This window comes from Pholcus phalangioides, unplaced genomic scaffold, assembly GCF_987345545.1.
Source record: "Pholcus phalangioides strain wild (caught in Gottingen) unplaced genomic scaffold, Ppha-v1.0 ptg000022l_1, whole genome shotgun sequence".
Lineage (NCBI taxonomy): Eukaryota > Metazoa > Arthropoda > Arachnida > Araneae > Pholcidae > Pholcus > Pholcus phalangioides.
Window position 1 is genome coordinate 37,498,658 of NW_028301615.1, and position 122,024 is coordinate 37,620,681.

The 122,024-nt window shown below is 36.3% G+C and overlaps 1 protein-coding gene across 1 annotated transcript; it reads right to left on the reverse strand.

Moving 5' to 3' along the window:
* Window positions 1-29,157: 29,157 nt before the first annotated feature.
* Window positions 29,158-106,766, reverse strand: mei-P26 (E3 ubiquitin-protein ligase meiotic P26). Its single transcript, XM_089250157.1, has 11 exons — window positions 106,471-106,766; window positions 82,534-82,750; window positions 80,013-80,219; window positions 67,817-67,930; window positions 60,623-60,841; window positions 59,226-59,435; window positions 41,251-41,752; window positions 40,835-41,098; window positions 38,091-38,163; window positions 32,676-32,871; window positions 29,158-30,153 (listed from the first exon to the last, which is right to left on the reverse strand). Exons 1-11 carry the CDS (start codon window positions 106,518-106,520, stop codon window positions 29,539-29,541), a joined length of 2,667 nt encoding a protein of 888 aa, XP_089106283.1. The 5' UTR covers window positions 106,521-106,766; the 3' UTR covers window positions 29,158-29,538.
* Between the last annotated feature and the right edge of the window lie 15,258 nt (window positions 106,767-122,024).

The following is a 122,024-nucleotide window of genomic DNA, read 5'->3' on the forward strand; positions in this document are numbered from 1 at the left end:
AATCATGCAGGAAGTCATTGTTGCGAAAAATGAAAATCATTTTATTCTGAACAATCATACCGAAAGCCATGTTGAAAAGAAGACAACTATTTTGGTCTGAATAGAAGACATACTATACAGAAAGCCATTGTTGATAGATGACACAGCTGATCTGATACTCTTCGGTATAACTATACCGAAAGCCATTGTTAAAAAAGGTGACAGCCATTATATTCTAAATAGTCATTCCGAAAGTCATTGTTGGAAAAGATGATAGTCATTTTATTTTAAACAATCATGTCACATGTTCGATGGAAAAAACATTTTTTCTGAATAATCATACTGAAACCGAAAGGCATTGTTGACGAATAGAAGTCATTGGAAAGCGTTTCAAATGCCATCGTTGAAGAGAAACCGTTATATATTTGTCGAGTGGTCGCTGTGTCTGTCGAGTAGTCATAGTGACGGACTCGCATTGTGCAAGGACCTGGGTTCGCCCCGCCCCCTCTCCCCGTTTGAGCAGTGGTTGTCGGCTGAAGTTGGTTTTCTGTGGTTCCCAAGGCACGAATGCGAGCCGATCTCCCCGTTAAAAAGTCTCACCGCAGAGAGCAGCAGCCCTACAATGGTACAAATATTCAAACACTTCACTCGAAATTTGAAATACAGAGTATCGATTACCCGAATACTGATCAACCGAAACATCGGTTAACCGAAAGCGCTCCAGTCGGCAAACTCACTGCCTTGAGACGGCCATGAGGTGGTTAGAACAACAAGAAGAATGTGATGCTGTCCAATTGCTGTCTTTAAAATGTTTACGATATCTAGCGGCAAAAGAAAATTTTGTACTTCTTTTCCTTAACTGTAAGCACGGGCTCCCACATTGGCGGGGCTCTTGCCCTGCGACCCGGGACTATTTTCATCATTTTTTTGCTTTTTCACGCTATAAATTAACTATAGAAGGGGCCCGAAGAAAGTCTGATCCCAGCCTAGGGGCCCTGCTCCAGGATGTGGGGGCCATGACTGTAGGCCTACTTTAATGACCATTTTGAACTTGTCAAACTAGGATAGTCAGTTCTCTGTGTTATTTGTAAGACGTGTGACACAAAATGCATACAGTTTTGTGTTTAATATCACCGTTTCTTTGTGCCATATTGCTTCTATGACGCTGATACAATTTTTTTCCACGTGAATGATCGATTATCCGAACACCCCCAGTCCTTAATTCTTTCGGATAATCGATGCTCTTCTGTAGATGGAAGCATTGAAAAATCAGACACAACTCTAAGATGCACACTCAGACTGTTCGGTACACACACTCACGTTTCCGGCACAACTTATGCGGTTGATCACCGATAGCCATGAGTATTGGGGTTTGGTGTCAATTATAATTGACAACTATAATTGTCATTTATAATTCACATAACGCAATTGATAATTATCAATCGTGGCAGGTTGATATATACAGAGCTTTCTTATCACAACGAATCGGTTCACCTAAGAACGGCCGGGGTCTTGTGTTATGAATATCATATTACGTGGTTGTGTAATCGTCCTGTATTATGATTATGTGTTAATAAATGTAGTAATTAGCAATTTCAATAGATTAATTCAACACCTCGGATATAGCAATTAGCATCCATTGTGTCAAACTTGTGGGGACCTCAGTGCATTGTTCTTCCCATGGTCATCCGATGCTATTAAAAGATGGGCCCTGCCGATAAAGACTCACATTGGAACCCATCTTGGCTGGTGTTCGATCGAAATCCAAGAAAAAACTGATTGATGTCGCCTAAATTTTGTGACAATTGGAGCAGATAAAAATAACACTTTAATAAACACTAAAAATACAGCAAAAATTATTCTAGATATTGTTGAAAATAGAGCGAGATATACAGCCCACGCCGCTTTTTATGATCACATCGGGACTCATGACCGAATGATAAAATCTTAAGAAAGTCCGTTTGCACATACGGTGGCCACACATCCCATGTGGTCGTAGACGAATGGTAAACGGGTATCGGTAAAACGGGACAACTCTGTTTTTCTTTCCTCGCATAATTGGTTGCAAAATGTTCAGAATCGTTTTCCATATATATATATTTTTTTAACGGGACTTTTTTTTCCATTGAGCTAAAATCCCGCACTTTTGTTATTCGGTCATTGTGAGGCGTTAGAATGGAACTGTCTAATGTACAGGGGCGTCCATAATTAAAAGACTCTATTTTAAAGTAGCCTACATTCGAAACCAGCCATCAGAAAATTGTGAAATTTTGTGGAGGACTTCATGAAGTGATGGGAATTTGTTTCAGGGAGGAAACAAATAGTTTCACATGTTGCCACCAGAGGGCGTTTCACTTTGAATACCTGTAGTAAATATTTAAATTTATGTTATGTCACGCAGCAGCTGTTATAAAACCTAGAAACATTCGCTGAGATCTTGTTTCTCAAAGTGTTTGCTGCTCACAATGATTTACGAGATCACACTTTCTTGGTTAAATTGTTTTACAAAAACAGAAATTCCGCAGTAACTGCTCTAAGGAAATATCGGAAGAGGATTTGAAAATGTCTATTGAATGTTAAAAACCTTCGGAGTATGAGATAACGGGATTTGAAACCACAGGATCGTTGGTTGTTCGTCCTGGATCATGCGAAATATCCTCCGATATTACCCGTACACACTTTCACTTGTGCAGCCAGCTCGCGTTGAGGTCGATTCACACTCCCTCTTTTGGTCATTCGTGTCTTGCGCGCACTCTATGTCACTATTTTGATCATTTACAAGTTTGCACATGCTCTTGATCACTCTTTTGATCATTGACATGCTTTCACACTATTTTGGTCGCTCACATGCTTGCACACGCTCTAGGTCACTCTTTTGATTGCTCTCTGACATGGTTCTTTGCTGAGTCACTCTTTTGATCATTTACACGTTTACACATGCTCGAGGTTGTTCTTCTGATCATCCACAAGCTTGTACATGCTCTAGACCAGTGTTTCTCAACCGCCGGGCCGCTGCTCGGTACCAGGCCCTGATATTATTCCTACCGGGCTGCGAGTGATTAGCCGTTTCATTTTTCCTCATTTATTTTCCGTTGGTCGTGTGTTTGGCCGGGCCTCCAACTCACAAAAATGAATGAAACCGGGCCGCGGGCTTGAAAAGGTTGAGAACCACTGCTCTAGATCACTCTTTTGGTCATTGACATGCTTTTACACTCTCTAGGTCACTCACATGGTTGCACACGCTATAGGTTAGTCACTGACCTTGTCACTCGCTCTGTGGGTCATTATTTTGGCCATTGACATGCTTTTATCCTCTCTCTTTTGATCATTCACAAGCCTGCAGGCACTCTGGGTAACCTTTTTGCTCACTCCCGTGCTTGCAAACTCTCCAAGTCACTTTTTGTTCGCTCACTGAACTAGCCCCTAGCTCTTTAGGCGGAGGCGGATTTATTGAGGGGTATACAAAAAAAAATTGCCGCCCTTCTCCCATTCTGCCAATTTTCTTTCCCATTCATTCCTCAAATTTCCCGCCCCTCTGTGCTTGCTGCCCTGGGCTATAGCCAACTAAGCTCCCCTGTGTACAATATTTTTCACAGATCCCTTCAGAAAGACTCTTGGAAAAAGAAATTTAAATCCAGTCAACTGAAAGAAACTGATCAAGAACTGAAGGAAAGAAACTTTTTTTTTTCGTCATATGCCTTCAGTATAGGAAGGCCATTGCAGAAGCAGCTTCACACGTGAATGAATCACGACGAATAGTACGGCCCGATTACAACATCAAGTACGGATTTGTTTGTCAACAAGAGCGGGGGGGGGGGTGCAGAGAACACCTTAAAGCCTCCTAAATAGTTTTTCAGCCTGATAACTATAACTTATCAACTTATTAACAATTACTTATAACTTAAGTTCGGTTAAACATTAGCAGTATAGAATGTATCATGAGAGCGCCCACTTTTTAGTAAAAATTTAACACGAGAGCAGGGCCGTCTTAAGGCATGGGCCCACCCGGGCACGGCCCGGGGGCCCATGATGATCTTAAGACGGCCCTGCACGAGATTGCCCATTTCCATACTACTAACCTTAGCTTCAGAATGCACAAAAGAAAATTTCAACGGGGAAAAAAAAGGTTACATTGTCCGAAGTCCCGATAACTATAAACGAATTTTCCCCATATTATGATATTGGTCCGTTCCGTTCTTTGAAAAATGATAACAACACCCGAATGATAACATTATCCGTTATTATAATAAGAGCAGCGTCGACTGTATATCAATTTTTACGATGCAATAAATCTTGCGATAAAACATTTTTGATTTTGGCGATAAGTCGCCAAGTCCAACAGCCCCAAAGGTGTTAAAATCCCCCCCCCCTCCCCTTCGTTCACGAAGATGCTCGTGATGAAAAACAAAAAAAAGAGAAAAAAATGGAAAAAAAAAATTCATTTTTCTTTTCTTTCATAAATTACCTGTTCGGGAATTTCCTACAGACGTCGAAAACGGATGCCCGGTTGATCACGTGATTTCGTCCGGCACGAAAATAATAACAACAGTAATGGAACGAAGGCCGCGGAGAGCCATCTAGCGTGGACGTCTCGAAACTAATGCGATGTAATGGATTCAATGCCCCCCCCCCCCCTCCTTCGTCGCTTTCGCTTGATGTCTATTACACGAATGATGGATAATCTCTAAACGTGTCTATGGATCCTGTTCAGGCTGATTGTAGTTGTTGTTCCATACGCGTATTCATTATTCTAAAATAATAATGATAATAATAATAATAATAATTGCGTTGAGAATTTTTTCCCTAGCGTCTGGGTCAAACCCCCCCCCCCTCTTTTCGGAGACATATGATAAATAAATAGACAAATAATTTCATTTTTAACTGTATTTACTTACGTGAGTTCCGTGACGCATATAATGGTCCCTTTGTCAAAAATTAAACGCCCCCCCCCCCAATTATACATGTTGGAAAATTGAATAGGCTCGAAAATTAAGTAGGCTCCTTGCCGGGATCTTTGTTTTTGTTTTAACAATGTTGAATCAAGTCCTTGTTGGCGATTATTTAAAAAACAGCCGATTGTTGGCTTTGATATCACCGGAAATATCCGTCGTTTTTGGACATTCGGATGGCATTTTTAGATCTTAGGATTACGGTCAACCACGAAACTCTAATAGATTGATTTATACCATTGTGTACCCGTTAACAACGACTCCCATATCCTAGAACAGGGAGTTCTTAACCTTTTGTTTTCCCACGCACCGCCCCCCCCCCTCCTCGTGCTGATGAAATGAACGCCACGGGAACGATGGGTCATCATTTTGCGCCCTTCACGGAATAATATTTTGCGTTTATTGTCTTGCCATCCAAGCTCGTGGACCATCCTGAGATCTCTCTGACGACCCACCAGGGGTCCGGGTTATGTACCTCCTGTCCTAGAATGACCCCTGATTCCCCCCCCCCCCGTCCTGCCCACGGACCAGGACTTGATGTGGTGTCAGTATCATCTTCACGCATGAACCGACCCGGTTCGGACTTATCTATAGAGGGTGTTACCCGGTTCAACCCGGGCCTGTTTCTCGCACGTCAAACGGGGAAACGGGAGGCACGTGCCCAGGGCCCACAAATTTCCAGAGGCCCCGAGAGAGAAATTAGGTCTTTTTTATATTTTAGGCACATCCCCCTCCCTCCCCCGAGTTCGCCTCTGTCTCAAAGAAGACTATATACAGCTCCTCCCCCCCCCCCAAAAAAAAATTCATATTCGCCCAGGGCCCGAACTCAATCACCCCACCATCAGCTATTCGAATGTAAGAACATTCTGCAGGATAAACAGGACCGTCTTTAAAGCTTCGTGGGGCTCTATGGCAGAATGATGTGTCTTGGGACCTCTACCATTCGGGCCGTCTTTAAAGCATCATGGCAAAATGATGTCCTAAGACCTCTACCCTTAGGGCCGTTTTAAAAGCATCATGGGTTCCCCTGGAAAATTGGATGTTCTTATGCCTCTACGTGATTTCAAGTACCACATCTATTGACTTATTATCCAAAATCAGTATCTCACACATATTATTATCTAAAATCAGTATCATATGCAGTCAAACCTCGTTAATGAGTCAGTCTTGGGAGAGCAAAAATATGACTTAGTAAGTGGAGTGACGCGTTAAACGGAGTAAGCCATAGCTGTGCCAATTCCTGCCTGAGGACAATTGGGACTTCCAAAAAGTGATCCGATAAGCGGAGTGACGTGCTAACCGGGTGACGCACTAACGAGGTTCGACTGTATATTATTATCTAAAATCAGTTGCAGATCTCATTATCAGATGAGAACCTTAACACTCTAAACACCTGAGAAACCCGGCCATACCTGACTTTTCGTGGACTTTGTGCTAGAACGGCCCTGACTAACGGGCTGGAAGCATCTGCGTAACAATTCACATTATTCAGTACCAGAGCTGATTATCATGAAGCCCTTCTATGTTTTTTTGGGGAAGGTCTCCGAGAATCCCCCCCCCCCTCCAGGGACCGATCTTTAATGCAAACCCCCCCCCCCCCTGACAAAAATAATCATGATTCCTAGTTACGGCCCTGATAGAACTCACCTTCATACTGACTGTTACTCGCAAGCACCCCATAGCCGTTTTAACAGCATCATGGCGACCCCCGGTCCAAGTAATTTTTCCGAGACCCTACCTGGCAAATTTACGTGTCCACTGTCGAAAATTTCAACCCAGATCTCATTTTTGTGAGCCACCCCCCCCCCCCCTTCTCTTGAGGACTCTTGTGTAATGTGCTGTTAAGATAAGGCTAGTGGTTCACTGGAAGTCATTACGAGTTCTTAACAAGTCACGTACATGCGCGACTTATCGCTCCCAGTCGCTTCCAGTGGACGATCCAATCTTAAGCTGGGTCTACACCGGCCATCAGGGCCGAAACTAGAGAGGGTGGGGATAACTGCGGAAACATTTAGGGGTGACTGTTTAAAGCAAGAACAAATTTCGTTGTAAAATTATCGAATTTTAAAGGTGTAGGGGCAAAACAAATAATATTTGCCCCTCCCCTGGGCCGCAAAAATCATAGTTAAAGCCATGCCGGCCAGGCTACGCGTTTCTGAGCAGCGCAAAACCGATTATGGGGAGGGGGTGGCTACGCAAAATCGACCATTTAAGTAACTCGCACTGTGTTAGTCTCGCCTCAAAGCTAGTTTTGTTCCGCGGGTTGAAGCTGCGGATAGCACTGAGGTTATGGATCCGGCTTTGGATATTTTGTTCCCGATATTTCATACTCGCGAGGACCGAAATTGACGACACACCGATTAGAGCTACCCTTGAACAATTCACATGATACGATTGCAGTTTAAACCATACGTTGGACATATGGGTGCTCTTTTTCTGATGGTGATGCTGATGGGCGTAAACGGTGCTCGCCACTCGTAAGAGATTAATGACTCTTATTATTGTGATATTGTTCGAGGTTGAGATGATGTAATTATTGTGATATTGTTCGAGGTTGAGATGATGTAATTATTGTGATATTTTTCGCAGAAACAAAAGAAATTTGGTGTTGGTTTCTTTTCATCTCTTTTCTGCAATATCAAGCATCGCTTTTTAGATCTGTCTGCAAACCGTAACAACTTCAACAGCAGCCAATGATGCAACTTTATGGTTTTTGTGGGATACTGATTACACTGACAGATGTTCTGACCGAAGTAAACAGATGAAATAGATGATGAAATTAGTGAACTTTCGTTGACATTTCAGAGGGTAATCCAATTCGATCAAGGTCATTCGGAGGTTTTTAGTCAGGGCTGGACAAATCCCAGGTCACCTTGGCGACTAAAAATTGGCGCCTAAAATTTTCTTTACGTAGTTACTAAATTGCAGGAAGAGAACAGCACAAAATTTTTTGGAATTTATTGCAGCATATCTGCCAACATGAAAGAGGGTCACTATGCCCTGCAAAAAGTCAAAAGAAGCATCATAATGGACCCTTTTCCTCGGATAGAAATTTTTGGCACCGAAAACTTTTTTAAGATTTGTTTTACGATTTGTCCACAGTCCTGTTTACAGTCAAACTCGGTTATAACGACCTCGGTTGTAAATGACACCTCGGCTTTACTGACAATAAATGGAGGTCCCTAAAGTACCTACGCTCTTCCGCTTGGATTCCATTTCCATCGCATACCAACAGATATGAATAAATGTGCTTTTCTTCCAAGAAAGCTTCCGCGCTTTGCGAACTGCGCGCATTTTTGCGGTGAAACAGCCTTTTCTCTGCAGGTTACTTGTTTCAGCCTAATCCGGTCCAGCAGACATTCTGGTGCATATTCAGCTAATTTTCCCAGGCGAACGCCACCCACAAATACCATTTCGATAAGTCGGCACAGATTCTTCTAATTCTCTCGACTTTTGAAATGGCTGTGCTCGTGCCCCCCCCCCCACACACACACACACACACACACACACACATCTTGCAGCAGAGCCCTTGGACTGGGATCTTTGGCGAGCTCTTAAGCCAGATTTTCATGAGAGCCCTTCAATAGTGAATTTATAATGTTACTTGAATTTCAGGTTTTTTTAACCAATCCGTATCAAGATGTAGGTTGTATCACTTATTGTATCGGTCCTGTGTGCACCCTGCCTAAAGGCCGCTACACACTACTGTGACTTGACGAGGGACCATGCCACGTCAGAGTAGTGTAAAGCGGCCTTAGAGGCCCATTCACACGCGTCAAGTAGTTTAGTAGTTATCTACATTTTAAGTCGCCAAGTACTTTAAAATGTATGCAGATGTAAAGGACCGTTCACACGCCTTATACAGCCCGCGGGACTCAAGTGCAGAAGGGCTTCGTGAAAATGGGATCTGGTAAAAAATTTCGAAGAGTAAGCACATGAATTGGTAGGAAGAATTTCTATCCAGGCATGCACATCAGAAAAACTACTTTTCGCAGGGGCTCATGGTGCTCTTAAGATGACCTTGTTTGGTTGTTACTAATAAGTTGTCAAATTAAGAGACAAGTAGATAAATCGGGTTCTATTTTTTTCGGCTAAGTGCTACCTGTGCGCATGCGCCAGTGTGTGTGGCACGTAATATGAGTATTCACTACTTTGATCACTTTCGTTAGAACAGTTTTTTGGGCACTTGATGACTCAAAATTTAGTTAGCTACTAAACTACTTGATGCGTGTAAACGGGACTTTACGCAAAATTTGGATGCGCAAACAAACTAATTTTTCGTCCATTTTGAAAAAAAGAGAAGACACACACACACACACAAAAAAGATTGTTTTCGATTTTTTCCCCAAAGGATCTCTATATAAAACGTTCATGACTCACAAGCTCATCGGGTCAACTTACCCTGATGACATGTCTTCATAACTTCCAGTCTTCTTTGAGGTGAGGGTAGGTCGGGAACTTCCCGATCACACCTCGTTCGTTGGTGGTACTACGTGAGGTACTTACATCAGGTACTATGTGACTGACTCATCATTTTGATCAAAAGTCAGTGATTCTTGAATGCGGAAATTTCACTCACAATTAATATGATCCACCACAACATTTACGCCACGCATACGGTATGACTCATTTCATTCATTGCAATCCCATCCGGATTTTACCTACATAGTAATAAAATTTACCCATTCGTATCAATTAATATGTCAAAAATCTGAATCATTAGCAGAGTCCATCGCTTTCAGCGAAGTTCCTGTTCGATTAATCGATGAATAATAAATCGATCTATGAATTTGGCGCCGCTTGAATGGAGACATCGCACTGTCCAAGCGACGAAACGTTCTTTTCGACCTTCAGCGACCCTTCTAGTCACGAACGACCCAAACCGCGAGGTCACCGTGAAAGTGTTATTATCCTTTATCGTGGAATCCCCTTTGAGGCTTAAGCATTCGTCATTGCCCCGGATGAATCAGCTAACGTATCCCAAAGTAATTGGCATTCTTCAGTAGCGAAAAAAAACCGTATATTTCTTGCGTATGCATATATCGTGGATTATACAGTCTCTTCGATTATAGTGGGAATATTTTTTTTTCTTTCCCGCGCCATTAACTAGTTTATTCGTCTCCATTTTTTCATTTTGTTCTTTACCACCGGCCGGCGTCTATTTTTAAATTGCTCGTGACGTAGCTGATGGACGTCCGTCATGTTCCGTGCGTGTAAATGGATGCGGATGCCGGTTGACGTATGCGAAGTTGATACATTCCACGAATTATCGTGTATTGCGGTGGAACCTCGTTTATACGACGTGGTGGAGGCCGGGTCAAAACGCCGTATATGCATGTGAGTCGAATAACTGAGACTAAAAAAAAAAAGACTCCCAAGAAGTACAAAATTGCATTGCCAATTCTGTTATAAGAAATAGCATTTCCATCATACTTGAAGGGGGAAAAAAACTGAAATCGCATTTCAAATCATTTAAGGAATAAAATTTAAGGAGAAAAATATTGCTAAAAAATCTTCCTGACTTGAGAAAGTGTTTCCAATCTTGCAATATCATTTTATTTTATTTGTTTGCAGTAGATGATGATTTGCAACTAGCAGCTTTGTGTTTGCTTTTGTTTCTTTGCTTTTTATATTCGTTTTCAAAGTTGACACAGGGATATTCTACTGTTTCGCAAGATCGACTTCCATCGTTAATTTTAAAATTCTTGTCGAATTCTTCCAAAATTTCCATTTTATCTTCTAGAACATAGTTTCCCAAACTTTTTTGTCCCATCGCTCCCTTCTGCAGAGATGTTTTTCCCATCGCCCCCCTCCCCCACAACGCAATCTAACCCATATAGGATACCATGTTATACCCGTAGTTTCTACGGCCCCTGGGACATTCCATCGCCCCCAAGGGGCGTTAACGCCCACGTTTGGGAATCATTGCGAAAGCGAATCAAAGGGTCTTCACGTTTTCACGACATCACGAACGGCGGATTTGACTCACAGCCAGCAAGTAAAGAACCACAACGAAAGAAAATTCCACTGGAAATGATCGAAAGAATTGATTCAGTGCAGTGCAGTACAGTACAGTGTGTGCGCGCCCCTCTCTCTCTCTCTTGGCACCTGTACCCTCCAAATGCTTACCATGGACTTCCCAGCATCTGAGGGTACCCCTGAAAATATTGGGAGAAAAATTCTGAAAGAACGCGTACGTGGCAGTCTTTTTTTTTTTTCAAACAATCAAAACCCGTTTCTCCGAGGCTCGCTGCGTATTCTCAGAAACAAGCAATAAACTAATCACTTGAATGCCCACTCTAAATGGCTATTACTCAGTTCAATGGCTATTTTCGTATACGTGAACAATCACACGCATATTTATGGCTTTTGTGGTGGCAATATGCAAGAGAAACTGTTTCAACTACGCGTTTCACTGTCTACAAAAAATTGCGCGCATTTGATGGATATAAAGGACATTTTTTTTCTAACCCTTACAGCGGCAATCCCGAGATATCTCGTCTAACTTGAACCGCTTTATTAAGGAAATCCCGAAATATCTCGAGTTCTTAAAATCCCATTTCGGCATTGACGAGCCCAGATACCACTGTAAGTTTTCTGTTCCTGATAACATGTTTTCCTTTCCCCCTTCCGTCGTCCTGTCGAACAACTGCCAATGGACGAAGTCAGCTTTTATTCAAAGTTTGATAATAGAAGGGGGGGAGGGGCGGGGGTAACCCCCAAGCGAAATTCGAATATGATAATACAGCTTTCAATAAATCTGTCTGAAATCATTTGTATCAACGTTTTTGATTAAATAACAAATTCAGGAAAACTTCCGATCAAAAAACGGAAAAGGCCGGGGTGTATTTTTTTCTAAAAAGTCGGAACAGAGAAAAAAACGGAAAAACCGGGACTATACCGGCAAATATGGGACAAAATGCGGAACGTATAGCCATCCTATATGCAAAGCAAGCAATTTAAAAAATCACCCCTCCCAACAGCGAGCATTCTTCTTGAAAATAGGTGGCAATTTCTAGAAGGTTTAGTGACTTCCACAATGGCCGTAACAACGCATATCAGGAAAATTTTAAATCCGCCCAAAAGGGTTAAATGATCTGGAATTCGACTCGAGGTGAAAAGGCGTCGAATAAATTAACTATTTCAACATTAAAATGTATAGGAGAGCCGACTGAGACCAAAGCTAGACGTTGTATAAATGTGAAAGTCGTATAACCGAGTGACGTATAAACGTTATAATAGAGAGGGAATGGACTTGTGACGTTTGTTCCAGCTCTTGCGTGCGTTGACATAGTTCCGGGATGTGTGAACAGACATATGAATGGCTGAAATATGCCCGGAGGTGGATGTCCGATGCTCCCGCCCTCTCTCGACGTAGTTGATGTCGAGCGTCGCGAAATATGTTTCGGTTTTTGCTGACAATGGTGAATTTCCCGTGATTACAGTCGCGGGAAAAGCCCTGGTTTTTTACTTTTGTAGTAAATTATTACGAAGTGAACATCTGCATCGCATTGTTTTGAACTTGAGAAATGTCTCATAAAATAAGCGGGAGAGATTTTTTCGTGGTTTTTCATGCGTTTGATGACGTGCTGGAAATTTTTAGCCTTTATTAGCTAATTTTTCATTTTGTTGTTGTTTGCGTCGGATATGGGTTTCTTGCAGGTTCGTTCGGATCATCGTTTTATATGAACTCCGGGGCGGAACTAGGGCTGTGCTACCCGTGCAGCCCCAAAAGGCACCAAATCGTGGGAGGGTGAGTGAGAAAAAATAATTGCATAAAAATTTGGAAAAAAAATGTTTTGTCTGAAAAGTTCAAGCTATGAATTTATCGGATGGAATAATTTGCACAGACGGGGGAAAACTAGTTTTTTTTTTTATGCGTACGCATGACGTATGGGGCCGTTCAAGTATTACGTAAGCAAATTTTTAGCCATTTTTGACCCCCCCCCCCCCTGTCAGCGATTTCGTCATCAGCTCTGCCCCTCTGAATCCTAACGCATATTGGTGGGATCAGAGACGTATGGGGGGGGGGGCATCGGGGGCTCGTGTGTGTCCCCCCCCCGACGATCAAAATTTATTTTTTTAACGCTAAAAAATATTTTTTAAATTGATTAAAAGAAAAAATACTTTTATATTATGTTATAATCAGTTTTTTTCTCTCTCTGTTAATTCTAATGTTATTTGAAGACTATGAATCTTTTTGAAGACTATGAATGAATTTATTAATCTTTAATAAATTCATTGCGACCCACCCTCTAAGCCATATAATGACAAATCGCATAAAGGCCCTTGGCCCGCTCACCAAATACAGCCCTGGGGGTTATCTGAGGCGGCCTGCCCTCCTCAAACTTAATTTTGTAAAAATGAACTAAGCGGCACATTTACAGATCGCTTAAGTGTCCCGTGGTACAATTCCAGAACACTTAAGCGATTCGTGACACATTTAGAGATCCCTTGAGTGACTTGTGACGTAGTTTTAGAGCACTTAAGTGGCCCCCAGTGCGGTTCTACATCACCCAAGTTACCCGCGGCACATTCTCAGGTTCTTTAAGTGATCCACGACACATAATTACGGATCACTTGAGTGATGCGACGCACAGTTCCAGAGCACTTAAGCGGCCCGGACACATTTCCAGATTACTTAGATCCGCGAAACTTTTAGAGATCACTAAAGTGGCTCTGTAGGGGACTTATCAATTGGGGGAATGTTATTTCAAGTGCCCACAAACTATCGAAAGGGTTTTCTCGTTTTTGGCTCACCGAGTAAGATGCCATTAAGAATATTTCATATTTTCATAAAGGGTGGTTGACGTAAGTATTATGAAACCCCCCCCCTTGTCATCAAAAGTCAGCAACCCCCTCGCCCCCCCCCCCATCGATGATGACGTAAATACTTGTATGGCCCCTATACGAATCTGAGAGTATTCCGTGGTCATTCTATGTGTGCGCAGCTTATACCAAATAGTCAAAATATGTCTCGCCCATGATGCTCTTGTGACGACCATGTTCGGAGCACTGGATAAGCACACTTTGAGAAACACTTGCTTTACACGTTGACTGACATGTCACTCCCCCGTTTTGACGCGAAAACTTTTCTAAAATCGACGCCGGGTGTGGAGAGGCAATTGCGTTTAAATCAGCGACAGTTTCTGTCGAAGCAGTTTTAAACTTCAATTACTCCATCGGTAATAGACATGGCACTACCAGCTTGGTCTCATTTTAAAGAGGAAAGATGAAAATTTGTGCTAGTACCAGTTTCATATTTGTGGCAGCCTGACGTCAGGAACGATGCGCGCGCAAAATGAACCAATGATTTTCCGAGTTTTCGGATTCAACACGTGTCTTAAACGGGATCATAACTCCGAAACTACTTATCCAATCCAAGAGTTTTTTTTCCGGATTTTACCACAATATACATATAAATACAAATACAACGCCACAACAGGCAAAATGCCCAATGAGGTGGCTGAGAAAAAGATGCCCATAAAAATATGGATGTCATATATTTCAAAAATACAGCAACCCAATTAAAAATGCAATTAACACAAATTATAAACAATACATACACATGATAAAATATTATACAATGCCCATAAAGAATACTTATGGTTGTCTTATTCTAAGAATGGACAGAGCTTCTCGATTTACGCCAACATGTTTATCGTACTTCTTTTTAAACGTGTCAATTGTGTTACAATTTACTACCTCCAGGGGTAAACTATTCCATTTATTAACAACCCTATTAGAGAAAAATTCCCTACGACACCATAGCCTCGCATTGTCCCTCACCTATCGATACTGGTGTCCCCTTGTAAAAGCAGTCGATTGGCGGTGTACTAAAAGTTCATGGTCCATCCTATCCATCTCATTGAAAATTTTCGATCATATCTCCTCGACACCTGCGTTCATCCAATGTAAACGTATTCAAAATATGAAGTCTCTCTTCATAACTCAAGCCCTGTGTGCCAATAAGGACACGCGTAGCTCTTCTCTGCACCCCTTCAACCAAGTCTATGTGCCTCTGTAGGTAAGGTCTCCAAAACCTTACAGCATACTCCAGTCCAGGACGAAAAAGCGGAAGAATGACTTTAGGAGAACGCGAAGAGACCTTTTTGAAAATGAGACCAAGCATTCTGTTAGATTTTTTGACCACCGCTGAACAATGTTCAGAAAACCTAAGTCGCTCGTCAATGAGAATTCCCAAATCGGTGACCCTAGTTGCATCCGGGATAGTGACACCATTCAACTAGTAAGAGAACCGTGGGTTGTTCGAACCAAAATGAGCGACCATGCACTTATCAACGCTAAACGTCATGCTCCATTCATTTGCCCATGCTGCAATCCTGTTTAAGTTGGTCTGCATCAACTCCCTATCGCTTTGATTCGCGACTACCACCATTATCTTCACGTCATCTGCGAATTTGCTAGCAATCCCATCGATACCCTGATCGAGTTTATCGATAAAAAGTGAAAAAAGTATGTGGCCAAGGACACTTCCTTGAGTAACTCCACTTTTGACGCCTGTCCAACCAGAGAATTCCCCTTAATCGTGCACTGAATATCACGATATGTGAGTGCAGAATACAACCTAAATGAGAAAAATCGGGCACAAATGAGTAGAGCATAAAATGATGAAAAGAATTGCTCTAAAAACGCTGGACCCGAACCGAAAACACAGTACTGCCGCGAATGTAAGCAACGCATGCGCACTCGCGCAACTCTGGCGGCATCTGACGGGGCTGGATCAACACCTTCTGTAGCAGAAAGTCTCTTCGCGAAGCTCCTCCATTTCACCTATACTCATTGGATATACGGCAAAAAAAGGTAAAGATTTCGCATACGTCGGACTGCTTGCTATATGCAATGGCTACAGGTGAAATGAACGACTTCATTGACGTCAAAGCTTCGCACGGAGGCTTTCTGCTATAGAAAGTGTTGGCTGGATCAAGTATGGCTGTGGATTTCATTGCTGATGAAATAAACACTGCAATGGAGGTCGACCCAAACCCATTAGACCCCTCTTGGCATTCCCAATGCTGAGGCGGGGGACCCGAAATTGAACTTGCACCTGGGCAGACAACTACTTTAAAAAAAAGTTGGAGAACGTTCGTTCAATCAAATTTTACAAGAAACCGAGCCCCACGAAAACCAATGAAATACAGCCAATTCAAAAATTAGGAGAAGCCGAGCCCCAATATAAAACCCTTTTCTTTCGCAACTCTCATTCTACTCTGCACAGTCATGCTTTCTCAGGCCTTCATTCTTGTTTGCGGGCACAGACGAACACTTTAGTGGGCCTGTGAAAAAAAAATCTTCATTTGTTCCTATTCTTAGAAGTGATGGGCTCGCACTTCAATGTGAACTTTGTCAGCGCGTGTCTAACAAGTGTCGCAACACCGACAATTTCAAATCTCTTATTACTATAATCACTATTTCACGCTCTCTTGCACTCCTTTTCAAACACATTCTATCCCATTATTAGTTTGAAAGTTCATATCCTCATCCACATTCCCATTCTCTGTCTCCCCTCCTTAGTAGCCGAGAAACCAACTTCAGGCCGATCGTCATTTTAATATGGATTCCGAACCTTCACTTATGCGAAACTAGCTGTTTTCAGCAGCTTCGCTCGCGGGCATTTGGTAAGCTGAAAATTACTCTGCGAGGATTCGCCCATACATCATTTAAACGTATCATGCTCCCCTTGAGGGTTGAATTTTTAGAAATCCCGTCTTAGTGGAGTGTCTACACTATAAAATATAATACTGACCAAATTTCATATTTATAGCTTCAGTGGCTTCGGCTCGGCCATGATTGCCCCCAAATAACCTTTGAACCACCTTATGGTTCAGTGGTTTTGGCACCGCGAGATTTCTCTTTGAACCTCTTTGGATATCGAATTTCGAAAAAGCTATTGTTAGTAAGTTTTTACGTAATGAAATGAAACTACAGACTTTTATAATTATAGCTTCAGCAGTTTCATCTTGGTGTGATTTCTCTATATAATCTTTGTAGACTCCCCCCCCCCCCCATGACCCCCTTAGTAGGCAAATTTTGATTTAAAAAATCCTTCTTAGTGAGTCTTAACATCATTACTGGCGAAACTTCATATTTATAGTTTCAGCGGTTTCAGCTCGGCTATGATGAATCAGCCAGTCTCAGGACATGCTATTTTGTACGTATATATATTTCGTTCCCATGATCCCACATCACAGCATTTTATACCAGGAAAAATTTAATTTCAATTTATTATACAAGATAGACGTTTTCACGAAAATAACCGCGACACAATGCCTGACACTGTCTATTCTTTTCACTGCCTATTCTCCTATAGTCTGTTAGGCCGGTATTACACTATAAAAGTTTTCTAAAAGTCCTTTTATAAAACTTGAAATACGATGTTCAACCAATAAGATTATCGGTTGCATTTGCTCGAAAATGGAAAAAATAGAAAAAATGGAAAGACAGAGCAACAACTTCTTAATTGGGTTCTTTGGCACACGGGGACGGTATAAAAAGTTTTTTTTATTTTATAGCTATACAACCCCCTTACAACATGAATGACATATCTGAGTTGGACACGTGATTTGGATACTTTTTCTAGTTGGGTATGACTAATGGCCCACCAGTAAAGTGCCATACGCCGTGTTACCCATGCAGCCGCCCACACGTAAAAAAATAGCTTGAGACGAAATACAGTCAACTCTCATTTTAACAAATACCATTATAACGGGAAAAATTTCGTTTTAACGAAAATCCCTCGGATAGGTTTACATAGGAACAATATAAAAATCTGGAATTCCTTTGTAACGAAATTTCGTTATTATGAAGTGATTTCTCGGGCCTCTTGGAGTTCCAGTCTAATGGGGTTTGACCAAATCGTATTAATAAAGGGTCTTTAATACGCTTTGGGTTTGACTGTATTTCCCCAAAAAAAATCTGACATTTTTGCAGTAAAGTAATTCAACTTCGGCAATTTGATCTGAAAACAGTCCTTTTTATAATGATTATGTCCTTTTCACTTTTATAAATTTAGGAAGGAAACAAAAGGAAGAAAGAGTGGGGAGAAAAAGAAAAATGGCCAAGACGGGCTCGGTTGTGCGTAAATGCCTCGAAATTCCACTTGTGCGCAAGGGGATGCGTGCCTGACTCAGTTTTATGACAAAATTTCACATTTATGAGACGAATGACTACCGGCACGAGATTAATCTCTCTCTCTCTCTATATATATATAGATAGATTTCAATATTAAAATATTTCATTTATACGAAGCACAATTTCAATTATTTGACATTTTCATTTTGATTCGAACTCCAAATCTTTGGCATTTGGACATTTCCAACTATCAAATCCAAGCAGTTTTTGCAGATTGTGAAAACGCGTCGCTGAATTGGTTTTTCATGCGTATTATCAACACTAAAACCATAAATTTTAGGTTGACAGACACAAAGAGACGCATTGAGCGGGTTATGGACATTTCAAAGTGAAGACTTAAGTGAGAATTTATTGCACTCTTTTTATAAATCAGCAGATGCAGTGAATCTCTAATAAACAGATTTCAATCGCTTTAAATGTAGTCATACGCCTTTTTAGAATTTTTTTCTAATGTCCACAACATTGTTCTTGCAGGATAGGAAAATTGCGTTGAAATTATTTAGGATGCTGCAGGCCACTAGTAGGGCAGTTAAAAGGAAGCATTACAGTACCGATTAAAAAACTCTAAAGATGTGGTGTCAATATCTTTCGTCCCAATACAGGGGCGGCTCGAGCTTAACTGCCGCCCCTACTGGCGACCCTGCCAGGAGGCTGATAGGGCTTCGGTGAAGGGCACCTGGAGATAAACCTGATTTTTTTTTCAGAAGAAAGCAGCACATCATTGTTTACCGTGCAGAATGTGCGTGACCATATGTCCCGCTTTTGAAGTAGAAAACTTTTTGCCATTCTTAATAAATGCCAGATAACTTAATCCTTGAAAGAGCATTTATTTTTGTGAGTCATCATCACTTATCCTGTAAAGATATTAAACGGGGTAATTTTTATTAAGAAAATTTGTGTTTTAGGTGAAAATTAGGTGAAAAATTAAGGTGTTTCTGGTATTCCAGGGGCAAGTGAAAAACCAAATTTTTCCTTTGTCTTCATTTGACTATTGTGGATCAAATTCTGAGTGAGGGTATGGGCCCCTAGGCTGAGATCTTTTGCAGGCCCCCCCCCCCTCCCAGTCAGATTTCTCACGGCCCCTTCTATAGTTTATGTATAGCCTGAAAAAGGCAAAAAATTATGAGAATTATCCCAGGCTCTTGTGGGGGCCATGGGTGAGGGAACCAAAATGCACACATGGCCCTTGTTATAGAGTACAGAGGTGGCGCTTGGCCATGTGACCCATTGCGGCCACATGGGGCATCGCTTAAGAGGATGCTAAATCTGGGGTGAATGGGTAAAAAAAATTCCATTGGCCAAAAAAAACCAAACTGTCGGCTCTGGAGAGGTGCAAAATCCGAAATGAAGGGCCGAAAAAAATGTTTTGTTAGGAATTGTTTGGATAAATTGTGAGGGAGGGGCATGACCTTCTAAGGGACGCCCTGGATTAAATCCTTATAACTTTTCTTTTTTTCACTCTATAAATTAACTGTAGAAGGGGGCCCCATGGAAAATCGGGCATGAGCCCCCCACGAAAGATTCCCTGATGCAGGAGGTAGCGCCTATGGAGGGAGAAATTGTTAGGAGGCGCAAAAAATAAGTCCCACACGGGTACTGATTTTGTCTCGAGCCACCCAGATAGCTGAAATTCTTGTTTCTGGTATTACGATCAGAGGCCTTGTCTATTTTCTCAACGGTTCCGTTGTCCAGGTATGGTATGACTCAAAAGCTGATGTCGTGAATTTTTACTGTGTTAAATTTTGTTGTCTTAAGTAAAGTCTACGCCCCCGCCCGGGTGCACCGCACCCCTTGCACAAGCCGCCCCATCCCAATACATTATCACAGCAATGTAGTTTTAAAAAATTAAATTTCGCGGGTATGTTTCCTCATGTATGATTTGGTCTCTTGGAGTTCGTTATAACTGAATTCGACTTTATTTCTTTTCAGCAGAGGCAATGTATTGGCACCCCCTTTCAAAATTCATAAAAAATACCCCAGAGCAATCACTCTCTATTCGATTTTTATAAATATATTCCCCATCAGACCACTCAGTGCTTGCTGAAGATAGCTTTGTGCTAAACTAGATGACTATCCGTCTGTAATTGCATGAAAACGATGGGTTTTTTTACAAGCTTTCATTTTTCACCCATCTACTTCTTGGATTACATTTACTACCAGCACTCAAAAGAATGTCAATGAATGGTCAACAAATCTTTGTGTTTTCTTTATGGCAGCACTCTTTGAATGAAAAGTCTGAACACACACAATTTTCTGTCTTTACACTTACTTCATTTTGCTTAAACCTCTTCTATAGTTTGTGTCAGGGCCTACTGTCACCCCCACGTCGTAAAACCAGAGAAATTACATGAACCACTTTTTTTTATTTCCTTCCTCATGTTAATGTTACTTGAATGGGGAAAAATTACGAAAAATATATTCTGCGCATTTTGTTTGAAATTACATTTTTTTATTCAGTCAATAAAAAAATTTAATGTCACAAATTTCTTCGTGGCCCCCATATCAGTAGCCGTGGCTCCCCTTTTGAAAGATTTTCATCCGTGGCCCCCCTGGAATATCCTAGGGGCCCCCGGTTGAGAACCACTGATCTAGATGTTGAAACTAGATCCAAGAAAAAATGAACTTAATACACCTATGGAAGATCTTTAAAAATAGAACCCAAGATATCGCCATCGTTCGGTTAAAAGTTGTGCGTACTGTACAACAGTTTGATTTCCTTTGTAACATCAATCGTCTCTGTCAAACTTCACCACATTCAAGCAAATATTGTATAAATAAATTTTTATTTCAATTTAATGAAAAATCAGTCAATCTGTTGTAATTTCCTTTTTTCTATCCCGTACCCTTGGTTAAGAAACACTGATCTAAACTATATCAAAAATACAGTAACCCAATAAAACAATAATTGGGATAAAATATTCATACTGCCCATAAAAAATATTTATGGTTGGCTCGAGAAGTATCAACAACTTCTCGATTTATCCCAATATGTTTATCCTATTTCTTCTTAAACGTGTCAATCATGTTAGAACTCACAACCCCCGGAGGTAAGCTATTCCATTTATTCCCAACCCTATTTAAAAGGAAAAATTCCTTCGAAACCATAACTTTTAACTGTCCCTTACCAATCGATACTGGTGTTCCCCTTGCCAAAGCAGTTGATTGACACCTGCTCTTCCACTGCAAACATTTTCAAAAAAATCAAGTCTCTTCATAGTTTAAGCCCTGTGTGCCTTCAAGATCACTCGTAGCTCTTCTTTGCACCACGTCAAACCAAGTCAATGTCCCTCAGTAAGTATGGTCTCCAAAAACATGACAGATTTTTTTTACTAACGTGCCTGCTGTTTGATAAAAACCATTTAAATATAGGAGTACGAATAAAAAAAATCTTCCAAATTAAAGGAAACAAAATTTAGAATGCAACAGCCTTTATTTTGAATAAACATGGAACATTGTTACAAACTTTCGTCCTTTACGTTTTTCCAAAAATAGCACAAGTAAATGCAATATACTTTTGCAATCCTCGTGGTTTCTGCATGTCCTAAAACAGCACATATTTGTATGTGTGTATATATATATTAAATATATATATATATATTTATACGTAACCAACCTTTTTTTAAATTACAGCATAAACACAGGTGTAAGGCATATTTCTATGTTCATAAGAATTATACACATATACATGTAATTAAAAAAGCTTACAACATTATATATAACTTTTTGTCTTCCATTTCGATAGAACATTTAAGACATGCAGAATAACGAGGATTGGGTTTTCTTTTTTTTTTCTTTTTTTGTACTAAAGTACAATTCAATTATATGGCAAAAATCTAGGCACAAAAATCAAGTTAAAAAATTTAACTTCTTGTGATTAATAAAGATAATAATATATATAATATAATATATATGTATATATATACTTTATCTGAAGTCACAACAACTGTTGCTCCGTCGTGTTTTTTTTTGTAAAACAGCACCCAATGACTTAGTGCTACAGAAAGGACCAAAGACCATGAAAGCGTCAAAAAGTGTAAACTCGTCACAGTAAATGGACAGTGCAGAAAGAAAAAAACAAAAAAAAAAAGCTTTACGGCAGCGTGCACGGTTCCTTGAGTTTTTGTCTCCTTCACCGCATACACTGTACAATATTATCTCAACATAAGTATGTATATATGTAACATATATTGCCCTTTTACCCCCTTTAAATTCGAATTTACTACATTAAAGGGAAGTCGCTTGAATGTATATATATATAAGAAAAAAAAGCTGAATGTAATACGAAAAATGCTTTTTTTGTCATGGTAAATAAATATTGCAAAGTAAAAATAAAAAATAATCAATGCTCGTTTGTACATCATTACAATCGAAAAAACAATATATAATAGCTATATTAGCTAGAATAAATAAGATAGTGTTGCAAGTTCTAACAACTGCTCTTTCCAAAGATATTTGATTCGCGATCCACATAAATCATGCACATATACCTGGCTTCGTACACAAAGAAAAAGCAGTTCCATGATACGAGCTGTCGCCAATGTGTGAGTATGCCTTTTTATTTAAATTATGTATTTAATCTATGTCCTTGAAACACTACCATACTCTAGCTACTATAGAGTATATATATTTATTTATTTATATATATACAATTGTGTAATAAACAAGGAAATATTGGCCTAAATTTGTTTCCCTTAGTAACTGATGTTACTGCAATAAACGCATTTAAGCCTCTGGACTAGGTTTACCAGGTATCTAATAATGAAAGACGTCTAAGTCCCGACAATCTATACAAGAGGCATAAAAATTATATATAATGTGTATATATATATATCTGATTTGATACAATGTAAACTGGCTATAATATATAGTTAAGAACGTCAACAAGAGGTAGCAAATACTGCATTCAAAGAACCTCAAAACAGTGAGTAAAAAAAGGCCGTCAATAGCTGGGGGAAGGGGGAAAAATTACAATATATTAACAAGATTTCACGAGCCTGAAATACGCACAGGCCAGTTTTTCTCAATATATAACAAAATAGGAAACATCTTAAAGTACTTCTCTTTAATTTCTTTTCTTTTTTTAAAGACCAAAAAAGATTACAAATATATTTTCTTCAAAACCATTCCCAAGAATTAATTTCATAGATATAGGAACAAGATTAAAAACTAAAGCGATATCTGATCCCCAAAAATATCAAGAGTAAAACTGGGGGAAGGGGAGGGAAGAGTAACGATAATTGTATTTTGGAATACTAGCATATAAAAAATGTGTGCAAACAAATTTCGGTCAACATACAATATAGAGGAGGAGGAATGAAATATTGTAAAGTGTATAAAACTAAATAAATCATTTCAACATTCACAACCTTACTTTGCATAGATGTATATAATTATATAATGAACACTTTAATTTTTTTTAATGTGGCAGAGCCCTTGAGAATAATCCTTAAGCTTGGAGAGGGAAAAAAAAATTTGTACCAATTTCTTGACTACAGTTACAAAATGTGAAAACTTTTACGAATGTATATGAATAGATGACAGACCAAAATGAGATCTCAATTATTTCATACCTGTAAAATAAACATTGAACTTTCTTTTTTCTTTTTCACTCTTATGACCGTTTTTGTTTGTACCCAGTGATAATAGAAAACTAAGCAAAAAAAAAGCTGAAAACAGGCTTCTTTCTCCTCCGTGCTGTTGGCTGAAATTTCTTGCAATTACTTTTCCTTTTTGAAACCAATTGAACAAAACTCCATTTGAATTAAACCAAGTCTATTAATGTACAGAAATCATTCGAGTAATGTATATTTTCTAACAAATTAAGTAACGAAAGAAATTTGTCTGAAATACCTTTTCATAGATACACATTACAAAATATGGTTGGATTTTGTGCAATGTTATCTTTAAAAAAAAGGAAAAATGTAAATTATTTCAAAATTCTTTGTTCCATTAGATTTTGCACTTTCCAAATGAAAAAGAGAGCAGAATATCATTTAAAGTGAAAAAATATAATAAAACAAATTAAAAAATAATAATTGCGTATAACACATATGTATATAAAAAAAAAATGCAAAGAAATATTTTGTGCGCCTGTTAAAAAAACCCAACAAATAATAAGTTTCACATTTTCGTGGGATAACTTTCCCCATTTATATGTATTTCGCTAAAAGAGTTATTGGGATCTGCCACAAAAGTCTTTGGAGAAACTCCATACATGTATATATAAATATTAGAATGGAGAATGTTCTCATAAAATTATTGCTCTTAAACAACAAATGTATAATGAAATACAAAATAAGGCATTCAAGGATAGAAGTTTTTCTTTCTTTTTTTTTCAAATGGGTTTTCCAACCAGTGCTCACTTTTAACAAGCTGACTTTAGCAATGCAATAACACTCTAATAACAAAATAGAAAAATGATCCTTTCTTCTCCACAATTGGAAGTTCTACCCCAGCATAGGTCTTGACTTGCCAACTATCTGGTTGTTGTCCCCACACACAGAATGCTGACAGCTCGTGTCCAAGCAATTCCAAATAGGTTGGTATACACACATGCATATTTCTACACACTTTCATGAATTACTACAGAGGTTCTAGACCCTGGAACATTTCTATGGCAGGACTAATAGTGTGATGATTCAGTAGTTGAGTTCCTGCCTACCATCGTGAGAAAAGCACCAGGTTTGAAACCAGAGAACTGTGAATTTTATTCCTTTGAACCTGAAGAAATCCTTTTTCTCAGGAAATATACATAGTGATAGTAGGACTTTCCCAAATACAACAAGAGTCAGCAGCTAATGTCAATAAAAGTTTCCAGAAGGCTTAGAATCTTGTTTGGTAGTTACTTCTGCAGTTTATTTAGACGAGTGAAGATGTCTTCTCATGCACAGTTACTAGGTCTTAAGAGACATCTGCCTTTCTGATAGATTAATCTTCACGGAAAGACCAATTATAGGGTAGAACTACTCAAAGTACAGAAAATCGGAAAAGTTTGAAAAATTTCAAAAGGGAGGGGAAAATTTCTCGCATATTACTGGTCATTCAGTGAAGAGAGATGAAAAAAAATTTGAGCACTGGATCAAACTGTACCATAAAATAGATTGGTATTCAAATGAAAATATGAGTTTATAACATCATTATGCAGAACAATAAACTGACACGAATTATCAATGTAATACGATTTAAAAAAAAAAAAAAATCCAAAATATATATACCAAGTTCAAGTCAGATTGCACATTGAAAAAAAAAAGCAGTAACCAAACATGACTTTGAATGCAAATACTGCTTTATAATTCTTGTTATGCCCGTTTCAATTTTTAACATTGGAAAAAGTGCAAGTTTGGTTAAGTGCAGAATACGGAATTTAGAGGAAACTCACATAACAAACCCAGCCCAATTCATTTTATCATTTGATGTGGTACTCGAAACGGACTTGGTCATGAACACAATTACAAGCATTGGAAAATGAGAAAAACCGAAAAAATAATAATTATAATAAAAACTTGGCACTCAAACATTCATGATTATGTTGATCAAACACCCAAATTGGAAATATGATTAAAAAAAATACATATAAAGATCTGCCACGAGAGATCGCGACCTTCAGGTCACATCAGTATAGCAGAAACAGCATAGAATTTTTCCCATAATATATAGCGTAATTACATATATTTTAATACATATAATCATGCAGACACAAATGTAAAGAAAAACTTTTAATAAATATTAGCTCTTGGATATATATTGAAAATTACATTCCTTCGAATAAAGAATCGATTGTCAAGTATGCATATGAAGCCTTAAAAATATAGAAGCACAATCGTCAGCTGTTCGCCAGAATATTTGCTACCAAAAGACATTTAGTATCATCGTGACTGGCACGTAAATCTAAATACAATGTTTTACATGGAAGCCTGAATCAATAAACTGATTAATTTATATAGTTATGTATATACGCTACTGACGTATTCGTGCTACGAATAAACTTTATAGATGTATATATATATTTTGTTCTCATCATAAAAGCTTTCAAAATACTGTTAAAACATGGCTTGTCGGGTCATTTCTCTTCAAAAGAAAACCGTAAGAAATATAATTTTAAAGAGCAGAACCAGAGGACACCATTTTTTTACAATGTTATAAAATGGCAGCAAAAAATACAGCTACTGTAACAATTAACTCGTATACATATATTGTTTTAACATAGCACACTTGCTATCAAAAGGAGGAGGATCGACAATGGGCTATTTAAAACTAAGTCATTCTAATATTGTAGTTTTTATTCACCTATATCATTAACAGGATGGTTTATTAAATTTAAAGATGTTTCGCAGATATATTTAGGGAACAAAATAATGTTTATAGAATATATACAAAATTTTGTAATTTTTGGTCAAATGCTTCTAGAAAGTCTCGCACATTAAATAAGACCCGAAAGTTCTGAGATTGACCATGAAGATAATTTCAAAGTTTCTACGACAAGTAATATTTGATAAGATTGCGACTATTTCTGCACATTAAAATTTAAATCTATATGTCATTAGCATATACGATATATACTTTTTCCCATGAAAAAAATCCAACATTTGTACTTCGGTTTCCACTGACATGACAGGGAAAATGTAGAAAAGATCAAATAATCTCAATGTGAATGTTGTTAAAAAAAGCCTCTAGAATTGACTCCATAGAAGTGAAAAGACAACTAAAGTGAAGGAAAAAAAACAATGCATCCGTAGTCCATTTTAATAAATGGGCCAATTATCCTAGTCCCAAAAATTTCAGATCTTAATTTCATGCTTGAAACATTTTATTTTGATAGTATTGAATAAATGACTAATCAAATTGTACAAAAGTAAAAATAAATAAAATAAAGATCTATTCTCAAAAAGGAATCATCTTCAAGACTAAGAAAATTTGTAAAAGAATAATTTAAAGGATTATACGCGTTAAAAAAGGATGAAAATTCAACTTAAAATTTTGGTTTAAATGGCATTTGTGTCATACATCTTTATATTATAACGTTTTCTCAAAAAAAAATCCCATTTTTTCCAGTTTTATTTACATTAAAAAAAAAGAAAGATTCCCTGACCATTACACAGTTCTAAATTCATTAACAAGAAACATTCAGGCATGTATAATTTTTGCTGCCACCCTAAAAAAACTACCCAACAAAAATATACATAGAAAGATTGAGACTGGGAGGAGAAAAGAAAAATATTAAATATATATGCTTTGTGGTTAATTAAACAGCTCTTCTGCAACCATCCACACATAGAAGATGTATATAAAATTTAAGAATGCCTCGACATTTACATATAAGTGAGACCGTATTACACCAAGCTTGAAAGTTTCGACAGCAGGAACATAACTCACCACACTTTTTTTCACTAAAGAAATATTATACGGAAAAAAAAAGTTAAATCAAAGTGGCAAACCTATTCATTATTTGGTTATTAAAATATTCCTGACTAGAATAGCAAAGCAAAAATAAAATAAAAATGTATTACGCAGTGGAATGTCAAACAAAAATTAAAAAAAAAAGCATTCAGATAGGGAAATATGGTCTTTTTTTTGTTAATGTTAACAACTATAAACATAGGTAACCGACTTAACAGTGCCAGATTGGCCACCAACTAACTATGTTAGGGAAATATTCCCCCAACAAACCATTAGGAGAAAAAAAACTAACACATTATAAATAACATTTTAAAATTAACTCTGATGAGACATCAACCTGGTCACATCTGAAATCAAAAAAGTTTGTAAAGTAGAAGTTTTTTTTGAGTAAATATCAAACACAATTGTATAAGAAAAAAAAAAGTTTCGAGAACACACACACAAAAAGAAAAAAAAATTCCCATGTAAATATCAACATGAGCACATATGTGCTGACTGGAAACAGTCCTGGACACAGAAAAAAAAAATTTGGGGGAAAAATAATAAAAAGCTTGAAGTATATGAATATACACACTTCTATATAACTGTTTACACAACAAAATTTGCCAGTCAGGTTAGAGCACAGATGTTTGTTCAAAACGTTCAAATGTTCCTGCTTCACACATGAAAATTATATTTTCAAAACTTTGCTCAGACAATTAAAAAAAAAAAGGGAAAAACATCAGTACATCACTATTTACCTTCCCACACGATTGTATAGACATCATGTGAGAAGTCCACATCCCAGATAATTCAACAAAAATAAGTGAAGAACTTCTTCACATAGTGCAGAGGTTTTCTTAAACATAACCTGAAAGGCTTACAACATTCCGACCAGACTAGGATAATGAAATTAAAAAAAAAAAAAAATTAAAAATGAATAAAAGTTCAACTGCCTACACTACACAGCTATACATACATGGATCAATAATCACACATAATATTAATTACAAAACATCAAATATATAATATGTATACATAGATATATATAGGATAATGCATCAATATAACTAAAATTAAAAAAAAAGCCATCTTTGGAAGATTGTATAACCTTCAAAATGATAAAACTAAAGTGAGGAAAGGGTAGAAAGAAACAATTGGAAGAGCAAATCAATAATACGTAATAAAAATACACAGGGGGAAATTTTTTTTTTTTTGCATTTTTAAGTACAAATGTTCATATATAATAATAGTAAATAATGGACACACGATAAGTAGATACATTCAACACAGATGCAACACTAAGATTGTCATTCTACAAAATATTTCAGTCCTTCTCCTAAATAACAATATGAAAAAGGTTAAAAGGAGAATTCAAAAAGAAAAAAAAACATTGTGAGCAATTGTGTTGTATATATTTTAGGTGTCAAATAATATATATATATATAATATGTATTATGTATTTATGTATATATATCACAGGCTACTTCACAGATGTGTAAATATATTTCTCTCAATGCACGTTCCTACAATGAAGTGTAAAATAACTCTAATGCTACAAGACTATAAAGTATATATATATATATATATATATATATATATATATACTGTATCTAATGTTTTGGTAGACTGATACAAAAGGCAGCGCAGTCCACTTATATATATAATTTTTTTTTTCCCAATTCTTTTTGTTTTTCTTTTTAATATGCAGCTGCATTGGAGAAAGCTCCACTAGATATTTAGGGCAGCCACACAAATTCTATACTACACAAAACAGCAATGAGATCGGCTATAATGAACTGAGAACTCTGCAACTACATGTATGCAACAAATATGGCTGTCAAGATTGTGAGAGTTGATCTGCTTTAAATTTTCACTCAATTCAATTTATTACAACTGTGCTAATTAATTTATTAATTACTGAAACTGGTCTAAATGCCTCTGTAAGTATAATATAATTAAACTACCTAGCAAAAGCTACAGGTAGTCTATTCAACAGTTGCCAGGAGAATAGATATTTTATATATATTATATGTATGTATAGATTTCGAGGAAGGAGGTGAGAGGAAGGGTGTAATGCCCTTCACACAATATAGAGTGTATTTAAAACTAATACATGATGGTTATTCTTGGCTAACGTGACCACATAACCCTCAGAGGTTATTTTTAAACCACAGCATCGACTGACCTTTACATAAGGACATTCAAATTCAGACAGCATAACACCTAGTCGAGAGAATACCACTATATGAAAACGGTTCCCGTGACTGTCCCCAACAAGAACGTCACCAGCATCGCTTATATCGATTCCATTAGGAAAATTGGTGATGTTTTCATTGCCAATCTTCCGCAGGTATTCCCCATTCTCTGAGAATACTATGACACAGTGACCTTTGAAGTCACACACGTAAAATTCTTTCCCACTGACTGCAATGTCAGATGGTTCACGCATATATCCACTACAGTCAAACCAATGCAAAAGCTCTCCAGCTTCTGATATTATGAAGACAGTAGGAGCTACACTGTCAACAGCTACTATATTACCTTCATTGGTGATAGCAAGACCAGCTACTATGTCTATGTAACGTATGGCAATTTTTCGAAGAAAGTGACCTGTTTTAGTAAATATTTGCATTCTAGATCTTTCGCTTCCACGGTCACAAACCACAAATTTCCCAGAACTTCGAATCACGGCTACCTATAATACAAAAAGAAAATACTCGTCGCACATGAAAAAAAATAGAAAACAGATAGTTTCTTCAGATCATTTGTTTGCATTCATGCATGACTGCACAGTCGTCCCTCCGTATTCATGGGGGTTATGTTTCAGTGGTGAACGTGAATACGAAAATCTATGAATAATCTAAATCCTAAAATTTTGTTCTTTAGCCACCTCATTTTTACAGGACCTGGTTTCTGCGGAAGTGGAAGAGCAAGGGGTTCCAGCCATTCAAGGCAATGCTTTCTGGAAAGAAAGTCTGTTAGTTGTTTCTTCTAATTCTATAGTCCGTTTCAGGTTAACTTTGCAGTGAAAGGGAAGCTACGAGGGAACCGCATCACTCGTTGCTATGGGAACGAAAGCCTCTTAACTAATGTATCCATGCGCGGTCTCGGTAAGGTATGGCTGATTCTCGCCAATCTCACTGAGAAAAATATTTTTTACGTGTAACGTAATTGCACAGTTAAATTAGTAATAATTATAGAATTAAAAGAAAACCATTGCCGATACTTTCAGAAATTAAAGTGAGGTTTTTGAAATCATTTGTTTTGTTTTTTGATTAGAAAGTGTTTTAAAATGTAGAAAAAATAATTATCTTCTATCAACGTGTCACACATTGATGTGCCGTAAGTAACACTAAAAATTTCAAAAAACCGTCATATGTATCTGCGATATTTCCCTTCCCTCAGCTGAAATTTATTTACAAAAAAAAAAAATCCAAACAATATTATGAAAGCAACGTATAATTTTAAAATACTGTATATTAACCATGACTCTCAAAAACTTGAGGATTTTTAATTCTTTCTTAAATTTAAATGGAAAAAATTAACATTAAATAAAATTGAGGAGAAGCAGATTAACTCTGTTTTCACGTGTAAATGCAGGAATAGCACCAAATAATAATGATACGGAAAAGTTTAGAATTTTTCTACTCACTTTTCTTGCCGAAATTTCCGTCGCTCGACCTTCCCCCCTTTCCCGAACGGTATATGTCGATGCCACTTGCTTTCACGACAGCTTTAGGTCTTTTGTTACGGTTGATGTGGTGCTCATGGTTATTACGGATGATTGTTATCGAGTTTTGTTTACAGAGAGTATTCAAAAACCAAAAATATAGTATTCAGGAATGGAAGAGCAGAGAACTTTAGCGTGGCTATTTCTGGTGAAAATAAAGACACAACTGTCACATAAAAGATGAAAGCTCAAACCACTGTGGACCCCCCCCCCCCTCTCTCATTTGTTTTATCTGAAGAGACACTAAAGGCAAGGGGCATCTGGAGAAACAGGTGGGTGGAAGATGGCGTCCGTTCCCGTGAGTGGAAGTCGCGACTCTGTCAACACTCTCAGTGATCGAAAACTAAAACTATCCCATAAACATGACAAAAAATAATTAAAAAAAAGGAGGACATAAAACCAAAACTTCTGCACCCATAGAGGGCCTCTCATGACAATAACGGTGCTCTCGTAGAAGAGAAACACTGAAACACTTCTTGTAATCTATGAGTGAATATCTGAACTCATTTTTGGGAAAACTGATTGAATATTCGTTTTTATGTAAGCCTATAACTGCATGCAAAACAATGAAAAATTGTATCGTTATGGAAAATTCACCCAAATAAAAAAAAAAATATATACATATATACACAGTATACAATTGTGTAACGGAAAAAACGACAGTGATATTGGCGGGGAAAATTTCTAGGATATCGCGCCAGAGTGCCGTTGCCGTTGCTATGGATTTTTGATAATGGTAACCAATATTTTTTATAATTTAAAAATTTTAAACAAGTAAACATCGGTTCAAAACGATGTTTTTTCAGTATTTTTTTCAAAATCATATAAAAAATTGAAATATTCTGTATAAAGGTTCATCTTAAACCTCCGATTTATGAGAACTATATTTTGCGGCGAAGGAATACACTCTCTACCTTTCTCTTCACTGCAAAGTTAACCTGAAACAGACTATAGTTAATTTGTTAGAATAACAAGGCTTCCTTTACCAATTTTTCTACAGGTGAAAAACGTACCACTGATGGGTCTATTTCATAGAAGCAATCGATGCTGAATTAAACTTATGAAGCCTTTGTTATGTTGCGCATAATAAACTTGTCTTTTAATTCTAAGGATTTGCAGATTTAATAATGACAGTTATAATATACAAGTTATGTAATATATATAGCTTGCATACCTTTTTTATCGCACCCACAGAAAAACCAGTTTTCACGTGAGACGCATGTGGATCCAGGACAATTTAGTAGTAGGTGTAGCTACAGCAGCGGCTGATCGAATTTTACATTTTTTTTAAACATACTTGACTGCATTGATATCGTAATAGCGGTAAACCGCAGCAATAAAGCTAATTTATTTAACATCTACAACTTATATTTAGTTCCGATATTAGAACTATACCTCAACAATGTTTTAATGAAATCTGGAAATACAGAGGGCCGACTGTGCTTGGAGTTCAGTATTTTTTATAGTAAAATGTAAAATTTGTTTACCTTTCTTGGATACCATAGTTGGCCTTCCTCTTTTCCAGGAACACCAAACTGGTACCTGAAATCACCAGTTTTGTCAAAGACCTGTATGCGATGATTGTTTGTATCTGCAACTATGATCTCTTCTTCCAGTCCGAGACAGAAACCATGAGGAGAACTGAACTGACATTTACCAGGACCTAACTGCCCAAACTTGCACCTTCACAAGAAAGAAAATGAAAGTCTAAGCAAAGGAGTGTTCCCATTTTTTTTCCACAAGAAAAACATTGCATTTCTTAGTTTTATGTAACAATTGATCGATAGTGTGATGAAATTAGAAATTCATAGTCGAGATCTGAAGACTTTCAATGGTATTAAAAACTTACGTTCAGTAATACCCAACCTATGATATCTCCTCTTGCAAATAACCAAAATTGCAAGGAAAAAAGGAAATACTTAAAACTTAAGAATATTTAATCAATGAACATAAAACTTTCTAAAAAAAGATGAAAAAAAACCCCTCATTTACATTAACAAAGGCTCAAATACGAAGGCTTTTAACAACTGGCTGTTGCGAAGATATATATACACTGCCCCTGCGGGGAATCGAACCCACGTCCTTTCACTTTCCGGGTAAACGCCCTAGCCCACTAGACTACAATCTAGTGGTCTAGGCTCTCTTTCCAAAATATATCTTCGCAACAGCCAGTTGTTAAAAACCTTCGTATGGTAGCGGAGAGTGACATCATCCTTGTAAAGGCTCAAATGCTTTGAACACGTCAAAGACAAAAGTGCCACCAACGGTACCGGTAGTTACTGTCTTGTAACAGGGTTCATAACCTTTGAAAGTAAGCACTTTTGAGGGAAAAATTCAAAAATATTCATATCATTGTTTAAAAAAGGTGATTTTTTTTCAGAAATAAAAAATTGATTTAATTGAAATTTTAAATTTATATTCAACATTTACTAATTATTAATTTCAAGTTTTAAATGCCAATTTATAAAATATATTAATTATGATTTTAAAAGAGTTCTAATTCAAAATCATTTTATGTTTGAAACAGTATTTAAAATTTGCCTTTAATAAAAAAAAATCAGAAGGCCTGTAGTCATATGACCATATGGCCCTTATATTTCCCTGGAATTTTTGTATTTCCGATATGATTTTGACAGTCCCGACATATTCACAAAAAATTTCCATTACTTTCCATATTCTCAACAAAGCCTATTTGAATTTTTATTCCTTACTGAAATTAAGTATTAAAACTCTAATATTTTCCACACACACTCCCTATAAATTATATTATGATGAACATGAACACTGTATATTTGTCATGTTAGTTTTTTTCCTTACACATTTTTTCTATAGAATTCATTTAAACCTACCGTTTCAATGCTATGGTGCTTCATTCTCTGTTCTTGATGATTTTTTTGGCAATTTCAGCAAATGCTTGGCAACTTTGGTTACCTTTAGCACCATTTTTGGTGACAATTGGGGATTACTCCACATTTTTATCACGAAAATATGGTCAACCTTCATGCACTCAACTGACATTCATTAATTCAATAGTTTAGAATATTTTGAAGCAGTATCTTCAGCGCAGTTTTGCCACCAGATTTTAGGCAACATCTTTTCAAGTACAGAAATACTACAGGTATGAGTGACCATGTCCTGGTTTGAACATTGCCCTGGAACATCATTGTTGTTCTACTCATTTTTACCCCAGCAAAACATGGTTTGGGAAGGGGAAAAAGAATTGATGGTAGAAATTCATACAAAAATTATTTTTCACGCACATGAGAGCTTGAAAATGGTTATTATTTTCAAAGGACTGCAATGATTTTTCAAGGACTTGATTTTTTTCCCCAAGGACTGTACAAACCCTGTGTAAGCAAAACAGCTTCTACTCGTGAAATAGCTCTGTCAGGCAATATGGACTAATGCATTCATATAATAAGAATCAATATTTTGAGAAGTGTGTAATAAATGAATAAGGTCCCCATAATTTCATTCACGGAAAATTTGAGCTGACATTTTTTCTTGATATAGCATCTAGGAATAGGGTTGGCAAACTGGGCCCAGCCCAGAAAAACCCAGGCAGGTTTTTCTGGGCTGGGTTCCTCTGGATGGGCTTGTTAGCATACAAAATACCACTTACATTTATTATTAGCAAAACAACTTTACCTTACTTATTTTTCTAAGTTAATTTTATTCAGCTATATAACATTAATTTACAGAAATTAAATTTCTTTGCATGGGAGAATAAATTGTTATCCTAGTGTATACAAAGCACAGGCCCACCTACAAATCCACTTGTTTATAGTCTTTAGCAAATAACAAAGCCTTAGGTTTTTTATAATCTGTATAGAAATTAATATTAGTAAAAATCCTATGTGAGCCTATCCACATAATGATCATCGGCATCACTTTGAAAGATAAACACAGGATGATTGCCTCAGAAATCAATGTTAAAAGTGCACATTTCACTGTGGAAATATAGAAATTTAGAGTTTTTATCCACATCAGTAATTTTAAAAAACTTCTTTGTCTTCAAATTCTTGAATATGCTTGGAGAGAAAATTATAAAATTATATACTGGACCTACTTATGAGTTAGATAGCCATGCAATAACATTCATCAACATTTTCTTTCTTTTACCAAGTATAAAAATTTTTAAAAATATATGTATTTATTACTTTTTTTAATATTTAACTATAGATTCATATATATTAACTATCGATAAAAAGCTCCAATGTGAACAAATCTGTTCATTTCTATATTTCATACATAAGATTTTTTCACCCCAAATTTATGAAATGAGCGTCTGAAGAAGTTGTCATGTCCGTTACCTTCAATACAGTTTGTATTTCCCCCAAGCCGTTTGCTTAGGAAGGAATATGTTACATAAAAAGCCTATGCGATATAACTGATGTAACAATACCCTGTACAATGATAATCACCTATACAACAATATTACTCTCTGGTTCACTTTCCATAGTATTAATATATATTCAGTCTATACCAGTTAAGTTTCACTGGTCCCTTTACAGGAGTTTCACTGCATTTTATACCACCTGATAAAATTTATTTGTATGAGAGAAGAGTGTTTCTAACATATTACTAAACATATATATTCTAACATATACAGTTAATCCAACTTATGTTACCACTTAGCTTAGAACATTTTCCAGCATAATACAACTTATTTCCATGGTCCCACGACTCCAACAAATTCTCATTAATATTTTCAGTTTATAGCGTTTTCCCGCTTATGTTTTTTTTCAATGATTTTTTGAAAAATGTTGCAAGTGGTATTCATTTTATAATGTACAGGCCCACCTACAAAAACTTGGTGGGTTTTTCCCTAAAAATCATTTGTTAGCCTGCAAACTCCTTCCTATATAGTCTAGCAAAACAATTTTTTTTAAAAGAAATTGGTAAATGAATTACTGGCTGAATACAAGGATTTTTTTGCAAGAGAATGTTATAATTACGTATGCAAAGTACAGAAAAGCTCAGAAACATTTTAAAGAAATCAAGATTTAACATTTTAAAAGTAGCTTAATCTCATTAAGGCCAGCATTACACTATAAAAGTTTGATAAAGGTTCGTTTATAAAGCTTTAAAAATGCAACCAATAAGCGGATCGGTTAAGTTCGCTGGAATGTAACAGATGCGCTCTTATTGGTCATATTTTTCAAGTTTTGTAAAAGAACTTTTATCAAACTTTTATAATGTAATACCGACCCAATACTAATTTGATTAGCATATTAGAATATTAGCCCTTTAACAGTCAATGTTTCCAATTAGGAACACCTTTTTTATTAATTAGAAAAATATTTTTCTTACATGAAAGCACTTGATTTTTTTTTCTGAATGCATAAGATTACAAACTTAATTTACAAAACAAAAATTTCATTCATTTCGGCATTTTTTTTATGCTATAAATTTAATTTTTTTGAAAAAAAAAATTTAACTTTTTTTTGTTTTGATTTTAATTTGTTTCTATGGACATGATCAAGTGCAGAAAACATACAAGAAATTTTTTTTTCATGAATTTTATTGTCGATATCTCTAAACTAAAGGATTAGAAGGGGAAATAACAGGAAAAAATTCAGAAAATCAATTCAAATCTTAATTCAGCAGGTAAAAGGTTAATTACTAAGTATATACATTTAATTAGATGCATACAAACTATTTTATTTATTATTTAATATGTACACTGATATGTAACATTGCAAACAGCATACTAACAAAAACCCACAAAAACTTGTGCAGGTTGGGTTTTTCTTTAAAAACTTATTACTGAGTGATAATTTAATTGCTAATCATAGAAAATTTCCACTATTTCTGTAAATATATGATTGTATATTACACCAAAACATATACACAGTTTATACAAAAATTGCCACGTTTTTAAGACAAATAAACTCAATTGGTCGAATGGTCGACGCGTTTCGGCTCTTCAATGGAGAGCCGTCATCAGGACTTCGTGGTCGGAATTCACACGAATGAATCGTGGAAGAGTGATGTTTACGTCTGGTCGTCCGAAGAGTTCGCCTTTGTATTTGCTGCGGCCGAGTGGTCTTTGGATGCGAATTGGGGAGCCATCTGTTGTAAAGTGTTGAAAGTTTTGTCACGACTGAGGTTAATAAAGCCTGTCCAAGCTGACGAAATAGGTGGTGTGTTTCTTCCATCATTAACGAGGAAATTCTGGCATGTTCTGATGAAGTAACGATAATAAAGCCTGTCCAAGCTGACGAAATAGGTGGTGTGTTTCTTCCATCATTAACGAGGAAATTCTGGCATGTTCTGATGAAGTAACGATTTCCTCGTTAATGATGGAAGAAACACCACCTATTTCGTCAGCTTGGACAGGCTTTATTAACCTCAGTCGTGACAAAACTTTCAACACTTTACAACAGATGGCTCCCCAATTCGCATCCAAAGACCACTCGGACGCAGCAAATACAAAGGCGAACTCTTCGGACGACCAGACGTAAACATCACTCTTCCACGATTCATTCGTGTGAATTCCGACCATGAAGTCCTGATGACGGCTCTCCATTGAAGAGCCGAAACGCGTCGACCATTCGACCAATTGAGTTTATTTGTCTTAAAAACGTGGCAATTTTTGTACAAATTAAAACCAGGCAAAGTTACTCATTTTTTGTGATAATATACACAGTTCTTAGACCAATTCTTGTGTGTGAATAGTTGATTTTTAAATACATAATTTAGCTTTGCCAATTTCAGAAAGTAAATTTCTTACTAAATAAATCCAAATTCTTTTTCAATAAATCCCTTTTGTATCAAGTTTACGAGATCGCTTCTAAGTGAGCCAGTACATTTAAATTAACAATAACAAAAATTTAATAAAAATGCATGTTGAAACTTTCTAAAGGTCACATATAAACTTTATTGTTTTCTATACAAACCGTATTTGCATTGTATTCAGCTTGACAGTAGCACTCCGTGGCGTTGGGTTGTAGTTTGGCATCGGAGATATAGCTAAAATAAAGATAAAGCAATTAAACTTACGAGTAAAAAAAACTTTAAAAACAGTAAAAATGTGTATAAGGCTGAAGATAATTTTAATGAAAAACAGTGGATCCTGCTAATGTTTTCCAAAAAAAAAAAAAAAAGCAGTCTGGTTTTTTTTTTTTTAAACAACATAAAAGTGGCCGAAATCTAATTTTTTTTTTTTCTTGAAAAATATCATATTGGTTCATTATTAGCCAAAATTTTCCATTCCTATGTTTTATATTCTTTGGGTACATTCTGATGGTATATCTTTAAATGGTAAGATGGTATAGGTGGTGCCGTCTTAGTGGAAGTAACTCAATAATGACGGTGTGCTGCGCTCGCTCGAGTCATCAGTTTCAAGTGGGATAAATATGTTGACCGTGATATTAATGGTCAAGTGGCCCGAGATGTGCACGTGCTGCTGAAGCTTCACGCTATTCTCCCCAATAAGCTTAATGGTAACATTGGCTCGAATGCTACCACAAAGTTTACTGGTTATCTTACGCTTAAAGTAGATAGAAAGTAGCATCTGTGGGTGCGCATCTCCGACCACATCCCGACAAGTAGATGGTATATATACAGTCAAACCTTGTTGGTGCGTCACCCGGTTAACACGTCACTCCGCTTACCGGGTCACTTTTTGGAAGTCCCAATTGTCCTCAGGCAGGAATTGGCACAGCTTTGTGTTACTCCGTTTCACGAGTCACTCTGCTTACTAAATCATATTTTTGCTCTCCCAAGAGTGACTCATTAACGAGGTTTGACTGTATATATAGGTGAGGGTTTTTTTCTTCAAAAAATCTCATAAAAGTGGTCTAAATATATTTTTTCATATAAAAAGTAGCTTAGTTATTTAGTTATACACTGTAGCAAAATTTCTCATTTTTACCGCATTTTCTACCTTTAGGCTACATTCTGATGCACACACACGCACTTCAATTTTCTTTCTATATGAAGCAGCACATCTCATACTGTATATCATCCCCAGGCTTCATATTTGATCATTTTTGTCGCACCACAGTCATTTTCTGCACACGAGGGCTAATTAGACCGGGACCTACAATTTATTGCCGATTCCGAACGACAGGCTTGTTTTTTATACTCATCAAGAGGTTGGTGCGCTAACCCCTCGATGGGGGACTCCCTGTGGTAGCAATTTTTGCTGCGGTCATGTCGCTATTTTTGTTGTACCACTGTGTCAGGAAAGTTTTCTGACAAGGACGAACTGGGTATCGAACTCGCGACACCTCTAAACATCCTTTGGTACTTTAGGCGAGTATCTTACCGACCTGGGCTACTGCGCCCCCAGTCTTAATATTCAATAGTAATTTGGTTTCTTTTTATTTTCATCACTACTCCCAGTTAATCAGAGCTCCACTGTACATTAGTAAGTGATCTATGAAAATTAATCAGCTACATACAGGGCGATTATAATTAAAATTCTGATTCCAAAACACTATACAATAAGAACCACTGGTCATAATGACGCGGAAATTTACATGGATACTCCTAAAAGCAATGGGAATTTTTTTCTTCTTTTGCCAAATCTTTGGCGAAAAAATACCTTAAAGTGTACAAGTAGATGATGCTGTACTTGGCCAGGGGTATAATCTATTTTGTGCAACTACATGATTTCGGCACTTAACAGCATCAGTGTATGGATAGCAAAGTTAAACAAATTCCAGGTGGCCATCGCAACTAGAAAATCAGTTTGTGCCTAAAATTTTATATGCATCATTACTAAAATGAAGAGTATATGAGACAATTTTTCTGGATTTCATAATGTGTCTTCCAATATGGGAATGGGTCAAAGTCCTGGAAAAGGGGCGAAAATATTTAGGCCTGGTTTTCTTGAGGGAAAAATATGCTTCGCTCCTAGCAAATTTGGCTGGTGCCTACATTTTTTATTCCTTTGCTCAACACTGGTGGATAGCAAAATTTTATGCAAATCAAGATGCACATTGCAATACCAGTAAACCAGCTGCAGAAGAACCATTTTGACAATTACAGGATGACACAACACCTGAATGTTGCTATAACGCTTGAAACTTTTGGCTTTGGGGATACCCCAAAATGTCATGTGCAGTGGTCGGATTGCAAACTCTGCTCAATTGAAAGCCACAGTATCACATTTTTCAAAATATTGTTTACAAATTTGCCCTCGTGAAACTTTGAAAAAGAGACTTATTACATTTTGCCACCTGAACACAGAAATATAAGATAATCATTTTTTCTTCTATTTTTAATCCCTTTTTCAATGTACTTTAATTTCTGGTTCATTTATTCCTGGGGACAAAAATTATTTTTTATTTCAAAAACAAAGTAAGAAGTTCTGAAAGTATCAGCAATAAATATTTTTTCCCGACAATCATACTTATTGTTAAAATGATTATTTTTTACATGCATTACGTTACACACAAAGAATAATTTTTCGCAATGTGCTCGACAGATCGGCCATAACTTACTGAGGCTGTGCATTGATAATTGGCTGAGGCCTTCATTGCCATAGAAACGAGTGATGTGCTCCCTTGTAGTTTTCCCTTCACTGCAAAGTTAATCACAAACTAACTAAAAGTGGGAACGTTAATTAAGCAAGATCCACTGTATTTGGAATGAATTCAATGCAAGCAAATGAAACCTAAAGGAAAATATTAACCTGAAGGAGGCATGATGGGAAAATTTGGCAGTCCGTGACCACCAACCAATGATCCATTCATGAGAGATCCATCTAAAGGGCTGCCAACTCTAGGACTGGTAAGAGAACTTCCATTCAGAAGACTTTCTAAGCTTCCTATAGGAGAAGGAGTGCTCATAGTTCGTAACACTTGACTTGTATTAGGGGGAGAGTGCATAGGACTTTGCGAAATTGATGGTGTGTCAGTGTTCAATCCACCCAATTGACCATTCAGAAGAACCTGACCTAAAATTGAATTTAAAAAAATACACATCAATAAAAAATACAAGTTTTGTTAGAATTGTGAATATTGTAAATTAGAAATGCATCAGATAATTAGTTTTTATCAAGTTTGATACATTTGCACTATTCAACAAAAAAGTTCTTGAAATGCTCACCATTAAGAGATACTGATCCCATTTTAGCAAGAGCTGTCAAATTGTTGAGTGCATTCAACTGTGCAGCAGCAGCAGATATGTCTCCTTCACCCCCTGGGTTCAAGAGGTCTGTGAAGCTTAGTGGAGATGTGGCAGCATTGGAGGGGTTCTGGGAAGCACTGCTTTCTGCCATGCCTGCAAGCTGGGCCAGATTATACTGGGCAACAATATTATTCGCAAGATCAACATCCAGAGAAGGAAGGGAATGATCAGGACTGACCACACCCCCAGGTATGTTGAAGCTATCGCTTTCAAAAGATGAGCTGGAATGCAATGGAGACATCTTCTGTGATGGAGGAGCATCTTCTTGCTTAGTAGAAACAGCTTCTGGTTGCGCTAATTTACCAAAATGTTCTTTGATAGCAGTCTCAAATTTTGTCTGATCTGTTTCAAAAGTGACACATCCAGTAATTTCAAGTTTAGGAGTATTGTTGATAAGTGACAATAACTGCGAGCCTACAACCTAAAAGAAATTGGAAAACAAAAGGTCTATTATGTATTTCCAACTTTTTTTTCCCGAACAATTAAGTAGTGAATTCACAAATTTAATCATTAACAATTAAATTAATAATTAACCAATCAACAAATTGTGAAACAAAAAAAGAACCAGAAGTGTTACTTTTCTAGAGAAATTTTGATTACAGTAATTTTTTGAAAGTAATCTGAACAATTAAAAAAAAAATCAATTCCTCCACATGCCTATTTTTTATTATTTTTAAAAATATTCATTTTTATTCTGGTTTCTCAGAAAATAACACACTAGCAGTCTATAATTTGCACTAATAAATCCATTCATTTTTGTACAAACATATAATATGCAAATTGTACAAGAACTTTAATTTCCTTAATTTTATAAGCACAGTACAGTGAAACCTGTATAAACGGAAGGTCAGGAGACAAATTATTTCCTATTCCACACAGGTTTCTGTTTTAGAGCAGCAGATAAAAATACAGACGTGCCAACTTTTGGAATCCAGAAATTCTCTCGAGGGGGGGTACTCCACTCCCCGGCACTCAGACTCCATCAAAAATAAATAAAAATTCTAAAAAAAAAAATTACGAAAAAGTTTAATTCCCCCTAAGGCAGGTTGTGCTTTGCCCCTGAGTAGAATATAATTGTATGCCAGTTTTTCCATGCAGAATAAAGAAATCGCATCTATATACTGTTCATAAAACATAAGTGTTTCTTTTCGTGGATGCTATCAGTGATTGATAATCTTGGATATATGAACTCTTAAAAGATTTATATAGCTTCAAGTTTTATATTTTCTTTCTGAAGACATATTTAATCAGAGGAAACAATTAAAAAAACTTCAAAATACAAAGCTGTTGACAAAAAAAATTGTGTTTACCGCATGGCTGTTAATGGAATACAATAATGATTATACAGGAATTTCAGCAACAAAGGGCTTCCCCCTGATAAATGATTGCCGATAAACGCTACGTAAACAAAGTCTCGTCTTTGCCAGTTCCTTAAATGTAGTCACCAAGACTTTTTTACGGTTGTCCTCTGGGTGTTTTCCCTAACAACCACGGCAGTCACTGATGTCACGACAACGTGAAAGCTTGTGTAAAATCTAATTTTTTGACAAAATCCAGAGAAATTGTAACAAATCCAGAGAGCAGGAGGAAGGATGAAAAATCCAGTCTCCCGCCTAAATTCAGAGAGTTGGCAGGTCTGAAAACATGTAGTGATTTATTTCTATCGTTTATGAAACTTAATTTTTGAGAACATCACACTAACTTCCCTAAACCAACGAGTGTTAAACAGAGACATGCATATTATTATTTTGAATATTTTTCAGCTGTTTCAAATAACTGCATTTGAAATTTCATATTTAAGGTGCCAATAGTTAAACTTTAATATAAAATGTTCTCCTGAATAACAATAGAATAAACACTTACTTTTGTCAAAAATTAAAATTTTTTAATGCAGTGAAACCTTGACATAACAATATTTTATGGACCAAGAAAAAATATCGTAGAGGGATTATCGTTATATCCAGAGGCAAAATTATCCTTGTGTGTTCAAATTTATGCTTTTGTCTTTTCTACAGACATTGTTAATACCATCAGAAAATGTGCTTTTATCTATTAATTCACTACAACAAATTGTAATTTCATTGCCTCAGTAAAGAAGTTTACCACATTGCACTTTCATGTCTTACACAGCAAGTAGCAATACCAATAACTTGCTTTAGCTTTCTGTGGTTTTTAGTGCAAAAAAATAGATATTATCAGATGAGTTTAGAAGGAAAACAAGTGCCGTAAATTCAAAACGATTTTGAGCAAAATATATTTTAAAAAGTTTTATAGCGGTTTCAAAAATCTCCAAAAAGCATTGTTATATAAGGATTTATCGTAGTAAAGCATATCGTTATATCGAGTATCGTTGTGGCGAGGTTTCACTGTATTTAAAATAAAAATTGAGAGATTGTCACTTTTTAAAAAAAGTACGCAACAAAATCAACAACCAAAACGTTTGTGAAAGAAAGATTCTGCATATCTGTAACACTTTTCAATTTTGCTTTTTTACGCCTCTACGAACTTCATTTTGGTGTTCAAATTCAATATGCATTTCTTGCTGCTTGGGGCCATCTCTACATTGAACGAAAATCTCTGCAGCAGCCAATACACAGTATCTCTAAATTGTGAACAATAATTCAGTCTCCCTCATGTGGGGACTCCTCTGCTGACCTATGTAGAAAGCAAAACGACATTTATCTCCAGTTGACACGCAAACCGTCACGACACTAGCAACGAGTATCTGCTTCACCTCGGGGAAAACATTTCCCCCTTTACATTAACCAACTTCTATTGTGGTAGCACAGCGTCGTAGCCAGCGCCATTTTGATATTTCCATTAGCATCATACATCACTTGCATAAAAAATTAACCATGCGGTAATTAGACATAACAGCTGTGGAATTGCTGATTCAAGTGTGCGCTATCTGTGCCTTCGCCGACAGCAAGCAGACCGATGTAACAGTGCTCAGCTGATCGAAGTGAGCAAGACGCTAGGAGATCTCAACAAGAGCATCACAGGGCCATAACTACACGATACCAGAAAATTTTAGTGAACAATTATTCTGAGTTAGTTTTTTCTTTAAATTAATCAATGTAGGAGTACTTTGGGTTCCGGAATATATCTAGGTTAATTTTCATATCATAGATTCTGCTGATACTCTAGAACTTGTAAATCAATTCAACACCCACTTTGATCATATAAGCCACAATAAGTCTTTATTTGGTAACAATGATGATTTTGAAAAATACCTTGCGCCTACCATAAATTCCTTTGCCTTTTTTGATGTAGTCGATCTTGAGGTACATAATACTTTAAATTCTTTTTCTAAAACTAATTCATATGATTACAATGGAATTAATATATACTTGATTAAAGAGTTTGCTGCAAATAATGTCGCATTTATCACAAAGTTTATAAATACCTCATTTCAACTTGCTGTATTTAGTGAGTCACTGAAACGAGCCACTATTACTCCTGTTTTTACAGCTGGCGATAAAAATTCTCTGCTGAATTATAGGCCTACGTCAATTGTACCAGTTTTTTTTAAACTTATTGAAAAAATTCTTTTAATTAGAATATATAATTTTTTGTATTCTGTGAATTTTTTTGCTAAAAACCAATTTGGTTTTATAGAAAGATGAGGTGCTGAAAATGCCCTTTTGGCCTTTCGAAATTTATTTATAATGACATTGACAATGTGAACCATTATATTCTCATTCAAAAACTCAATTTAGCTGGTATTAAGGGTCATATTTTAAATTGGTTCACTTCATATTTATATAATAGAGAACAAAGAGTCAAAATACAAGATAATTTGAGTAATTATGCCCATATAAATAGAGGAGTCCCACAAGGATCTATATTGGGTCCTTTGCTTTTCCTGATTTTCATTAATGATCTTTGTAATTTAGAATTTGACGGTTCCCCTACTTATGCCGATGATTCTGTATTAATGTATTCATGTGATGATCTTGACAGTCTTAAGAATCATGTTAACCACGATTTAATATTAATTCAGAAATGGTTCTATGCTAAATGATTTAAAATTAAATTTACAGAAGACAAAATACGTTAATTTCAATCTTATGCAATATGATTTACATCTTAAATTTCACAACCTCGCTTGTGATTTTCAACCTCATTGTCATAGCGATGCAATTCAAGAAGTAAATAGTATTAAATACTTAGGTTTAAATGTAGACAGCAATTTAAAATGGAAATCTCATGTTCATGAACTACTTAAAAAAACTTAGTTTTGTTTTATATAATTTTTATTATATAAGTAAGAAAGTTTCCACTAATTTCTTAAAAGACCTATACTATGTTTGGTTTTATTCACTTATAAATTATGGTACAATTATATGGGGTGGTGATTATAAAACTAATTTATTGCCTTTTCAATATAAAAAAGGGTTTTCAAAATTTTGAATTGGGGTCAGTCTCATTCTTGCACAATTTTTAGAAATCTTAATCTACTTCCTTTACGCCATAATGCTCTTTTTCGTATTATTCTGTTCTTAAACTGTAATAAAGCCTTATGCAGTTTAAAAGATAATGTTTCCGAGCTAAGACCTTGTATGATTTACTGTATTCCTACCTTTAGGAAAGAAATTTTTTGTGAACATTTTTATTATTTAGCTCCAAAATTATATAATTCACTACCACTAGAAATACAAAATATACCCACACATGCTGTATTTAAAAAATCATTATTCAAATTATTAATTTCAATAGACGATGTAGACTCTTATTTTGACCTTTAGGAGGAGCAATAAAATTTATTCAATTTAGCTTTGCCACTTTAATTATGTGTATTTTTTCAATTAAAAAAAATTGTGTTTGTCTATGTATATGCGAGTTTCATTTTTTTTTTCATGTATTTTTTTATCTTTTTATGTTCTGTTTTATTTTACATTTCTCGCCATGCATTAAGAACTTTTTTTTTTGTGTTGTGTGTGTTTTTTCGTTCTTGATTTTTTATCTTTACGTATTTTTTTCATTTGACAGTGAAAATTTTGTCTCTTTTATGTTGTATATATGACTTTTTTTTTGTTTCTGTTCATGTCGTATGCTTTATATATTTTATTCATTAATTATCATGTAAATTTTCAATCATCCATACAGGCATCACAGCCTCTGGATGATAAATATGTTTTTTTAAACTAATCTATTGACGCACACGCACATACACACACACTTTACTTCTTTATTTCTTGTCGTTTTTCGTCACTTGTTTTTATTTTTCCTAGTGCCATTTTTCTTTGTTAGCACATCCCTCCGTCAGGTAGATAGCTAGTATTTAGTTCTTCACTGCAATTTTTACTCCCGCCCTCCTGTGTGTAACTGAATAGCCATCCTGCAGTTCTTGCATGTGGTGATATACACTGAAGAGCCAAAAAAACTGGTCCAGGCATGCGTATGCAAATAGAGATATGGAACCAATCAGAGTATGGCGCTGCGGTAGGTAATGCCTATTTAACACAACAAGTATCTGGCATAGTTGTTAGATGGGTTACTGCTGCTACAATGGCAGGTTATCAAGATTAAAGTGAGTTTGAACGTGGAGTTATAGTCGGCGCACGAGAGATGGGACATAGCATCTCCAGGGGTCAGCACAGATCATGGCCTCAAAACTAGTGAAAATAGTGACCAAATTGTTTAAAAAAGTGAGCAAATAGTGACCAAAATGTTTAAAAAGTGGCCAAATAGTGACTAAAATATTTTTAGAAAGAGACCAAATGGACAATGAATTTTGATTATTACCAAATTGAATGCATTAAAATTGAATTTAGTTTTAACTTTGCATTTCAATAGAACTCATTGAAATTGCTTTTTTTTTTTTTTTTTTTTACATAATAGTGTGAAATAATTACATGAAACTCAAACGCATTCTGCTAACCAGAAAAGTTTTGAATAACTTATCAAATTTATCAACAACTATGTGTGAGAGAATAACTTCAAAATGGGAAAAAGTTTCACATTCAAAGAAGGGGAACAAATGAAATAACACAAAATTTGATGAGAGAATTTGTCCCATCTACATTCCAGTGGATTTTTCATTCTTGTTATGCTATGAATGACAGTATACAAAATGTACTCACACTTTTTTAACTAGTACAAATTTGATTTACATACCTAGGTTTGTATAATACGTTCCAACAAATTTTAAGAAATTTACTATAATGATTAAAAACTATAAAATTAAATTTTTAACAATATTTTAAATTATTAAATTAAAAAAATTACTTAAATTACTGAATTATAAATAAATTATTAAATTGAATAAAGTATTTAAATTATTAAATTAACTAAATTGTTTTAATTATTATATGTTGAGGGAGGGGCAATCCACCCCGCCCCCCCCCCAGCGTCAATGGCCTACTGATGTATACATATATATGATGTATATCAATTATCATCGTGCCACACCTCTAAGACCTTCAAGTCTATCTCCACCCATGGCTGGACTGGGAAAAATGGGTGAGTCTACTATTTTACAGGCGGGGGGTGGGGAGACACCAAAATAATACTGCCCTTGGGTGAGGGAGAAAATAAACCAGTTTTTGAGAGAAAAATTTGTAAAAATATATATTTTTCTTTTTTTACACACAACATACACCCCTGCAAAAAAACACACATTTACTCCTTTACCCAGAAACACAGGGGTGGGAAGTGACAGAGTCCATTTCGGAGCAGCTTTGAAGCAGCAAAATTCAGGATTCTGAGCAGTTTTGGAGCCGCAAATTCAGGATCCGGAGCAGTTTTTGAGCAGCAAAATATAGGATTCCGAACAGATATTTATAAATTGGAGCAGGGAAATTAACAAGAATATTTTCGTTAACCCTCACCCCTTTTCAAAACAAAACAACTGCACTGTCTTTTGCTATCAAACATCTTTTCATCAGCTTGTTTTTTTGTTTTTGGTGTTTCAGGCTTTTGACAGCTTGTTTGAAAGAGAGGCTGTCATAAAATTTTTCACACCAGTCTATTTAAGATGATTTTTGCTTACTGAGGGCACGATTGTCTGTCTGGAACCACAGCACTTCAAATGGGCTAAAGTTTTATAAGTTTTCAATTTTTTCATACTTGGAAAGAAATTGTTGCAAAATGGGAAAGAATTTCGGAAGAATCAACACGACGTGGCGATTAAGTACTTATTATTTGGCAAGATTGGCGATCTGACACTCGTTATTCTGCAAAGTTTCTAAATTAGCATTCGTAAATTGGCAGAAACTCACTTTTTACTCCCGGAATGAAAATTTTTTTCACGAAACATCCGGATTTGACGCAATGACGATAGACTACAGTAATTTCTGCTGCTTCCAGAGGCGACTTTTTTTTAAACGGCAACTGACTCACATTTCCGCTTTAAAGCTGAACGACCATTGCAAACCATCTTCAGTTGCACGATCACAGATATCATCGGGGTTTCGCGATGGAAAGGCTGATAGTTTAAATAAGGCGTACAGTTTAATAAAACACGCTCTTAGAAAGAATCGTTTCCCAGTAAGCAGGTACAAAAATTTTTTGGCGTCCTTTCCGAAATTCCGGGCATACTGAAGCAAAATTAGCTATTTGGCGCAGAAAAATATGAAAATACACTATTGGAGCAGGATGGCGCAAGATGTTAATTTTGACGCAGAGTTCCCACCCCTGGAAACAGTACTTTTTTGGAAACAGCCCCGTAATTTTTAACAGAAAAAAAGACTCCGCGGTCTTCCCCGTAAATTTCCCATGAACCTTGTAAGCACTAACATGGCGACTTTTTTTCGCACCAAGGAATCACCGTTTTGCGGTAGTCAATTCAAGATGGCTGACAAAGGGCACAATGAATAAACGCCAGAGGCTTCGCCACTGGACTTATCCCGTTGCTGAGATCTCTTCCAGCCCAGCTTTCGTGGCAGAGTCTGGAACAAAGTGAGTGTACCTAACAGTCAGTGTGTAGACTTTTTAACGGGGAGATCGGCTCGCATTCGCGCCTTGAAATTGGGAACCACAGAAAACCAACTTCAGCCGACCACCACTGTGGCACCGGTGGGGTTCGAACCCGGATCCTCGCGATACGAGTCCGTCACTATGACCACTCGACCACCATAGCGGCTTACCAAGGTTTAAGCTGGATAAAAAATTCCTTTCGCAAAAAAGCGAAATGGGGGGAAAAGGTTTAGCAAAATACTGCAATGCTAATGTAATGATTGATGGTTGGATGTCTCGTTGCGTACCTCCTGTACGCATTTTTGCGAAAGTGGCTGCTACTTTTTTCGCATTCTACGATTTTCTTTCGCATTTTGTGAAAAATGCGACCGTAGCTTAAACCCTGCGGCTTGCAAAGGGGCACATAAAAAATTACAAAAATATATATAATTTATATGAATCAACCTAACATGCGGCAATATGCGACAATCGATAGAAATATAGCGGGAAATACGGAAAATGAGGATAAAATGAACACAAAAATCGAATCAACTACATACAGGGGGGGGGGGGGGGGGCACATTAGCGCTGACTCTTCCCGTAATTTTCAACGAACAAAAACAAAGAATTTGTCCCCACCCGGGGCACCCGATTTACCATGGCCGTAATACAATTGTTTTTTTTGAAGGGAAAACACAATTTTACTGCTTCGTGACTGTGAAATTCGATCATTTTGCAAAGGAATTTTTATTGCCTTTTCTTAAATATACCATTCCATCAAAAACGCCGTCCAAGGCATTGCCCCCCCCCCCACGCTCAACCCGGCATGTAGCAACCCGGGTCGCAAGTACGAACGGAAATTTACTATCGCCCGGGGCCGGTATCCATTCTTTTTAACAGAAAAAGAATAAACTCGGCACCTTTCCTCGTTCAATACCCGTGGAACCAGACCCCCGCCCTCTCCGGCGGGGGCCTGCGGTTATAACAGCGACTCGAGACAAAAACGTTTTAATAACTTCCGAGGTCTAAAAATGGGATTTTTTTACACAACACCAAGAATGGAGCGCAAGATGTCGATATTAAGTCAACAATCAGTATCATGAAGATGCTCTAAATTAAGTTTCGGCCAGAAGCGGATAAAAGTCAGTTGACGGCGCGGGCATAAAAAAATTAATATCAGACCCTTTCAATTAGGAAAAAAGTGTAAAGTAGGGGCCAAAGGCGCGCTCGGTGTGCCCACCGTTAAATCCGCCTCTATTTACGGCTCGAAGGCATTAACTGAGTTTTTATCAGATTGATGACCAATTTTTATCTGATTTGGAAACTCTGTTAAACTAAATGTTGAATTGCAGGATTCTGTGATCTTTTCATAAATAGTTCTCCTCTCGATCAAATTTGGGGCAACGGTTTCTTGCTGAGATTTAAATCCAGTTAGAAAAATAGTATGAATTTTATTTGTAGATAGAGATCGCAATTTTCAATCGGATAATTTTTTTTATTGTAAGTAAATTCAAAATACCTGCGAGCTTCTTTAACCTTGGCCAGTTACAAGAGTATTCTCCAAAGTGTATTAATACGCTTAATACGTATTAATAATACGTGCTTTGGTATTCTCCCGCTGCGCGTAAGTTAGCTTCTGCACAGACTCTCTTAAATCGTCATTTCAAATAACATTAAAAAAATTAACAAAAATAACGATAGAACGAACAACAAATGTAACTTGCTCGATGCTCCAAGAAAGGAATTCAGCCCTTAGGACTAAAACTTTTCAAAACAAATAAAATAAAGGATCAATTTTAAAATAAGATGAAAATGAAAGAACGAGTGAGCACGTGGGGAAATAAGAATGAATGGTAGTGGGGGGAAAATCTTTGTTGTAAGTATACGCCTTTTATGCTAGTTTTTTTTCCGACCAGGTTTTCCATAAAATGACGATTCTTTAACCAAGGAGCTTTCTTTCCAAGCGCCTTGAAATCAAGTTATGCTGACGTCACACGGTATGCTCCCGGGAAGATAAGACGCCTTTGATCGTAGTTCAATGAAGGGAGGGAGGAAATTAGCGATATTGAACCGGTAAAGTGTTCCTCCTTGAAGAAAAGAAAAACACTGACAATAGAAAAGCGCGCGAAACCAAGTTTTTCTTTTGCTTAAAAAATGGAGAAAGTGACCTGGGCCTGAAAATACGTAATAAAAGTGACCAGTTTTTAAAAAAGTGACTTTTAGGGAAAAAAGTGACCCGTGCCGAGCCCTGCATCTCTGAGATAGCGATGAAATTTGGATTTTCACGTACGACCATTTCACGAGTGTACAGTGAATATCGGGAATCCTGTAAAAAATTAAATCTACAACATCGCTGAAAAAGATCATGCAAGAACGGGACCAACGACGACTGACGAAAATCATTAAACGTGACAGACGTGCAACCCTTCCGCGAATTGCTGCAGATTTCAATGCTGGGCCATCAACAAGTGTCAGCATGCGAACCATTCAACGAAACATCATCGATATGGGCTTTCGGAGCCGAAGGCCCACTCGTGTACCCTTGATGACTGCACGACACAAAGCTTTACACCTCGCCTGGAAACACGTTGCCCGGTCTGACGAGTCTTGGTTCCAATTGCTTCGAGCTGATGGCCGTGTACGGGTATGGAGACAACCTCATGAATCCATGGACCCTACATGTCAACTGGGGACTGTTCAAACTAGGGTTGGGTTTTTGACATGACAAGCTTCAAAAACTGGTTTAAACTGTCAAAAACTGTCGAAAACCGTCAAAAACCTAAATGAATGCCTTTTGATAATGTTTTGAACATAATAGGTATACAACATGATGAAAAACTTACTTTTTGGCATATTACAATGTTTTATTTTTAAACATTAATTTATTACAATAATTAAAACAAAATATTAATTATAATTTGCAATTTTGAATTCTTCAACATAAGAGTCTAGAACATATAAAATATAATTTTATGGTTTATTTATCTAAGCTACTCATTACCTGTGTTCAATTTGTTAAGTGGATTAGAGCTGCTTATTCAAAATATGTATGATAGGGCATCAGGGTTAGGTTTTTGACCCCAGAAACTAACTCGGTATTAAAACTATCAAAATCTTACTGTCAATGATGTCAAATAGTTTTTGTTAACTTGATAGATATTTTAAATAACAAAATACTTACTTTTATTTAGATTAAAGGGTTTTATATTCAGAATTATAATTACTGGGGAAAAATATATATTTTGATATTTTAAATTTTCTGATCTGCCCAAAATTTTATTCCATATAAAATTTCTAACGCAGCATCTGTTAATGCACTAACTAAACTCATTTATTTTCTCCTAAAAATTTCTTAGATCAGGGTGTATAAATTCACACAGCTTTAAAGAGTATTTTCAACCAAAGCAGAGCTGACAAGACTTGATACCCAAAGCATTTGTTTTGCATGTTTGAATACAGCTTCAATTGGAAAACCATTGCATTATAAATACTAGTAAATGTACCATATCATAGAGCAAAAGTAAGAATAAACCAAGTTTGACATATACAAGCTAGCATTGCCAAATTAAATAACATTTTAGTCCTACAATTTAGTATTTTGATCGCTAGATATATTTCAATGTTATGTGCAATAAGAGTATTGTTTTAAGTATCAGTGGTTATCTAGATAATTTAATAATAACAGAAATCAACATTACATACATGATGTAATAAAGTTTTTTAAACACTTATCTGTTGTAAAAAGAGTACAGCAGATAGTTTATATCAATGCATATATATAAGCAGTTGAAGAAATTTTGGAAGGTCAAGAATCTTGAATCAAAGAATGTCAAATCGTTCCACAGTTTTCCCTTCAATGTTCATGTTATGCTTTATTCAAATTTTATAAGAAAAAAAAAACATATATTGTCCAAAATAATTCTGTCGGGAGTAGAAAATTTTTATATCGAAAAGCAATATTTGAGGTTTTTGACAGTTTTTGACAAAGGTTTTTGACGGAAGGTTTTTGACGTAACAGTTTAAACTGCGGTTTAAACCGTCAAAAACTGCCACGTGTCAAAAACCTGCCAACCCTGGTTCAAACTGGTGGAGGCTCTGTGATGGTATGGGGCGTATGCAGTTGCCGTGATATGGGACCCCTGATACGTCTAGATACGACTCTGACAGGTACGTAAGCATCCTGTCTGATCACCAGCACCCATTCATGTCCATTGTGCATTCCGACGGACTTGGGCAATTTCATCAGGACAATGCAACACCCTACACGTCCAGAATTGCTACAAAGTGGCTCCAGGAACACTCTTCTGACTTCAGACACTTCTGCTGGCCACCTAAATCCCCAGACATGAACATTATTGAACATATCTGGGATGCCTTGCAACGTGCTGTTCAGAAGAGATTTCCACCCCCCTCTTACTCCTACGGATTTATGGACAGCTCTCCAATGATTCATGGTGTCAATTACCTCCAGCACTACTTCAGACATTAGTCGAGTCCATGCCACGTCGTGTTGCGTCACTTCGGCAGCAACACCCCTTTTCTCTTTACATTATATCTTGTTTATTTCGTCCCACTTTGTCAGAATGATACGAAAAGTGGCATGTGAAAGCACACCTTACTGAGCAATTTTACAATCTTAAAGCAACAAAAAATCAATGAGATTCATCAAGCATCCTTCCAAAATGAGTTAACTTCCCCCATGAGTGTGAGCCCAGCCCTCCGCAGCCTGGAGCCCTGTTGTACCCCCTACCCCATGAGGACCACAAAAAATTTTAATTTATATTCATTTTACCAACGACTAAAATCCAAGGGCCCCCCCAACCAATATGCATTTTTTTTTATGGGACCGATACATAGATTTATAGAAAACTTTTACTGCTAATGCTACAAAAACTGAGATTCATCCAGGGCCCCCCGAAATGAAACATGTCAACTTTCCCATCTGGGACCCCCAACCTGGAGCCATATCAACTCCCCCAGTGAGTGGGTCATGAAAATTTTTAACTTTCAATTTCACAACAAAAATTCCAGGGCCACCTGACTGGATTTATCTTGGGCTTTTGTTGTTGCAAATTTTAATGTTATGTAACAAAAAAACAAAAAAAAGATTCATCCAGGCTTCCCCCAGAAATGATTGGATTGTTAACAATCCTCCCACACACACAACCAGACCTGCCAACCTCAGAAGAAAAAATCCTATTCTATTCATAAAAAGCGTAACACTGTCTAAGCTAAAGTCAATCTACCGGCACACAACATCAATATTCAAAAAGTAAGACAGATCAGGAGTGGTATAGCTACAGACCTACCCACTGATGAAGACAAGCATTGGCTCGAGCAACTATTAAAGAAGCAGCTAACACAACTCAGATTTTGCAGGCGAAGAGCCCCCCATGACAACACAACCAAAACTTGTCATACATGGCATTCCAAGCAAAACAACTGACCAACAAGTCACTGACGCCATATCTACCATCACGCAAACACCCGGGCAGATCAAAATAGAATCTAGAATCTCGATCAGACCTGACACCGCACACATTGTAGAGGCAGTCCCTGGTAGGGTACTAGAACACATTCTGCTGGAGAAATCACTTTTCATACAGAAACTTACAGAGTTCAACTTCAAGTACGATGCTGCACAGGGTGCCAATCCCACCGCAGGCTAGTGCCAGTCAGAAACACTGTATTGCGCCACCTGCTCCAGTAGGCACAATAAACATGTACGGAGGATCGCGTTAGGTGCATCAATTGTTTAATGAGCAATGACGAGACCACTACACAAAATACTTGACAGGACCAGAGATGCTAATGTACTTTAATTTACCTGGGTCCCTTTTGAGTGCAAGTGGGTCCCCTCTCGAAAAAAATTATCTTGAAAAAGGTATGGCCCCCTCCCTATAATTCACTAATACTACTAAACCCAGACATGCACCTCGTCCATATTCCAACCTATAATTCACTGGTATCTCTATGGATTTTTTTTCCCCAGCATGCCTTAGGTCTTTCATCACCTGCTTATATCTCTTCCTAGAGACAGAAGCGAGTCATGTTCTGGGTAGGAAGAGGTATCTCTGAATCAAATAATTCATTTAATTGTGTTTCATTCATCACATGTTCTATACAATGGTTCATTTACTTTCATTGTCTACTAATAGGAAACGCTTGCGAAGAAGTCCATTAATGAGAATTTAACATATGGAAATATAGAACATATAACAAATCTAAACCAAATATACAGTTGATCCCGCTTGTAACATTCCCATTTAGAACATTTTTCCTCTTAAGACCATGAAAATCAGTTGTACTAACTTTAAGTAATTCTTAAGATTTCCCATTTGAAGTGTTTTCCTGCTTACATTTTTTTACGACAGTTTTTTGAAAAGCCTTATAAGCGAAATCCACTATAATTAAAAGTTAAGAGGTACACATATGTTTAGTAATAAATGAATCTATAAATTCCCTTCTGATTGACTTTTCATTTCTATAAAAAAAATCCTAGCTCTTTCAATAATATCTTCTGATTTAAATTTAGAAAGCAAATGAGATTCTCTCTCAGTACTCACTATCTTCCGATTCTCTCTATTCATACGAGCAAAGATTTCATACCAATCTTTGCGAAGCGATTTCCTGGTAGAATGATTTTATTTTCCCTCCCTGTTGGTCCACCATTCTGATCTGTCGCCATTTAACTGCCACATATTTTCGCACCTGAATATGAGAGCTATGTCAGATTTGTGTTGGTGAAACTCAAGTGTGTGTGCCCAGCATTCAGCGTGTTTTGTGTTCAGTAGGTGGTGCCACCTATTTAGGGCTGCAACTAGATACTTTCTCAAATGGGACAAGCACACATTTTGGCAGCCTGTGTAATGTAGAAGAAGCAGTTATAAAGGGTGAATTCAGCATCCCCTCTAGTCCAGAGCATGGGGGGGGGGGGGGAGAGACTAGACCCGCCTGCTTTCCCCCCCCCCCCCCCCAGTTACGAACATCTATCCCCTAAACTGGTTTTTCATCAATTTCAAATTTAATGTATACATATTCGTATTGTAGGTCTGTGTGATTTTTATCAAAGGCAAAATCGGGGGGGGGGGGGGTATGGGAACCCCCGCCCCAAGAAAATAAAAAATATTTTTTTTGTAGATAATTTAAATATTGGAGAAAATAGTCTTTTATACTCAGAGATGCCACTGACATGCTCTAATGTGTCAAATACCCGGAATTTTGGGAAAGGACGAATAAAAATTTGGTTCACCCGGAGGACGCATTGAATGGGTTGGGGGGGGGGGGGAGACTCTATCTCCCAATTTTGTCTTTGGTGAAAATCCGGGTTTGGAACCCGTGATTGCGTAGTGGTAATCGGCTAAAAATATGATTTTCTAATTTTGAGTTGGCTATTCCTTTGAAAAAAGCTCTGGGTCACCACGAAAATCACACAGACCTACAACACAAATATGTATACATTAAATTTCAAATCCATGAAAAACCAATTTGGAAGATAAATTCAGGGCCGCAACTAGGGTGCGGCATATACGTATACACATACGGGTGTCTGGCAAGATTAGACTCTCTCCCCCATCAATGTTTTCGCAGCATCAGAGTTCTTTCGGCACCTACATGAAACAAACTTTTTAAAACAAACTCTACGGGCACACCCGTGCACATTGAAAATGCATCCTGCAAATGCAAAATGTTGGGGCAGAACATGCCAACTGAGCTGAAGAAAGAAAAACAACCGTAAGTTCATTTTGAACTTTACCAAGATCATTTACGATCATCAAAAATACAGCTGATAAAATAACCAGCAATAAAAAAAAAACATAATCCCGGCATTCGTGCAGAAAAACAGAAACGCACATCACAGAGATAAACTAGTCTATATATATATCCGTGCTCCCGTGAAGGCAAAGCCGCTTGTAAGTTAAGCGTAACCACTCAATGTTAAAGAAAGGCTGCGGAATTGATAGCAGCGCCATCTGAAGTTTGATGTGTCAAACTTGCCGATTGATCACGTGGCTCCCACGCTTCTCTTCCCCCTTCCCATTATTCCGATTTCAACCTTGATTTATTTTTCAGTCTATTGCTATGGAACCTAAAAATCTTAATTCCCACTAAAGCGTACATTTTTTACTTCTTTATAGGAGACGTACTTGGGCATAAAAATATAAATCACTCAGTAACAATAACAATGTTATCGACACTTCAACAGCTAAATCTATACTTGTGAACACCAGTCTTCGTGTCATTTTTACACCTATCAAATGCACGCGGACTTATTCAATAAATATGTTTTTAGTTGGTCCTCAGAAGGCCCGTTTTTATAATTTTAAAAGGTGAACAATTTGCCAAAATAACCACGAGCAATAGCTAACCAAGAGTCTTCACGTGAGTAAGTAAACAAAATGGCGCCGTGATGGGGAAATGCATTATGGGAAATGACTTTCTTACCCGATGCTAGCAGCCAATCACAGGCCAGCATGCACCCATCTAAACAGAGAGGGCGCTGATGCCGTTTGGATACCAGTTTAACAATAGGACTGTTTACGCTTACTCTTAATGTAGCTTTGCGTGAGGGTGACAGCACGCCGCCGCCGCAGATTTACATACAGCGTCGGACCAACCAGTTCCGGCATGTGCATAGAAAAAAAAAAGCATTCCAACACAAAACTATTGAACCCACTATCAATCGATACTAAGCAGTGTGCACACAGCAGCGTTGTGCTGCAAGGCATAATAGTGGGCTCAAAACTGAGTGAAACCGCCAAATAACGTTTAACGGAGAGAGGTCCAAGTGATCAAGCAGTTTTTTTCCATCTGTTCAATGATTGACTGCCAAAGTTGGCATTTACTGTCAGAATCGAAGTGCATCGCCAGACAGGGATGTACATCAGAAGAAAATGCCGTCTAAATAGAATGTGTGCGAATGAGCCCATTTCTTTACTGATTACATTGCAGCATAGACAAAACACATCGGTGCAGGTAAAATAAAAGAAACATTTCTTATATATGAGAGCCAAAAACCAACCATCGTGTAAAGGTACAAACATAGTTCAGCCGATTTTCCAATTCTGACAATCAATGCCCCATTCACCTGAGCAGGGAAGCACAGTAGGGGGGCTGACAGGGTTCCAGCCCTGGGGACCCACGATAATTCTCAATTGATTTTCTTTTTTTTTCCCCACCATCAATTCACTACACAGGGATTGCGAAAAATTTGGCTTAGGCCCGTCGAAGATCTCAGCGTAGGGTCTACTGCAGGATGTAGTTCTCCACCTTCGAAAACCCGTGGCATAGTTGATTTCTTTTTCTTGACTGGAAGGCCCGGCCATACACACAATTGATGGGAAATAAATGGGTAAAAATGAAATAAACCACTCGTGGCCGGGTTTAACCACCAATGTCAGGTTGAGAAACATTGCACTAGACTGGGGCCTTCGTGATGTTAATTTTTTGCCTCTAACTCCAGTAAGAGGGAAAAAATTACGATGGCACTGACTAGACCAAGCCAGTGCCCTTTCAAACGAGACACGCACAGGTTTCACATATTCCTTTTCCCATTCACATCTTTTGTTATCACTTATTTGATGTATCCCAAGCCTGACCCCTAGAACCATTCAGATAGATAATAAGTATTCATCATTTTTCCAAGAAGTGAAAGAATTCGCATAACAAAACTTCTTTTTCTGCATTGGACAAGTTTCGTTTAATCTAGGTTTTTTTTAAATATGTATTTATGGCATTGAAATCATGGGATGAAGATTTTTTCCATTGAAGACAGGTTCCCACTTAATACAGATTCCATTAGAGACAGGTTTTACTGTATTTGATAATTTAAAAATCAAACAATAAAATATAAAAAATAAAGTATTTGTAATTTTCTTCTCAATGAGAAAAAAAATTAAAATATATACATATACAGTGAAACCTTAATATAACAACACTCTGTGGACCAAGAAAAATATCAATGTAATGAGGTTTCACTGCATTACTGTACTTACATGCTTTAAGGACAACACTTCCAACGTATTGCCATGAATGAGTAGCTTTTCTGCAAATTTACAGGCATCATCTATCTTATCAATGGTTTTGTCAATATTGTACGAAGTTTCCATGACTTGCAACTCCTGCCTTGAGTGTATGGAATCAAGTTCCTTCAGCATTTGCTCTTGCTGTTTTTCTAATATAGCTTTGTAGCTTTGGAATGTTTCCTGTGGAGCAAACTTTTTTATTAAGCATAATGACAATTTAAAAATCTCCTGAACTAATGCTCGAATATAAATTTATTTTTGCACAAAATACAATTGTTCTCTCGACTAAGGATATCATCATACACACACACATACTGTTAAAATATTTTTTTTTTATATGAAAACAGAAAACTAATTATGTGAACTGGAAAGCAAAAAAAGAACAATGAAAATTTTAAAAAGAAAAAAAAAGAATTAAAAAATGAAAAAGTTATAGCCACAATGTCTAGGGCTCTCATGGGGGGGGGGGGGGGGGAAGAACACCCTGACATTGGCTTAACACAGAACGTTTCTGAGAGCATATCCTGGCATTAAGAGCCTAAATAGATGTTCGATCCCCCCAACGTTCTGCTGAAGTACAATTGAATTTTGAAATCAAAATAGAGGCAAAAACATTTTTGAAAACCTTTTTACTGATATGTGAATTGTGATTAATTTTAAAGTCAGTTTTCTAACTTTTAGTTTTCTAAGTCTTTTCTTTTGTCGTGGATAGTTTCTCGCATCAATACATTAAATAAATCTCAAAAAAAAATCTTAATATGCCATGGGTTTCCTCCTTACACCTTGGACTTACTCCTCCTCATACCAATAACTATAACTGTTCACTTTGAACACAACCCGCCGCACCTAGGACTAGCATATGGTTATGTACTTGGACTTTCTGCATCTATTTTATATATTTTTACATTGGCTGCTACTTTGCTATTTCATAAACTTGACAAAAAAAATTGTTTTTTTGGCTTCTTTGATTTTTGAATTCAATGGTACTACAGCAGAACAACGGGGGATTGAGCATCTATTTAGCTATGGAGGCTAAGAAATGCTCTCAGAAAAATTCTTTTAAGCCGATGTCAGGATGTTCTTCCTGATGAGCCATAGACATTGGCTATAACTTTTTCCATTTCTGAATTCCTATTTGAATTTTCATATTAATTTGTTTGCGGTATTTCATTTAAAATGTGAAACTTACTATATATATATATATATATATATATATATATATATACACACACATATATATATTTTATTTATTTACTTATTTATAAGGGTTTTTTGGACAATTTATTTAAACAGTAAAACTATAAACTTTTAAAACTTTTATCCAACATGTGATTTAAAAGTGAAAGTTTTCATTATAGTATACATACTTCAATACTTGATTTGGCATTATCTCTCTGAAGCTGAAGTTCAGAGAGGTATGTGTTCAGTGTAGAAGCGGCATCTTCACAGAGCTTCACCTTGCTCCTGCTCTCAGCAACTAGATTCTTGAGTTCATCTTTTTGCTTAGGTTCAGCATCAGATGCTTTCTCATACCTATGCTCTGGCTGTTTATGGTCTGCTACCATGCATTCATTACATATGGGAATCTGTATGAGGGATGGAAATGAGAGAAACAAAACAATGGAAAATTACTCTTGAATGTACACAAAAATAAGTGATGGAATCTTGTACACTGGAACCTGTATGAAATGTCAATGTTATTCTATTCTAGTCTACTACTACACCACACGTGCATCTTGTCCATATTCCTTTGCGGAACTTCTAACGACTTGGTACATGTTGGAATATGCGTATTCATGTTGTGAACCTACCTTGAAGTTTGTTTCAACATAATGCTTGTTATGCGCAGTGCTGCCCCATCTGCCATCAATTTTTCTAAATAATATGAGTGAAGTGTAATGATTGAACAACTGTACCGTTGCAGGCCTGTTCTCTGTGGTGGGACTTTTTAACTGGGAGATTGGTTCCCGATGACGCAAATACAAGTCACAGAAAAATAACATCAGCCGACCATCAGATTCTATTTTAGACTGGTTTCCATTTCACAAAGGTACATATTAAAGCATTTAATCATGTTTCAATTCTATTAGGAGAAGGTCTCATCCAGTGTCAGTCTTTGACTGGTTTCACTGTATATATGTTACTGCCAGCCTGAAATCAGCCATTTCGGAAATTGACCAATTTCGTTGCAAATTGACTCGGCCAATGTAAGAATTTCAGGTATAATTTTTTTTAGCAGCCAGTTTGTAAGTGGCTGGAGATCCCTGGCTAAAGCCAGTCTGAAAAGAAAGGCATAATTAGGGTCATCACTGTTTGGCATTTTTTCCCCCAATAATATTGTCCACATTAGCTATGGTAACCCATGATATTACAATCAGTGCCATTTTTTTCTCTTCAAAATTTGAAAAACTATATGTCTATATTATTATATACAGTCAAATCTCGATAAGTTGAAGCAGAAGCAGACAAAAAAAAATTAAGAGTTATTGTTAGTTCAACTTATCGGAAATGCTCAATTTTATTCCTGAATGCTATATTCTATTGCTAAATTCCACTGCTGAATGCTAAATTCCACTGCTGAATGCTAAATTCCACTGCTGAATGCTAAATTCTGTTGCTGTATGCTAAATCTATTACTAAATTCTACTGCTAAATGTTATTTTTCGAAATTCTCTCATACCCGAAAACTGACTTGAAAAAAAGAAAATTTAGAGTAAAGGGGAAATTTTAACACTAAAATACTGAAAAAGTTCTAGGGCTGAGTAAAAACTTTGACTTAAACTTGCCATATTCACGTGAGAAGCCTGATTAACTTCCTCCATCTTGTTGAGACTGTTGCCACAAGAAAAAATATTACTGTTCGAAAAATAATGCCACGTGTCCATATGCAAATCCATTGAGTGACGGCATCAATTTCTTTTTGCGCACCAAAAGCAGCAGTACTCTGATTAGTCCGTAGACAAACCCATTCTCACTGAATAAATAGTCTGGGAAGACGCAACATCGTTGCATTCATTCCTTCGTCCTGCTTTTGCTTATGAGCAACTTCAGATGTAAAGCAATGAGCTCTTCATCATAACTTACTAACATCAGGTAATGTTATTCTAGTTCTCTAACCATGTTTCATTAATATTTTTAGGTGAAGTGCTTCATACTGCTCTGGCTGGTCCGGGTAGTCTGTCATTAGTTACGATTTCTCTCATTAAAATTCATCAATGATTTCGTGGTTGATATGAGTATTGCACGTCCTAAGGTGATGTGCGATTTACGTCTGCTTGTCGACGACTGTGTCTCCCACCATCTTCATGTAGCTATGTGCTAATAGTGATGGTCATCACCGTCATAATCTGGTGAAATCCTTGAGATGATCATCTGTCTTCATCTACTAACAACCCGATATGATTGTGTGCTTCATCTTCAATGTGCTGATCTTCAACCCACACATACAATGATCGTGAAACTCTCAACAATTAACGTGGATTGTTTCCGTGATCGTGGTCCGATCCTGTTGAGAAATTGTGGTATTTTCTCTGATTAATAGGAATGTCGTCGACATAAACTAAATGTTTTTTCTTTTGCTAAATGATGAGATCATGGTTAATTGATTTAATATTAATGCAGAATAATTTAATCATGTGAATTGTATGCGAATAGATTTGATCTGAAATTTGCCAATATTTTTCTCGAGTTGCCTGAAGACTTATTCAATAGATGTATGAATCATGGGAAGCAGCTAATTATGCTACATTATCACAAATTGACTGTATAAATGTTTCTTTCAGTAAAATTTCTTTTTCCTCCCGTCATATGGAGCTAATCCAATACAGCTACTATACATAGCCATTAGTCACATATTGGCGATGAAAAAAAAACTGGATTTGGTGCCTACAGGACCATCTTACATCAGCACATCGAACATTAGTCAAGGATCTCCAGCTAAAGCCAAAATCAGGCCCCAATTTTTAAAAAAGTGTAAAACATAAAACTAATTGAAATCATTACACTAATAATGAAAATGATTTTCCCTAGAAGATATAATCACAACCTTACGAGATATATAGCAGGTTTATATTCCCTATCGGAACCAAGACCGGGCTATGTCTGATTTCTTTAATACATCATGTATAATCTGTATAATCACAATGTCAAAGCCCTCAAAATTTCTACCTGCAATATTAGCACAATTCCTGCAAAACTTCCTTCATTTCATTCATTCATTTCTATATGTGCCTTCAATGGGGGAAAAAAAATGCTGAGCAAGTTTATATTCACCAAACCAACCTCCATTCAAGCCACAATACTACACATGTGAATGGGGCTACACTGTTTCAAAACTGGTTCAGCATCTTTTAGCTACATAAAATATTAACACGGCAAAAATATAACAGTGAAGTAATAAATTTCTAGCATAATATCTAACGTAGCTGAAAGTTAAAATGTGAAAAAAATTGAAATAAATGCTATTTAATTGTGCAAGCAAAACCCAGGACAAACAGGTATCCCAACAGCCATTTTCGGGACAGAGCAAAAAATAGTGGAAAACCGAGACATCTGGCCACCCTACACCTGCCCATATATGTGATACACACATATGGTGCCACCACACATTCACTTTAATTGGGAGAAAGGTCCCTCATGAACAAAAACTTCTCTACAAGAAAAATGTTAAGCCATGAAGTTAATTTGGGTTCAACGACCTTTTATGTTACATAAACACAGATTTTTGATGTTCCGATTCTTTTGCTTGTATTTCGTTTGTAGTTTATTCATTAATGCTTAATTAAATTTGAGGAATTAAAAGAAAAAAAGCACTCAGGTGATACGAAAATATGCATTCTTAATTAACAATTTTTTTTTTAATTTTAAGCAGTCAGTTAATCAAGATTTAAAAAAAATAAAAAATAGAATCAATTTTTTTTGTTTTTAAATCACTTTTTTATACCCTAGTTTGCAACGGCCATTCAAATTGTAAAAAAAAATTCAGAAATCGTTGAGAAAAAAAAACTAATTTGCAAAACTCTACCTAGAATATCCACTTTTATCATCTAGCTACTATGTGGTAATCACCGCGTTTGACATTGTAAAAATCACGGGTGTGTACTCAGAATCGGCTTTTGGAGGAACATGGGGGGGGGGGGGCACCCGCATACCCCCTTCAGATTTTGCCTTTGGTGAAAATACGGATTTGGAACTTGCCATTGTGCAATAATCAGAAAACCTTTAAAAATTGTATTTTTAGCTAATTTTGAGTTGGCTATTCCATTAAAAAGCTCTGGTTGCCACAATGATCACACAGACCTACAACACAAATACATATGCATTTAATTTCAAATTCACGCATTACTAATTTGGGGATAGATGGTACCACCTACTGAACACAAAACACGCCAAAAAAACACTGGGCACATACACTTAAGTTTCACTAACACAAGTCTGACATAGCTCCATATTCAGGTGTAAAGATATCTGGCAGTTACGTGGCGAGTCCCATCAGGGAGGGAAAAGAAAATCTTTCCACCAGGAAAACTGTTTGCAAGAATTCATATGAACAGGGAAGATATGTGTCAGAATTTCATTTATTTTAGATTTGATCAGATACTATTGAAAGAACTAAGGTTTTTATAATGAAATAGAAAATCAATCAGAAGGAAATTTACAGATTGATTTATTAGTAAATATATAAATTTGTGTGTGCGCCTAACTTTTAATTACAGTGGATCCTGCTTATAATTTCTTTTGCAAAAAGCCATCATAGAAAACATTGTCCTGCTGCCAATCTGTCTCAATGAAGAGATATGGGTCATTCCATTGAAATGAAAAATTCAAAGTTGAATTTTCAAAGTGAATTGATCTAGAATAATAGCCAATGACGTGAAAAAAAAAAAAAAAAAGCATAAATATTCCATAAACATTTTTCACTTTTATTTTAAGTTTTACAACAAAGTCATGGATTTTGTCCACTCTGTTACGAAAACAAATATCACTAAAAAAATTATTTCTTCTGCTGTTTCTTAAAATAATGAAATCGGTTTATTTCTTACACATATGCTGAAAAGAAAGCAGTTTAAAAAAAATTGATTTTTTCTCTCGTGTTTTGGTTTTCCGTTATTTTATTTTATTTTTTTTTTGAAATAGCACATAGAAAAGTTTATTTTTTACACATATTTAGCTACTCAAAATTAAAACTTTATTTCTGACAGACAATGAAAGTTGGTAATCTATACTTTAACATCTTAGTTTGAAGTGTTCTTAAAATATTTTTCCTGTGAACTGCAAAAATGCATCCCGTAACACAGTGGACATCATTGTAGTAGAGTGCACAGAGATGTTTAACTGAGAAATATATCACAAATATTTTGAATAATCCATACAAATGCATTTTTATTTGCTCAAAAATTGTATACAAAATGTGATAAATGACCCAGACCCACCTTTGAAAAATGTCCACTCCATGGGGAAATTCAGAAACGTGTCCGCTGCCCTCATAGTTTGAATTTTGGTCTAGTAGAAATTTTGAAATCTGGTCAAAGTGGACACCAGACTTGTACGTTACACATATAATCAGGATGATTTTCCTTCAAAAATGTTTTGTTTATATATATACACCAAATAATATTTTTATGTTTGTATATCTCGCGTTTATCCATCTCACATTAGTGGACTGGAGTGGGGTAGAGTCTGGAAACAAAAATATAGGAAAATAATGGTTCTGTCCCATAATATGCAGAATGCATTCTCAAATAACAACATTTACTCGAACTGGAATGCTCCTTATGACACATCTTCCTGGATCTGTCTTTCTCTCTCTAGCAGTGATTTTGACAAGAGATCTGTACTACTTAATTTTTGCACTTTGTAAGAACAACATGAATGTGGTAAAGGGTTTAAATTGAATAGACAACTTATTAAATTTAACTTAAAACTTCAAAACCTATTAACTAAGAAAACTTTATTTTAAATCATAGTTTACATTCTGTTGCATTGCTTTTGGAAGACTTAACAGAGTGGACAAAATTCTGGTGTTTGGTTAGAACATAACTCCAAAATCACATTTTTGAGAGATAAGAATTTTCATTGTCATTTAAAAATCGAAAATTAAGCATACACACAAATACAAATGAAAATATCATACATCAGCATGTTGTTTAACCGTACCTACGCATATTTGTGCATTTATCTCTTCTAACTAGTTATACTTTGGAAGACTTACTTATAACTCAAAAAGCCATTTTTTGGAGATATCATGTTCTGACCTAAACACCACAGAAAAATTATTTTTAAATTAAATTATTTTTTCATTAAAATTTTAGATAACAGATGAAAAACTTTCATTATATTTTGCAGCATATCTCCATGTGCTATTACTTGATGTTGATATAGATGTAAAAAAAACAATTATTTATGATAATGTCATAACAGAGTGGACATCTGACAGAAAAAAATCTAGTATTAAAGACATAGCGTGAATATCAAGTTGTTTTGCAAAAGTCAAATCCAAAATTGTTGACAGCCTTAAAAGTAAACCTTTTAATGAGCTCAAAAGTGTCACCAGATTTAATCTGGTATAAAAATATATTTCCCAAATGACTAACAGAGTGGACATTTTAAAAATGGTAAAAATTTTGGGACATGAATAAAAAAATAGTTTTTCATAAAGAAAAATTACAAATTTTATTGGGTTTCATTTATTTAGGCACATATACAAATACAAATACAACGCCACAACAGGCAAACTGCCCAACGAGGTGACTGACTTAAGAGCATCATGGATCCCCGAGCCCCTACCTACTACTGCTACACCACACATGCACCCCCCTCCCCGCGGAACCCCCCAACGAATCGGTACATGCGGGAATGTGCGTGTACGTGTAGTGCAACCTGACGTAAAGTTTGTTTCTGTGTAATGCTTGTTATGTGTAGTGCTGTCATCTGCCCCCAGTTTTACTAACTATGAGTGAAGTGTTATGGTTGAATGATTTGCCGTTGTAGGACTGTTGCTCTCTGTGGCGAGACTTTTTAACGGGGAGATCGGCTCGCATTTGCGCCTTGAAGTTGGGAACCACAGAAAACCAACTTCAGCCGACCACCACTGTGGGGTTCGAACCCGGATCCTCGCATCACGAGTCCGGCACTATAACCACTCGACCACCACAGCGGCCCACTCGACCACCACAGCAGCAATATATGTAACATAATTCCAGATTTGCACCGTCTCTTTGTTTAACATTTTTTTTTTCAAGCTGGGATAGCCAGATTTTAAAGTTTTACTGCAATGATAAAAAAAAATTAGTACCATCTAAAGCAACGAAATGTCATATGAAAGATAATTAAATGGAGAACTAGGAAAAAATAAATAAAATCTTGGAGAAGCTGTTTATCTTTATACACTTTTTTGGGAATGCTGGGGAAAAAAAAAAAAATCGCAGATAACAGTGAATGATGGGGGAACTATAAATTTTTTGGAGGACCTACTTTCACTCAAAAAGGGCCCAGATTTTGCCAACAGGGACCTGGGTAAATTAGACTACAGCAGCATCTCTGAATCATTCAAACAAACTTACATGGCAGGTATGGCAGTAATACTTCATAGCTTCATCTGGATGAGAATGGCATGTGACCGGTTTGTGAATAGAAAAACCATCACTCCCTTTCTTCATGTCTTCAAAAGATACAACCTGGAAACAAATTTTCAGAATGCAATACACACACAGATGATAGCACATATAAAGAGTTTGCTCATAATCAAATGAATAAAATAATTTGGAGAATTATTTTTAAAAAACTATTCACGTTTATTAAACCAGACATACACTTTGTGAACATTCCTCTGAGGAATTTAATTAAACGGTGTATGACAAACTGAGTGTGTAATATATATCCTAATATGTGCTCCAATGTCAGTGTAATCATTTTTGGCAAATGACGCGCATTCATTTCTAGCTCTTTACTTGAGCATTGTAAATATTGTATGTGCCTTTGCATGCCCTAAAAATAAAGAAAATTGAATGCTATTAGGTATTATCAAAGTCACAAAACCTAGAATTGGTCTATGTACCCAACTGCTTTGTTATACAAACTGTTGTTTCACCTATACATAAAATGTGCACCATAATTTTGAACGATGAATATTAGTTACTGTCTCAGACCATGAAAAGAGTAATAAATATAAAATTATTTTTTTCCATCCAGACAGTTTTAATCACTACTATACTTGTTGAACCCTCAAACTAAGCAAATGAAAATTTACTTAACCACCAAATGGTCTACATACATCCCGCACCCCCAAATAACCTTAAAAACAATACAATTTCTGCTTTGGCAGAATCATTAGTTTCAATCTACTACATTTGTATCATTTGGCATTATGTCCATGATTCCCTTTTCAATTAAAATCAATTATACAAATTTTGTTGATAGGATTTTGTTAAAAAAGTAAGATAAAGTGGGACATTTTTTACTAAAAAATAAGACGAGTGGGAGTCCTGCATTCGACAAAATCAGACATGCTGGACCATTTTCTTGCATCGGTTGTTTCCAAACTGAATAGCGACCACCACTAGGGGGGGGGGGGGGGTTAATAAAATAGAGGGTCTTAATGAAAGGGGGAAATCAAGTAAGTAAATTAACAAAAAAAAACCCTGAATTTTATCTCAAATTTTTAAAACTCTCTAAATTTAAAGTTGATTTAAATACAATCATAGAAACTGGACCCTAAGAGCTCAAGCCACATAAGCCTCCCGTATTTTCGGCTTACATAATTCATAATTTATCTCCTCTTTAACTTCCATTAAAATATCATATAATCGATATTTACAACTTAGAGGAGAAATAGAGAAATCTTATATTTCTTCTCAATGACTTACATAAGTTTATAATATGCTGTGTATTCTTTTTCCCCCTGTGGCGTCATCTCTCACCCCCTTATGGGATGCATGGGTGGCAGAGGCGAAAAAAGGGGACAAGCGAACTGTTTCCCTTGCGTGACCTACTTCTTGCTCAGTGTGTTGCTCTCGCGCAAGTGAGAAAAAAGTTTCTCCTTTTTTATTATGTGGTGTCTCGTTATTTTATTTATTTATTACAATGGAATTAATATTGTTAACCTATGTAAATAGTTTTTTAAAATTAAATGAACTTAAATATTATCAACCGTTTCTTCAATTGGAGTCAGAATATACATCGTCCTCAATGTGTACCACATAACTATACCCCTCTTGGGTGAAAATGAATAAATTTATATTCTTCTTTAAAAAAAATACATAATGTGGCTCTTATCACAGTATTCGTATGTTCTACCTGATCACCTTCATCCATCGTTACGAAAGCTATGAGCTTTAAAAAAAGCACCTCTCTGAATGCCAAATAAATAAAAAATTATTACTATTATACTCACGCACGTTACGTCTCTCTCTTTCCGTGGATTTGAATAGACTGAAGCGCGCATGCGCTAACTGTGCTCGCCTCCGTAAAAATTATCCAATGAGCATCTACTTGCCACTTACATGTGTGGACACTTTCAAGAAGAATCGGTAAGTTAAAATTAAGTTGCCAACTAAAGCACTTGTCTCGTGTAAACGGGCCTTTAGTGCGCGCAGACAAATGGTGCAAGTAAAAATAAAAAAATTAAAAGAAATGTTTCATACACGGAAGAGCCAAAAAAACAGGTACACCTGCCTAATATCATGTAGGGCCCCCGCGAGCAAGCAGAAGTGACGCAACACGACGTGGCATGGACTCGACTAATGTCTGAAGTAGTGTTGGAGGTAATTGACACCATGAATCCTGCAGGGCTGTCCATAAATCCGTAGGAGTAAGAGGGGGTGGAGATCTCTTCTGAACAGCACGTTGCAAGGCATCCCAAATATGTTCAATAATGTTCATGTCTGGGGATTTAGGTGGCCAGCAGAAGTGTCTGAAGTCAGAAGAATGTTCCTGGAGACACTTTGTAGCAATTCTGGAAGTGTGGGGTGTCACATTGTCCTGATGAAATTGTCCAAGTCCGTCGGAATGCACAATGGACATGAATGGGTGCAGGTGATCAGACAGGATGCTTATGTACCTGTCACCTATCCGAGTCGTATCTAGATGTATCAGGGGTCCCATATCACGCCAACTGCACACGCCTCATACCATCACAGAGCCTCCACCAGCTTGAACAGTCCCCTGTTGACATGTAGGGTCCATGGATTCATGAGGTTGCCTCCATACCCGTACACGTCCATCAGCTCAAAGCAATTGGAACCGAAACTCATCAGACCAGGCAACGTGTTTCCAGTCCTCAACAGTCCAATGTCGGTGTTGTCGGGCCCAGGCGAGGCGTAAAGCTTTGTGTCGTGCAGTCATCAAGGGTACACGAGTGGGCCTTCGGCTACGAAAGCCCATTTCGATGATGTTTCGTTGAATGGTTTGCACGCTGACACTTGTTGATGGCCCAGCATTGAAATTTGCAGCAATTTGCGGAAGGGTTTCACGTCTGTCACGTTTAATGATTCTCGTCAATCGTCGTTGGTCCCATTCTTGCATGATCTTTTTCCGGCCGCAGCGATGTTGTAGATTTAATTTTTTACCGGATTCCCGATATTCAAGGTACACTCGTGAAATGGTTGTACGTGAAAATCCAAATTTCATCGCTACCTCAGAGAGATGCTATGTCCCATCTCTCGTGCACAGACTATAACACCACGTTCGAACTCACTTAAATCTCGATAACCTGCCACTGTAGCAGCAGTAACCAATCTAACAACTATGCCAGACACTTGTTGTGTTAAATAGGCGTTGCTAATCGTAGCGCCGTACTCTGATTGGGTCCATATCTCTATTTGCATACGCATGCCGGTACCAGTTCTTTTGGCTCTTCAGTTTATATACGAGAGCCAAAACCATCGTTCAAGGGTACAAACATATCCAGCCGATTTTCCAATTCGGAGGGAAGCACAGTAGAGGCTGATCCAGCCTACGAACTCTAAATGAGATATAATTCTCATTTTTGTTTTTTCACACTATAAATTCACTATATAGGACCCGTAAAAAATTTGGCCTGAGCGCACCCAAGATGTCAGGTTGGGGGATGGGGGGCGCCCTACTGCAAGATGTGGGGCCACTAGACCAATGTTTCTCAACCTTTGGAATCTCCCAGCACGGTTGACTTCTTTTTCCTGATTGGAAGGCCTGGGCATACACAAGATTAATGGGAAATAAATAGGTAAAAATAAAGCAATAAACCACTCATACCCAGTTTGGCTTGATGCCAGGGCCTGGCAGTTAAGGAACACTGCACTAGACCAACCAAGGGCCCTTTCGAAGGACGGATTTCAGATATTCTTTTTCCTATTTACATTTTCGAAGTCCAATATTAGATGCTTGTTATTTGCTCTATCGTCATGTTTATGTGTCTGTCTACATCAGGCATCTTCAATCCGTTGCTTGCGAGCACCATGGTGCTCTCTGAAACACCCAAAGTGCTCTATGCTCGTATCTGATTTGGTGCGCGCGAGCACTTGATCAACATTTCATTTAAACACCCACCTTCTGCAAATTGCATTCAATTATTAAAATTATCTGGATTTCTTTTGATGATGGGTACAGGCAGTGCCTGCGACTGGAAAAAGTTTGAAGACCTATGGTCTAGATCGCAAGCTTGCAACCCGATGTCTGTCTTCTCTGGAACTTTCTTGTTCTCCCGCTTGCGTATACTGTACGATTTCATCATTCGCTATAGCTAGTCAGTAAAGATTAACACGATCAAATTATATATAAAATGGATATTTTTTTTTTAAAGTTCTTTCGTGGGGGGAAAAAATGGGTGCCTTTTCATCTGTCCCCCACAAGGATGGGGCTGACAGAGCTGCATCCTTAAGGCTCAGGACAATCACCATCTTTGTTTTTCAGGCTATAAATTTACGACAGAGCCCCCTCAGTGAAAACTCTGGCTTGTGCGCCTGCCAAAGATCCAACAGCCTGCTCCACGATGTGGGGGAGGATCATGTCTTTTCTGCAGGAAACCAACATTGTTTCCAAGGACTCCCTACTGCCGTGGTCTATAACAGTCTTCCCCGCCTCCTCTAGGAATTATCACGTGATCCTGAGAACACTGCTTTAGGGGGGGGATATTAGGGATACGTAAATGTCGCATTTACGAAATAACCATGGTAATTGAGAAATTTACGAAATAAATGCGAAATTTGATTTTTTACTATTTTTTTTTTTAGCGAAATCTAAGTAATTTACTTACAAGTTAATTTTGGCCAGTACTTGTGAGTGTGCTTAAAAAGGAAACCACAAGCGTCACTTCTTTCCCCTGACATTGTGTTATGCTTTCACACGGAGCGGATGCAGACACCGGTCCAGCAGAGCCTGCTCTATCACCGGAAAGGTGATTCAGCATTCATTATTTGGTGAGATTGGCGATCTAACACTTGTTTTTTGGTGATATTGGCAATTTAATGCTCGTTATTCGGTAAAGTTTCTAAATTAGCATTCATAATTCTGCGAACATGCTCTTTTTACTCCCGGAATGAAATTTTTTTTTCACGAAACAATCCGGATTCGACACAATAACAATCGACTACAGTAATTTATGCTACTTCCAGTGGTGACTTTTTTCTTGAAAACGTCAACTGACTCACATTTGCAATTACACTTTAAAAATGAAAGACCATTGCAAACCATCATCAGTTGAACGATCACGGATTTTATTGGAGGTTTCACGATGGAAAGTCCGATGAGGGGCTAATAGTTTAAGTACAGTGGAATAAAACATGCTCTTTTTGGAAAGAATCGTTTTGCGGCAAGCAGGAACAAAATTTTTGTTGCATCCTTTCCGAAATTCCAGGCATACTGAAGCAAAATTTGCTATTTAGTGCAGAAAAATACGAAAATACACTATTGGAGCAGGATGGTGCATGATGTTAATTTTAACGTAGTGTGGCGCAAAGTTCCCACACCTGCAGGTAAATTAGAATGGAGTGGCATCTCTACCTCAGTATCACGAATCTCATTAAAACACAGTGGCAGAACAGAATAAATGTAAAAAATATAAATAATAGTATTTCTGTTCCTGTTAATGGTCTCAGCAGGCAGCAATTGAATTTCGAAAATGCTTTTGAATTGTAGACAACAAAATAACCCTCTGCAAATTCTTGAGAACTAAAATATTTTTTACACTGTAATTTACATTTTATATTCAACAGTTTTTATTTTTACATGATTTGCATTTTGATTTATATTTTCATCTTGAACCTGATACAAGTTATTTTGAAATCCGCATTTTATGACCCGTCAATTTGGCTAAGGTTCTCTCTTATTTGGCTACAACTGTTTCCATCTGATTAGCCAAATTGCTACAATTGATAAAAAGTCAGGGCGAACGCTGGTTTTTATAAGCCTAGCCGTAAGATCAAACTTCTAAAACCCCTCATCATGACCGAGAGATATTCTCCAACTAAAAGTTTTCATTGGGGTGATTATGCCAAAAATTGCTTTGTTTTAAATGTTTCAGGCAATGAAAACCGATTTATATTTCATAATATAAACAAAATTGGTAAAAAAATTTCATTATTTAAAAGAAAAATTAATATTCTCGATTATTCTTCAATTTGTACATCCAGGAGAATGTTCCACCTCACATCTCTATTCTATCACATCTCTAGCTCTACATCACCACATAATAAAATATCAGTAAATTGTTAATTAATCTGAAATATTCCAATTAATGTGAAATATTCCTGTTAATTTTTTTTAATTAGTCTGTTGTGCTAAGATTTACACATATATTTGGCGAAAGGGCTGAATACCGAATATCCATCCCACCTCTAGTACAAATATGAGGTAACCATGAATACAGGGCCAAATTTTGACTTGAGTGGTCCCTTGGCAAAGACAAAAAAAACATTAGAGAGCCTTCTCAACTGGGGGAAAAATATCTGATTTATAAATAAAGATATTTCGTTTTATTTGTTTTGTTTAAATCTGAAGCCATAAATTAATGGGGGGCGGGGGCATGTAGGAATTAGGTCTAGCTCAAACAGTCTCTAACGCTTCAAGAACTTGTCTATATAGCCAGAAAAAGAACTTCCTCAGTGTCACTTTATTTGAGCTGTTCTGTTTTTGTATATAACATCTTTTATGGTCACTTTTGAATATATAGCAGTGTTATCAAGCTTTTTCTTCAAAAGGAAGCCATAGAAATCATCTGTTCCACACTCAACCTTTTCCATAGTTAACCGAAGGTTTAATAACAGTGTTATCTATAGAAGTTGGACAAGACAGAAGAAAAATTACTTAACAGGAGTGACGACTTACCAAGGGTTTACTGTACTAAATTTGGCATTCGATTAGTTTTATGAGCATGACTTCTAATAAAAACTGAAGCAAGTACTGGATTATACCCATGGGGGAAACTGCAAACCTGTAGTCAAGGGGTCATTCCATGTGAAATCAACACAATTTTTATATAAATTTTAACTCACCATCTCAGATTTTGATGAAACTTGGTACAGAGGTAGCCTGCATGTAGATAAAGAAAACTACCCAATTTCATTAAAATACGTCAACCCAATTTGAAAATATGGCGATGTGAAGTTGTCAAAATTCACCAAAAAACACCCCACGGCCATAGTTTCAAATTGCTGTTGCAACTCTCCTAATTAAGCTAAAATGATGGGACAGGTGTCATTTTGCAGCATTTGTTATGGGCTTTCCTATGATATGCAACACAATATGGGTTTGAGATAAAATGTTTTTTTTAAATTTAAATTAAAATTTAAATTTTGAATTTATCAAAAAGCGCATCTTCAAAATTTTTCAAAAAATTATATTCAACACTTCACATTGTTCTTAACTAATTCCTTAAGTATGAAAGTGGGACTGTCATGGGTTCACAACTTTATAAAATTTCAAAAATATATATTTTACTAAAAAAATTGACATTTTTGTAAAATTTATAGATTTAAGCAGAAATATACATAACTTACCCATAAATAAATTTTCACTATTTTCATAAATTTATTTTTAATGTGTTTAAAATGCAACTAGTGACTATGATGGGTGATTATTTTATTGTTTAACTGGTTTAAACCACTTTAAACCAGTCCAACTGGTTCCAACTGCCTGTGGGCATAGGCAGACTGATCAGTCTTCATACTGATTCATTGGCAGTTGGATGTGAATGTTGTTGGTGATTAATGTGATGGTAATAAGTTTCTTTTTTAAATGTTAATATTTTGTGAGGTGTTGGTATTAGTGAAAAAAAACTATTATTTCAGTATATTTTCTTAGTGTTTTCTTCAGAAACTTTTTCCTATATTTTAATTGAGATCTGTGTGATATTATACAATGGAGAAAGAAAGATATCAGACACTACAATGTTGCAATCCTTTAAAAAAACAATCATTCTGTGAAAAACATAAGGAGACTAAGAAATGTGCCTCAACGGATGTGTGGTATGTTTCCTGATATGCCAAAGATATCAAAAATTAGTGATAATTGTAGGAAGCAGATTGGTTCATTGAAAAATATGCAAGGAAAAAATGATTGCAGAAAACTTTTGGATGATCAAACAAGCTATGTTCCTCCACCTTCAGCTGTTGTGCAGACACTAAATACGTCTCTCCAGGAATTAAGAGTCCCCTGTGCGTAGTACAAAACTTCAGATGAAGTATTCAACCAAAAAATTTAAAAGCATTGGGTTAGCACTTAAAAAACAACTATTTGCTAATGCAAAGGATTCCTCAGAAAATGAATGTGAGTCACTGGAACAATCTGTTATAGCTAATCTGAAAACTAGCTTTTCCTCTAGTAGTAGGGAAAAGAAAGTAATGCTACTGACTTGTTTGCCTGAATCTTGGAGTATAAGAAAGATAATGCGCGAATTCAATGCTCCTAACTACATGGTACGCCAGGCAAAATGGCTTTTGAAGGAAAGAGGTATATTATAAAGTTCTGACCAAAAACGGGAAAGAATTTGTCACAAGAAATTGTGCAAACAGTACGTTCTTTTTATGAAAATGATGAAATAAGTAGAGTAATGCCAGGAAAGAAAGACTGTGTAACTGTGATCTCCGAAACCGTCCATCCCTTTGGGAAAGAGCGCAAACCATCCCAAGATGGTCTCTCTGGGCAGTCAGCGGTCATGTCTGTCTGTCTGTGTAACTGTGAAGGGGGAGAATGGAGATAAAACAGTAATATCTAAAAGGACTTATTTTGTGCAATTTAAAAGAAGCATGTAAAATTTTCAAACATAAATTTCAAGAAATAAAGATAGGGTTTTCTAAATTTGTAGAACTGCTCCCAAAACACTGCATTTTAGCAGGACATAGTGGAACACACTCAGTATGTGTTTGCACTACACATCAAAATGTCAAACTTATGATAGAAAATGCTAAGCTCGGTATGTTAACCAATGGAGAATTGGCCTCTTATAAACACTGTTTGGCAAAAATGCTGTGCAACCCAGCATCAATTCATTGCATTAAGGGAAACTGTAGTTCTTGCCCAGGAAGTGACCCAATAAAAAGTACACTACAAAATTCATTTGATAATAATATGGTTGAGAATATCACTTTTCGACAATGGGTTTCAGTAGACAGATGTAACTTAGAAACCATACAGAAGACCTCATCAGAGTTTATCGAATTATTTTCTGAGAAATTGACCACACTGATACTCCATGATTTTCTAGCTAAGCAGCAAAGCTCTTTTGTAAATGAAGTCAAGGAAAACTTGAATGAGGGTGAATATGTTGTTACATGTGACTTCTCTGAGAATTACACTTTTGTGATCCAAGATGAGGCCCTGAGTTATCATTGGTCAAGTGATCATGCAACAGTGCACCCCTTTGTAATGTATTACAATGGAGAGAATAAAACAGAGCATATGAGCTATGTCATAATTTCTAATTGTCTAGAGCATAACACTATAGCAGTTTACTGTTTTCAGAAAAAGCTAATTCAATTTTTAAAATCCAAATTTCAAACTGTACAGAAGATATATTACTTTTCGGATGGCAGTGCAGCCCAGTACAAGAATAAAAAGAATTTTTTAAACTTATGTTTCCCATTGTTTTGCCTCTGCACATGGAAAAGGACCTTGCGATGGTGTCGGTGGCACTGTTAAGAGATTAGCAACAAAAGCAAGTCTGCAGAGGCCATATGAGAACCAAATTCTTACTCCACAACAACTTTTTGATTGGGTAGTTAAAAAAATTACATCTGTACACTTTGAATTTTCAACACAAGAAGAGTACATTGAAACTGAAAAATTTCTAGAACAACGCTTTAGTCAATCTGTTACCATCAAAGGAACACACAGGTTACATGCCTTTATACCGATAGCATCAAGTACATCAAAAATATTAATAAAAACTTTTTCAGGTACAACAGAATCTACTGTTGAAAATCACAAAATCTCCGGAAAAACTGGCTTTAAGAGATATTCATGGATATGTTACTGCCATCTACGACAGGAAATGGTGGCTAGCTTATGTTTTAACAAAAGACGAAGGTCTTGATGAAGTTAAAGCTACTTTCCTTCACCCAGCTGGCCCATCACTGTCTTATGCATATCCTACAAAACCTGATATTCTATGGGTATCTGTAAAATGATGTTCTTTGTAAAGTAAACCCAGTAACACCAACAGGAAGAAGATATCAAATTCCTGGGGATGATACTGTAAAAACAAATGAAGCGTTCAAAAAGACAGTGTAAATCTTAAAAAATATACTGTTTGTATCAGGTTTGGCAAGTGACATTTGAATGTATGTGTTAAGAGTAAATTTCAATGTGTACATAGATATATTAAGAATAAAGACTAAAGATTTATTTATGGGTAAGTTATGTATATTTTTGCTTAAATCTATAAATTTTACAAAAATGTCAATTTTTTTAGTAAAATATATATTTTTGAAATTTTATAAAGTTGTGAACCCATGACAGTCCCACTTTCATACTTAGGGAATTAGTTAAGAACAATGTGAAGTGTTGAATATAATTTTTTGAAAAATTTTGAAGATGCGCTTTTTGATAAATTCAAAATTTAAATTTTAATTTAAATTAAAAAAAAACATTTTATCTCAAACCCATATTGTGTTGCATATCATAGGAAAGCCCATAACAAATGCTGCAAAATGACACCTGTCCCATCATTTTAGCTTAATTAGGAGAGTTGCAACAGCAATTTGAAACTATGGCCGTGGGGTGTTTTTTGGTGAATTTTGACAACTTCACATCGCCATATTTTCAAATTGGGTTGACGTATTTTAATGAAATTGGGTAGTTTTCTTTATCTACATGCAGGCTACCTCTGTACCAAGTTTCATCAAAATCTGAGATGGGGAGTAAAATCACTGTGTTGACTTGACACGGAATGACCCCAAGTGTAATTTGGGCACTAACCCTTAAAGCAACACAGCTGAAATCACTAAACCTCCTGCAAAATATACCTTTTTGAAGGAAGCAGGCTTTCTTCTGATTTTCAGCAGGTGTAAACTCAGGGGCAGGGCGTGGCAACTTGAAAAATATTCAGAAATCAGATCAATTTCTTAGGAGCCAAGCATGGTATTTTGCTCAAAAAAAGGTCCCAGATTGCGTTTTCTATTACTTCTTCCATGTTAAAAGAGGTAGAGTAACAAAATAAGAATATTTTGTCATCCTTAAACCCCAATCTAGAAATTTACTCTAATTTAACAACCATATTTATAAAACTTTAGGCGCCAATACCTGATTATCTAGTCATCATGGCGACTTGGTGTCTGGGATTTGTCTAACCCTACTCAGGAGTAGAGGGGGAGTGTTCTATTTAGAAATCAGTTTTACAAAATATCTTGGCTTGTCATTGCTAAAACAAAGGCTTTTAGCAAGGCAAGATATCTCAATGTCACTTAAATTCACACATTTATACAAATACAAATACAACGCCACAACAGGCAAATTGCCCAACGAGGTGGCTGACTTAAGAACATCATGGATCCCCGAGCCCCTACCTACTACTGCTACACCACACATGCACCCCCCCCCGCGGAACCCCCCCAACGAATCGGTACATGCGGGAATGTGCGTGTACGTGTAGTGCAACCTGACGTAAAGTTTGTTTCTGTGCAATGCTTGTTATGTGTAGTGCTGTCATCTGCCCCCCAGTTTTACTAACTATGAGTGAAGTGTTATGGTTGAATGATTTACCGTTGTAGGACTGTTGCTCTCTGTGGCGAGACTTTTTAACGGGGAGATCGGCTCGCATTTGCGCCTTGAAGTTGGGAACCACAGAAAACCAACTTCAGCCGACCACCACTGTGGGGTTCGAACCCAGATCCTCGCATCACGAGTCCGGCACTATAACCACTCGACCACCACAGCGGCCAATTTTTTTTGGCTGGAGGAAAAAAAAAAGAGGTCATGCACTGGTACATTGAAAAGTAAATTTAAGATATTTAATTTTATATAATTTACATTTTTTTTTTTTCATTTTTGATTGCCTTGGCTTCTCCCTTGAAACCCCCCCCCCCAAAAAAAAAATAAAAAAAAAATCAGTGGCTAAGCAGTTAAATTAATTCAATAATAAAAATCAATGCAAACTGAATTAATACTTTAACACTACAATTAAAAGCAGAAAACATGCAAAAGAAAGAACAGCCGAATGACCAAATTATTGGTCAACAAGTCACATTCACAGACTAGGCAAGAATTGATATAACTGTGACACTTATTGTCACAGTACATGCCATGGACAAATCCAGTTTACAAGAACCAGATGTAAAAGATTATATATACCTTATGGTTTTCAAAACAACGCATATACTGATGAGCAGTAACACAATTGTTACATAAGAATGTTGCACATTCTGTACAACGTGCCACAGCCTTTTCTTTAGCTTTGCAGCTGGTGCAAACAATCTGCATGTTTTCTATTGCTTCCATGTCCATCTTGTTCGATGTAATATAATCAAGAGGCAGAGCAGATATTCCTTTGGAATTCAACTACAAGCAAAATAAGAAGTTCAAAATAAAAATGTGATGCATACAAAAGAAAAAAAATCTACATGAAGTAATAGCCATGTGGTTGATCACTTTTTTTTTCAAAATTATAATTAAATATATTAATTTTCCATGCACTTTAAAACCCAAATGCATTTTTTTAATACAGTCATAACATTTCTGTTATAGGGCTGTATTTAGAATGGACTCTTTGAGAGTGAATATACAAACATGAGAAACGAGGAAAAAGTATGCAGAAGCTTTGAAAACTCGAAAACACTGAACAAAAAGAAAAAAAACCGAGTGGAACGAAATATTATTCTATAATAAGCACAACTCTGCTACTATATACAATACACACACAAATTTTTTTTTTTAAATATTTGAGCATAAATTTAATCAAAAAAATCAAATGTATGATGGTTACCATTATTTGCATTTAAAGTAGGACTGGTCTGGTTAATCTATCAATTGTCAATAGCAACTAAAAATTTGTTGAGTTGACTCGATTAATCCAATTAAAATTTTTTTAATAAAAATTCATAATTTTTATTTGTTTGACGAAACTGATTAGATGTCTTAAATTATATTTTTAGATGTGAAATTTTAGATGAGTGACCATATTTAAAAAATATTTGAATTAATATTTTAATCAAAATTTTTGACAGGAGGAAATACAAGTAATTCAACAGAAATTAGTGATAATTTCAGTGTTAGTTTTTTTTTTCCCAGTTTTTATTTTCAGTTTTAGATGACAACACTGAAATTTGTTGTCACCACTGTGTGAACAGCATTTTTCGTATTCAGGAAACATCCCCCAGTAGCATTTGAGAGCAGTTTCTAAGGAAACAAGCAACGGTATGAAGATCGAAAGTAGCTTCAACATTAATGACTAACCTAAAATAATTGATTTTCTAAAAAAAAATCATGTGATCCTAGTTGAAGAAACTCCAGGATCTGAGACAAAAATTTTCAGCATGGAGCCTTAATTTTTCAATGTATTTTAATATTTGCTTACATCTAGGGAATAGGTGAGTGTGAGAGAGAAATTAATAAAATATATTTTTGTTGCATCAATACAAAAAAAAAAAGTTGCCTAATAAGTTTATAAAGTATAATAAAAATGCTACACACCCCTATATAAGCCTCTATTTAATCGAGAAGCTATCCATACTTAGAATAAGACAACCATAAGTATTCTTTATGGGAATTGAATAATATTTTATCATGTGTATATATTGTTTACAATTTTTGTTAATTGCATTTTTAATTGGGTTGCTATATTTTTGAAATATATGACATCCATATTTTTATGGGCATCTTTCTCAGCCATCTCGTTGGGCATTTTGCCTGTTGTGGCGTTGTATTTGTATAAGGGGTTACTTAAAAGTATCAAATTGAAATTTTTTGATTAACCTTCTAAAAATTGATTCCCAGCCCTAATTTGAACTATTAAAACATTTTTAATTGGGGTGGTTTTTTTAATTTTTAATTTAAAATTTTTAATTTGGTCTCCATAACCAAATTTGAAAATTTTACATCTGTCAAGAAAATAATGAAATTAAAAGCATAGGTGTCAATTCCCAGAAAAATGTAGTTGTAGCTTATCATGTGATGAAATATTTTGCACTGAAGAAAATATGTCGTAAGTAAAAAGGAAAACTGAGGATTTTTTAGAATTGTATTGTGACCAAATTATCTGTTTTCCCTTGACGTCCCATATTTTTCTGAGAAAACATGTTTGGAATTTCAAGGACTGAAAGGGTTTTTTCTTCTTCAGAGATTTCTCATTCAAGTGGAGCACGGTTTGAGGATTTTTAGGAATTTTTCTCTACAAAGAGAAATGAAAAATCTGCAGAATCTGGTATCCGACCAGAAGTTTTAATAACGCTGAAAAATCTGAACGCTTCTGGGTAAATTGAAAGCATTGGCACCTATGCCAAAGATGCTATTCTTAAATTAGACTTGACAAATCCGAAATGCTAGGTCATCACAGGGAATAAAAAAAATGTTTCATGTGTGATGACTGAACTGGAATTTGAAGACAACAAAAACTTTTCAGAATTCACGTGTTTCTACCAACATAAGAAAGGGTCATCAAGGCCCAGAAGAGACTGAAAGAAATTAAGTTTTCTAAAAGAAAAGTATTCTTGGCGCCCCAGAAAATTCCATTAGCACATAAATTATTTTTGATTTGTGCAAGCCGTGTTAAATAGACTTCAATTTAATTTGCTCCCCCCCCCCCCCCAATGTTAAAGACGTCTCAGACTTTTTTGTTCGATACAGCTTTATGACTGAAAATATATACAAGACAAACCTTTGTTTCCTGGCCACAGTTGGGACACTTGATTAGATCTGAAGGAAATTCATTCTCCTGCAAATGCTTCTTCAAACATTCTTCGCAATAAACATGCAGACAGGAAAGGACCCTTGGCTGCTCATATTTTTCCTCACAAAGAGGACACTTCTCCTCAAGTTCCTCCTCTGGAGATTCGAGAGTCATGTCTTGCGATGCCATCACATCACCTTCACTCCTAATATCATGAAATATATATATAATTAAAATCCATACATATATCACAAAAATACAGGGGAAATCAAACTCTGTAAAAACTTGAAGAACTGTAACTAAAAGTGCTTGCATAGATGTATTTTGTGACAGAATAGAGCCTACACCTAAACAAGCACTTTTTGCCATACACAAGACCCTAATGTAAGAGGTTAACCAGGCCTCCCACTCAAAAAATTATAAAAAGTAGGAAAAAGCAGGACTGAAGCGTAAGATTGGGAGGGTACCCCTCAGATAACAATCATAGCATAAAAAAAATTATTTTCTTATTTAAAAGTTTTTTTACCCCATTAATTTTTTTTTTTTATAGCACTATTTCAATTATACTATAAGATTGACTCAAGTCAAAGCAAAATGACAGAAATGACATGGTTACAAAAACGATTTTTGGCCAAAACAGTGCACTAGCAACCACAGATAATTCTTTTCTATTCTCTTCAAATTATAAATTACATTTTTTTTTGGAGTCTTCTACAGTCCAACCTATCAATTCTCGACAATACAAATACAACGCCACAACAGGCAAAATGCCCAACAAGGTGGCTGACAAAAAGATGCCCATAAAAATATGGATGTCATATATTTCAAAAATATACCAACCCAATTAAAACTGCAATTAACACAAATTATAAACAATATATACACAAATTATAAACAGTATATACACATGATAAAATATTATACAATGCTCATAAAGAATACTTATTGTTGTCTTATTCTAAGAATGGATAGCTTCTCGATTTACCCCAACATGTTTATCGCATTTCTTTTTAAACGTGTCAATTGTGTCACTATTTACTACCTGCGGGGGCAAGCTATTCCATTTATTAGCAACCCTATTAGAGAAAAATTCCCTGCAACACCATAACCTTGCATTGTCCCTCACCAATCGATACTGGTGTCCCCTTGTAAAAGCAGTCGATTGGCGGTGTACTAAAAGTTCATGGTCCATCCTATCCACCCCATTGAAAATTTTGAACACTTCGATCATATCTCCTCGACACCTGCGTTCATCCAATGTAAACATATTCAAAAAATGAAGTCCCTCTTCATAACTCAAGCCCTGTGCGCCAATAAGGACACGCGTAGCTCTTGTCTGCACCCCTTCAACCAAGTCTATGTCCCTCTGTAGGTATGGTCTCCAAAACCTTACAGCATACTCCAGTCCAGGACGAACTAAGCCTCGAAAAAGCGGAAGACTGACTTTACGAGAACGTGAAGAGACCTTTTTGAAAATGAGACTAAGAATTCTATTCGCTTTTTTGACCACCGCTGAACAATGTTCAGAAAACCTAAGTCGCTCATCAATGAGAATTCCCAAATCGGTGACCCTAGTAGCATCCGGGATAGTGACACCATTCAACTCGTAAGAGAACCGTGGGTTGTTCAAACCAAAATGAGCGACCATGCACTTATCAACGCAAAACGTCATGCTCCATTCATTTGCCCATGCTGCAATCCTGTTTAAGTTGGTCTGGAGCAACTCCCTATCGCTTTGATTCCCGATTACCCCCCCCCCCCCATTAGCTTCACATCATCTGCGAATTTGCTAGTAATCCCATCGATACCCTGATAGAGTTTATCGATAAAATGTGAAAAAAGTATGGGGCCAAGGACACTTCCCTGAGGAACTTCACTTGTGACATTTGTCCAACCAGAGAATTCCCTGTTCACCATAACTCGTTGCGACCTATCTCTTAACCACGATTCTATCTAATTCAGCAAGTTCCCCCCCCCCCCAATTCCAATCTTATGTAAACGCTTCAAGAGTTTGCCATGTTGAACCCGATCAAATGCCTTCTGGAAATCAAGGTAAACAACGTCTACATTTTTGCTCTTACCCAAAGCCTTAGTCACGTGATCACAGAAGCAATGGAGGTTAGTTACAAATGACTTCCCCCTTCCTGAACCCATGCTGATTATCCGACAATACATTATTCTCGTCTATCCACTTCACAAACTGCCTTTTGATGATAATTTCCAAAATTTTCGAGAGGGAGCTCGTCAAACTCACTGGACGATAATTTGACACCGCTTCTCTACTACCTTTCTTAAATATCGGAACAACGTTAGCAAGTTTCAAATCACTTGGGACGATACCCTCAGCAACACTACTCCTGTATATCTGTACACTAAATTATGAAGCATGTAAGATTTTAAAGAATGACGCTTTTTCGAGACCACTTTCAAAAGCACCGTGTGCAAAATATGTAAATTACAAGTTCCGATGTAAATAAGTCAATTGTGTTGCCATCCTTTTTCTAAAGGGATTTGTTTACATTTTACTGTTCAATACCAGTGTAGTTTTTGAAAAATGAAGCACTTTCATTTCTAGCTCTTTGCTGAGTATTGTACATGTTGTTTATGCCTCTGCATGCCCTAAAAATACAGAACACAATGGAATGTATTGGGTAGCATCAGAATCACCAAGCATAGGCCTAGGGCCTATGTACCCAACTGCTTTGTAATGCAAACCGTTGTTTCACCTATACACAAAATGTGTACCATAATTTTGAACGATGATTGCTAGTTACTGTCCAAGACCATGAAAAATAAATACAAAATTATTTTTTCCATCCAGACCGAACTTTTTAATGACTACTCTACTTGTTAAACACCCTAAAACTAAGCAAATGAAAAATTACTCAACCAAATGATCCACATATGCCCCCCCCCCCAAATAACCTTGAGAACAATACAATTTCTGCTTTGGCAGGATCATTAATTGCAACCTACAACATTTGTACTATTTGGCAACAAATCGATGATTCCCTGCTCAATTAAAACCTATTATATGAATTTCGTTGATAGGATTTGGTAAAAAAATAGGACAGAAACCAGAAAGTAAGACAAAACTGAGAAAGTAGGACATTTTATCAAAAAGTAGGACGAGTGGGAGCTCTGGGTTAACCACTAGAGGGCTTCTTATCAATGAACACATTTTTGGAACAGCCATAGTCTTCTTTTTTTATGGTAACATCTTTCTGCGATTTCCTTTCTAGCCCATTGGCACTTTTCTTCCTGGTCTGAAATGGGCAGCTTTTTCTTCAATGTGTTTTTCCACTATTCTTATTGTTTGGGCTCCTAGGTTACCACTTTTTTTACTGTTTATTGTCGATTGAAGATGTCACCCCACAAGAGGTTGCTAGTAATAATAGGCTTTTGTATAGATTGTTGCAATAGAATTAATCGATTTCATCACATATAAATGTACAGTTGAGTTCTATATTAACGAATGAAGTTATAGTGAAAATTTTGTTGCAGAGAGAAATCTTTTCTAATCCTTAAATAACTTTACATAGGAATATTGTGAATTCCGATATCACGCGAAATGAAATATCCATTGTAACGAATTCCGATATCACGCGAAATGAAATATCCATTGTAACGAATTCAGAAACAAGTTTATGAAAAATCCACAAAAGAGTACAGAATGTTCCCAAAAATGATCCTGCAAAATCGGGTTCAGAGAATTACTTTACTGAGCTGTTGGAGAAGGGTTGTTCTTCTATGGCTTGTGGGAGGTGCGGGAAGAAATTTTGACAAACATGGCATGTGAAAAAAATAGTAAAATCTGTGTAAAACGCCAATGCTATGCTAGGAATGTTTCATATTTCTATGGTAGGGTCATTCCCAAAAAGTGTATAAACAGTTTCTATCCGAGATATATTTTTGTACAAAATTTCAGAGCACTGGTACTAATTTTAAATTTTTTTAATTCACTTCTTTCTGTCATATGGCATTTCTTAGTTTCAGATGGTATCTAATTTTTTTTTTTTAAATCACTATTTGTAATAAAAGTAAAATCTCAAAATTTGACTGTTCCAGCTTTGAAAAAAAATTTAAACAAACAGATTTGGTACAAATCTGGAATCATGTTACATAGATGTATAAAACTGACAATAAAATTAAAAAAAAAAATTTCTCATGAAAAACTATTTTTTTTATCCATGTCCTGAAATTTTTCCCATTTTAAAATGACCACTCTGTTACGGTCATTTGGAAAATATATTTTCATACCAGATTAAATATAACACTTTTGAGCTCACTGAAAGGTTTACTTTTCAGGCTTAGTCAACAATTCTGGATTTGGCTTTTGCAAAACAACTTGATATTCACAATATGTCTTTAATACCAGATTTTTTTCTGTCAGATGTCCACTCTGTTATGTTATTATCATATAAATAATTGTTTGTTCCCTATCTATATCAACGTCAAGTAATAGCACATGGAGATATGAAAACTTTCAATTATATTTTGCAGCATGTCATCTAAATTTTTAATGAAAAAAAAAAATAATTTAGGCTAATTTGTTCACTGTGTTACATCTTCCAAAAGAAAAACAGAATGATTTAAAGTAAAGTTTTCTTACTTAAGAGGTTTTGAAATTTTAAGTTAAATTTATCCCTAGAATATTGTCAAAATCACTGCTAGGGGTGCAGATCCAGGGAGATGTGACATAAGGTGCATTTTAGTATGTGAGTAAAGGTCGTTATTTGAGAAAACATTCTACATTTAATGGGGGCGAAATCATTATTTTTCCTTTTTCCCCCCCCCCCCCAGGCTCTACCCCCCACCCCAGCCCACTCTGGATCATTAATGTGAGATGGATAAACATGAAGTATATAAACATCAAATTATTAAACATCGAATTATTCAATTTCAACAAACAATTTTGAAGTAAAAGGAAAATCATCTTAATGATATAACGTACAAGTCCAGCATCCACTATGACTAGATTTTAAAATTTCTACCAGACCAAAATTCAAACTATGAGGGCAGGGGACACATTTTTGAATTTAATCATGGAGTGGGCATTTTTCAAATGTGTGTGTGAGTCTATTATCACATTTTGTACACAATTCTTGAGAAAATAAAAGTGCATTTACATGGATTATTCAGAATATTTGTGATATCTTTCTCTCAGTTAAATATTTCTGTGCAGTCTGTTACAATGATGTCCATTGTGTTATAGGATGTATTTTTGCAGTTCACAGGCAAAAAATTATAAGAACTCTTCAAACTAAGATGTTAAATTATAAATTACCAACTTATTGTCTGACAGAAATAAAAAGTTTTAATTTTGAGCAGCTAAGTATGCGTAAAAAAATGAACTTTTCTACGTGCTATTTCGAAAAAAATCATGAAAAACCATCAAAACAAAAAAAAAGTCAAATTTGTTTAAACTGCTTTTTTTTAACATATATGTAAGAAATAAACTGATTTCATTATTTTAAGAGATAAAAAAACAGCAGAAATAATTTTTTACAGCGTTATTTGTTTTCGTAACAGAATGGACAAAATCCATGACTGTCATAAAACCCAAAATAAAATATTATTACAAAATAAAAGTGAAAAATATTCATGAAATATTAAACTTCAAGTCATTGGCTATAATTTGAGATCAATTTTTATCTTGAAAATTCAACTTTACATTCCACATTTTGAAATGAAAAATTTCCTTTTTTTTTGGGGAATGACCTTGTATCAAAATGAGTGGCATTGAAAGGGAATAGTTTTTGACTGAACAAAAACTTAACGTCATTTATGAAGTTGATGCTAGGGTAAAAAACAATGTGGTACTAAAATATGGTAATCTCATCTACTTTTTCGACATTTTTTAAAAATGAGACTAAGTTAGAATTGCAAATTAAAACAGCAGTTATAGAATGTCATAGGAGAAAGATCAGACTTTCAAATTTTCAAAATGTGGATGCAGCTGTCCTTACAGGACATTCATTCCCGAAATGTGCCAGTTACCAGCCCACTCATACGAGAAAGACTGAAATTTGCATGTGCATTTTGATGTGAAATTTTTAAAGTATTATATACGTTTGAACACTTGTATGCTTTAGAGGAATTTCTTTTTTCAGCTTCTACAGTACTTGTAAAAAAACTGATTAGTTATGCCTAAAACTGATTATTAATGCCTTTATTGGGTAGAACTTACCCAAAAAAAATTCAATGACAAATTGATTGAATTGCTCAGTTAATTTTGAAATTTAAATTTTTGTTATCTAGAACATAAATAAGTAATTTTTTTCTTAAAATCAAAATTTTGTTACAAAATTTTTTTTCACAGATGGTAAAAATCCAAAATTAGAAATTCCATCATAATGAAATTTTGTTATAACAAAGCGATTTCTTCTGTCCCTTAGGCCCTCCTCACACATGGGGAAACTAAAGTTTGGCGGCCGATAAGAGAAAAATAAAAACCGCATACAGAAGACGAACATGGATATCTCTATGGAAGCTCTCACACAAGGAAATTGGTATATTGGAGACAAAATATCCAACATGACTCAGTCACTTGGCATGCGACTAGCATGGCAGTCGCCAACTTTTGTTGCAAAACTACTCAGCGTTCCTTCATATTTTTGTCATTCGAGTTTGGGCGATGGATAACCCAGCATTAAATTTCAAATTTACTTCAGAAATTGAAAAGCATCCAGAATAATTACCAGATGAAAGGATATTCAAAGAGATCACAGAAAAAGAATTTAATGAAATTGGGACAGAATTTCAGCTCACAAGTAAGTAAATACACGATTTCTTCTATTTAAATTGATATTATTTTGAAATTATAATGAAATAAGAGACATTGGAAGTGTTTCGAAACTGTAGGTGCTCGTCTTTAGTTTTATATCGAAAATTTTAATTTCTGAATCAATTCTGGGGAAGCTCGGTCCATGCCACAAATTACTGTGAGTGCTAGAGTACCCACAGCTCCAACACCAATGAATGAAATGGTAAACCAGGCCCGTCATATCAACTTTTTCGGGGGGAGGGAGGAAACAAACATATACTCACTATGTGCATATATATGCCATTTCTAGTGTATTTTTGAAAGCTATTGCCCCCCCCCCCTCCCAAATAACAGGCCTGTGATAAACACAGTACTGTCTTAACACATAGGCATGCTCCCCTGGGGGAGTTTCATAAAGATGGGGCGTCACCAAAACTAGATCTGGTAAAAAATTTCAGGAGTAACCAAGTAGGAGTGCCAAGTAGGGTCTCAGAAAAAAACACATGGCTCAGGGGCCCATGATATACTTAAGACAGTCCTGGGTAAGCACCTCTAGAAATTTTCAAAATATGGCCTACTTTCACACATATTCCTTAGGGTAGGGGTCTTCAACCCGTGGCCCGCCGTAGATATTTTGGTGCCCCCTCCCCCAAAACATTTTGATCGATTGACTCAATATCATTCAAAAACAAGATCTTTGATGGAGAATTCGTTAAAGAATGCCTTGAGTCAGTAATATTATAGCTCAATAATTTGTTTTCTTTAACCCAAATTTCTGTTAGACATATTATATCGAAACGTTCAGGCAATGATCTCAAGAACACTAAAAAGTGATCAAAATTAGATCTCAAGCTTTGTATGTTTAAAATCAAGATACTGAAATGTTTATTGGATTCAGAGGGATATTTAAAAAACTTGACTATATCACTTATTTCCTCCAGAAAAGGTTGCTTTTGTCGATGGTCCATTGGGTTGTATTCATTGTTCATCATTGCATATTTTTCCGAGGTCTTCCTCATCTCTAATTCTTATAATCCTGGTGTTTTCAGACTTCCGGAGGAATATCTTGCCATCTTTGGTCCATGCATATTTGAAATCGTAGTTCTTCCTGAATTCTCTTGTCAGGAAAAACAGATGCTTACTTTCCTGGGAAAGATGTTTGTTGATGTAGATTCTGCTTGATTTAAAGTTCCGATTTATGTTGTTTGCAGTGAGCTGGTGCATCTTTGCTTTTTGGATCCATATCTTCTTCGACGCTTCACTTGTAAACCGAACAATAATTGGTTTTGTTTTATTTGCATTTCTCGTTGGTACTCTGTGTAGATTCTTTATTTCAGTACTCTCTTGTACATCTATTTCTTGTTTTATCTTCTCAATGATTTCCAGGACATTTTCAGCAGCAACTTCAGGAACTCCGTTGATTTCAATATTATTTTTTCGATTTTTATTTTCCATCTCATTCACTCTGACTTTCAGGTCCTTCATTTCTTTCTTCAGGTTGAGGTTTCCTAATTTTAGTTCTTAATTTTGTTTGTTTATATATTCAATGTATGATTTCATATCGTCCATCTTCTACACACTGTGAGTTGAAGCTGATTGATTTTGTTTCATCAGTCATTTCCTTGTTTATTTCGTTTTGCTTTGTCAATATATTTTGAATTGCCACATGAAAAGTACCTTTCATTTCCTGTCGGAGAATCTCCAGTACCTTTTCTATTTATTCCAATCTTGCATCTGTGCCGGCTGGTGCCTGTTGCACTTCAGCATTTCCACATCAGTTTTGCACTGCGAGCACAAATAGGCATCCATTTTTCCCTTGGTCATTTTTTGGTGAACCATCTCTGTAATTCCCACGCAGACAGGGTGTAGCAATTTTGCACATTTTTTGCACTTCATTACCTCATTTTTGTCCACAATAACGTTCTTGCACTTTGCACATTCCATCTTTATTTAAAAATCGTTTTTCTAGACTTTGATATTTTTTAGTTAAAGGTTTTTGCTCATAGATGTCACTACCAGCGTTCTTTTTTCTTTATTTCTAAGCACGTTTTTTCACATAGAATTTTTAACTGTCATTCAAGCTATTTTTTTAATGTTTTCCTAATGTAATTTTATCATTTTTAGATACTTGGTACTCACATTTATCAAAGTAAATATCCTTCCATAAACTGTCAGTCAATAATTCGCCTAATAAATGAAAATATTAAAGAGCTGCTACACACACGTTGTTTGTCAGCAAGGCGGCATTGCCAACATTTTATTCGAAGTATGTGTCTGAAGAAAAATATCCAGAAATATGTAAACATGCATTGTTCATGTCTCTATATTTGACAGCACTTACATATGTGAACAGTTGTTTAGTCAAATGAAGAATACAAAATCAAAAACTAGAACACATCTGACTGGCATTTGGAGGATACTTTACAAATAGAAACATCACAAATTTTACCTAACATTGAAGCTTTAGTCAAGCAAAAATAATGTCAAGTTTCGCATTAGTTTAGGAAAATATATAGTACGTGTCTCATTTTAATTTGTCATATCTGAACATATGTAGCATCAACCTTTGGCGGGGGGTTGACACACTGAGATTGATTGAGGCATAAGAAAGATCTGAGAAAAATTTAGATTTACCAACTTTCCAAAGCATTTTCAAGTAACAGAAATGTAAGTTTAGATTTACCAACTTTCCAAAGCATTTTCAAGTAACAGAAATGTAAGTAAATGTATGTAACAGTAAAAACACAAATTTTACCTATTTCTTTGTAACGACTGTTTGTTATTTGCGATAAATTTCAATTTTTTCTACCCCGGTTCCCCAAAGCAGAATGTTTTGTGATGTTCTGCAACGAGCCCTCAGCTGACTGAAAATGTTCTGCGGTAAAACTTCACATATACATAATAGCGTTTTTCTACACACAGCAGCACTGGTTGTTCTGCGACGTACGTCTCACATTGGAAGATACGAATTATAGACTATGCTGTTTTTACTCAGTTTCCCAGGCCTTGAATATTCTTTTAATAGCACAGTGTGAGGGAGAAAAGGCAACTCAACTTGTTCAAGTCAACTCCACTCGAGTTCGATTTTAGTTTCCCTGTGTGAGAAGGTTCTTAGAGTTTGTTATAACCAGGGTTGGGTTTTTGACATGCCAAGTGTAAAGAAACTGGTTGAAACCGTCACAAATCTAAATGAATGGATAATTTTGAACACAATAGGTAAACTGAAGAGCCAAAAAAACTGGTCCAGGCATGCGTATGCAAATAAAGAGATATGGAACCAATCAGAGTACACCGCTGCGGTCAGCAACGCCTATATAACACAAAAAGTGTCTGGCATAGTTGTTAGATCAGTTACTGCTGCTACAATGGCAGGTTATCGAGATTTAAATGAGTTTGAACGTGGTGTTATAGTCGGCGCACAAGAGATGGGACATAGCACCTCCGAGGTAGCGATGAAATTTGGATTTTCACGGACGACCATTTCACGAGTGTACTGTGAATATCGGGAATCCGGTAAAAAATTAAACCTACGACATCGCTGCGGCTGGAAAAAGACCATGCAAGAACGGGACCAACGACAACTGACGAAAATCATTAAACGTGACAGACGTGCAACCCTTCCGCAAATTGCTAGATTTCTCAACATCAACAAGTGTCAGAGTGCGAACCATTCAACGAAACATCATCGAAATGGGCTTTCGGAGCCGAAGGCCCACTCGTGTACCCTTGATGACTGCACGACACAAAGCTTTACGCCTCGCCTAGGCCCGACAACACCGACATTGGACTGTTGAGGACTGGAAACACGTTGCCTGGTCTGACGAGTCTCGGTTCCAATTGCTTCAAGCTGATGGACGTGTACGGGTATGGAGACAACCTCATGAATCCATGGACCCTACATGTCAACAGGGAACTGTTCAAGCTGGTGGAGGCTCTGTGACGGTATGGGGCGTGTGCAGTTGGCGTGATATGGGACTCCTGATACGTCTAGATACAACTCTGACAGGTGACAGTACGTAAGCATTCTGTCTGACCATCTGCACCCATTCATGTCCATTGTACATTCCGACGGACTTGGACAATTTCAGCAGGACAATGCGACACCCCACACGTCCAGAATTGCTACAAAGTGGCTCCAGGAACACTCTTCTGACTTTAGACACTTCCGCTGGCCACCTAAATCCCCAGACATGAACATTATTGAACATATCTGGGATGCCTGGCAACGTGCTGTTCAGAAGAGATCTCCCCCCCCCCCTTACTCCTACGGATTTATGAACAGCCCTGCAGGATTCATGGTGTCAATTACCTCCAGCACTACTTCAGACATTAGTCGAGTCCATGCTGCGGCACTTCTGCGGGCTCGCAGGGACCCTACACAATATTAGGCGGGTTACCAGTTTTTTTGGCTCTTCAGTGTACATAGCACGAGAAATGTTTTTTGTGTATTACATTTTATTTTTAAATATCAATTTATTACAATAATTAAAACAAAATATTAATTATAATTTTCAATTTAAAATTTTTCAACATACAAAAAGAGTCTAGAACATATAAAATATAATTTCATGATTTATTTTACATAAACTACTCATTACCTTTCAATTTACTAAGCAAAATATAGCTGTTTATTCAAAATATGCATGAAAGGGCATCCGAGACAGTTAGGTTTTTGACCCCAGAAGCTGATTCAGTATTAAAACAGTCAAAAACTTATTGTCAATGTTGTCACATAATTTTTTTTAACCTGATGGATAATGAAAAAACTTACTTTTATGTAGGTTAACATGGTTTTATATTTTGAATTGTAATTACTGAAAAAAATTATCTATTTTGATATTTTAAATTTTCTGATCTGCCCAAAATTTCATCACAAATTTTTTTTTTTTGGGCAGCATCTGTTAATACACCAAAAAAACTCATTTACTCTCACCTGAAAATTTCATGCATAGGCTGCATATAAATGCAGGTTTTTAAAGAGAATTCTCAATCAAAGCAGAGCTGGCAGGACTTTATACCCAAAGCATTGTTTTGCATGTTTAAAATACAGCTTCACAATTAGGAAAACCATTGCATCATAAATGCTAGTAAACATACCATATCATAGTCAAAAACTTATTCTTACTTTTGCACTAAGAATAAGTTACAGGAGTTTCTTAAGCATCATATATAAGCAAGCATTGCCAAATTAAAGTCCTGCAATTTAGTATTTGATTGCTAAGACATATTCTAATGTTATGCATAATAAAGGTATTGTCTAGATCAGTGGTTCTCAACCGGTGCCCCATATGCATTCGGCTCTGCAGCTGCTCGAGAAAAAGACTAATCTTGAAAAAGAAATTTCAAGGTTTTTTAATAAAAATAAATCTGTAAATTTGATGAATAAATAAAATTAGGCCTACGGGACTCCGTCATAGAAATGTTTTACTAAAAAGAGCTCTACTAGTCAAAAAAGGTCGAAAATCACTGATCTAGATAATTAAATAGCAGAAATCAGCATTACATATATTCATTCCCAAAAAAGTGTACATTACACCTTTTTGAATAAAAATTCAAAGTTGAATTTTCAAAGCGAAATTGATCTCAAATTATAGCCAATTGACTTGAAGTATAATATTTCGTAAATATTTTTCACTTTTACTTTGTAATAATTAGAGCCTGGAAGTTTAGGCACTAAAAATGGTTGAAATAGTTACTAAAAAAGACATTTATAATAAAAAGGCAAAATAACTAAAACCAAGGTATTAAGGGTCCAAAAACTAGCTGAAAAATTGGTTGAATTTAATCCTTCTACTGCTTTAATTATGGTTTATAACAGGGTTGGGTTTTCGATGTTAAAAACATGACAAGCGTCTAAAACTGGTTTAAACCATAAAAAACTGTTAAAAACTTGAAAACCATCAAAAACTGTTGAAAACCGTCAAAAACCTAAATGAATGCCTTTTGATAATGTTTTGAACACAATAGGTGTACAACATGATGAAAAACTTACTTTTCGGCATATTACGTTTTATTTTTAAACATTAATTTATTACAATAATTAAAACAAAATATTAATTATAATTTGCAATTTTGAATTTTTTAACATAAGAGTCTAGAATATATAAAATATAATTTTATGGTTCATTTATCTAAGCTACTCATTACTTGTGTTGAATTTGCTAAGTGGAATAGAGCTGCTTATTCAAAATATGTATAATAGGGCATCAGGGTTAGGTTTTTGACCCCAGAAACTAACTCGGTATTAAAACTATCAAAATCTTACTGTCAATGATATCAAATAGTTTTGTTAACTTGATAGATATGTTAAATAACAAAATATTTACTTTTATTAGATTAAAAGGTTTCATATTCAGAATTATAATTACTCAGGAAAAATACCAATTTTGATATTTTAAATTTTGTGATCTGCCCAAAATTTTATTCCATATAAAAATTCTCATGCAGCATCTGTTAATGCACTAATTAAACTCATTTATTTTCACCTAAAAATTTTTTAGATCAGGGTGTGTAAATTCACAGAGCTTTAAAGAGTATTTTCAACCAAAGCAGAGCTGACAAGACTTGATACCCAAAGCATTTGTTTTGCACGTTTGAATACAGCTTCAATTGGAAAACCATTGCATTATAAATGCTAGTAAATGTACCATATCATAGTGCAAAAGTAAGAATAAATCAAGTTTGACATATACAAGCTAAAGCTAACATTGCCAAATTAAATGACATTTTAGTCCTACAATTTAGAATTTTGATCGCTAGATATATTTCAATGTAATGCACAACAAGATTATAGTTTTAAGTATCAGTGGTTATCTAGATAATTTAATAACAGAAATCACCATACATATATGATGTAATGAACCTTTTTTTAAACTCTTATCTGCTGTAAAACGAGTACAGCAGATGGTTTATATCAATGCACACATATATAAGCAGTTGAAGAAATTTTGGAAGGTCAACAATCATTCTGAATCAGAGAATATCAAATCATTCCATAGTTTTCCCTTTCGTGTTTATGCTATGCTTTATTCAAATTGTATATTTTATAAGAAAAAATATATATATTGTGCAAAATAATTTTGTAAAGAGTAGACAATTATTTTAGAATCATATTAAATATTTATTCTTTGTATAACATCATCACTTTAAACATTACATGCAATCAACGTTCAACAACATCATTTCCAATGGGATGACCGGGGGGGGGGGGGGGGGGGGGTTGACGTGACAGTTTAAACTGTCAAAAACTGCCGTGTATCACAAACCTGACAACCCCGGTTTATAATAGCTGCACTATAATTATAATGTAAGTTAAACTAATTTCAAGCCCAAAATAAAATGTCAGTAAACCCTTATAAATAATAAATCCTCAATTCCAGGACCAGAATTACCAGATGTGGGGCTCCTTCAAATTACAAATAACTCTCGTTTATTTTTTGTGTAAGGTGTTTCAAAAAGAATCACCTGATTTGAAATGTGTATATTACAAAAAATATTGAGCATTGACACTTAGGATTAAGTTTATATTACATGGCTAATCAGTTTTTTTACAAATCAAAATTAAAGGTGCTCAATATGTCCACCTTGGGATGAATGGCATATGTCTATACGGTGGTTAAATTTTTCCCAAACCTTTGCGAGCATGTTTGCATCCACGGTTGCTGTTATGCGTATCTTCAGTTCGGCTAATGTAGCTGGAAGGGAAGTATAAACAGTCTTTTATAAACCCCCACAAGAAAAAAAAAAAAATCACATACTGTGAGGTCCGGCGATCTTGGAGGCCAGTGATATTTAACTGAATCGTCAGCTCCCATAATGCCGATCTATCTTTTAGGAATGTGATTGTTCAAAAGTCTTCCAGTGTGGTGCCCCATCATACTGGAAAATGGTCACCCGAATCGCTTTCGAACTATGGGAAAAGACAATTTTGACAAACACTAAAGTGGCGACCCAAGGAAGAACTACCTGTTGGCAACTGCGTGAAACTCAAGATTGAAGGCTGATAGTTATGATTTTTTTAAATCGGATGACTCTTTTTGAAACACTTATTATTGGGAATAATCATTTCTATAGTTGAAACATAGCTACCTTGTTCTAATGTAGGAAAAAAAATCAGCTTGTTTTTTATATTACCACATATGCAGGACTCCTTCAAGCATGTAGCCCTATGTGGCAGCATGTCACACACCCCTGAGGGCGACTGGTAAATTTAATCAAATACTAGGTAAATATGTATGTAAGATAAACAGCCGTGGTGTTTGCAGTGCATTTATGGTGTAAACAAAAATTTTAAATTTTCCTCTGCTTTTCTAACATGGGCTGCGTTCATCTAAAACAAAATCATTCGCATCTAACACCATCCAGTCAAAGCAAAGTTAATGCATGGCAACACCAAGTTCGTTATCTCTCAGATCACTTATTCGCATTTAAATGGGGCTGGAAGGGGTGAAGAGTCACAGCTTTATGATGATAATTAATACCGAGAGAGTTGCAAAATTTTAAAAAGTGTAATTCTTTTGTTCTCAATGCTCAAAATATTCAACTTTTATAGATTATTACCACTGAAATTCACTAATAAACTTAGAAATATGTTAACATAAGCATTTATATGGCAGGAAAACTTCAAAAAGGCATTTTTACCAAAAAAAGTAAAAACAGGCAAAAAAAACATTTATGCCAGTTTGCCAAAACTTCCGGGCTCTGTTATAAAACGCCAAAAATAAAATATTACTAAAGTCATGGATTTTGTCCACTCTATTAGGAAAAAAAATATTGCTGTAAAACAATAAACATTATTTCTGCTGTTTTTGTGTCTTAAAATAATGAAATCAGCTTATTTCTTACACATACACTGAAAAAAAAAACAGTTAAAAAAATTTTTTTTTCTTTTTTTTTCTTGTGTTTTGATGGTTTTCCATGTTTTTTTTTGAAATAGCACATAGAAAAGTTTATTTTTTTACATATATTTAACTACTCAAAATTAAAACTTTTTATTTCTGACAGACAATGGGTTAGTAATTTATAATTTAACATCTCAGTTTGAAGTGTTCTTAAAATTTTTTGCCTGTGAACTGCAAAAATGCTTCCTTCGTCCTTTCCTGGACACCATTATAAGAGCGGACGTCATTGAAACAGACAGCACAGAAATATTTAACTGGGAAAAATATATTTCAAATATTCTAAATAGGTTATGAAAATACACTTTTATTTTTTGAAAATTTGTGTACAAAATATGCCCCAAAGCAAAATGTTTTGCACTGTTCTGCAACGAGCTCCCGCTGACTGGAAATATTCTGCGGAAAATATCCCCCATAACAGTGTTTATACACTTTTTCCTAAAATTCTTCCAGATTGTTCTACAGTAGCACTGATTGTTCTGCGACATACGTCACAGATTTCGGCATATTCTGCTTTGGGAAAAATATGATAGGTGACCCAGAGACTCCTCTATAACCTTTGAAAACATCCACTCCATGACGAAATTCAAAAGCACATGCTTCCCCCCCCCCCCCTCGTAGTTTGAATTTTGGTCTGGTAAAATTTTTAAAACCTGGTCAAAGTGGACAATGGACTTGCTCAGTTGTATATTATATCCTCAGGATGATTTTCTTTTTACTTCAAAAATGTTTTGTTTATACTAAATAGTAATTTGATGTTAGTATAAATCTCGCATTTATGCCTCTCACATAAGTGATTCAGAGTGGACTGGAGGGGAGTGAACAAATTAGCCTAAATTACTTTTTTTTCATTATAAATTTAAATGATTGATGAAAACTTTTATTATATTTTGAAGCATATCTCCATGTACTATCACTTGATATTGATAAAAAAAACATTTTTAATTTGGTTGCAGTATTTTTGAAATATATAACATCCATATTTGTTATGGCCATCTTTTTCTCAGCCACATAGTTGGACATTTTGCCTATTGCAATGTTTTATTTGTATTTGATATAGATTCAAAAAACTCTTAATTATTTATGATAATGGTATAACAGAGTGGACATCTGACAGAAAAATGTGGTACTAAAGACACACACACACACACACAACACTCTTTCTCCCTCCCCCCCCCCTTTATTTATAATATAAATATGTGTAATATCCTTAAAAATATTCTTTGGAAACACTATTCTTTTACAAATTACTGAGGAATATTCTTATCGAAAATAATAAGAATTATTCTGAAGTTATTTATAATAGTCCTTCCAGAGAATATTCTTCATTTATTTATAATAGTAGTCCTTCCAGAGAGTATCATCAAGAATATTTGTAATAACACATGCATTATAATAAATAATCTCTATAAATAACTTAAGAATTCTTATTATTTTTGATAAGAATATTCTCTAGTAATTTATAGTAGTAGTCCTTCGAGAATATTCTCAAGGATATTCTCTGTCCCCGTCAAGAAGACGAGAACATTGAAGTTTGTAGCCCACAATACAGGAACAAAGTTTGAAAACAAGAAAATTAAACCAACATGGCTGAATTGCACAACTTGCAAAGAAATGTGAGTGATACAGAATTTAAGTGTATGTACATTGAAGAAAACAAGTTCTGTTATCTTCTTAGAATGAAGGTGATTGTATAAAAATAGCTTTCTTTGTCAATCAACTTTGGTTTTACTCTTTGCTTTGAATTCCTGAAAATTTATCGAATTTAAAATAGATTTTAAGGTTTTAATCTAAAAGGTTTCTAAAATCATCATAACCAAACTTTTGAAACCTCTCATCATGACTAGAAGAATATTCTGAGAATATTCTCAAACTAAAAGTTGTCATTGGGGAATGATAATGCTAAAAATTGCTTTGTTTTAAATGTTTTAGGCAATGAAAACTGATTTATATTTCATAATACAAGCAAAATTAATTTAAAAAAAAATTCATCATTTAAAAGAAAAATGAATATTCTAGATTATTCATCTCATCTCTACCACTATTGATTTCCTTACGCTGCTAAGATGGCCCTTTCTTTTTTACTGTTGGTTACCATCTAAAGGTGACAGAGGCGGATTTAACGGTGAGTGCACTGGGCCCCGACAGACACAAACTCCACACCTTTTTTCTAATTTAAGGGGCCCAATATTTTCTTTTGTGCCCGAGGCTTCGACCGACTTTAATTTGCCACTGAAAGGGGATGTCACCTTTTGGAATGTCGCTAGTAATGATAGGCTTTAGCCCAGTTTTTGAATTAATCGGGTACAGCAGCAGCACACACATTTCAAAGCTTTTTTTTTTCTCATGTTGTATCATACACACATACCATTTTCCCAGTATGCTAAATTCAGTTTTTTATTGGAGTATTTCCTTTAGAATTTGCTCTCAGGATTACATTTGGATTCTCCCAGGTTGAACACATTTCATATTTCCATTTCAATTTTTTTTCATACTAGCCATTATAACTTCAATAAAAACATTATTGTGGTATTAAACTCAAGACTTCTTTTTACCAAATCGAGATAGCTTTCTCACCCTGACCATTGTATTAGTTAAAAGAGTCCTGGTTTTTATTATTTTCAATCCTGTAGTCTAGGATGTTATATTTTTAATCTTAATCCCTTATTTAGTCTAAGAATAGTCTTATTGTTTGTTGTTTTTCATGGTCATTTTTTTTGTTTCAACAGTTACCTCTTTATGGTAATGTGTTGGTGATTTTTTTCTTTGGAAGGAAAGGCCTCTGAAAGAACGACTCTGTTTCACTCTTGGCAACTTCTCGTCATGCTTTTGATTGTTTTTCATCGCCAACGAACAAAAAACTCCAAAAAGGGATTACACTACAGCTATTCCACATTATCAATCAGAGACCTTAATTAAATGATTGAATTAATGGAATAAGTTCCATTACATTAATAAAATAATACAAATGTAGTACAATATACCAGACAAAAACAAAACATATACAGTGAAACCTCATTACAATGATACTCAATATAATCAAGTTATTCTTGTCTTCGCAGTGGTTGGGACCAGGCATGCTTTTATTGCGCTCAGTTTGCCGACCAATAGCGGCAGTTTTATCCAGAACCGTTGCCGGGGATAACCGAAGGATTATCCGTCGGTGCGCCATTGAGTGTCTTTCTTTGTGTTACTCTTTGTTATCATGAGTTTTCTTTGCGTTTTTTATTTTTGGATCATATTCTACTGTGTTTTCATTATTCTTCTAGATTGTGTGTTTAATTTACTCTCTCCTTGTATTTTGCCACAAGATTTTCTGCACATTATTAGATTTGCGAGATGAGTGGTTTTTTTTATTGCTGTCAATTTTTAAAATTTTTTTTGTGTGTAATATATATATATATATATATTCGATCAACTTGATTTTTTTTTCTTCAGGTTCGCGTTTATCCCGCTTCTTTGATATAACTTCATAGATTTTTTGGACATCAGTGTTAGCAAACAGTGCATACTTTTCCCGGGTACTACCAGTAATTTTTTTTGTTTTTTCCATTTGGGCCTATTGTTTTTAATGTTAGTGAGTAGAGATAGTTGGCTAATTCGAATAAATATAAAATGTACTTTGTAACTCAACTTTTTTTTTGGGTGTGTTGTATTCTTATATACATACAACGTTGTATATATTTTCTTCTTCGTAATTTAATGTTGAGCATTTTATTTTACTTAATTTTTTTGTACAATCTTTTTAGTATATTTTGCATTGTAATGTATTTCACATTTTAATTTCCTGATAACGTTTCTCATTTTCCTATTTTTAAAGTATTTTTATCTAGTTTTAACAATAGTGTTAGTATGCCTTGACCTCGACTAGTGTTGTGTAGAGCTTGGGAAGGGCAGTTTCTCTGATCTAGGGGTATAGTAGCTGATAGTTTAAATTGTAAGGGGTATTTGGATAGGGCAAGGTTGGAACTCGATGTCGAAGCGTTACGGGAAAAAGTTAAGAGTTCTTGAGGGCCGGGTTATAACTTAGCCACCTGTTGATGAAGAAGCAATCTCTATGAACAACGACAGTTTAGAGGGCGAATGGGTGGTCGTGGATGAGGTACAGGGGAATAGTGATAGGGGTTTAATCATTGGCGATTCTATGGTTAGGGAACTTGTGTGTGTGTGGGAACAGAGCATGTAGGGATTTTTGGGGTTTCGAGCACTGTTGTCTTGCTGGGGAAGGGGGGGGGGAGATTAACAACGTTTGAGACATTTTTCACCGTCGAAAGCTCCCAGGAGTAATCCTATAGGTGGGAACTAATCAGGTAGGTGCGAATATTAGTGAGTCTCGGTCAGAGTACAGGGATTTACTATTATCTGCTAGAAAGGGGGGTTCAGATGTGACAGTGATTCCAGTGCTGTCAAGGGGAGTAGGGGGTATAGGAGTAGGATCCACCAATTCAATTTAAGCCTGAAGGACATTTGCGTGGACCTTGGTGTCACGTTCTTGGAACTTCCCGCATTTTCTGATAGGTGGTTTTGTTGCGATGGGATCCATCTAAATAAGCCTATCGTAAACCTCTCAGACCTAGGTCAGGTTTTTTACTCCCAGACCTCATAGTTGGGAATGCGGGTTAGTTAATGATAATCACAACAGTACTGAATTATCCACCTCTGACTTGGATGGCTTCTCGATTGACATTAATTCACTGGGCAAATTAAAATGTGTTCTAATAAATGCCAGAAGCTTGGGTAATAAGGAAGATTTTTTAGAAACTGATAGTTGTGGAGGGCTCTGATCTTATAGCCATTACAGAATCTTGGGCAAACGATGGGGATGAATGTTTCTTACACATCTCAGGATACGATACTTTTTTATAGATCTGATAGGAAAGGGGGTGGAGTGTTGATATACGTGAAATCATGTTTGAAGGCTAGAGAGTGTAACATGAAGAGAAGTGATATTGAAACTACATGGGTTGAGCTTGAAAACAAAAGACATCATAAACTTATTGTTGGGGTTTATTACAATCCACCAAATAGGGATCAAAACTACATCGCCAAACTTTCCTAAGCGAAAGAGGGTTATAATACCTAGGATTTCAATTGCCCAGGTATAGATTGGGAGAATCTTACAGCTAGAGATCAATATGAAAGACTTTGTTAAATTGGTGCTCAATAATTTTTTGCATCACCATGTATTAGAAGCCACTAGGGGTACTGCTATTTTGGATTTAGTTCTTACTAGTTCCGAGGATCTTGTTGAACATGTTTCAGTGGGGGATGAGTTTTCTTCCAGTGATCGTGTGTCATCAGTTTTCACTGTAACTTTTCTTCAGGTAAGGTGATAACAAAAGACTGGTTCCTTGTTTTCGGAGAACTAACTTTAATGTTTTGAGAAGGTTAGCTGAAGTTTCCAAAGACCGGTTGGAATCAGTCGGGGTGGGAAATCCAGGGGGATATAAGTCAATGGGAAAAATTTAGTACGAAGATGTCTGCTGTTTTGCACGACGTCATACCCTTTGTTCAAAAAGCGTATTTGTGCATCGCACCCTCTATGTTTCACGGATAGCGTGCATAACCTTCATATTGAAAAGAGCACTCAGTGAGTATAAAAGTGGACGAGGCGACATCATTGTTTATTGATAAAAGAAGAGCTCTGAAGAATGCGAATGGATAGGCCTAGTAAAAAGGAAGTTGAATCTAGTTTGACAGATAACATTGGGGCCCTGACCCAAAATCATTTTTTAGATACGTCAATAATGGATGTAAGAGGACAGTTATCCCCCTGTTGATACGGGGGGGGGGGGGGGGTCTAGGATAAAGAGCACTGTAGGCGTGTGTAGTGCTTTCAATGACTTTTCGTGTCAGTTTTTAATGGAGATAATGATATTCAATATACGGGTGTTGCATGGGATAATAAAATCCTCAACGATAGGCCTATTCAAGTGGCAGACGTGGAGGTCCTAAATCTTCTAAAAAATGTTATGTACAAGCAAAGCATCAGGACAAGATGATATCTATCCCAGGGTCCTCAGGGAATGTGCTAATGAATTGTTGAAGCCAGTTGCACAGATATACAAGTAGTGTCGCTGAGGGCATCTTCCCAAGGGATTGGAAACTTGCTAATGTTGTTCAGATATTTAAGACGGGTAGTAGAGAAGTTGTGTCTAATTATCGTCCAGTGAGTGACAAGCTCCCTCTCAAAAATCTTGGAAATTATCAAAAATCAGTTGGCGAAATTGATAGACAAGAATAATGTATTGTCAAATAATCAGCATGGGTTCAGGAAGGGGAAGTCATGTGTGGCTAACCTCCTTTACTTCTATGATCACGTGACAAGGGTTTTGGGTAAAGGCAAAAATATAGATTGAGACCTTGAATATAGAAAATAGACCTTGATTTCCAGAAGGCATTCAATCGGTTCGAACATGGCAAACTCTTGAATTATTTACACGAGATTGAGGGTAACTTGCTGAATTGGATAGAATCATGGTCAAGAGATGGGTCACAAGTTATGGCGAACAGGGAATTCTCTCGTTGGACAGGCGTCACAAGTGGAGTTTTTCAAGGAAGTGTCCTTGGCTCCATACTTTTTTCATGTTTTATCAATAAACTTGATCGGGGTATCGATGGGATTGCTAGCAAATTCGCAGATAACGTGAAGCTAATGGGGGTAATCAGGAATCAAAGCGATAAGTATTTGCTCCAGACCAACTTAAACAGGATTGCAGCATGGGCAAATCAATTGAGCATTCACCTTTAGTGCTGACAAGTGCATGGCTGCTCATTTTGGTTTGAACAACCCACAGTTCTCTTACGAGTTAAATGGTGTCACTATAATGGATGCAACTAGGGTTACCGATTTGGTAATTCTCATGGATGAGCGGCTTAGGTTTTCTGAACATTGTTCAGCGGTGGTAAAAAAAAATGAATAGAATGCTTGGTCTTATTTTCAAAAAGGTCTCTTCACGTTCTGCTAAATTCATTCTTCCGCTTTTCCGAGGCTTAGTTCGTCCTGGACTGGAGTATGCTGTAAGGTTTTGGAGACCATAACTATACAGAGGGACATAGACTTGGTCGAAGGGGTGGAGAGAAGAGCTATGGGTAAACTTATTGGCACACAGGGCTTGAATTATGAAGAGAGATTTCATTTCTTGAATATGTTTACATTGGATGAACACAGGTGTCGGGGAGACATGATTGAAGTGTTCAAAATTTTCAGCAGGTTGAATAGGATGGACCATGAATTATTAGTACACCGTCAATCAACTGCTTTTACAAGAGGAAACCAGTATTGATTGATAAGGGACAAAGTGTGGTTATGGTGTCGTAGGGAATTTTTCTCTAATAGGGTTGTTAATAAATAGAATAGCTTACCCCCGGAAGTAGTAAATTGTAACACAATTGACACGTTTAAAGAGAAATATGATAAACATGTTGGGGTAAATCGAGAAGTTATCCATACTTAGAAAAAGAGTACCATAAGCATTCTTATGGCATTGTATAATATTTCATCATGTGTATATATATATATATATATATATATATTGTTTTAATTGGGTTGCTGTATTTTTGAAATATATGGCATCCATATTTATTATGGGCATCTTTTTCTCAGTCACCTTATTTGGCATTTTGCCTGTTGTGGCGTCGTATTCGTATTTATAAATCCCTCTATAAGGATTATGCTTTCAAGTCTTGTTTTCAAATAATGTTAAAAACTGCTGCCTCTATATATATAATGATAACACCCCCCCCCTCCCCTACATTTTTACTTGGTAGAGCTTTCACTGCATAACAATGCAATTATAATTTCTGAGCAAACTTTTTGATATGAAAGTAGATTAGATTCGTACTATCCCAATAGATTCCGGGTTCCAGTCCCGGAGCAAGGACTGCCAGTGTGCACAAGAGATTGTTCCGGGGTATAACGGTTTTCGATACAATGAACAGTTTTGGTTAGCCCTCGGGTTAGAAATCCACGGAAACAATTGAGAATATGATCAATCGAAGCCATTAATGAAATGATTGCGTTAATGCAATAACTACCATTACATTAATAAAAATAAAGAGAGGCCGCCCCCGGGCACCACCTGGAAATTCCCGCAGAACAAAATCAATAAACGCAAAACGTAAGAAAACCCCCGGGCAAAGCTTGGACGCGATTTTTTTTTTTTTTTTTTGGAATCGAATTCATCTCTAATCGAAAAAGGAACATGGAAATATTTGCATCCGTGATTGAATCGATTAGAATAGATCTTGATTTAAACTTACTTTTCCTCAAACGAAAGCTCTAAATCTTGATTTTCGGACGAATCGTTCATGGAGTATTAGGAAAAGAAAATTAATACAACAGTACTTGCATCCCTTTCACCTTTGCACACAATTACAAATGCGCGCACTGCGCTATGTTCTACATTAAAAGCAAGTCAGAATCTAATTATGTACTTAATACTATTTATATACTTGATTTTTACATGAAAAATACTAATAAATAGTTAAATTGAGGCGTGTGTAGCTGCAACAGGAACTGTATTGAAGAACTATATTTTGTAGCTGCAGAATACAATGGCTTCAGTGAGTGAACAGGTAATCATGGTGGAAACCTTTCTCTTTTCCCCCTTTTTATCAGAAGATAAAAGGAAGACGACGAAGTGTTTTTAGTTTTGTGGAAAATTATAAAAAACGGTGTGGTTTTCCGAAACAAAAATTTCATTTAATTTTTTCTTTCATTTTAATGTTATTTATAACATCCAGAATCCCCGTGTTTTACTTTATTTTCAAAAAGAATCTCGCGTTCCTCACGATAAAAATCGCAACTGCAGGCTACATCGTAAAATATTCTACGGATATCACAACCCAAAAAAGAGTCTACCGATTTCGGATTTCGATGGTACTAGTTGGATCTTTCATGAACAGTATTGTGACCATATTTCATCTAGGAAAATGCAGAAAAGGACTCAAACATGATGGGAAAAGCCAGCAATAGCCGAAATTAACAATGGACAAGAAATACTTTCGCAAAATTGCAGTGATTTAAAATTTTTCCGGGGAAAAAAAGACTTAACGCGACTAGGGTTAGTAGATTCCGAGATTCAGAAATGGGGAAGCATCCGCGCGCGCCCGTTGCAACGTAACTTATATACAGTATGTTCGTAACAGACGACGGCCTTATACCAACAGTAAACAATTGTTTTCCAGCCAAAACAGAACTATACAGTTTTTCTTTTTGATGGGGGGGGGGGGCGTAGACTGCTTCCTAATAGAGTGTTTTGATAGGCACTGGAGTTCTTTCAACTATCTTGTTTAGTTCTTAATAAATGAAGAAAGAGCACATCCAGTGCCGTCTTAACGCATGGGCCCACCCGGGCACAGCCTGGAGGAAGAGAGGGGCTTCACAAAAATGAGAATTAGTTGAAATTTGAGAATTTGCCTGATAAGGCCCTCAGAAAAAATCACTTGGCCCGGGGACCTCATGATGCTCTTAAGACGGCCCCGAACGCATCCCGACTTACAATTAAAACGTTCAGGCACATCAGGGCAGCCGGTTGTGGTAACCACAGGTGCATGTTAACAATAGCGGTCTTGCGGCAGTACAACCTGTGCAATTGCACAAGGCTCCAAAACGAGTTGGCAAAGCTAACACACAAATAGAAAATACTCTTTAAAGTATTAAAAAAATTACAGTGCAAAATGCACATGAAAAATAACAGCAATGAGAAAGAAAGATTCAAGGTTTGGGCCGATGAGCAGTGCACATAGGCCTACTGTATACCGATTTTCTTGAAGATAAGAATACGCATACACTAGCTTTTTTTTCCTTCCCTGTAGCACAACGATACCGTTAGGATATTGTATTGATACCGGTACGATGTCGGAACGTCGAATATCGAATGTCAGTAGATCAGAAATTTTTACATGTCCAATATCGAACTACATTTATATAGTAAAAATGTATTCACTCAATAAACGCCAAAATATCTTCTTTCTCTAAAATAGTTATACTCTTATTTTTTACAGAATTTAGTTTCGAAATAGAATATCTTATATGATAATTAGTCCCTTTTGAAATAATCCAAATTTCTCTATGTCGAACTACGTCGATTTGTATATCATTTAATGCCATTAGATAATAACGGGTCATTGTGTGTGTTTTCACCGAGTCACGTGATCTCCCGACGAATGATGTTGGCCACACCGTTCTCGGCACTGCCAAGGCGGAGACAGCTGACGTCACTCCCTCCATTAATATACGCTCGATGCCCAGTACCCACGCCTATAAAAAGTAATGGAAGTTATTCTCAATGCGGGAACTCCCTGTAGTAATGCTGATTAATGCATTTTGTGAAATCGTCGCCTGTAAATACGTGTAAATTAGCTGTTCCGTCAATAAATCTGTGACGTCCTGCAGTTTGTTTGATCCTCTGCTCATTTCAAGGACATGTGTGAAACGTTATCCGGAACACGTTTTATGGCGTCTCGACTTTTTCTTGAAACTGTAATCATTTTTTTTCTTTTAACCAAACACACTTAAAGCCGGATTTTCCTTGTTGTAGAATTTATGTCGTGTGTGCAGCGTGAAAACCATGATTAAACAAAGAAACCCATGAATTTCAGATTTTTTAATTCACACTGTACGCGCTGTAGAGACCTGCTTAAGGAAAACCTTGCTTAAAAGCGTAATTCTTGCTGCTGAAGTGTGAGGATAATTTAACTGCATTTATGAACATCACTCTGGTTCTAGGAAGCGAATTTTTTTTTATAAGTGTCGTCCAAAGAATCTAAGGCAGTAATTTATAGAATATGAGTTTTTGCATTAAAACAGGAAAGAAATAGAAAGGAAATAATCCTACTTGTAAAATGAAATATACAATTTTAAATACCTAAAACATAATACAACGAACTTGACCGTTGGTGTATATTTGTTTGTGTATATGCGTGGGCTTAACGCATATGTGTTGTCAGAGTTATGCGAGGTTCGTGTTATGCTGCCATCGGTCTTCCATATTTTGAGGTAAAAATGGCAACAAATTTCAATGTAGGTATATAAACGGAGATAGGCTCAAACGTCTTGGGGAGGGGCACGATGATGTCAATGCATATATTTCGGGATGGACCATGAATTATCAGTGCACCGTCAATCGACTGCTCTTACAAGGGGACACCAGTATCGATCGGTAAGGGACAATGCAAGGTTATGGTGTCGCAGGGAATTTTTCTCCAATAGGGTTGTTAATAAATGGAATAGCTTACCCCCGGAGGTAGTAAATTGTAACACAATTGGAACGTTTAAATAGAAATATGATAAAGATGTTGGGGTAAATCGAGAACTTATCCATACTTCAACCGATGATCCGTGGGCTGAGGTAAAACAACTTCACCAACAGTGCTTTATACACCAAGCCAACATCGCAATGAAAACCTTATGTAAGCGCCAGTAACAGAAAAAATGAGATGTTAATCGTACACCCTGCGTTCTATAAAAACTCCGATTTCTACATTTCGTGTGATTTGCTTTCGCCTTTTATCGACAAAAAAAAAAAAAAAAAAAAAAATTCCATGTGCCGGAAAACCCTTCCGTGAGAAAAATGTAATCAATTTTTTCATTTTTATGAATTTTTTAACGATTTACGAATTTATGGGACACACTATACATAAGGCGTTTTCACTTCCAACTTCACTCGCCGCAGCTACGATTATGACAGCTGACACATATCCCACCTCCACCAATTCTATTTTTCCAGGTATAGACCAGGGCCCTCAGGACAGAACTTCTGGCGCTCCTTTCCCCACTGAATCTATTTAATAGTGTAAAATAAAATTAAAAATCTACAGGTCGTTTTCAGGGGTTCTAGATCAGGGCCAGTGTATCGACAGCCTTTACAAGTACAGGGTCGACGAGAAGTCCAGGAGACATTTAAAAATAATAAATCAATCAACTGCAACCAAGTGTCATTCATACAAAAATATACCCCCACCCCCCATGAGCATATAAATCACTGAAGAAACCAAACTCAAATTATGCAGATTAGATATTGACAATTATTTTCATGATAATAACTGTTGTGATATGATATACAGGGTGGATGTGATGTCCTGAACACATTTTAAAAATTAACAAATCCATCAACTGACGTAAAGGTGCGGTTTGCACTACATATTTATCATGGCCTAGAGTGTTTTTTTTTTTTTTTTTTTTGATAAATTAAAAAAAGTAAAATTTCAGGTGGCGCTGAAAAACGCAAAACTTGACACAAAAAATTCGATTTTTTTTTGACAATATGTATAACAAAACTGATATTTCAATATGAGCGCCCTTTGTTGCTCGGGCTACGGATGAAAGGGTGTGCTCATGTCATAATGTAAATTGTCATAAACATTAATTATACACCGTATGTATTACATTTTATCTGTCGAGTTTTTCGTTTTACAGTGCCACCAGTGACTGAAATTTGCACTTTTATTACAAAAATAACTATATAATTAATAACCAAATAAAATAACTAGAAATATAAGTCATAAGTATTTCAGTGCCAACCGCAGCTTTTTATGCCAATTGGTCGACTTATCAATTTTTAAAATATGCCCAGGACATCTCGTTCACCCAGTATTTCAAGCTGCCAAGGACAAATCCACAGAAATGGGTCAGATTAGATAACTTTCCAATACATAGTGTTTTTTCACACCACATTCTCAACTGATAAGAGTTTCTCTGGACAGTTTTTGACCCTGATCCGAGACTAACTCCGTGATGTTATCATTGAGCTTATTAGTCTCAGATGAAGGACAAAACACGTTATTCCATTCCATTAACGCACACCAGGCATATTGAACGCGCTGCTCGCCTGCACCACTGTGCTTCCTGGAGCACCCAGAGTGCTCGATGGTCGTGCCTGATTTCGTGCTCGCGAGTGCTTGATCAAGGTAACAATTAAATACCTTTTGCACAAATTGCATTTTCAAGGATAAAAATCATCCCGATTTCATGCATACGTATGTCACACTTGGCATAAAGGCGCTCTTCTTTTGATGATGGGCGCAGGCAGCGCTCGCGACAAGAAAAAGGTTGAAGACCTCAATATTTTCATCACATAAGATGCTTTTTGAACATACAGTGACAAAATCAAAGGTGTTACAAACGAATGCAGAAATCGAGATGACCGAGAGTAGTACGAATACATGACATTCGAAGATCTCATTGCCATACATCGAAAACTTAAAAAAAAAAATTCTACATCAATTACAAGCCTACCTTTCCAACAGTTGCGTGAACTCGAGATCGGGCAGCATCAAATCGATTTCCGCCTCGAAACCATCCTCGAAATTGACGGATACGTCGTCATCCATTATATCCATCAGTTCACTAAACACACCGAAATATTCGAAGAACGTAATGGCGAAGCGGAAAAATATAAATAAACAAACATAAATAAATAACGCGTACAATAATAAACGTTGGAAATAATCATTCTTTAAAACATAGTCGATAAATATCAAAATCCAACATGTCCTCATAACAAATAGAAAAAATATGAAGTTCGAAAAACGCGATAGTTTTCTTCCCCCGATGCATCAGGGAAAACAAAAAAATACCCATCGTGCCTTGCGTTTTCGTGATTTGCATACTTGCCGTTTGTGAGCGGTGCTCTATGTATTATTAATTAATGTCTCTACGCTGTCTGTAACAGCGCCGTCTTAACGCATATCCCGGGAGCCTCAAGAGAAGAGGGGCCTCAGAAACACGAGAAGTAGTCGAATTTTTCAAGAATAGTCCAGGCAGGGCCTCTGGAAAATTATTTGGCCCGGGGGCCCATGAGGCTCTTAAGACGGCTCTGGTCTGTAAATACCTTTAGAATCTCGTGGAACTCCCTTGAGAGTGAGGCTGGGGACGGGGGTATCTGTAGTACAATTGTCTGGAGATCCACCCTAGTAAAATTTTTGTTCACTCTATAAATTTATGTAATTAGAAATCACAATACAGAAAACAATCGGAGCCGCCCTTAGGGGGTGTGCGGCAGGTGCGGTCACACAAGGCCCCGCGGTTTCGGGGGTCCCTTCCACACTTACCGTAATAGAAGTGAAAAAATATGATGTATACATATATGAAAAAATACTTTTTTTTTGTTGCGAACGTGGTGTCTGTGAGCTACGACTGGTTTGATTCTGGAATTTTCATCGATCCCGCAATTATTTCTTTCATATTCTGAGATTTTTCTCTCATTAATTCTGAGATTTTTCTCTCATTAATTCTGGGATTTTTCTCTCATTAATTCTGAGATTTTTCTCTCATTAATTCTGGGATTTTTCTCTCATTAATTCTGAATTATCACCAATTCTGCTTTCTCATTAATTCTGGGATTTTTCTCTCATTAATTCTGAATTATCATCACAATTGTGATTTCTCATTAGTTCTGGGATTTTTCTCTCATTAATTCTGGGATTTTTCTCTCATTAATTCAGAGATTTTTCTCTCAATAATTCTGAATTATCACCAATTCTGATTTCTCATTAGTTCTGGGATGAAGGAAACACACAGTGAGTGGCCATTATGCTTAGTCGCTTTCAGCTTTCACAACCGAGAATTCGATCCCTTGCTCCTGTCGTACCATGGCAGCTAGGGACTCGGACGCTACATCGGATTAAAGCACGGACAAACTTCCCCTCTACCAATTGTTATTTCCAACCAAATTAATGCTTTAATTAAAATGTCAAATTATTCAAATAGTTAAGCGTAACATTACGATTTAAATTTTTTCTCTTAACGGGCTACGTAATATTCTTGAGGACACTTCACATACTAGATCGGTGATTGGTCACCTACCTTCGCAGCATCGAGGGACCAAGGGCTAGTCTTCACCTTCTATCAATTCAAGAGCTATCTCAACTTTAACATTTTCGCACAGAAAAGAATTAACGCTTGCGCTCCTCGGGATGCATCCCAACACTCTGCATGCCTTTCTGGCCGACTACCGCCAGGCTACCAGACCAGACCAGAATGAAATTTATTTTCCCAGGCCTGGCCCTTACGGACCATCTGCGGGCTTACAAATTGCAGCCTCGGGGACTACGTGTGAAGAGAAAGACAAGAGAGTACCGTATATACTCGTGTATAAGCCGAGTTTTTTTTGTGGAAAAATTCGTTCCTCAAGTGGGGGGTCGGCTTATACTCGGGTCAGTTTTTGATGAGAAAATATCGACCCCGTACAATCAGTAGTCATTTTTTTTAGCAGTGTTCGAGAAATCGGCATTATTGGTATGGGATATGTTCAACCCCCAGAAAATGTCAAAGCCGAGGCAAAGAAATCGAAAACATCATTGACTTTGATACCAGGTGGGCTAACGTTGATTGTACACCCTTTAGATGTCAGCATCAACAAGCCTTTCAAAGACTGTTTGAGGAATTTGTGGATCAAATGGATGAGTTCCGATGATAAAGAAACCACAAAAGGTGGTGCGTTGAAGAAACCTGACATAGGCCTAGTGTGCCAATGGGTACATGAGGCGTGGAATTCTGTCTCCATCGAAATTATCATCCGATCCTTCAAAAAGTGTTGCATCAGCAATGCGATGGACGTTACTGAAGATGATATCCTCTTTGAAAGTGACAATGGCGATGACAGCGTACCCTTCATAGGGGCGATGCCGCACCCTCTATGATGATCTGATGGATTACGATGAGCTTGGAGACTCAGAAGAAACGGCTTAAAAAGTTTGAATCATTTTCTATTGTAAATTTCCGTAAGCTATTCATTTTGCATGGAAATATAAGAATTTTTTTTCTCTGAAATGCACGGATTTTTTGGGGTCGGCTTATACACGGGTTTTCAATTTATTGCGGTTTTGGTGGTCCTGAAGTAGGGGTGTTGGCTTATATACGAGTCGGCTTATACACGAGTATATACGGTATATGTTTCCTTCTTTTTGGTGCATGTGTAAGAGAAAGTTTGTCAAGATCGGGGTGGTCAGTTAAGTTTAACGACTGGTCTGGTAACACGATTTGCAGGTAAATTGCGCCACAACCTTCTGTTAGTGATTTTAACAGAAGTAGAAGACAGTGAAAATGAGCTGTGAAGAACGTACCTATTTTTTTTTTTTTTAAATTATTGTGGTATGAATTCCATTTCTGCCGGACAATGCGACAAGTTTTGTGATATCAGGGGGGGGGGGAGAAGACTGGGGGGATAGAAGAAAGGTGTTAGTGATTTGTTAGGGAGGGGGAGGAACATGACATACAATTACACAATAAGCAACAACAATACAAGTGAAAAAACTCTTGCTCTGTTTGCTGTTATGAAATGCAAGTGTTGGAAAAAATTTAATTTGCCAAGGATTGAGAAATATTTTCGCCCATTATTTATTTTAATCGGGCAAATTTATGTAATGCCTAGAAATTTATTCAATTCCCAGAGATTTATAAAAAATTCCTGAGTAGCTATGCAAATTTCTTGAGTAAAAATTCAATCTTGATTAAAAAGGAAAAATATTTACAAGGTCTTGATTACAAAAATATACAATTGGAGGGAAAAAATGATTATTTACAAGGGCCAGGCTGCCACAGAAGGGGTTCCAGAGCCCAAGCTCTTTTGAACGAGTCACGAGCTGGTCATTTCCCCCAGTGGCTCTCTTCGTGGTAGGGAAATTCAGCAGGGAGGCCAACTTTACACGCTAAGCCTTTTTTGGTGTATGTGGGGGGAACGGAGCGTTTAGAGAGCAAAGTGAGCATTGCGAGGTTGCTTTAAAATTGGCGAAAAGACTTAGAATTGAAGGTTGGCGAAGAAAATCGCATTCTGCTTTTTTCGTTCAGCCATGTTTTCGTCTCGTGTTTCGCTCTTAATGCAGCTTTGGTTTCGCTTGTCGTCGTTTTCTTGCTTGTTCCTGCTATTCATTTTTCTGTTGCCGTCCTTGTTATGTCATCCGACCATGGAAATAAACGGCCCTTATCAGGACCAAATACCTCTTCTAACACGGGGAATCGCTCAGAATTACGATGCAATTTGTGCGAGTCGGTGTTTTCCTGGGCAAATACCTTGAAAAGGCATGTGCGAACAATCCATTCAATTTCGGATACAGCCGTGGAAAAATTGAAGTGCCCCGAATGTTCGGTCGGCACCATGTTCTCCGCAATCATCTGCATGAAAATCATTGTCTGGTGATAGAGTATGAGGAGCACTTATTTTCATCCATCCAAGGTGAGTTTATTTGTCGATGGTGTTCCTTATATATAGAGGCGTAGGCAGGGAGGTGTGCCTCTGCTCTTAGTTTAGAAATTTAATTACAATTACTGACACTAAACCATTTGAACATTTTGGATATTATGATTAACGACTAGGTGATTTCTCTGTTTACACTCCCAAAAGGTTAAAACGTGTAATTGTCCCAAGGGCCCCCATTCCCTTCATTATTTGCATCCATCTTGATAACTAGAGAAATATTGAATTTATGTAAACAGCTATTTACTTTGCCGTGTCTGATTTAAATGCCATCCTCATTTCCAAAGGCAACTCTTGGACTGTGTAGCTGCACAATGCATAGCCCTAAGGCTGGAGTTGTAGTAGAGCGAAGAGATAAGCGGGTGATTTGGAAGGAGAAAATGCATTAGGGCAGAGGAAGAGGTGCCCACACATAGTAAACACGGTGGGGAAGAGCAAAAATTACTGGAGTGTTCTGAAATGTAAGAAGGTGATGATACCTCTGCAGAAGAGGGAGGGAGAAACAAACCAAACAGTAGATAGAGAAAAACCTTACCTCACGGAAAAAACAAGTATTTTTTTTTACTTCCAGTCCTTGTTGAGGACTGGAGACTTTCTCTTTGCTCGAGTATGTGAGATATATAACAAAACAATTGTTTTTGATGCTCTTCTCTAGCTCTTACCGTTTTGCTGCAGTATGTGTTCAGTCTACGAGGGGATGTCAAATCCCAGTCCAGTTGAAGGAGTTCGAAGTTTTTTGGTGAGAAGAAGTGCCAAAAATATTAGTCCCACACAGGTTGATTTTTCTCTGGAACCGCTCAGCTCATTTCAATCATCTAAACAATCAGCTATCTCCACCCTGTTGCATCCCGAAACACCTAAATGTAAATGCTTATGTCCGATTTCACTGTTTGCAGGCGCTTGATAAGCATTTAAGCTCTTCATTTCATGGTGGGCATAAATAGTGCTCACTGCTCAGGAAGGTTTAAGACCCTTAATCTAAATACTCCAACTCAAAGTTGTTTTTTCATTGGTAATTTTTGTCAAGGTTATCAATCTAGTATTTAAAAGTGACAGGTATGAAGTTATTTATAATTTTGAAACTGGTGGGTTTTTTTTGTTTTGTTGCAGATTTTGATCTTTGGAAAGTGGAAATGGAGAAACAGTCGAAATGTTTCTATTGAAGACACCATCAGTATAGCATAAAAGGAGGAATGCGGAAGACCTTTGTCTGCCATAGGTCGGGAAATTTCATTAGCAAATCCACTGGCCAGAGATGTAAAAGTCAAGGTAGCAGAAAGATTGATGTCTGGTGTCCTGCAGAAATAATACTTCTAGTGAGCTCTGAAAAGGTTCAAGTACAGCATTGGAAAAGTCACTTTGGACATACTAATGATTTATGATTTAGAAGATCCGTATATCCATAAAAATACTGAAACATTATGGTGTTCATCGTTATAAAGATTTTAGAACATCTTGATTTTATTTTTTATAAAAAATAAAATCAAGATGTTCTTAGTTCTATTCAAAGGAACCATGGCCAGTCAATTCGACCAGAACATTATAAACACTTTCATTGCTTGCACAGATAATATTTTGTTGAATCATCGGGTCCCTCGATGCTGCGGAAGTAGGTGACCAATCACAAATAAGCACACAATATAGTCTTTGGCAAGCACACGATGTAGTCTTTGGCGCGATTGTTGATTGGCACTATTGGTGATCAACTTATTATTTATTATTGCCTTTTTTCGTTATTGAAGTTGGCAACAGCACTGATTATATTTTCATCCACGTTTTTATATTCTGTAATCCGGTGGTTGTACCGCTGATTATACTTTTAATTTTTTAATACTTCAATTTTTTTTCATATTTTTTTCTTCATGTCAACCTTCGAAGAAAAGACGCAGTCCTTTTCAGGGCCATCTACTTACAATTCTCGTTCACCGGCTCAGAAATAACGTATTATGTTGTTTATAAATTGCCACAGGAGTTCAATTCAGACTATCCGGACTTTAAAGGTGATTTCATCCTAGGCTACATGAATGAAGCTCAAGAGGAGACATTAAAATATATGGCGAAGAGGTAATTTTTATTGATTCTACACGGCACAAACAAATACAACATTAGATACAACATTAAAATGCATGCCAATAAACACAATGCAGCTATTATAATTTATGCACCATATTCAGATTCTTATCGACATGAATTTTTCTTTCACAGGGTCATCCCGAGACACTATCTTAAGGAGAAGGCAATACACATCCTGGCAGCACGTGTAAAGACCAGGAGGAAAAAGATGAATGAAGACCCACCAGGATGAAGCAGCTGCGAAGACCCAATCCAAGGATAGAGAATATATTAACACAAGTAAGTCAAGATTAAAATGTATGCCAATAATACCCTTAATTTGTACCTTTCGTGCGAATCAATGATTTTATGTATGATATTTTTCCATTGAATCAACATGCAGATATGTAAGTTTTGAGCCTTAATAGAATTCGGTATTCTAAACAATTTTTTTCATCCCACCCTCATGTATGTGCCAGAAAAGGATTAAAAAGTCTAAATGGGTGATAGTTTTGTCTCCTCCCAACCTGTTCATCAATAGCCAGTGGGGTTGATAAATGTTTGCCGTAGCGGTAAAAATCATGGGGAGAAAGAAAAACTCAGCAAAAATAGTGTTTCTAGTGGCGAAATTGAAATGCAGTCAAATCCTGTTTTAGCAAACTCCATGAGACTGGAGAACAGGGTTGGTGAAAAAAAACTTTTTCTTGGTTTAAACCAGGTTTTTTCAAACTTCTAATAATTAATTAAAATAAAATGTTTATTAATGTAACTAACACTATTCCTATATTAATCTACAAATATTTCTTACATTGTAACAAAAATCCACTTCTGAAATTTAATTATTTTTTTGCTTAACTCAATAAATTACTTTGACAATTCTTAACTATATAATACAAATGTTTTTCCTCCAGTTACTTTCAGTATGCTTGATTAAGAAGTTATTTTGCAAAAACTGCTATAAAAATTAGGTGAATATATTGTATTTAATGAAGCTGAAATAATGCAGATTAATTAGCAGTGATTTATGATATACATGGTGATTATAACCCCCAAAGCAGAATGCTTAGTACTGTTCTGTGGTAAGATATCAGCTGACGAAATGTTCTGCGGTAAAAATCCCCATACATGTAATAGTGCATTTTTGCACTTTTTCTTAAAATTCTTCCTAATTGTTCTGCGACGTACGTCACAGATTTTGGCACATTCTGCTTTAGGGATTATAACTAAAGTTCTGGTTTCAAAACACTTTTTGGAAAAGCCATCATCAGAATGACTCGAATTTACATGGGAAAAATGTTTAAAAATATAAAATTAACGACACTGTACTCATCCAACATGTGGGAAGTTTCCTAGCAGAATGCAAATGATAGCCAGTCAGAGCAAAATAATTTAATTAGCATTGCACAATTTCATATAATTCATGGAAACATTACAGAAATGAAGTAATTGAATAAATAAAACTGAACTTGTTTAAGAAATGTTAAATATATTACCCACTGTGTTCTGGCAATGAGGTGAAAGCACAAACATGCTTGTTCAACAACGGGTCAGAGTATGTCATGATGTGGATGTGCTTGCAATTCAACCACTGTTCATAACATAATTCCAAGGTTATGGACGGAAAGTTAAAGTATAAATAGTCTATCTGCGTTTTTTTATTTTTTATGGTGATTTCACCATTTGCAATCCAAGATAGAGGTCATGAAATGCAATTCAGCTATATTAAAGAATAATGACTAATTAATTTTTAAATCACGATGCTTGAATGATGAATCGGTTTCCTTTGTAATTCGATAGTAACGCCGCTTGAAAAGTTTTCTTTGGTGATGAGTTAATTCTCACATCATTGACGGCTGATTTAGCAGCGAAAATCCATGGAAAAGTGACGTAATCAGCAGTACAGGAAAGGGGGAGCCACGACCATTAATCTGAAAGTTTTCCCTTCCGCTTCGCAGATGGCGCTGCCATTCTTTAACATTGAGTGAATACGCTTACCTTTCAAGTGGCTTTGACTTGCACATTTTGCACTTTTTCCCTTTTGCTGAAAAAATTCTCATTGCTTCAGAAGTATCCATGTAAATTTTCAAGTTATTCTGACCAGTAGTTCTTATTGTATAGTTTTAGAATCAAAACTTTAAATTATAATCAACCTGTATAAATCTGTTACTACTATACAGGAGAACCTTGATTAACTGGGCTTAATGGTGAAAGTATAAAAAAAAAATTATTGAATATTAAGAGTGGGTGATATACAGAACCAGATAATGTTACTTCTTATGGGAAAGGAAATGAAAATATCTGTGAGATAATGCAACTACCAGTAAAATGGTCTCTGTCCTGATTTTTTCAGTGTAATGGGATTTGACTGCAATTCAAAATTTGAATGTTTACTTTCATGGGGATAGTTCTAAAAAAAATAACTAACTTAAAATAAATTTAAATTTGCTACATTATCTAAGATCTTGGTTAACAACCTTTGAATATGTTTTTGCACTAAAAAAGCAAATTCTTTTAGCATATACTATTTTTCGGTTATTGTTGCTAAGGGAAATGAGCTTGTTAAAAACTGTGCTTAAAATATACACATTTTACAAGAAAAGTTACCACAATTAATACTATTCGTGTTGACTTGGTTGTGATGGGAGCTTCCACTATGATATTCCGAATATACAATAAAACCTTGTTAAGTCGTCACTCCGGTTAAATCGTCATTTTTCTTCAGACCGTTCCAGCTCTCATAGACCACAATGTTATTAAACCCTCGTTTACTCGTCGCTAATTTCGGTTAAGTTGTCACTATGAAAAAGTTATGAGAAATAGAAACAAAATATTTTTATGGCTCCCATTAAAAAAAGAGCTTGTTAACAGCATTGCCATATGCTTAAAAATCACCATAAAATCCTATATACCCAAACGGAACAGTTTAAGTAACAAAAGTTACGCTGGGGAAGTTCATTTGCTGAATAAGGTTTTTGGAACGTTGGGGACTGTTCAAGCTAGATCTCATTTCTGCCTGGGCTCCATTAGAGAAACTGGACAAACCGCGAGACACCCAAGCTCTGTCGCAAGAAGCAACGTAAGCACTTCGGGGGGGGGGGGGGGATCTCCGGAAAAACCAAAATTTATTGATATGTCAAAGATTACATATAGTGCAAGGAAATCAAAAATTATGTAAATCGAAGAATCAAATTAATCAAGTCAAAGTGCAACGGGCACGGATAATAAATAATCATAGAAAGCATGGACTCAACTAATTTAGGGCTTGAAATTTAAACAAAATATATTTGCTGAAAAAAATTAGACATTCTTTCCCAAGTTGAGGTCTTCAGTTTAATTTTCCGTGCCCAGGGGCCCCTCCACAAAGTCAAAAGTGTTCGAGATAACTTTGTAGTTGCATCATGAAGAATTCAAACACTAAAATTAAATCAGATGTATATGTAAAATTAAAGTGCAATTGAGAGTTCTGTTATGAAGAAAAGCTACTTATTCAAACAGTTGCTCTGTTAGTCTATAAATTAAAAATTACTAGTTTAAATCTAAATGTACAGTACATTTCACTACACAAGTAATAAGAGATAAAAAAGGTAAAAAATTGCTATTATTTTTTTCTTTCGCAATCTATAAATTTTATTAATATTGTTATTTTGATTCATACTTTAATAAATGTCATATTACTTTAAATTTATACGATTTTCATAACGTTGCACATTAAATCTGGCGGAACTCCGCTTAAGCCGTCATAATTTTTCTTTAACTTGAGGTGACGACTTATCGAGGTTTTACTGTATTTGAGTATGCTATGAGCAGAGGCCGATTTAACGGCAGTGACACGCCCGAGGCCCGACTTAAGAGAACTGCAAAATACCCACACTTTTTCTGATTAAAGGGGCCCCTCCTTCTGCGCTCGAGATCTCAAACGACCTTAATCCGCTTCTGGTTATAACGACATATTTTCCTTACGGCATTCCTATAAATCGATAAAATTATGATCTAAAAATCTTTTCCAAGCGTTTGAACTCATAATGGAACAAATTTTTTTCATTTATCAGATCTTAATTTCATTTAATCGCCCGTTTTACGACCCCTGATATTTTGCGGCCTAGTAATATATGTGCGACCGCTGACTTTTGTAAGTTCGGCGCTGATTCAGGCTTGTAAGAAGACTGGGGCAACCGGGGAACTGCCCTAAGGGCCCAAGCCAAAAGGGCCAAATCTCAGAAAATGTACGCATATTTAGCATAACAATAGCTCTTTTTAAGGGGGTCGTAAGAAAAGTCTGCATGGGGGCCCCCGATAAGGCACGCTACGGATCTGTACTGATGTAATGCAACCATATTTCCCAAAACGCGGCAGTGAATGATTTTTGTTGAGGTGAAACATTTCTAATTATAAAAATATTTTAACACATTTCTCTAAGGCCGGTATTACAAACTTTGATAAAATCCCTTTTATAAAACTTTTATAGTGTAATACCGGCCTTAAACAAATTCCACCTAATTCCGGAATTAGGCCGGTATTACACTATAAAAGTTTGATAAAATCCATTTTATAAAACTTGAAAAATCT

Coding starts and splice junctions, on each gene's coding strand:
- mei-P26 (XM_089250157.1), bottom strand. CDS start 106,520: ATGAACGATTCGTCCGAAAATCAAGATTTAGAGCTTTCGTTTGAGGAA. Junction 82,751..106,470: donor GAGCTTTCGTTTGAGGAAAA/GTAAGTTTAAAT, acceptor TCATGATATTAG/GAGTGAAGGTGATGTGATGG. Junction 60,842..67,816: donor ATTACTGCCATACCTGCCAT/GTAAGTTTGTTT, acceptor TCCCTCATACAG/ATTCCCATATGTAATGAATG.